We start from the raw sequence: 144,179 nt of genomic DNA, 5'->3' as shown, positions 1-144,179 counted from the left end.
AATTACAATGCTAAGTGTATTTCGAAATTATTTCTTATTCCCTTTAACAAAATCCTTGCACCTATCATGTTTTTGCAATAGCCTGTATATACAAGGTGTCTCGTCTTGATCGAGCCAGGCAAATATCTCTTAAACCGTATATTATTCGAAAGAAGTGTTTCTTCGAAAAAAACATAGCTTCGAGATCTCAAGGTGACCTTCGTTTATTCAAATGGATTTCTACATACATTTTTTTCATACGCTATTCGATGGATTTTTTAATTCCCTACAAACCAGTATTAGAGTACTTCAATGGAAAAATGATTAGTTCAAAAGGTATTCCAGCTTCAACCTTGTAAAACTTATCGCATGAAAGACAAGGAAAGATAACACAGCGCACTTACGTTTATATGTTTCTTGTCCTCCACACGCTCAATTTTAATGAAATTAACAATGAGATATCTTTTAAGCTAAGAATTTTCAGATACAACTACCTTGATACTTTTCCGTAGAGAACTAAAAAGTGCATCGGATGGTGTATGAAAGATAAAACGTATAATTCAATTGGAAGAAACAACGGTTATCTTAGAATCTCGTAAACGCTTCCACTTAGACAAATCCAATTGAACGTCGTAAGATGGGCCAATTGAAACCGTACAATTTTATTGTACGCTCTTTCTCGAATTACGTATAGTTTAGGATATATGTTTGCGTGGAACGATCAAAGTGAGACACCATGTACATTAATACATTCCACATTCATTATCGCGAAATTGCGTTTCCCTTTGACTTTTTCAAGTTGCCGGGACGCGACAGCACGTTCCATTCAACCGCAATTCGCGTACTCGCTTACAATTAGTCAGGGTCGCGATACTCGCGAGTTCCACTCGCGCGATTAGTCATAATGGCTATTATTTTATTGTGTAACAGCTTTTTCCCTCGTTGCTTGCCAATCGAATTGCCTGTTACCGAGAGGCACTACTCGACACGCCCGCGTCTTTAAACGTTAAATACCTTGAATATTAATGTCAGAGACGTCTGATATAGTGCATTTTACCGATGATGAAATCCACTCGATCACTAGGGAAAAACACGGCGTAACGAGGGCGTATGTACACGAAACGTGGATCATTTGCTCCGCACGATCGATCATGCTAATGTAACGAATATAACAAATCGTTACGATAGCTTCTACTCTTAGAAGAAAGAATAGAAATACCAGCAGACACTGGGAAAATGACAAATGTACAATCATTTCCAAGTAATCCGCATGTTTTGAAAACATTGACATTCTTTGTTTAAATAAAGCATGTAGGAGTCAATCTGACAAGCTGAACTGATCGATTTCGATGTTTGAAAAGTTTTTAATTTTACGTATCAAAATACGTAGATAGGGTTCATTTCGCAGAAACGGAACGATTAATTAACCTCGATAGAATTGGTCAGTTTTATTTCTATATCGTAGTTACTTTTTGTTTTATTACGCAAGAATAAAACAGTTATGTTAATCGTTTTGTTACGAAATACGTTAACTCTACGCTGAAATTTTAGAAGATTTTACTCGAGTATAAATAGCCTTTCTATTATGAAGACTTTTGTATGGGAATGTAGATGCCGAAAAATGTCAGCTCGAAAATACAGAGGAAAGATCTATATATAAAATTCAGCATAAATCGGAAACGCCACTTCAAGACGCGTAAATGTACCAATGTATCTTTCATCAAGATAGAAAAAGAGACGTCGAAATTATTAATAGACTAAATTAAGATAAATCTGTTGAATGGTTTAATCGAGACACAATGGAATACACAATAGAATTCTTACAGAAATACATAATAACAGAGTAGTGATACATCAACGGCTGTCATCAATCTCAGGTGTGCGTTATTACGTTGACCCTGGCCACGGATTAGCTAACACCTTGATGGTGACGTTATTAATCGATGTGGTTTTTATTTTCTGAATGATATACAGCATTATGTGACGTTTCCTATTTCAGCAGATTGACTTTAGAAAGAAAGAAACTGTAAAAAGAGAAAGGGAGAAAATGGGGAGTCATAAATTCTCGTATCATTAATAGAAGTCTAAATATCACGTGATAAGTTTTATATTAATTTCACATTTTATATCTCGGAAATATAAATGTCACAAAATCACACAAAACAAAAATGTTGTCAACGCAGACCCAAAACGTAAAATATTCGGCTTACCTTTTCAATTTAGTTTCCATCAAAGATAGATTACGGATTTTTATGCAAATTCATATCTTTACGAATATAGCTGAAAGGAATGGGACCTCGATGGATAATCGTTTTTTTCGACAGATATTATAACGAGTACTATAGTTCGAATTTATTCATATATTTTTGCTTATGTTTCGCGTTTAAGTCTCCCATAAGTGCGTAAAAAGTTGCATACTAGTCAAAAATTGAATGGTCACACATTTTGGTCAAACTTGAGTTAAAAGTAAAATATGGTTCTACAGTGTTTGTAAATTATTGCAGATATTGCGATCAAAAGGCGATTTAATGTTAAACGCAAGAAGCACATTAGGTGCTCGAAACTTGTGGCACAGCGTAGCTTAAAAACTCCTTTATCTCGACATGCGCTAAATGTGTTTAGATCTTTACTCTCGGTTTCCATTCGATTAAAAACGTAGAATGAGAAACAAAACTCCAGAGAGTACAAACGTCCCTTCCATAGGATTCCACAGGAATCACCCCCATTCAACATACATAACATCCGTACGTACATCGATAAAAGTCCAGTATTTCTTTCCGATCGGAGAAAGCAAGCCATTCTCATGAGACTTAAAATTCGACATACTAAACTGACACACTCTCATAACTTTATCCTATTTGTAGATGATAATCTTCTTAATCGTAGCAACGTTAATGCATGAAAAGTAAATTAAATTAAGAAATAAATTCGCTCTGCCAAACGAGATGCAGCATGTCTAAATCAGAAGCATTGAAGATCTTCTTTATCTTCTCAAAGATATTAATCTGTATCAGCAATTATGATATCGTAAGCTACCTGCTTAATTCTAACATACGCTGTATCGTAGTATAGATATCGTTGTTTGAGTTTCTAACTTGCCTTATTGCATTCTACGCTTTGCTCTTTGTTACGTATTTTATTAATCGCGGTAGCTACCTAATCCCGGACCATAAAAATCATGAAAACGATAAAGAAATAAATAAATAAGGAAGAACAGAGCATCAACTATTAGTAAAACCTACTCGACGATAGAAGCGCCTTTTCTTCGTTTCGCGGTGCCGCGGAAACGAAAGAAAAACCGCGGCCAACAGAGCGAAGGTAAAGAATCGGAAGCCGGCGGCAGAATTAAGAGGAACGCCGTTGGCTGTTCACAGTGAATACCGGTCGCGATAAATCCAGCCTCCGGTACACTCGAAATTGCTTTTCGAGGGTCGCCTTGTAGCGGATGCAATTAAACAGGATCACTGTACGCTCGTAATAAAATCTCCAAGTTCCAGTGCGCTTCCGGGATGAAAGAATCGGCTGCTTCCGCGGTGCGACGCTATTCCCGGCCGTGCAAAAAGTTCCCTTGAAAGTGCGCACTCCTCGTAACGAGCTTTTGCTAATTTTTTTAATTAATTCAAGATCGAATAGGTATCGATTAACACGAAAACACTTTCGTATTGGGTTTGAATAACATATAACGAGGTTTGAAACGAGCAAAATGTTTAATTGAAAAATTTAACTTACATTTTTACGAAGCGTCAAGACATTGTGAGATATATTTCGAAGGATTATATTTTGCTCAAATGTTTGCATTGATTTGCACAAATTATGCAGCTATATTGTTACAATATGGAACGTAAATTATTATAATGAAACGTATATTGTTGCAATAATGTAAGGTAAAACCAATCCATAAATTACAGTAATGAAATTTCATATTGAATATGTACGATATTGTAACTATACAAATTAATGAACAGTTTAACAGTTTAATTAATGGACATGATAAACAATTTAATAAATCACAACTGAAGACCTTAGTAAAATAGACGTGTAAGTGCAGTTATTCAAGAAGATGATAAAAACGCTCATACAATTCCAGTTTTAATAGCATGAAAGTATAACTGCACTTACACATTTCAGAAATATTAATTATCCTAGTACTATTGCTCTTTTAATATAACGTTTTTGAACACGTAACATTAAAATCACGAAATCTATCATAATGGATCTGCCACATTATGTTCAGTTATGTTTCCTGTACTTCTCACGGAAATTACTTAACGAAATAAGGCTCGACTACGTCTAAATTTAATCTTAATTCTTTTATTTTTTTAAATTTGCTAAAAATCTCGTGTTATTTTTAGCTCATTAAAAAGGTTTCGTATTATATTCATATATTTATACAACTTGGTGGGAGGATTTTAATTAACGATAGCCTGCGTCCATTGTAATGAAAGTTTGCCAGTTGCACTCTGTGTTTAAACGGTTCGAAGGTATTTAGTGTTTTTTGTAGAAAATCGAGAGCCGTAATGTTATACAGATTGTGAAGCTGTTCGCAAGAGATACGAAAAGTTATGAAGATGGCTACTCGAAAGTTCCCATTAACCTACTTAATCCAAGTGCGTCGCCCTCAACGACAACGACACTTATACTCACCAGTCTCCACCAAAATATGCAAACTACCCCTATGAGAGGTATTTTTCTTTTCTTTTGATAAAAACAAAACTGTATAATAAGCGATACAGAACTTTGCAAGTATAATCACATAAAATCAAGCGGCGTTAGGTAAAACTTTGGTAAACTTGTTATGAATATCGTAACTTTGATCTTCAAAATATAGTAAATTATACCATCAACCCTTAACGCATACCAAGATAGGACAAGCGATGTCTTCCTATCAAGAAGGCTATTAACATTCTCGAAAAACTGTACGATCTTTTTAATAGTTCCATCGATTAGCATTAATATATTTTTTTTTAGAAGAATATTATACAATATCGCGGAACATTTTACTCGAAGGATTTTATTAAAGTAAAAAGTACGTCAAAATAAAATTACGCTCTGACCAGAAATTATTAACAGTCACTGTGTACGCTATCATTTCGTAAAAGCGCGTTATAATTAAATTTTATTAAAAGGATAATACCGTTAAACAGCTTCGAGGCAAATACTAAAAGTATCGGATAAGCGTTTTTTCATCCAGCAAAAATTCAACAAGAACGTACTGTAAAATGGTAAGAAACTTCTAAAATCCTTTAATACGTCAAGAAGTTGGCGTTCGAGTCTAAAGTGGAGATAAAAAAATGCTTGTTTTCACCGAAAAGGCGAAAGCTCAAGAGATCGTTTTAAGCGTCTTAAGAAAATTATAGCCCGTAAGCATGGAACGTTGAAAAAGTAAATTCGAAGAACAGAATATTATTTGGAGATTGTTTTATTGGGCATGCGCATAAAGGAGCGCAACCACCTCTCTATGAACGCTTTCTACATACGAAACGGTTGTGTGCTGAACAAACATCGGACCAATCTCGGTTCACTTCTTCCCTCGCGGCCTGCTTTCACGAATCTCCATCCCTGAAACCATCCTTTCATCCCTCGTGGTCGTGGGTTTTTCGACGCTTCTCTCGTGCGATTGAAAGTAAAGGGAGAGAAAAGAATTAGAGCGATGTTCATCGATTAGGGACGAAGGGTGAGAAAGCATACAACAGTGAAATAGCAAACAGAGAACGTTTTAGGCCTTTAGGCTTTTAATCATTTTTGATAACGTTAGAATCCCAAGGAGAAGTGTAACTGGAAGTCCGCTTTACTGCGGAAGGCAGAATTATGAAATGTAAATAAATAAATAAAGTAACTTTAGAATCTTCAATTTTTAATGATTTAAAAATCTCTGATTTTTAATAATTTTAGGATCTTTAAGAGAAGATTAATCTTAATAATTTTGGAATCTCTGGACAATTTTCATAATTTCATTGATCGATTAAAATGATTTTTGATTCCAAAAATTAAAGTTTCGCGTGAAATTTATTTTTATTAATATCCATAGTTTTTAACAACAAAACACGAGATTCAGTATAAAATAATTTTTGTACCATCGCGCCGGTGTGAAATTTTAAGCATGGACACTGTGTACCTGGAAAATAAGTCGAATACAGAACGTAAAAACGCGTAAAATAGGTTTGAAATAGAGAAAATGAGGTTTGTAGAATTGTAAAGTGCTGTACCGAGCAGGATTTTTTATTCAAACGAAGTACTTTGTGGTCGAAAGTTTTACGGATTCTAAAGCGATGAGAGCAACAGATTCCCTACTAAATGTTTCATATTTTTAACTAATTGTTAAGAATTTCAAACGGATGAGATAACCTCGTTAAAGACCGTAGAGAATTTTAAAGTTTGTCGTTTTGTATATAAAATCTGATTATAGACGGTCTCTACTGATACCATCTTTCGGTTTAAATCTTCTTCTTTGCAAATCAATTAAAAATTCTTTCAAATAAAAACTATTTATACTTATGTAAATTATTATGAATTTATAAATATATTTAAATTTGTTGTGGTCAGACACGAAGGCCTAATGTAAAATAAACTGCCTTGCATAACTTACGTGTAATAACAGCTGGACAAATCTTTAATTCTGTGGTTGACGAGGAAAAAAACAAAAAATGTTTATCACGGAAAACGTATAAATATAAACTCGTTGATTCGATAAACGCAACAACGATGAGCCTTTGCGTCATTCTTATGCCAATACTATTGATCGAACTGAAAGAAGCTTTCAACACGTTGAATGCTAGCTTTACAGGGATTACCCGTGGCGCCATAATGAATTTTTTATTATGCGATAAATGTAACGGTGAAATATTATAGGTCCATATTTCATGTATAAATAAATTTATTTTTATATGTTTTATACTGTATTAATTTCGTCACGCCGTTGTAGTAACGATGGTGATAATGAACAATCGACATTTGTTCAAATTTTTTGATTTTATTTTTACCAATCTTGGCACTCCGGTTACCGGTGACCTCCATGGCGGCACCGACAAGTTGAGTGTCGGTGACCGATGACCCCCGTGGCATGTGACATGCTAAAATGAACGCGGTTCCGATCAGTCCTTGAAAAACTGCGTGATTCTCGTTTACAATAACATCATGACAGAAAAGTAATTTCAGATATAAAATATCTCAAGTTTTACAGTTTAGGTGTTAGATGCTGTGAAAAATTGAAATAGAATAAAATTGTCAAAATATAATAACATAAGTCCAAACGAAACGTTTATGAGTCATTCGCGATTCGATGACGTTAACTAAGCATTACATGCTATTTCCAACGAAATTAAGACAAAGTACTGTATAATTAATTTTATCGTAAATTATGTATCCCATGAAACAATGGAACGAACTGTGAAACGCGAAAACTGGAAAATTTCAATCTTCTCCTTCCATCGTTTTTGAAAGCAGGAAAATCGTAATTCAGAATGGAAACATTGTAAACACGATATTATGTTCATAGAATTATCAATTCGAGTAGGTACGTGATTTATTGTAACGTAAAACCGGACACTAACGATGATCGAGCATAATTCCCTTTCGCATAATTACTCGAGTTCTCTAATAAACGTTCACTAAATCAACCAAGGTTGCTCGTTCGATTGAAACGAAAAACCATTCGAATAAATAGTCTGAACGTTTAAAAAGCGGATCGAGAGGCAAGTTATATCAAGGTTTCCACGAAAAGAACCTACAAACGCCGCTAATAATCGCTGAGAACGAATCACCAACCAAAGCTAACGCGTTTGCCGATCGTGTTACGATTATGACGCGCTACGTCAAACCTTTTCGATCTTAGATTTAAGCGAAGTTTTTTCTTCCTCATCTTATATTCATCTATCGGTATACTGATTCTGGATAATGGAAAAAGTCACGGAACTGCGACCAATAGAAACTTGTTAACACGTTGCGAGAATTCTTTTTGTTCTTTCGTCCTATTAGAAGTGGATCAGCGAGTATTGATCGATGAAATAAAGTAATAGATGCAGATGGAGTTTCACTGAAAGATCGTATAACACTGTCGTCTAGTTGATACCTCCATGGACCCAGCTTCGATGGATATACTTTGACGTAAAACGCGACTCATTACTTCCATCGAACCACGTTTACCGTATCGTGCAACTATTTCCCTGGAACTGTTCCATTTATCGCCGGTACTCGTTAAGGAAACACTTCCTGTCCTTGGCTAACCCGGTCGTAGAATGCCTCCTGAATGCTCCGTGATATTTTCAGAAATTCTAGGGAATTTGAGGTCACTTGTAATCGTTGTGTTACGCCATGCGGCTTGCCATAGATCATATTCTTAACTGTCGGTCGCAGCACTATAATGTCGCGGACGGATCGTCGCGGCTGCCCGGCAAATAAACATTGTAGTGGCAAGCGCATGGTTCATTAAGCGGAGCGACCTCCAGAGGCGTCGATTCGTGGCCGTTATTTTATCTGGCGTAAACGAATGTGGCGTGATCCGAACGTAGTGGGGGTCGCCTTCCAGAAAAAACCAACAAATCGAAGGGCGGGCAGAACGTTTCGAGAAGCCAAACAGTCAATACATATCTAATATCGCGCATTACGTAGTTACATTTCTTTTGTTGTTCCATTTATATCTTTCTAATTAATAAGTTGTTGAAATAAACGTTAATTTATTAGTGTTAACACAGTGCTATATTCATTAAACCACCTCTGTTATCCTAAACGAAACAGGGGAACGACTATTTCGCGGCGTCGATTAACATGATCGTAGCGAGAATTTACAACTCTCGTTGACGTGCTATCTCGCGATCACGTCTCTCCGCGAACGGTCGTAACACGTTGTTCGTGACGTTACACGTCTAATACGTGATTCTTGTTTAGACACGGATTGAAATAATGCAGCGATTTTCAATTTTTGTTCAACCTACCGCGCGTCTAAACTAATTATCCAGCAAAATTCTGCTAAAATTCTATTAAAATTCTGGTACGTTAAAAAATATATTATATTTGATTTAACATATGCCATATGCTGTATAGCTATCGTTATGTTTATTTTCTTGAACGCATTCAATTTTTATATATTTTGCTTTAAAAGATAGATTGAGATGTACGAGGTAATGTTTATTCTTTGTAATGTGTTATTTTGTATTGGCACTGTTGGAGGAAAACACTCCACTCTTCCAGGAAAGTTCTACGTCTGCTCTACTGTTTAGTTTTCCTGATTTTCGAACCTATTAAGCATTATCTATTACTAAATTAATTTGAAGGGCCTTCCAGACCAATAGCCTTTTCTGGAATATGCCTTGTGTAGATGGTGCAGCGAGATGTAAACAAACTGGATTTTTGGAATTATAAATACCATAGGCCCATGGCTTCGGGGCTCTATTGTAATGTCACGCTGCCAGCGTGCAGATCTGGATTAGCATACACTGAACTTATACCGTTATACTCGAATATATTTCTGTTACACATTAACAGAATACAGATAACCCCAACAGGTACAATTTTTCTCCAACGATGTTATTTAAATGGTTCATGTTGTTGACAATTTTTTAATCCGTGAAATTCCTGTTTTAACCATTTTAAAAGATTCAATTTATTTTACCTAGTTGGTCACCGATAACTACCGTGACAACTAACGTGTTAACGGCGTGAAAAATTAAATTAAAGCAGAATCGTGAAAAAACTGTAAATTCCCACCGATAAAAATTCAAAAATAAATGTACCAAACAAATATCGGTCTTTTAAAATCAACGTCTAAAATACATGTACAAATCTCAAAAAGTAGTTTCCACGATTTTCTCCAGGAACTAATAGAAACAGCATCACTACTTCCCTTCCAAAATCCAATCGATTCGAAACTCGTCAACTTTCAAAATCCACCTTAGATTCCCTTGGAAAACAAAAGCAAAAAAAAAATCATTTGTTTGAAGCAATTCAGCAAGGTTAGCCCGCGAAGGGAAACTCAAGATAAAGTGTTTCTCCCTAGTGGGAAGGTAAATTGTGACGACGGTCCTCCGGCCGCGTTAACGATGACACGTTCACATTTCCGGCACACAACGTTTGCCTCTCACCTGATTACAACACTTCATCGTTCATCTTTGTTGATGTCTCCAGAAAAAGTTTTAATCGATTAATATTATTATTATTATTGTTGTTATTATTATTATTGTTGTCGTTGTTGTTGCCGTTGTTGCCGTTGTTGCCGTTGTTGCCGTTGTTGCCGTTGTTACTAATATTGATATAATTTTGTAACGTCTCATGGAGAATCTTTTCGAGTGCCATGAAACATTACAGACGATGCACAGGACCCGAGCCTAAGATTTGTAGCCTTGATAACCGGCCTCATGAATTATTGATGAGACATTTGAATGCATTTGAATGGCACGGCACGAAATCGCGAAGAAATCTCCGAGTATCGACGAGAGGATATCATCGCCTGACCTATCGTCATCCTCGTGCGATTCGTGAACCTGCATTTCATTTTTCTCTGCTTCTTTATGCCAGTTAATGCCACTAAAACTGCCGCGTGATCGATTCTCTGCTAATTTTGGGGAAGAGTTTGCTTTTTCTTTGACTTTGGTCTTCGCTGAACTTGTTAGCGAATCTGTTTCGCTTTTAGTGGGCGTAAGAAATAATTTAAGTATGGAATTATTTGAATAATCCTTCAGTTGGGTATTATTTTAATAATTCTTCAGATAAGATTATTTTAATGATTTTTTCAAGGGTTGGAATAATTTCAATAGTTTCGCAAAAGACATTTTTCTATTTTAAGATCGTTGAACGTTATATAGAATATTTTATACGATCGCTGGCGATTCCTGAACTTGCACGCTATTTCCTTCTTCTTCTTCTTTCTCTCGCGGGTTACATCATTGGAACTTTCGTGAGATCGATTCCTCGCTATATGTTGACTCGTGTGTAACCTTTTCTTTATTCTTTCTAAACTTCGTTATTGAATCTTTTCCTGTCTTAATGAATATAAGAAGGAAGTTAAGTAATGTCAATAGAATTCTTGTATGAGAGATACCAATACATCCTGTTATTAGACTTTCATTATTTAGAAGAATGAAAAAAGAAAAAAATAATGTTAACTCAGAAAGAAGATATATCGATGTCTCAAGTCGTGTCATGTGCGATGATTCGAGAAATGAACAAATGTTATATAAATTACTTGAGCTAAGGAGGGCTGTATAATTCCAAAGATATTAAAAATCGTAATTTTCCTCAAACCGCCCTGCAATTATTATTTCACTTAAAAGCTAATTAAATTATACACGATAGTTATTACTAATACACGCGATCGCCCATGGCAATTATATCTTTCAAGTTACGACGAGATAAAAAATTGCTTCAACCTGATAGACTCTATTTAACCAATCCGCCAGGAGATCCGCCTCTATTTAACCGCCAGGACTTGTTTACAATATCGATTGCAATAATTCCCCATGATCATGAAAAGGAAAAATCGCGTCTCTGTCTCTCCTCCTGTTCCACGTGCGCGATCGTTTTCTTCACGACGTACCTGGAAAAAATCGTCGATACTACAAATAACTGATTTTTTTCCTCCTTCGTGTAATATCAATCCATGAGCCAGCTGAGCGTGTCCAACTCGATATTTCCAAGGATACCTAGCTGAAAACGCATAGCAGTAGGGAATAAATGGAATTACAGTTATCGAAAATCGTAGAAAACAAGCCCGAAGAGCTATCTGACGTCCATCGGTGGAACCCACCGAGGAACGCTCGACAAACTTCGGAAATGTGGTCAGTCGAAGCTTGCTTGATCAACAATAAGGGACAGGGCATGTCCTCAAAATTGATCATGGACGAAGGGGAAATAATTAATGTACAATATATCCAGTCCATATACAATGTATTAAAATTACATACGTCATGATTAACGTCTAACTGTTAAAAATGTGATGGCAATATGGGAGAATATTTTTCGTAATTGACAGAAAAGCTTTAACCATTTAATCATCGTTTATATAGATTTCATAAAAAATTCAAATGTTCTATAATTAAGTATATAAATTGCGATTAATACACGTTTAACATGATATCAACGTACATTTCGATCGAATAAAAGCAAACTTAATTTTACTAGCTAAAAATGTGCTTAAGGTAAAGTTAGTCCTAGTAAAAGTTAGTCACAGATTAAGATCATCGAATTTTATTCCATTCTAAATCACCTTACTTTGACGATTCGATATGCGTACGAAGAAACATGAATATAAACATACATACAAAGAGACATATGCTTATGTGCATGCATGTATGTACGTGTAAGTACCGTACATGTATGTAATATCGTGATGTAATATGTTCACAAAGAGTGGACAATAGAGATGTTAATCAGACAGAAAAGACGATTGTGGCTTAACTTGAACTATTCATACCAAACGTACAGAAAACAGCGCAATCCACACTCTCTCGGCAACGCCACTCGCAACCTCCGTCTCCGCTCAACTCGCACTCGGCTCCTCGACTCGCACTCTCGTTCTCGACTCGCACACTGTTTCTCGACTAACTGTTGTCGCATTCTATTGCCCTTTTCCTAGGCCCACCGCACACGTGTTCTGCAGACGCTCGTGGCCAGGGTCACGTAGGTCTTTTCCACGAAACTATGCACTTGAAAAGACCGATGACACATTGATGGGCCCGACGGCGCCTCGGCTCTCGCGACACTGTTCATAGTTCGTCCGATATTTCCCAGGCCTTTCGTCCACGATACTACATTCGGCCATCCTGCAATAACATCTGCCCTCAGATGTTGCCTTCTATCTCGCTGTCATCAGATGCGTCACTTTCGGCATTTAGGACCCAAGGTTTCATAAAATCGAGGTGTGCACGGGTCCTTCCTCAGGTACTGCTTCGCACGCTTTCTTCTTTTCTTGTAATTTCGCAGGTTCCCTTCCAGCTTACCTATGTTTCGTTCGGTTAGGCTACAGTCAAGGCAGTTGGATACCATGTGTTCGACCCTTTCGCGTAACCCCTTGAACCAGAAGTCCTTCTTGACCATAGCTTCTGTTTTGGTAACCTCGAAATGCCCACGCTCGTGCGCTTGCCTGACTACCTGAGCCCGCATCGCCTTCGATACTACTATTAGCACATCGTCCTCACACTCCTTATACAAAATATTGTTTCTTACTACCTGCCCATCGGCCTGACTGCACGTTGCGGCGTCCAAAATCCTACAGACTTCAATGTCCTTGTTCTGTGCCCTTCTCAACCGTGCAATCAGCCCGTCTTCACTCTCCGTTACATACATAGTGCTCGGCAGGGGGTTCCTACTCGGAGCATCTACATGCTGCATACTTTTCCCCGGCCGATGACACGCCTGATACTTAATCTCGCCTAGTAACAAGGCCCATCTAGCCACACGCACACACAAATCTTTCTTTCTAACTACACCTATCGGACTCGCATACTCCAAGTCTGACGATTTGATGACACCCTCGTTTGTCCACGCTTCCATCAAATCATCTTCTTCCTTTCTTTCCGACGGCGCCAGTCTTCGCGGTCTTCGCGCTACCGGCTTGTCGCTTTCCAAAACTACTTTCGCGGTTATCCCGACGTCTCTCTTCTTCTCCGGCCTATACCCTTTAATAAGATCCCGAATGGCTTCACGGTAATGAGATTCTCGTACATGTGACAAGTCGATCTCGTCGGATTGTTCTATCGCGTTTACCCTCAGTACATCCGGCGCGTCCTCGTGACCGTCGGTCTGATCGTCGAGTCGTAAAAATGTCACCTCGCCCCGTTTGACTCGCAACTCTACCTGGTCTAAAAAGTCGGTACCTAAGAGTAGACTGTGTCTTGTCATTACCTTATTCGAGACAACATGCAGAGTGACAGTAAAGTCGCACCCGTCGACCGTCATTACCCTTGTGAACTCGCCCCAGGTACTATTGCCAGCGGAACCAAAACCATCAAACTTAAGTTTGCAGTTTCCCAGAGGTGGTGATCCTAACCTCACATACTCATCCGCTCGTATGAACGTAAGGTTACTACCTGTATCCACTAATGCCACAAACCTACAATCATCTATCGCCACTTCCTTCACATACTTCCCCTTTTCGGATCTTGACACTACGCAAGTCTCTTTCGGTTGTGCCGTACACCTCTCTGCAATATGTCCAAATCCGCTGCACTTGAAACACCTAACACCTTCTCCCCTCTCCGGACACTTAACACTTAGATGATCCTCACTACCGCAAATGAAGCATCTTCTTTTCTTCATTGCATCTACAGATTGACTGGGCTTCCCGTTCTTCTGGGTTTTAGCCGACTTCACAATCGACTTTGCTCTGCGACTCTTCTGCTCTTCGTACATCACTAACCTCTTCCTCAACTCTTTGATTGACGTCGCGCCGTACAATATAGCCTTATTGTTCTCGTCGTCTATTATTCCATCCACTATGTATTCCACCTTTGCTTCCTCCTCCATGTCCACATGGCTGGCTATCTCGAGCATGCGGTACATGTAAGCCAAACATGCTTCATCACTCTCCTTCTTTGTTTCTTCAAGTTTCTGATGTACTTGCCTACTGTTGACTTTCCTCGAAAATTCTTTCACTAGCCCCCTCTTCAACTCATGCCAAGTCCTGGCATGACACTCGAAGCTCGCAAATATTTTCGCTGATCCCTTCAGCAGCTTCCTGGCGTAGACTGCCTTCTGCCCATCCGACCACATGCACGTATCAGCGACTTCCTCGAACGACTCGAACCATCGTTCGACATTTTCACCTCTGTTGCCACTAAACGACTCTAATGCATCTTCGACGTCTCTAAAACTCAGCGTCGAACCAACACATGCCCTTCGACAACATTCGTCACGGTCCTGATACACCCTTCGCGTATCTCTCTTGTATTCTCTTGCGTTTTTCTTGCCATCTTCATCCTCACTTTCGTCGTCGCTTTCTTCTTCCGACGATATGTCATTACCATCCATGGCCGCTCGTAGCCGTGCGCGTAACTCTACTTTTCTTCCCGTCGTTTTTAAACCCAAACTAGCGAGGCGCTCCTTCAACTCCTTCGTATTCATTTTCTCAACATCCTCATCTTCGTTGCAATCACGCTCAGCTCTCTGTACATTTTCTAAATCTCGTTGACCGGTTAGCTCTTCACCGCCCGTCGATCCCTTACGATACGATTGTCCAGCCCTACACGCCCGATTCAGCCTTGCAATCAGCACTGACCTCGCACCCGATATAGGGAGGTTCATTCGCGCGAGCTTATTCCTCAGCTCCTCCAGCGTCGAACCCTCTTCACCCGACAACCGTTCGTCCCCGACGTTGGCCATTTTTCACACAACACAAACTTAAACAGTCAACGATATCGTCTTTTACCGCACCGCGTACCGGTAAATTCACAACTAGCTCGAATAGCTCTGTTAAACCGTTTCGTTTTCTGTCTTGTCCAATCCCGGACGAGCCCCCAAAATATGTAATATCGTGATGTAATATGTTCACAAAGAGTGGACAATAGAGATGTTAATCAGACAGAAAAGACGATTGTGGCTTAACTTGAACTATTCATACCAAACGTACAGAAAACAGCGCAATCCACACTCTCTCGGCAACGCCACTCGCAACCTCCGTCTCCGCTCAACTCGCACTCGGCTCCTCGACTCGCACTCTCGTTCTCGACTCGCACACTGTTTCTCGACTAACTGTTGTCGCATTCTATTGCCCTTTTCCTAGGCCCACCGCACACGTGTTCTGCAGACGCTCGTGGCCAGGGTCACGTAGGTCTTTTCCACGAAACTATGCACTTGAAAAGACCGATGACACATTGATGGGCCCGACGGCGCCTCGGCTCTCGCGACACTGTTCATAGTTCGTCCGATATTTCCCAGGCCTTTCGTCCACGATACTACATGTATGCACGTGTACCGTTCAACGGTACAGTCACCTGTTTTTATGCCGCAGATACAAGTAATTAACACCGTATGAGTTGTTATTCGCCTTCAAGGCAGATTAATTACAATGCAACTTGTTCAGAACAATTTGAAGCAGTTATAGAATGTTGACATTTCGACCACACATGCACGCTGCTGTACAAGGAATTGCTTCATACGCGAGGAATTGCACTGTCCTCCTCGCGCGCACGGCTTCTCCGAATCTCTTTCATCCACAATAAATTATTTCCTTTTACAAACAAACCATCCATTTTAAAATCTGTACAGCAAGACTGTAATAAGCCACAATTTTTGTTTTTTTTCTTTTTTTTTTTCATTATACACGATAGAAATTATTTGATTTTGGAATTGAATATGTGTTCTTGCCATACTTTTGGATATTTTGAAAATATTAATACGCTTATATTATATAAAATCCATAAAACTAATCTTATCTTTCTACCCGCGGTGTTCGATTTAATAACATCACACCAAAGTTGTTGTTTTATTTGATTTTAGGAATCTTTTCGTATATTATTGTAACTTCAAAAATATCAAAGTATTATTCATTTTAACAGATATGCACATTTTACTTCGACAAAATTTCCTCAGTTACACGTATCTTCGTATTTAACAGAATTCTTTCCACTTTTAACTGAAGCGTTTATTTTAAAAGTGATGTAAGTATATTTTTCGACAAAAATTGATAAAACGAGAGACTTACGTGTACTTTAACGTAAAACTTTTATTTATAAACGAATTATAATTTCACTCTTAGAATATTCGTTCGTTTGGATCAATCGAAACATCGTTAATAAATGGAATAGCATAATCGCGTAATCATAATTATTTTGGAAGCGGTATAAGTCTATTTCTTAATGATCTGTAGCTTGTCCAAATAGTCGAGGCAGCAATAATTTAAAAGAAATGATATCGAAATTAAACAGCAGTATTTTACGTGTTTCAATTCTTCAACGACAAGCTTCCGACTTAAACTTTATATTTATTCGATTTTATTCAGAGGAGCTGATAAGGAAGTTTGCGATATGTGTGAAGCACCGTTTATAGCTGCGATTACGAATGCAAATGCTGTCGTCCTATGTGTGGACGTACGACATGTAGACGAATCCCCGGGCATGTTGCGTTGTCATGTCGCAACGTTATCGGAGCTATCATGCACGCAAATTTTATAAGAACGATCAACGACGATGTATCTTTCCATGATCTTGGCGTGTGCACCTTTTGGATTTTGTTAAATAACAAAACGCACTAGAGTTGCTGAAATAATTTATTCATCGTGCAGCATCAGAACAGAATATTTTTCTTCCGAGTTGGATTAAAATATTTACAAAATAAGAAATATTTACAAAATTAAATAAAGAATGACTGTACTTCGATAAAAATTTGAAATCAATATCAAGCAATTACAGACGATAATCTGTAGATATGCATAGTAATTATAAACAAACTGTACATAACGAGGAAATAATGAAACGAAAATTGGATACAAATCATAACGAGTATAACGAGTAATTGATATCAGAAATACCTATATATTCGCAACGTAGAATTGACGACCCTGAATAACAACATGCTAATAATCACCTTGTCGATCGAGTAATTAAAGGAACGTTATTGTCTTCTGTGAGAATCACAGTGCGTACTTTCATAACGTCTTTATAAAGTCAGGCAAAAGCTATTGTATGCATAAAAATGGATTTATTAAAAGTATTAATTATGCACTATCCTGCAACAGAAAAGAGAAATCTCCTTCCTAAAAAAAAAAAGAAAAAGAAAAAAAGGCGAAAGAAAAAAGATACTATATGCCTTCTAACGTTAATTTATGATACAGACGAACAAAAATGACAAGATCAATCAGCGTGATATACCGATTGTTCCAATTTTCTATGCTCTACAAGATGACGTAATTTTGAAAAAATATCAGCAAAAATCGTTATCTGTTTATGGTAATAATAACATCTCGCGACACACGTTGAACAGACCTATCAAACGGAATGATACAGGTATGTTACTTATAAGTAATCCCGATGATTTAGCGCTTTTATCGACAAATCTTAGAAACAACATATACTGCAGCAACCGAGACAATCTTCGAATTTGCAGAAGATCGTTGTAACCAACGAAAAAGAACGTTTTATGAACGTTGTTCAAACCGCTCGCAGGAAGATACCTCTGTTTTAGATTTCCTCTTAGATCAACGCAAGACGATGACTTATAATTCTTATAAATATCGATAAAACGTCTTTCTTCACGCGTCTATTACGAAATCTATCCCCCACTGCGATAAAATATAATTAATATTTATCAACGAATTTCGAGAATTAAATCGACGAATAATTTGAATAGCTTTTCACGTTCACGAAATCTTTCGCGTTCGATTTCTATTGGCGAATTTTCAAGGAGGAACCCTTTACTGGAATACGCGCGAAATTCAAACTTCGTTTTCAAACTGTTCCGTTGCGTAAGAAAGATCGTAAGAGCGATCTTGCATCTCGCGTATATAACATGTAATTCTATTATTTTTTTTCTTTTTCAAGGGTATCGGGTTTCTGAAGCAAATATCTTTGACGGTTAAGTCCCTGCGTCTCCGTGTTTCGCGAGTAGATTTCATTACTCAGCGAATTTGCCTGAAGCTATCAATGGGGCTATTTTGTTTCGGGAATCAGAAAAACTACCGTGTTCTTTCGTGACAATTGATTTAATTAACTGCGGCTCAAGGAAGATAAAAACGGAAAATATCGCGCTCATTTACTTTCGGTGTCGAAGATCGCACGAATAGAAAATTTGTAATCCTCGATTGGCATAATCGACACTATCCGATCATAATTTTTTTATCTCTCGGGTAAACATAGAAGGTCAAAAAATTAGAACTCCGGCGATATCGAAGATTGGAAATTTGGAACTTGGACGATTTGAAGATATTTCAAAATTAGGATATTTGGAACTTCGAGCGCATCGAAACTGGAATATTTGGAAATTCGGAAATTTAGAAGTTCGACAATTTGAAAATTTGAAAGTTATTATTAGAAAGTTAAAATTGAGTGTTAAAAAATTTGAAAATGTCGATGCGATTAACCTCGATATTCTTCTATATATCTGTTGATTTTTTCGTTCACAATGTAACAAACCGAAGAACCGTAGAATTTCAATTTGAAAAAGATATCAAAAAACATTTACCATGTGAAGAAACATAGTGAAACAAAGTATGGTTCACTGAACGGTTGATTCGCTTTTACTCGAGTGCTATGCGAGAAAATAATGGATAAAAAAGAGAATTGCGTAAAACACAGAGAATTGTACAAGTCGAAGATAAGTAAGTGATGTGATGTTGGAACAATAAAATTGCCGATTGAATGATCATTGCGAGTACCGTGTGAATTACGATGAAACCAACTTTATCATGATTCACACACGGTATACGAACTTTTCAATTAATCCTATTAAATTTAATCACGCAAGACAAGCTGTTAATTAATTCACGTGTCAAGTATCATCGAGAACTAAAGTTTGTCTCTGTTTCTTTGTTTCTAAAGTCCTTTAAATTTAAATTCGTTAAGTCGTTAGTATATTTCCATATAGCTTTTACCCCATCAAATTTATTTTTTCTTAAATAGTAACATTTATTTTGTAAAATCTGTAAAACTAAAGCTACATATTACTCATTTTCCAACGTTTCTTTTCTACCATCGATTAATTAATGGTAAATCAATTTATATCAAATTTGTTAAATCAATTTCTATAACAATTAGTAATTAATATTAAAAGTCGAATAAATTAATGAGCCCCATTAGATAAATTCGTTCATTTCGTCGATAATGGAACGATTATTTCAAATTGTTTCATCGTTCGACTTTGAAAACCACTCAAGGAACTATCAGTTACACGATATCTGACTAACGCTTCGACGAATGGATAATCAACGTTTGATTCACATGATCATTGTTTTTCCAGTTCACATATCATTAGCCGAATTCAATACCACGGTAAACCTGCGATACTAAAAATTACGTAATAATTTCTATTTTATAATCATTCTTTCCTACCTGAAAGAAATCGATCTTTCGTATATCATAAATCCCAATGTACGCAGCAAGCAACTTAGAATTATACTTTTTTCTTTTCCTTGCTAAACAATTCATACTCAATTAATATTCCTGATCAATTAACCAGCCTAGTTGTCTGCTTATTATTGTATCTCTTCCAATCTATACTATACAAACAACACCATATAAATTACCATACGTAATATGGTGAAACACAGGAAATTCACAAATTCTCACTCCAAATACTCCGCAACTGCACCTCGTAATATCACTCAAATTTCCATGAGTCACCAACAGGCGAATTAAGTTAGTTAACCAAACACAGTTTGAGGAAACATATCAAACCATGCAACAACGTCGCAACGTTCTCGGCAGGTACACTCACCTGCGCGTCACCAGTTTATGTCTCTCGCTTTCCGGTCGCGTATACGTGTCGTGACAAAGCGACGAGGGAGAAGGAAGATTGCGATGGTAGTGAGAAGAGCGAGAAGGGAAAAAAGCGTGCAAACGAGTCACGAGAAAACCCAACGGTCGCGGTGAAGCAGGAGAAGCGGCTCTTTGGAATCGTAAAATCCCCGCAGTTCTCCAGTGACGTCTTCGACTTCGGCGTTGCTGTCGACGGGACGATCCACGGGAACCAAAGTCATCGTCCAATAGCCGCACACTCGACGCTGGTGGGGCTCCGCTTTCGTTTGCACACGCTATAAAGCCGCGCTAATTGTCCAGGCGGCGAACAGTCGGTGCGTGGCCCCTTTTAAACGACGATGTAGCGCGGCGTCCGAAAAATCGAGGATCCGTGCACCCAAGATCATTGTGACGATCGAGATCGAGCACGTGTCCTGGACTTGGATCACAGGATCACGAGAGTCGTTGCGATCCGCGATTTTTTTTGTTATTTTTCCAATTTCCGTTTTATCCTGTTGAAACAGTGAAAAAACATCCGGAAGAAGAAGAAGAAGAAGAAGAAAAGAGTAAAGTTTGTTCGAAATCGACTTATCGAATCGGACAAAAGTGAAGAAGCTAGATTTCATTTTATTTCTGTGACTTCTGCAGAGAGTTTCTCGTTTTAGAAACAAAACCACGACGAGATTTGTGATACGCCGAGTGAAGTTTCGCGTTGCCCTCGGACGATCGTGGAAAAGGTAAACGTTTGCTTGCACCGATCATTCGTATCGATGTGTCGCGTGAGACTTGAATTTTGGTACAGTGGTTCGTCGTGAAAGTATTTGAACGCTGGTCGTAAAAGGCTTTGGTGCATAATGTATGTTATCTGTTACACGAAACATTATGAAGCATATCGGGAGAAACTTGTTCGATATAACCGTACCTGTGTTATCTTAGCCGTGTCTCATTACGGTGATAATTAAACTTCAAAATGTTTCGCCTAACACACATATTATAATATCTACTATATCCATAAAGGACTTCTATAAGTATTTCAGCATTTAGCATAGATAACTTACGTATCTTTATTGTATGCGTTACATAAAATATTTAAAAATTTCTTTAGTATCGGAATGAGACATGACTATTGTAGGTCAGTCAAATTTTTAGTCAATCTGAAAACTCATATAGGAACTACTGTGATATTCATTGATCGCGAACATAATACACATGATATATTTACAAAATGTTTGCACAAATATTCAGATATTTTCACGTGAGCTACTGTATATTTGCTATTTCGCGAAGAAGGAAAAAGAATGAAGTTCTTTCATTGCTCCAATCGTGTTTTATCTTTCATTAACACTTGCGTCGATAACCTGCTTAGATGACCAAATTTCCCTCGTTGAAGATAACAACTAAAAGTTTGGTATTTGCTTCGATCAAGTTACATACATACCATTTCTTCGTGATTACTCGGTCTCTTTACTTCTTCTCACTTTCACGACCAATTTAATAATTCCGAGCCAATGACTGCTATAACACTGCTATAATATAATAATATATGGCTCTTAAGATTGGAAGTTTCGTTAAATATCACGATATAATGGTGGTCCGTTAATTGATCGAAATTTTGATTTGTTAAATAAACAATTTTGTCCTTATTAGTTCTTTAAAATGTCTTCGTGATGTGACAGTCAGTGTATTTGTGTTGACCCTTAATATACTGATGTGCAGTGACTTTCACGTCTACATTTATTTAGTTCAGATATTTTACTAATTATTAGAAACATACTGCAGACAATGTAGTAGAGCCTCTCTTTTCTGAAATAATAGGAAGACGAAATTTCATTTATCCAAATACAGTTTAAGAGTAATCGACAGATTCTTTAAATATTTATGAATCCATAATCAGATAATTTTTTCATCGTAAATAACTACACAGAGTTACGTTCTTTATCGTACTTCGAATCATCGGAGTTCTTCTACGAGTGCCACGAGTGCTTTGGCATGAGCAGATATCTTTTCATTAGCTTTTTCGTCTGCTGTTTTCATTTATATAAAATCGCCATTATTATCGTCTACGTGAAACATTTCATTACATCAGAATACTTACGGCTTTTCTACCGTTGCCAACATCCGAGGAATCTACGTGTTTTGAAGAATTTTCAATTATGTTTTTCTTCCTTTAATGTCTGTGATTCTGGCTTCTCCAATATCGTGTATTTTTGCTAATTTTGTTGCGCTTACATCACTTTCCAGTTTTCTCGTTTACATCGTATTTTCCTGCGATAGTTAGAACGCTTCCTAGTTTCATACCAAATTCGTATAATCACAATTCAATGAATCAAATCAAGGAAAGAGTACATTGTGTATGAACACTGACGACATACGTATGTACATATTTGAAACGGAAAAGGGCATTCGTTACGAAGAAATATTGTGTTTGAATAATAGAACGTTCGGATATTAGGCTATTTGGATAATACCGTGATTTGCTACATTTGCTACATCCATTTCGGTGTACCAATTAGGAATAAAAACATTAAAAAAACAAGTTGAAATGATTTGTACAAGAAATAGAAATATTACCACGGTATCTTAGAATGTTTTAGTATATTACGTACATCATTTTGCTTCTTTTGTTTATTTTTTCAGTAAGTGAAACACAGCGTCTGTGCCAGAATAACTAAGAGTAAGTTAGACGTTTCTGAGAAACTGTGACTAACTCCGAGTACAACATTCGTTCTTTAAGGACCCTTTGTGAAGAAACGTCGATGATGGCATAAACATTGGTATGCTGAGAGTTGAAGGATAGACGTCTATAGAATTTTGATAGTATCTGTCAGATATCTGTATCTCGTTGAAGATCAACAGCATCGGAGATTTCCTAGAACTCTGGCTCATTTAACAGCTAATTATTTTAAAGAAGGTTAGACAGAAGAAATATGATAAATCCATTTACGTTGATTTTCTAATTATAGCGTTACTTGATGATTAAGTATAAGGTTGAAGAGGAATAAACTTATTAGATCAAAGTCCTTTAAAGCTTGCTTATTCTTTCGAAGATAACTAACAAATCCGCAAAACTTTGTAGAAAGCTGTTTAATCACAAAGTTAAATAGATCTTTGAAATAGAAAATTTGCCAGCTGTGTATTCAATCTTAACGCTAGAAACTAGCAAATCAGACAAAATCACTGACATCGGATTTGTTGTTTTTGGAATTTCTAAAAATATACAAGTGTTTTCGATAGCATCAGTGTTCACTTTTATTGGAACAGAAACGCGACTATATATACTTATCCATTATCGTGATATTTATCGTGACTATGTATAACATATTTAGATGGGAATCAAAAAGTCGGACGTTTTAATGATAAAATTATGTTTTTCTAAAGAACGTAAACTTAGAAAACTGCCTTCTTCTCTGTGAACTTGGTATGTTTAAATGCCACGATCGACTAACAAAGCACTGTACTACAAAATACCAATCGATGCCGTTCAGTGAGAGGTAAACTCACTATTCTAGAACAGGTGGTCAAACACTGCAATTAAGCAACAAGAATAGGACAACCGTGACTCATATAGTCTTTCAGAAGCCAAAATGATTAACTCTTTGTACACTAGTTCTTGCACATTATCCTGGCACACGACGTTAGCGTTCAATTTTTCTAGAAGAGAAATTACTTCCATAAGCTCAATTTGTCGCAAAAAAGAACGCCGTAAACAATCATAAATTCCAAGATGAATAAGAAAAAAATAATTCCAATGTTGTCGCTGGACCATGGACTTTTATCATATAAAGCGATAATTAATCTAACTTACTCATTGTGTATTACAACAAATTTTTATTTCGCTTAAAAGCTTATTCGCGTTAAATATGGTAGAACTCGATTAATTAATCGAACTTTTACCGATTTGAAGCACTCACTTGAACGTGAGCTCGTATCACGCGAACGAAAAATGATGAGTAGCGAAGAAAATTGGTGAACTCTTGTTATATGAATTCCAATCGATCCATATAAATTGTCCGTCAGAAAAATCAGATAATTGGGATTACAATCTTAAATAAAATTTCTGTTTCTATCGACTACAATAAGTGTTTTAATGTATAATATTAAGAAACAATTAACTCGATAACGCCATTATAAATAAATAAATAGAACGATAATTCCTCGAAAACGATGGTATTCCAATATTAATAACAGATTTCTTTCCTTTCTTTTCTTCGTTTTCCCTTACGACCAAGAAGAACACCAATCAATAGGAAGACTTACGGTTGGAAGTGAAACCAAACGATCGTTCCACTTTGTATTGTTACGAGTCTGTAAGTTTTACTTTGTAGTTTGTGCGAGTTCCGCGAGATCAAAACGCCATGCTGTATCTCGTGTGCATCGAATGAATTTCAATGGCTCGATCGCGATCACAATCGCTTTCCCTGATCGATTCGAAGGCGAGAAAACTGGCCCCGCAGGGAAAAATCACGTATGCAAACTATATGTATCCATGCTAGCCATGATCGCTCTTATTAATTAGTTCTGGGATGTAATAGTTGTTCAAGGTGCGCACTTTTGTGTAACCGGTTACCGAGAACGTTTGACACACGCTTGTCCTCGTTGTTAAACGTCCAGGCCGGAACGGAAGCGATCGGTCGATAACGATCGTCCTGAGATCGTTAAGTCACTCGAGTTATGACGATCGTTACGAGCCTCCATTTTCATTGGTGCGTCGGTGGACGAGTTATTGCTACTCTGCTATGCGTTTTCAATCGGAAAAGGTCGGTTTTGAAGCTGTGTTCAATATTCACGCGTAGCTTTTGCTGGAGCATACGTTTCTCATTAATTTCACGGATCGATTACTTTGGGGAGGTTTCTTACATTTTTTAATCGTAAAATTATTGGTTGTAAGATTTTTTTGATATACCATAATCTAAGGGATCTCGCTTTTTTAATGTTGTAACAATTTTCTAGAAATTGCAATGTAATTCTTAATCGAATTTTTGAACCAGAATTATTTAAAATCATTATATCTAGCAATGTACGAGAAATATCGCAATACTTGTTTCATATAAGTTATTATATATACACACAGACAAATTATTTACATGCACAAATATCGCTTGCATTTTTTTGTCAGAATAAGGACGGTACCTGATGGGAAAATTCGTATTAATTTAGGTGGTTCTGGCTTAACGTTAGGGATAAACACGTGTTCGTTTTATTGCACACTTTACGCACAATCCGGAAATCGATGCTAACTTAGTCGATCGTTGTTCAAAGCGAACAATTTATCACAGCTGACTAGTTGCTACGTAGGAATGTGTTTATTCAGTATTTTTGTTAAGGAAAATGTATTTTTAGTGTTGTTTACTTCATGTATATACAGATGCAGCTACGACTCGGATAATTACTGATTAATGATAGCAATCTGCTATAATTGACTAATACTTACTATAATACGTTTACCTATTTTGCATACAATTTCTTTTATCCTTTTTTTTTTTTTTTTTTTTACTATGAGCAAATGGTGTTGGATCGAACGCATTATCTATCTTTTTCAAATTTTCTTATTTTACATTTTATATTTTTATTTTATAGCTTCCTTGAAAATTCTATGAAAATTAGGATTTTTAATGATTCGAAGATTAGAAAATTCGAAGATCGTGAGATTAGAAGATTCGAAAATTCAGACTGAACAATTTGGAGATTTGCAACCTTGTGAATTAAATTAAAAGATCCAGAATTTGTTAGACTTATTAAAAAATGGTATATTCAAAAATAGCATATTCTCTTTCGAAGACATTTTTCTCAATTTATCCTATTGGAAAGTACAAACTTCATATATCACTTGAATCTCGATTAGAATCTCAATTAAAGTAATCATCATTCCACACAATCATTATCGCCAAAAATGCCATTCAATTTGTGGCAGAAAAATTCTTTTCTCGTGTCCATCGACATACCGTTGTAACGTAAAGTGCGTTACAGTATACGCGAAATAATTTATGCAAATGTTACCAAGCCCCTAGAAAATAACAGTTATGTCACGGACTGGTCACTTCCGGTTCTCTCGTCATTAATACTCTTTTTTTTATCTAAGTTCGTGGTAATCGTAACGAACATTAATTACACAGAACCGTAATAAATAACCATCTACACTTATGAAACATCTATGTATGGACTGTTTTAAATGTTTTACATATGCGCTACGTCGGTGATTAATCGTACGCGATCATCTCATAGATTTCGTGAAAGATCAAATCTAACCGCAATTATCTTACAAAAAATGTCATTAAATTAATAATATTTTAAACGAACTTAATTCTACGAGAAATTTCATTGAACGCCAGTAAATTAACGATATTTAAATAATAAATAATATTTCATCAAATAAAGAAATAATTAATCACTTAAAACTTGCAGGAACGATTTTATAATTGATTTAATCAGCGATCTATTTTCGAAATGATTTGCAAGATTGAGATCTGAATCGTGTAAATTGCACGGTGTAAATATCATATCGTGTTGTACGATGGTTGAAAAAAAACGAGTTTGTGCAAAGGGGGATTTCTCTTGGGGGTATGAAAGATTTCTTAGAAGACGAAGGTGGTTGGGAAAGAGTTTAATTGGCGGCAAATTAAGGATTCAATTATCAAAGGGAGCAAAAGTTTTCGCGCGTATATTTTATATTGAAAATGATTGTTCTTGATTCAACGTTTATAACGTTGGCCTTCGTGAAGTAAACGTAAAATGGCGTTCGCTAACGGTGTCGAATTTTTTCTTAACGATTCTAGTTGAATAATATCACGAATTTGTCGGGATTATTGTAACAATAATTTTACTTACTTGTTTTAATTATCCAGTAATTAACTGTAGTAATCGTTCACTGATAGAATCAAATTTTTATCGAAAATTTTATTTAAACAAGATTCAAAGATTAATACAAATTACTATGGAGCTACAATAATTTCGTTTACTTCTTTCATAAGCACACAATCTTTACGATAAATATCTTCCTTGATAATTTTATTTATGTAATACCTACTTGGATTTTTTAATAATTAACTATAATTGCTTTTTTATTGGTGCTTGTTTCTTAACTGAATAATCTTTAAAAAAAAAAGGCAACAATCGTGTGACATTCTGCACAGTGTCAAAATAAGCAGGAACCGGAGATATGGTGCTCTATTATTTAAAATTTTCATTAATTGTCTTTGGAATTAATTATTATTTACACATTACGCACGATACATTTTGTGTATTTCATGATCATTTCTTCTAAACAAACTCTTCTATTCCAATGACAATTTACATCTGATTACATTACATTTTTATTTAACAATCCTCACGTCCCAAAAATATTATCTTCCTATTTGCAAAAAGGATCTAATAAGAAGCAAATTATTTAAAGGACACTCCAGTTAGAACGTACAAGTGACAGCAATAAGCCTTCGATAGTATCCTCCATTTTGCAATAACCTTGCAAAAATGTTCAACGCCCTTTGATATATGCGGAAATACGAAGCGATCTTATGATCAAAGCAGTAGAAGGGGAAATAAAATATCTATACAACGGATACATGATAGGGCTTGGAAACTATTCTAGCAATGTAGCAAATAATCTACAAGCATTTGCATGTTATAAATATTCCAAAATATACATTTTCTTCCTTTCAAAAAGCACAATGTTATACGAATGAAAAATATTCGTCTGATTAAGTCAAAATTATCGACTTAGGTTATTTAGAAGATTGATCAGTAATATAGAAGGGTGAATATATAAAAACGAAATGTACGAACTATTGGAAACGGCAGAAGCCCAGATGCTGAAGATACCAGAAATGACGAGGGAACCACACGCCAGCCATCTTCTGCCCCATCGATCAAGAACGAGCGTGAGGAACGTGTCAGCAGGCAGCTCGGTCGCTGCAGCAATCGTGAACGTAACAAACACGTCCAGGCCTAAATTATCGACGTTTCGTACGTGACCATCGAACACCAAAGAAATCGCCATCCTATATTTCGTAAAACAATTTCATATGATAAAGAAAAGCACGCTATCATATTTCATGTGAGAAGCAAATTCCTTGCTTCAGAAATGAAGTATTTTTAGACAAAAGATATAAAACTGTTCGTGAGATTTTTACAAGATACAATTCCGATTTTACGTCAATCTATTTGATATCTGTTTAATAGCGATACGAACCAAATAACAATAAATAGAATCGTGATATTCCGTAGTCGTGGCGTTCTAAATAGATCCAACACGGAGTACGTTTTGTCTGCTTCCTCCTCTTTGCAGATTCTGGCACAGGTTTCCTGTTATTAGCAAATTTTTAACTAGTTAATGTCGTTTGTCTGTTTTTCTTACAAATTTATGTGAACCTGTTATGTGTACAAAGATTACGATAAAATCCGGAAGAAAGTTTATGTTATATTTGTATGAGACGATCCTTTCGAAATAGTTTACTTGGACGTTCGCAAATCTTTTCATTTTACTTTATAAAACATCAAACCTCTGAAAGTCGATTATCTCCTTATATCGTTAATATTGCCATGATCTATTCATAGACTGAGCAGTTTCCAAATGTTTAATCTATTTGTATAAAAATTTTCAAAGATAAAAACAATATACAAATTCAATAAATAACATTACAGAAATAGACAATAACAGACAATAACAGAAATTGACAGCAATTTATCGCTGGCAATTTAGGTGATGAATAAGATATAAAATTACTAGGTTGTAAACAAATTTTCATTACGTAAAAGACCCAATTAGACTTCTATTCAAAGAAAATGATTATATGATATGCTTAAAGGCATATAAATTGGTATTTATAGAACGCACATAAAGCAGGAAAGATCATAAAAGTAGAAAATACGGAAAAGATTGCGGTAATCGGTTTATTTACCCGGAATCGTCTATAGGTGTCATCGGGCACCTTGGTGCCGTTGATTCGCTCGAATTTACCAAGGATTTTAATGGCCCTGTCTATCTGACCTTGGCTGACCAGCCATCGAGCGCTTTCCGGTATCAACCATGGCGTACCTACGGCTAGAACAAGAGGAACTGAGGTGACAATACAGGTCATCCTCCAGTCGGCCAAATAATAGGCGATCCAGGGTAGAATGCAAGTTGCAAATGTGAAGAATATTGCGATCGACATATTCGCCACGAATGTCCTCCACTTTGGTCCAACGTATTCTAATACTGGAATAAAAAACATAATATTTAGAAGAATCATCTGTGAAAGAAATATTCTGTGAATAAAGAATGGAACAATATATTAGGTTGTCGCAGAAATTTCTTTCGTCTCGTAAGGAGATAATAGACGCATACTATTTTTTGTTTTATATTATTTTATTGAATTATATTCATTGGGACAAAATAGATCATACGTAATTCAATAAAATAATATAAAACGAAAGAAACTTTTGGGGCAACTTAACGCAATATGAAGAAGAAAAATTTGAGTTACAAATATATAAAAAGTAGATATACAATATATAGATTAATTTAACAAACGTGTTTAGTTCTACGATTAAATCGTGTTTAGATCTAATAACAAGGACTTTAATAATTTCCCGATGATTGTTCAAGCCCATTTAAATTTCCGTAAGTGTTTCGATACTTATCGACAAGAATACGTTTCTATTTACGAATTATACAGGGTGGTTGGTAACTGGTGGTACACGCGGAAAGGGGATGATTCTACGTGAAAAAAGAAGTCGAAAATATAGAATAAAAATTTTTCGTTTGAGGCTTTGTTTTCGAGAAAATCGACTTTGAATTTTCGCTCGGTACGCGTGCACTTTATCACGTCTCGTTATAACGGATCTCACTGTAGATCGTTGTCTCAATTGACGTTATTTTTAAAATTTTTTAAATTTTTAAATTTTTAAATTTTTAAATTTTTAAATTTTTATTCTATATTTTCGACTTCTTTTTTCGCGTAGAATCACCCCCTTTCCGCTTGTACCACCAATTACCAATCACCCTGTATTTCTTAAAGATACAAAAGGTAGAATCACGCGTAACTAGCAATATCATAAATTAACTGTGAATAAACGGATCGTTAGAGTCAAAGGATCATTTACATAATTCAAACACGAGCGTGTGTTACCTTGTTAAGCTATTTATGGTAGATATTGAAAGATCGATAAGCCTGAGATACATATTTATGTCGAAACGAACATTCTCTACGGAAAGTCGAGTCTAATTCGATGAAAACAATTGACTTCCTGAACGAACATATCGATATATATCCACAGTGCAATGACAAGTAAATATTACTCTATTTTCGTACAAGAAAACAGATTAAAACGATGAGAAGTTATCTTGAACAATTGAACTGACCTTCGCGATGAATGAATCTCGCAATTTCACGAATACGTAGACGAAATTAATGTCTGGTGCGTATACGTCCAATAAATTAGAAACGCAAGGTTGTAACTCTTTAATCGCATAACAGGACAAGATGCGATAAACACGTGGAAATATATCATAGTGAACAACGTCTATTTGTAGTTGCCGTAAAATAGGGAGTAATTGCTCTTAATGAAGCAACCGTGTTAGCCACTTAATAGTGGCTTGCTTCTAATCCGGAATCACCTTCAATTGGTTGTAACTAGTGGCTTCCTGATAATTACCGCTCAGTGGTTGTTTCTTTTTTTTTTTTTTACTTTATTATAATTGCGATGCTCGAACCATGTTTACCATGGAACTCGCTTCCTTATTTAAAATCACTTTGTACCATTGATTTTTACTTTTCATGCTTCATAATGAACCAATTTATAATTCATAATAAACCAAAATGACGAACGTTCGTTTAAATCACGAGTTTCAGATATTTCTATTCTCTAAAATTACCTGAATTAATTTTTATTAAATAAAATAGCTATAGGATAATTCCACAAATCAGATATTTTGAGCAAATATCTCGGAATTTTCTGTTTAATTCGCCGTAAATTTTCCCAATACGCTCTAGACCTCCTACATATATATAACGTGTCTATACATAACTGTTAATTCATCATTTTCTCGTAATCCTAACAAACAATGCTTAAAAACTTTAACTACATTTTGGATTATTATCTCGCACGAATAAATTTTAAGCTATTAATCGCTTTCCTGAAAATCTGGGTTGGTTATCAGCTTCGGTACGAGACCATCGAGTAACTCCGGTACGCATGAACGGAAATAATCTCCCAGTGTTACGCCGGGCCTCTCTGCCTGGCCCAGGTCACACACCGCGGGCCAGACGGACACCAGATGTTCGCTTTTCCGTACGGCGTACCCTCAATATCCTTAAGCACCCGTCATAAACCCGAGTCACTTGCCTGCTAAGGTCCTTCAAAACAAACAAACATCTGTGTCCGAAGCATTTCTAAAGACTATTGTCTACCACGGCGGGACAAGGGAAAGTTAGTTTTCTCACGTGCGCTGCAACTTTCCTCCCACTAACCACTTTCTGTCGAGGGCAGTTAAGACCCTTCGTTTAACCAATTAAAAACGAAGCCTATTCCCTCACTCTCCTAAATAACATCGGCACCAACAAATCCGATGGTCCCGTGCGCTAGACACACCCATCCTTAGCTTTCCTCGGACACAGCATCATCACTCAACTTCACTTCTTCTACATCGTTGGAAAAGTCAACTACTAAGTATACGCTAATGCCCAACGGGGCAGTCTAAGCATAACGCGAGAGTCGGTCTCGGTATTGTCGAGCATACATTTCCTCTCCTAAATCTCATAGTGCTACGTCCACTAATATACTAAATCTAATTATAAGAGCCCTGCTCTAACGCACATATCTATCTTAGCTTCGTGCGACAAGTTGTTAATTACTTATTTCTCTACGTCAGTGTAATCTAAGTGCTGGAAACATATAATTTATAATTCTGTGAATCACAGGGTTATACAACCTCAATCACCCCTATTATCTCAACGGAAATCAGGGGATCGATCAATTCGTGGTGTCGATTGTTATAATCGTAACGGGGATTTACGACCCCCGTTGACGTCTCTCCTTGCGATTACGTCTCCCCGCGATTGGTCGAAGAAACACCCAGTTATATCCAAATGTTTAATAATTTTCTACATAGAAATTTAATGAAAAATAAGAATAGAAGAACCTCGAATTACAAAAATCAACTTCCATGAAATCTAAATATTATTTATGCTGTCTGTAATTTTCAACATCTTCTTTCGCAAATCATCATCACCATCATCATCATCACCATTGCGACAGCCATTCTAAAATATATGTATCATTAATTTAATAGAAAATAAGAGTAGAAGAACCTCACGTTATAAAAATCAATATTCATAAAACCAACAAAATATCGTTTTTTAAATATATGTATCATTCAGTTTGTATTGCCTTTACAACGCGTAGATAGGGCGAGGAGATCTCTTCTGAAGACGAGATATTATTCTCATAGAAAGGATACAGAAAGGAGAAGAAGACGTAAAGAAGCTTCTCTGAGACCACTCGTTTCATCACTTCGCCTCTCAAGGTTTACTGCCTTTAACATTACATTATTCGCGCAGAAAAAGTATTCGCTTTTCTTCCAGCTGTTTCCGTCACCCTGTAATTTCATATCGTGTTACCGTTCGATCAAAAGCGACAACTCATTTATTGTAAACGAAGATTCCGTGCGGCACAGTTAGCAAAGATAAATTACAGACGATCGTATTAATAATAATAATCTGACCGATATCTCGCAATGCGACCAATCGATAAACGCGAGCACCGTCCAACGCAAGGACGTTGTTAACGTTTCGAAACTGATTAACGTTCGTTCTCTTCTTTCTTTTCTTTCGTTTCTTCCTTCTCGCCTGTTGGCTCGTAAAAGTATCTTAGCATTTATAGACATTTTTTATTTATTTATATTTATTATATATGATGGTATCATAATTAGTACAACAAAGTATTATTACGTTTCTGTTATATATTCATGAATATATTGGAATTTCATTAGGATCGTAATAAAGTCATATAATAATTATATCGAATATGACGTCAGAATTATAAATACGGTTATTATAATGCAGAGTTTCAATTAAGTAAATTTAAAAATCTATATACAAGATACAAAATTATTTAGCGTAATTATATATTTCACAGTAATTACAAAAATATTTAATTATAAAAATAGTCAAACATTTATTATATTAATAAATCCCGATATTTGATAACCATTTATTACATGTTTAAGATAACTATTTATGCTGTATATTTGTACTAAATAAATGTTTGCATTAAATATCTCGTAACTTCTATGTGCACCTTCAGAAATGCTTCAAACTTTACCAATATAATCATTACAATGCTAATGAAATTTCAGAATGTTTTATATAACACATATTCTACATACATATAATTTTTCTGTGGTAAATATGTAAATGCTTTTATAAACTACAAGGTTTATACGCTTTGCAGTCTCATATTTTCCTCCCACTGTTAGCATTATCTGCAGTTTGTATGTGAGTTGTATGAAGTTGATCGAATTCTACGCTTTCAACGAGCTGGTCGAGTGAGGTTCTGCTTGAATAAGTTATAAATCCTGGCAGGAAGAAAGGCACATGTTATTGATATCGACTGGTTAGCTGGAATGTTGAATAGGAATTTAAAGAACCAACTCAAACTTTATCGATAATAAAATATGGAAAATATGACTGCAAATAATACGTGAAAAATAATGGAAATATTCTATAGGATATTTGAATGTTTATTAGAGAATTTTAATAATAATATGGAACATAAAGAAGAAAGAAATTCGATGATACTAAATAATGATGATACTGAAAATTTCAGTGATTTTTATTAATATAAAATTAACATTAATATAAATAAAAACAAAATCTATTATAAATGATATAGACGAACTTTTTAACTAAATATCGTTAGAAAGAAAAGTGACACAAGTATACATACGAAACAATACAAAAAATCCGCATCTATCTAGAGAAATTTGTTATGAATTTCAAAGTCTGTATAAATACGTATACTAATACATAAAGCTTCTAAAGCTCTAAAGTTTTAATGTTTAAAAAAAAGTACAAAAATATTTCTATTAAAATATATATGATATTTTCCACGGTATTTTCTACGCAGTTTCTACAATTAAGGATTTCCTCGTTCCCATCGATTTTCCTCTAGTTGTGAGACCCTCGGATAATCACGTCCCTTTCATTTTATCTTCGCTACGCTCGATTATAAATACGGAACTGAATATAGAATTATTTGCAAATCAATGAATCCGATGATGTAATTTGTTACGCGCTCGAAACGAATTAGTATCACTTATCTTAGTTTCAATCAATACCTCACTTTCTCAAGTCATTGATTAAAATACGATTTACACTCGTACAGATCGAGCCTTCTTTCTCAATATTTCCGTCGAATATTCGTGATCAATCGTTTAATCGACCTTGATAATTAGAATAGAAATAAGAAAATTCGAACGCCAAATCATTAACGAACCAGCCACTTGCTCACGAATCTCGTCAACTTGGCCTTGTTTTGTCGAACAAATTGTAAATTTTTCCAACCTCGGCTTGAGTCATCGATTCAGGGTTAATGCACGTTACCTGAGTTTCTTTGGTCTCGATTTTCACAATTGGAATGCTGTCTGCAGGACAAACTTGCTATTCGATCAAGAAAACTCGTTTCAATGACTCGTCTGATGAACTTTCAATCAGCGTTCTTACGTTTCAACAGAGTCTCTTCAAAAGTTTCAATCAGGGTCTTAACGCTGTACTTTCAGGGTATAAAATATCTTTCAAGACAGAGACTAGTCTAGATTTTCTCTTCAGTATATTGATATTAGAACAATAACTGGAAAATATATTTCTACAGTATTATAATTGAAATTTTTTCATGTAGAGTTATAATAAAATTTTGTATTATAAATTGCCTGTATTATGGATATCAGACAATGAATTCAGCATGAATTATATCGATCTTATATTAAACAATTTATTAGAATTTTCAATGGAATATTTAAAATGTTACTTGATTGTTTTATATTATTATGTGATATTTTTACGAATTTTAAATAAGTTTGCTAGAAGAAGATGTTCATTTTAATTAAAACCATATACATGTATGTATGTATATATATACATAGATTTATAGTTGTGGAAGCGTTCGTTGTAGAACCATTCATTCGTTACCTTCGCTTTCCGTTGGGAAGTGAAAATTTATGAAAACCCTGGTATGCTATAGTTGTCCAGAAATGAAAAGCAATTTTGAACAACTAATCCTTTGTAATCAGAATATTGTCTCGTTAAAAGAGAAAACAAAATTATAATTGATCGCGAGTATAGAGGGAAAATATTAGTGTTCTTTCACTCGCGGGGAGACACGATCGTGTAGAAGCGCATCAACAGGAGTTGTAAATTCCTGTTACGATTGTTCAATCGACGCCGCGAGATGATCGATCCCCTATTGCGTTTAGGCTAATAGAGGTGGTTAATTGAAGTGCACACTGCTGTAACGGGTTTTCAGTTGTGTTTTATTAAGACACTGTGGATACACTGAGTGGTGAATTAACAGCAACCGGGATACGGTTGGACTCGGTTAGAACGTAAGATCAGGGGATGAGAGGGCGAGAGCGTAAGCGCGAATCGTTGCTGCGAACTGAGACTTCCCGAGGTTGCTGACTGACTGACTGGCTGCCTGACTGACTCACTGACTGACTGCTGACTGACTCCCTCTTAGTTTTCCCCGAAGGAAAGCTTGATGCCGATTGGTCGTGACCCCGCTAAAGAAGCAGGACATGAGGAATTTCTCACCAGTGTCCGGGGTGATTTTATTGCTGGGGAAAACCAGTCGTTTCTATCCTATGTTTATGTGTTGGGTTTTCTCGTTCGGTGACTACCTGCCTTTTCCGAGCCTTTTTTAACAGCATAACAAACTCAAGGATTTTGCTAATCCGGACATAAACCGAAATGCTTCTAGACAACTAGATTGCTCGACACACATCTGGAAACAATTTAGCTAGAAGGTGACGTTTTATGGCCGGTCATTGAGTTTATTGGGGGTCTGGAAGCAGGTAGGTGGGCCGCTGACCGCCAGGTAGCGTTGGCTGGGGTTCCGCTGCTCCATGCGACGCAACATCCTCCCCCCGTTGAGAGGGCACCGATCAAATTCTGCCTGTGGGTTCGATGGGGGTGTGCTCTGCCTCCTTCGAGGTCAGCGATTGTCCGGGCGCTTCTGGATCTGATTGGAATGGCAGGGGGACCAGCCGCTTGACGCCGCGGTCCAGGAGGTTCGATGAAGTCTGCACAGTCGCTGTTCGGATTACGCCATCGGCTCCGGGATGGACCTTGACTACCCGTCCCAAGGGCCAGCACATCGAGGGAACGTTGTCTTCTCTGAGCAGGACGATTGCGCCTTCGTGTATGTTATGTCCACCCTTGGTCCATTTGCTGCGGTTGTTTAATTGGTTGAGGTACTCCTTGTGCCAGCGTTTCCAAAAATGCTGTTTCATCTTTTGGATATGCTGCCATCTGGAGAGTCGGTTGGCAGCAGCGGACGCAGTTCTTGATCGTGCGCCAGACTTGACTTCGGCCGTCGACGGACCAATATCGTTGTCTGACAGCGTACAACGTAGCCTGTGTCCCGGAGTGCAGGTGAATCTGGTGTGTATGCTCGATAATCCGAGCTGTGACGGATGCTTTGGGTAGCAGTATTGGGTGTTTTTGACCGAAAGTCATCGCCGAATGCCTGAGTCGACCCCCGACTCGCAGGATTCCTTTCTGGTCAATGAAAGGATTGAGTCGCGTGAGTTTCCTTGTTAACGCTGCGTTCCGATTCATTCGGAGCGTACGGATTTCCTCGGGGAAATGGATGCCTTGTAATAGTATGATTAATTTGTCGTGAGCAATGTGTAATTCCGTTGCGGTCAAGGGTGTCATTCGGTTCTGTTTCTGCCTCCAACGGAGGCAACGAGCGACGATCCGAATTAGCTTAGGCCAGGAGGAGTACCGTTCCAACAGGCTGCAATCGGCGGGAGCCGCGGATAGACAAGTTGCCGTTTTTTGTTCTAACAACTCCGTTTGTGGTATTGGGGTCCAGGTCGGCCAGGAATCTTCCGATTGTTGGAGCCATTCTGGACCGTGCTGCCAAATGGTCGGGCGGAGAAATTCTTCGGGTGTTTGGCCTCGCGATATTAGATCCGCGGGATTGTCGTGGGTGGGGACATGACGCCAACTGCCGATGCTGGTTTTTCTTTGGATCTCGGAGACCCTGTTGGCGACAAACGTCTTGAGTGTGTGGGGTGACGTGGTTAGCCAGTGGAGAACGATGGCGGAGTCGGTCCAATAGACCATACGAGTGGTGCTGTGTGATAAGGCTTGATGTATGGTAGCCATCAGGGACGTAAGAAGGAAGGCTCCGCTCAGCTCGAGCCGCGGAATGGTTTGGGATTTTAGCGGGGCTACTTTTGACTTCGCGGTTAGCAGCTGGGTCTGTACGCGGCCGTCCGGATTAACGGTTCGGAGATAGACGCATGCGCCGTAGGCCTTCTCGCTGGCGTCGCAAAAGCCGTGCATTTCGATCTCAGTTGCGGAGTCAATGATCGCCTTGCGTGGGAATGTAATATTGTTCAAGAGTGGCAATTGAGAATAATACCTGTCCCACTCTGAATGGAGATCTGATGGGAGAGATTCGTCCCACTCGACTTTCACTGCCCAGACTCGCTGAAGCAGGATTTTCGCGCGGACGATCACTGGCGCGAGCAGCCCCAGAGGATCGTAGATTCGAGCGATTACGGAGCTGATCGATCGCTTCGTAACGCGGGGAATGTCTGCCTTGGCGTCAACCGAATAAATGAGTGAATCATCGGAGGACTTCCAGAAGACCCCAAGTGTTTTTAAGGGTTGAGACTCGCCCAGCTGTAGCTTCTGATTTATGTCCGGGTCAGATAGTCCGTTGAGTAGTGTCCGGTTGTTGGACGACCATTTTCTGATTTTTAAACCGGCTAGTTGGAGGAGTTCGGTGAGTTCTGTGCGGATTGACAGCGCTTCGCCTATCGTATCCGCTCCGGTGAGAGCGTCGTCGACGTAAAAGTCCCGTAACAATACCGATGAAGCTCGCGGGAATCGGTGCCCTTCATCGCTTGCCAATTGTCTGAGACACCGGATGGCTAGATGGGTGCTGCAGACAGTCCGAACGTGACGGTGTTGATCTGATATGTTTCCAACTCGCCGTCGGAATTGCGCCATAAAATTTGCTGAAATCTTCGATCGGCCCGACGCACGAGGAATTGTCGGTACATTTTCTCGACATCGCCGGTGAGGACGTACTGGTGAGATCGGAATCTCAAGAGGATATCGAACAAATCCTCTTGCAGCTTCGGACCTGTATAAAGGGTGTCGTTCAACGAGACGCCGGTGGTACTGGGTGCGGATCCGTCAAACACAACGCGAAGTTTTGTGGATGTGCTCGAGTCCTTAACGACGCCGTGGTGTGGCAAGTAATAGTCGTTCTTCGGTTCGTGGCGTGATGCAACCTTGGTCATGTGGCCCAAGTCCAGATACTCCTGAATGACCGCCCGATACGCTGTTTCGAACTGTTGATTTCGTCTGAATTGCTGCTGGAGAGAGGCGAGTCGTTTCATCGCCATTGCCTTGGATGATCCGAGTGACGAGATTTTGTCGTTAAAGGGGAGTGCGACGATGTATCGCCCATCGCTGGTGCGTTGGACGTGATTTTGAAAATGCTCCTCACATCGTCGATCCGCCTCCGATAAGTGTTTTATCTGAGGTCCCTCGTCGAGTTCCCAAAAGCGGGTGAGGTCCGTCTCTAGTTCCGTTGTGGAGGCATGGAAGACCCTGGCAGGTCCTGGGGAAGGTGGGCTCCCCCCGATGACCCACCCGAATCGCGTTTTTTGCAGGCGCAGATCGGGGCCGGTTGATGGGTTAAGATTTATCTGTCCGACACACAATGAGGCAACGGTGGGCCCTGAGCCCAACAAAATATCAATCGGGGATGGGACATGGAATGCTGGATCGGCTAGCGGGACATTCTTAGGTATCGTGATTGCGGAACGATCTATGAATTGGTCTGGGATCAGTGTCGAGATTGTTGGGAGGATTAGGAACGTCAATGTGCGTCGGTAGGCTTGGTCAGAGGATGTGATCGTGGCTGTAATGTAACGCCTTGAAGTGACTGATAGGGTGTCAAGGGCTCCGATTGGCACCGAACATTGATATTGGGGAAGTTTTAATGAGTTTGCAAGCCGCTCAGTTATGAAATTCATAGTGGAACCGGTATCTAACAGGGCTCGACAGCGCACTGGTTGGATTTTGTGGTTTAGGATATTGACGCGTGCAGTGGTTAACAGGTCGTTGGATGGGGTTATGGTCCGTGAGTTGGTCTCCCTTGTTGCGCCTGCCCGTCTTAGTCATTGTCTGTTTTGTCGTTGCGAGTTGGATGATGGATTATTTGGATGGTATGACGGAGCTTTCCTTGTGCTTGGGGGCGTGGTGGGAGGCGTCTGATTGCTCATTGGCGCGTCTGATCGATGTAGGAGCGTGTGATGGCGTTGATCACATATGCGGCAAGAGCCAGAGGTGCAGTGTTGCAATTTGTGTCCTGGTAGCAGGCAATTCGTACACGCTGAGATTTCCTCGGCGGCTAGAATCCGTTCGTCGATCGTCTTCGTCCTAAAGGTGTTGCAGCGCCAAATTTTGTGTGGTCCATGGCAGATTGGACAGAGTGGCGGTGATCGTGACGTGACAAATGCCTGCCCTCGTGGTGGGCGTGTCATTCTTGCAGGTTCTATGACCTGACAGCGGTCGTTCAAGAATTGCAAGAAGTCCGGGAACGTGGGGAATGGTGTGGACCTTATCTTTTCCTTCCATATTGAATCGGTTTCCCGATCAAGGTTGGCGGTACATAGGTGCAAAATCAGGGCATCTGCGGTTGGTTGTCCGATGGCGGCCAAGGCTTTGTAATGAGCTTCCAACTTGGTCGTGTAGGACTGCAAATCGCGATGTGCTATCCGTGATGAGGAGGCTGCGTCAAATATCTCCTGCAAGTGTCTCTCGACAATTTTGGCTGGTCTGTTATATCGTCGTTCTAATATTTCCCAGGCGACTGCGTAGTTAGCTGCCGCATTGCTTAATGACGCGATCGCTAGAGCTGCCCCATGCTTTAGGCAAGAACGGAGATACATCAGTCGCTTGCAGTCGTCTCTGCCGGGGTTATCGTGGACCGTGGAGCGAGATTGATCCGCGAACCCCGGCCAATCTTCGTAGGCTCCAGAAAAGGTGGGTAGCTGAATTCTAGGCAAATCGACGGGTTCCGGCAATGACATGTCCGATGGCTTTGTTGCAAGATTTGTGGTGGTTGGTTCTGCTTGCTTGTTTGCCTCCTCAAGGATGGCGGACGCCTGTCCGGCGATGGTGTAGAACTTCTGTTGTAGGTCAACCCGGTCCTTCAGTGTTTGACCCTCGTCTCTGTCGTCTAATTCGCATTGGCCCTTTTTGAACGATGCAAACTCTCCCTCTAAGTCTTGCAAATTACGCTGAATAGCATGCACGGGTGTCCCTTCCTCGTGATTGTTGAGCAATGTGCGAAACGCTTCTAATTCTTGTCTGAATCCTTCGCGTTTCCGCAGCAATTGCCGGACGCGCTCTTCCTGAGGGGGAGCCATGAGGGATTTCGACAATTTGAGCGAGCTCACCTTGATGTTGCGTGGTAACTGGGGGTGCACTCTTTCACTGACACGTATCCGGCTCGAAGGACCAAAATGTTCTTTCACTCGCGGGGAGACACGATCGTGTAGAAGCGCATCAACAGGAGTCGTAAATTCCTGTTACGATTGTTCAATCGACGCCGCGAGATGATCGATCCCCTATTGCGTTTAGGCTAATAGAGGTGGTTAATTGAAGTGCACACTGCTGTAACGGGTTTTCAGTTGTGTTTTATTAAGACACTGTGGATACACTGAGTGGTGAATTAACAGCAACCGGGATACGGTTGGACTCGGTTAGAACGTAAGATCAGGGGATGAGAGGGCGAGAGCGTAAGCGCGAATCGTTGCTGCGAACTGAGACTTCCCGAGGTTGCTGACTGACTGACTGGCTGCCTGACTGACTCACTGACTGACTGCTGACTGACTCCCTCTTAGTTTTCCCCGAAGGAAAGCTTGATGCCGATTGGTCGTGACCCCGCTAAAGAAGCAGGACATGAGGAATTTCTCACCAGTGTCCGGGGTGATTTTATTGCTGGGGAAAACCAGTCGTTTCTATCCTATGTTTATGTGTTGGGTTTTCTCGTTCGGTGACTACCTGCCTTTTCCGAGCCTTTTTTAATAGCATAACAAACTCAAGGATTTTGCTAATCCGGACATAAACCGAAATGCTTCTAGACAACTAGATTGCTCGACACACATCTGGAAACAATTTAGCTAGAAGGTGACGTTTTATGGCCGGTCATTGAGTTTATTGGGGGTCTGGAAGCAGGTAGGTGGGCCGCTGACCGCCAGGTAGCGTTGGCTGGGGTTCCGCTGCTCCATGCGACGCAACAATTAGTATAGAAAATGATTGCGAACTAACTACCTTTAAATATCATAAATATTCAATGGTATATATAAATCCAAATATCTTAAAGTTTCATATTTTTATCTTGCATGAAATTCTTATAAAACAGGAAAATTAATTTTTCTCTGTCTCTCTCCCTCTCTTTGATATAAACGCCGCAGTTAAAAAATAAATATGTATGACCTCATGTATATTCATATGTATTTAAGCATCTTTCTTCGTAACTTTGAATGGTTTTCAATTTCATTTAAATTATTGCATGGCAACGTGAGTTCTGTTGCAAAATTCATATACTTGTAGAAACGTCAGTCGTAAATCAAGCATAACAACAGTTTTACAGTATGTTGTAGAGATTACTTTGTTATTTAAACTTAGAGATCTTCCTGCTTACAGTAATTACAAAAAGTAACTGTACACTATCGTATTTAGAACAGCATTTATATATATACCAATTAATTAAGACTAAGTCTTAAGATAAGACTGATTAAAATATTAGCTTTCGTATCATTTGTAATACTTTCATACATGCTTATAAATAATTAATGCTATCAAAATGAAACGTAAAAACTGATTTAAAAAAAAGGAAGAGAGACGCTTCATTGGGAAATAAGGATACATACGTACAAGTACTTTTTGTAGCCACTGTGTGGCTTTCAAACTCAATTCCAGGGCAAAAAAGAAATTATTGAAAAACGGTTACCTAATATGTACATCATAGTGAAGCAATTATCAAAGGCGAATTCAACGAAAAAACGACACAAAGTGAACTGCCAGAAGCTACCCGTGAACGCAGTAGCCACCCCAGCGAGAAATCCCATTAAATTAGCTCCGAGCAAAGCTGGTATTCTTCCATATTAATCAGCAACCCATCCAAAAATTAATCCTCCGAAGATAGCGCCGATGAAGAAGATACTTTGAGCTATGGTTGGCAGTGCATCATACTGACAAACCCATCCCAGCTGCAACAGAAAACTACAGTCGAATGATTTACTTCTGATCACGATCAGCATCACGGGAATCTTATAGCAATTTCAACGCCTCGATTAAACGAATTTTCAATCAAAGTTTCGAAATTCCTAATGAAGCGCGCCTCTGTCCTTTTTCCTTTCCCTTTGAGGAAAAAAGAAGGAGAAGCTTAAGACCCTGCGCGTTCTCGCGTCCTTCTTCTGGATGCTTCCTACCCCTCGATGAATAATTCTCCTCCTGACGAGCGACGCAAAGTTCATGGAAATCCACTGGAGCAAAAAGTCTTGCAATTTATGTCGAACAAATCTGTGTGTTCGCGCTGTTGCTCGTTATAACGTTTTATTAAAGTTTCTTTTCAATCCGGTATTTTCATTTTCAGTTTCATTTTCAGATTGTATTTTATTTGGCAATGTAACGCTTGAATTTAGAATGTACTCTGTAATTTCACTACATGCACTAATTATTACTGCAATATGTACTAGTAATTCTGTTACGTACTATAATTTTCCTCTGTGGAAATCGACATTGTTAATTTTCCCACTTCTGAACTATCAATCTTTCCACAAACGTTTATTCGACCCTTTCCATCGTTCTTCTTTCTTTCCAAAAATTGTACACTACGCTTATTTTTTATCGAAATAGATCATGCAAATAATCGAATACGACATACACAGTATAAAGGGATTGATTGATAGGAACAGATAAAATATTCAAAAAGCAGGAAATTACAAGTCGAACATTTTCTGTCACCTCGGATGCCACAGACGCATAAGGGACGGTGGTATAATTAAATTCCCATCCTTGTTGGCAATCTTTCGTTGGCCACGATGGGTCCGGTACGTGGCTTCCATTTAGCAAAATTTCCGTGTAATTTACATCGTACATGCTGCATCTCGAGTAACCTTCGCGGTTGACTGGTATCGCCAGCGACAGCCTGAAACGAAGGAGAAGATAACGTAGATTGGTTCACGGTCTTCGATGCCGATGGACGTTCCGACAAGCGAGTAATTAACTTTCTATTTGAAACTCGACAAAAAACATTGGGAATCTCGAGTATTTATTGAGCTAATAATATTGATTGTTAGTCGAGTCTGATAAAACGTATTTGACTGGAATTTCATTTAAAGCGAAGAAAGTTATTTTCAATTGTAGCTGGATGTACGTTAATTGCTGTTTTCCTGTCTTTACAAATTACTCATTCCTTTGTTTCATCAGCCTTTTCGATTATTATTGTCTCGTATTATTATTGTCTCGTATTATTATTGTCGAGTATTGTCTCGTGGTTATTATCTCAACGCTTTTATCGTGTCAATTTATTGCGTTGTGTTCATACGGGTTTGTAGAATATATAATAAACAATGCAATGAGAAATGAAAATGAGAAAATTTTGAAGAATTATTAAATTAGGTAAATTGAAGGGAAAGAAGTTCTGTGAAGGAACTGGATTGGATCTAAACAGATAATAAAGAAAGATGATCCAAGATTTGCGACCTCCGACGTATGTCGAAAACACTTACTCATTAATAACGAATGTCATTAAGATAATTCAGTGACGGTAATTGCGTCTGTTATTCTGATGAATGTTACATAACGAGATAGGAAGTCGATGTCATGATGACTGACGCTGTCTGAATCAAATCAACCCTATTCACAACCAGATAATACCGTCAAACGATGTTTACATTATTATAATATGAAATCCAATTTGAAGGCTTCGTGAATTTCTATTATCCTTCAATGAAATTATGAAATAATGGCGCAATTTAATGATAAAGATTATTATTATTTCATTAGGCTTGCTGTATAATTTGCTAGATTGTCTTCAACCAGATAAATATATCAATAATTTTGGCAATGGCTATCATCACATACTTTATCGAAAGAGAGAACATTGGTTCTCTTTGATTTTCGATCGTTGAATCGTCGAAAGAAAACTTCGCGGCTCAGAGAAAGTTCTCCTACAAACACGTACATAGCATAAAAATCGGTAACACGCGGAAGTTCTACAGGAAAAAAATCAAAAAGACTTGCTGAGCAAGGCAAGAACTTTCCAATAGAAGGTGAGCATAATAATAAATAACACTTGCACGGATGCTTGCGGAGGAGTCGTTGACTATATTAAACTAATACTAATTATGAAACAATGTAACAGTAACGGTACTAGTCGTAATTAACATACTATCGTTAACATTATCGTGATATCGAAATTTCTTCCCACAAGATCACCGATTAATTGCATCGATTTGCGAAATTCTTAGTGTTCGATGATTATCATAGTCGAGGAAAGGTATTTACAAGATATTAACATCCGCATCTAATCACATCTCGTAGCATCGCGACTTATCACGCATATCGCCTAACCTTTACATGAATATTGAACGAACGAACACTTCGAACGCATTATGCAAGTGTACGTTACGTTTTTCATTCGCCGGTAAAAGCTTTCAAAAACGAGTTAATGAGCGAATGATACGTGGCATGCGCGAAAGAAACGAATGCTTGCCCATAGAATAGCTGAAAATGATTCGAAAAGTATACTAGCAAAATAACAATAGATTCAGATGATAACTGACCAGTCGACCAGGATTAGTCACAGCCTTTTAACAATTCTATCGATTTTTTGCTACTATTATACTTATTTACTCCAAAGCTAAGATCCTACCTAGGCTAAACTAAACGTTAACTATGACTCACAGTTGGAAAATGCACTTATCTTATACGTAATCATTTATCAATTACTGAGTTCGTTAAGTTCTATTTTTGTTTGCTGAAAGGAAAAAATCTTCCATTAATTAATCATCGCTATATCGTTGTTTGCTATTGTCTTTCGTCTGATCGACAATCATTTACCCATTCCATCGTTGTAGAACTCTTCATTTCTGGTTCCTATAATCTGGTATTTAATATCATCGAATTTATTTTGAAGCACGTGCACGTGCCAAAAAATTAGGTCACGGAAGTTTTATGCATTTCTGTGAAATCTGAAAGGGCAAAATTACAAAGTACACGTGTGACACGTGGAAATATATAAAACATCGGAAAGTAGCACGCTTTGTAACGTTTAATCGAGGTAAAACAATTTTTTATCCAGCTTCTAGTTTTTTCTTTCGCTTCCTTTATATTCTGAAAAATATGCGTAAAAATCCGCAGGCTACGTATTATGACGTAAACGGAATGGAACGAATCAATAATAGAATAAATTAAATAATATTAATATTAAAATATTAAATAATATTAATATTAAAATATTAAATAATATTAATATTAATATAAAAATTATAATAATAATAATCGATAATAAAAGAAATTAAGGACAATGGAACACATATTCGATTTATACTAAATATCCGCGGCTGTCCTGATATTTATTGCCAGTCGCGTACATACGTTCAAGTTATAATTTCTAATACCATTAGAAAGTTAGGAGAATTTTAACCGAGAACGAGCTCTATACCCTTTGAACGTAATTTGTTCGTCACTTAATCGCTGCACGCGGTAAACACTAACGAGCAGCTCTTAAACAAAAGTATTTGTACGTTATGGTCAACAACGGGGTGACTAGTTATTAGCGCGTTCTCCTGTTTCATTGAAATTTTAATTGCATCAACGTAGTACGTTCTATGGTCGACGTCTTAACATAATTGTACGGATCGAATGTCTTTACGTAAAACTGTCCCGTGCACATTGACGATTCGCGGCCAATCAACGATATCAGGCCGAATGTTACGTGCTCAACGCTATTTTTTCGCGTTCACGCTCTCATTGTTTGCGCGAAGGTTCAACGCATTCGCGCGGCGTACGCGATAATACGCGCTCCGGGAATTTTATCCAAGGAGCATTGTGCGAGCGCAACACGTTGCGACACCACATCCTTTGCCTCTCTCGAAATGTCTTAATAACGAATTATGGTGCAATCGAACCATGCGCGTATAGCAAAAAGCAATCGTTTCTAGCCGTTCACTTTGAACACCGCGAAGGTTAATTTGGCAACTACATATATATCCATGTATTGTGTTTCTAACGATTGCCAAATGCTATTTTCATGCATATAGTGATGCCATCCTTTTGTTACGAAGGATTAGCATCAGAGAAATTTTCGGCTTATTACGCATATTGAAAATGTAACGTAAGATTCATCTTTTTTTTCAGCAAATATGCAGAGATACGCACAGGTGCGTTTGAGTATTAGAGCACCTACTGGTTACATTTATTGGAACGCTCTAGCGGATTTTACGCTGTAAAACATACGACGTGAATGAAAGTTCGGATTTATAATAAAATAAGCAGAAGATGCAATCGGAAAAAGGATCTCAGCAAGACGATAGTATTAGGACAGCGTTAGGAAACGGTAGGCCAAGAAAAGCCGGTCGAAAGATGATTCGTAGAACTAAAGGAAAGTGTTGAGATATTGATCCGTTTCATAGCGCCGATGCGAGCGAAAAGCGAACTAAAAATTGCGCGTTTAAGCACTAAAATGTCTATATACTATCACGAAACTACGAAATATTACTAATCTTCTATTTACAACGAAGCTCGTAAGTCTCGTGACCAATTTACACGAAAAAAGATCGAGTTAGGGACACGATAACGCGTTAATGAAACTTCTAATCTCTAAATCTCTAGAGAGAAATCCTTAAAAGCTGTAGATCCTTAATAAACAATTTACCGATTACGACGATAAGTCCCCTGATGCTCGTAACCAATTTTACACAGAAAACGGATCACCAAAGTTGCAAGACTTTCGAGTTGGAGGGAATGACGCGTTAACGAGAGCGTCGCGACGTATAATGTTTACAAAGTTTGCGTGGAAATTAACACGATCAGGAATAAGCTGGATCGTTGTCACCGTTTACGATCGTGTTTCCGAGATGAAAGAAACAGCTACTATTATGCAATCGATCGTTTCGAACTAGTAAACGGCGTAGCGAAATAAAACTCGGTGTAAGTCTTAACATACGTTCACTAGCAGGAACGTGTTTTATTGAAACTTTTACGACTCGCTACCGGCTGCTCCAGCCGTTGCATTATTTGAATAACATCGAAGGTTGTTGACCTAGCAACCGAACGAAGGTGCGATCCAATTGGATGTGGATGTAATTACACCTTGAAATACCTTTCGTCATCGAGCATTTCCAATTCCCCGCCGAGTGTCCTCCATTTTTACGCTTAGTCTTTACGCTCGATATCGTCGCGATTTGCAAGCACTCGCTAGCAACAGAATGTGCGATCGTCGTCGCGCGTCGCCGTTTCGACAGAATTAACGTCGTTGGAATCTCACAACGATTGAGAAACCGCATATTTACTTCGCGCGAAAACCACGATGAACGAGTTATGTCTCGTTCGGGCTAATTTCTTTGAAGTAGTCAATGTGTCGATTTTTAATTTATGCTTCAAATATGTAATATCGGAAAATAAGGATAGAAATTTTTTTCCGATTACTTACAATTTATTAATATTAAATTGAATATACAAACATAAATTGGACAGAGAACGATATTTATTTAACGGAAACTAAATGCAATACTCGTATCTATATCAAATAACTTTACAGTTATTTGATCACTCTCGTCACAACGAATCTAACACACACACACACTCTCTCTCTAACAACTCTATCAATTCTCACGACTCTACTCTTCGACGACTCAATTAGCTCTGATCTTCGCCAATACACTCCTGCTCGGTCGTGCTCGCTCTTGCTCTCGTCCTCTCTCTCACACACACACGCACACTTTTCGGCTCACATACTCTGGCCTCTCGATTGCCACTCCTTGAAATGTGGAACCGTACTTCTGTTTTGACGCTGCTTATCTTTTCTCGCGTCACTGTTACTAGGCGCTCTTGGATGAAAACAAACCACGAAAGACGACGTACACGGTGTTTTCTAATTTCAGCCGATCTCCAATCAAAGCTATTCTACGATATTACAAATATTAAGAATCGAAGATCCATTGTGGAGAATTTGAAGGGTTGACTCTGAGATTTGAGAGTAATTTCAGAGAATAGAAGCTTAATTCCTGCGATTACTTCCTTCACATACTTCCCCTTTTCGGACCTTGACACTACGCAAGTCTCTTTCGGTCGTGCCGTGCACCTCGCTGCAATATGTCCAAATCCGCTGCACTCGGAACACCTAACACCTTCTTCCCTCTCCGGACACTTAACACTTAGATGATCCTCACTACCGCAAATGAAGCATCTTCTTTTCTTCATTGCATCTACAGATTGACTGGGCTTCCCGTTCTTCTGGGTTTTAGCCGGCTTCACAATCGACTTTGCTCTGCGACTCTTCTGCTCTTCGTACATCACTAACCTCTTCCTCAACTCTTTGACGTAGCACCGTACAATATAGCCTTATTGTTCTCGTCGTCTATTATTCCATCCACTATGTATTCCACCTTTGCTTCCTCCTCTATGTCCACATGGCTGGCTATTTCGAGCATGCGGTACATGTAAGCCAAACATGCTTCATCACTCTCCTTTTTTGTTTCTTCAAGTTTCTGATGTACTTGCCTACTGTTGACTTTCCTCGAAAATTCTTTCACTAGCCCCCTCTTCAACTCATGCCAAGTCCTGGCATGACACTCGAAGCTCGCAAATATTTTCGCTGATCCCTTCAGCAGCTTCCTGGCGTAGACTGCCTTCTGCCCATCCGACCACATGCACGTATCAGCGACTTCCTCGAACGACTCGAACCATCGTTCGACATTTTCACCTTTGTCGCCACTAAACGACTCTAATGCATCTTCGACGTCTCTAAAACTCAGTGTCGAACCAACGCATGCCCTTCGACAATATTCATCACGGTCCTGATACACCATTCGCGTATCTCTCTTGTATCCTCTTGCGTTTTTCTTGTCATCTTCATCCTCACTTTCGTCGTCGCTTTCTTCTTCCGACGATATGTCGTTACCATCCATGGCCGCTTGTAGCCGTGCGCGTAATTCTACTTTTCTTCCCGCCGTTTTTAAACCCAAACTAGCGAGGCGCTCCTTCAACTCCTTCGTATTCATTTTCTCAACATCTTCATCTTCGTTACAATCACGCTCAGCTCTCTGTACGTTTCCTAAATCTCGTTGACCGGTTAGCGCTTCACCGCCCGTCGATCCCTTAGGATACGATTGTCCAGCCCTACACGCCCGATTCAGCCTTGCAATCAGCACTGACCTCGCACCCGATATAGGGAGGTTCATTCGCGCGAGCTTACTCCTCAGCTCCTCCAGCGTCGAACCCTCTTCACCCGACAATAGTTCGTCCCCAACGTTTGCCATTTTTCACACTACACAAACTTAAACAGTCAACGATATCGTCATTTACCGCACCGCGTACCGGTAAATTCACAACTAGCTCGAATAGCTCTGTTAAACCGTTCCGTTTTCTGTCTTGTCCAATCCCGGATGAGCCCCCAAAAATATGTAATATCGTGATATAATGTATTTACAAGGAGTGGACAATAGAGATGTTAATCAGACAGAAAAAGACGATTGTTGTTCAACCTGAACTATTCACGCCAAACGTACAGAAAACAGCGCAACTAAATAACTAGATAGCGACTCGACTTTTACCAAAACGCAATCAACACTCTCTCGGCAACGCCACTCGCAAACTCTGTCTCCGCTCAACTCGCACTCGGCTCCACGACTCACACTCTGTTTCTCGACTCACACTCTGGCCGTTGTCGCATTCTATTGCCTTTTTCCTAGGCCCACCGCACACGTGTTCTGCAGACGCTCGTAGCCAGGGTCACGTAGGTCTTTTCCACGAAACTATGCACTTGAAAAGACCGATGACACATCGTTGGGCCTGTCGGTGCTTCGACTTTCTCGCGACATTATTCATAGTTCGCCCGATATCTCTTAGGCCTTTGTTCCACGATGCTACATATATATATACTGGTGTACTGGTCATCTTTTTTCCACACGTTTTTAGCTTTTTAGCTGTTTGTGTATGGGCGCCTAATCAGCCAATCAGAAATAGCCGGTATTCTATGAATTCTTTTCTTCAATGCTCGAAGAGCTGGATATTTATCCAAAGCTGATGCCCCAAACATATACTCGAAATTTTCAAGGGCCGCTGCAAACACGAAGTCCGCCCATGTCGTCTGAAAAAAGGTTTGTATACATTTATTTTGTACCTCCTCTATTAAACAATTTTTTTAATTTACCTTGAAAAATGTGAAAAATCGAACTCTTAACTAAAGATCACTAGCTTTTTAGGAAGAATTTGGATTTTTATTTTATTGTCAGAATTTAATGGATAATTTTAGAAACTTCAACCTTTGGAGGTATTTGTTAATTAAAAATGACAAAACTGGTATTATGTAAAAAAGAGTAATGTGTATCCTGAATCAATGTCGAATGGAAATTAGACAGTTCTATAAAAATAATCCTTCTCACGATTCCACAACTTCATAGCTTAATTAAATACAATTCTTCGGCGATATAATTACAAATACATTTACAGGAATTGTGTAATATGATAAATATCTCGTTAAAGAAATTGAAATCGTAAATTCCGCGGATAACCAGCGTTTATCATATAGAGACAGGGATTTGCAAAGAATAAAAGTTGTAGAACGTTGAAAGGCGTTGAGAGAAACGTGATGTTATCCCGTTATTCGTTAACGCAACGCAGTTAAAAAAAATCCCGTAGGAAGATTACGATAATAGATAACCTGAGTCGAGTGTTTGTCGGGGGATCTAAAAGATTCTTTCGAGTTGAGCGTCTGAGATTGCAGAGAAGAAAATTTGGAAGCCATCGAATTCGTGATGTCGATAGAAATCTTCAGTTGGAATCGTTGTATCATAACGTAGTCTGCTTATTGTCGATAAGACTTTACTAAACTAAAAGTGACTACTAAAAGTTTCTATCCTCTAAATTCTATCTACGATTCTATAATCTAAAAACTGACTTTTGCAAACAAACTGTAACATTCGCTTAACGGAAAGACATACGTATCTTGTTTGTACTCGTCTTTTCACAATGAATTCTTGAACGTCTGTCTCTGTGGTGAGACAAATGCAAAGTCATCTCATCAGTTACTCACCTTGCTTCAAATCTCCAAGAGTATCGACGAGCACGTCGCATATCATCGCATCCCATTCGTTCCTTCCCATTAGATCGTACTTCTTCGCCAAGTATCGCGCCACAGCGTTACTCTGCGCTACCGGTTTCCCGTCTATCTCCAGCACAGGCAGCATTTTATAAGGCATTGCTAAGAACAAACATGGCTCATATGAACACTGTGTAGAGGGAAACGATCGATAGGAAATCACAACACAGCTTCCGAGGCCGTTGCGTTCTTGTGAATAGATGAATCGAAATCATTTCGGTTTTAATCAACATGGCCTAGTAAAGAAATACAGAAATGTCTTCTTTCTCCTTTTTTTTCTTTTCTTACGATTACGATGGACAGGGTATCGCGTGTTTTTGACTGTTGAGAAGAACCTAAAGTTTTTAAAATCAAGGATAAAAGATCGAGTATAAAATTTGTAATTCTCACGGAAAGGAACGAATCTGTCTGATGCGGTGTACTGAATGTACGAGGAACGATCAGTATCGTTTTGCGGGAAGACCTTATGCAATGATAGTGGACTTACAACTGCGAATAAAAAATTCACGTCGCATAATACCAGACACGGAAAAAATATTAGAAAATGTACACGGTTCTTGTAATGAAAATTGAAATGCAAGGAATATAAATCGAATGTCTCTTGCGAACGTAATTTTGTGTTTTACACCGACAGGATTGATTTACAGACTTACGTTGATTTTTGGTTTCTCTATCTGCAAGCGACATATAAGATTATATCGAAGACTATGCTGCGTAAAACTTTTATTATACTATTTACGATAGAAATGTCGCAACGGAAGATCGAATTTTATGTCTGCTTTGTTCTTTCGACTTTTTAGCTATGTTCTTGTTCATTTCCGAACTGATTTCAATTTTTTATCCTTTTTTTCCGACAAGCCCTAAAAATTTTTTAAATTAACGAGAAACGTAGAAGTATTTTTGTATTCCTATTTTAAGTCACCTATTTACGGTTTTCTCAAAATATTCGAAGTGCTTCGATTCATTGAAAACAATAAAGATTGCAACACAAAAATTCGAGAATCGTAAGTGAATTAAGTTGGTATTCGATAAACACGATATTACGGAAGCAAAACTTAATGAAAAGTTCGACTTTATTCCGTATGAAATTTTACTTTAAGTAAGTTTAGCCTGCACGTGAAACGAAAGTTTTATATACAGAAAAGTTTGAGTAAATGGTAGATACCTGAGAGTTGAACGATGAAAGTAAAAATCGATTCTTCACGCTTACAATCCTTGTATTCAGGCCAGAGTTCTTTGGGGATCCTCTCGTCGGTATACTCGATGCCAGTATATGCAAATATGTACCGTATATGTTCGGCACGACCACGGGCATTGAAGTAGATTAGTTTGTAGGTAGGTTCGTCGCTCATTTTCCTTGCTCTGTCAACTTATCGAGAAAAATGATACAATTAACTCGTGTAATTAACAGACTGTGTGCGTGTTTGTGTGTATAGAGAACAATTTATTTATAGATGGAATAATTCGTATAATACGCAAAATAAATCATTTAGAAGGCTGGAATATGTGTTTTTGAAACAATTAATTATGTCGAAAAATATTTCAAACGAGATATAATTATGAAAAAAATAATAATTAAATGTATGTAAATGTATGTAATAATAGTTAAATGTATGTAAATGTAATAATTAAATGTAATTAGTTGTGAAAAAAATAATAATAAAAAATAAATAAATGTAAAAAAAGAATTAAATGTAATTAGTTTCTTTTTACGCACGCGATATTATTGGCGATATATGAAGGTCAACTTTATTTTTTTAAATAGATATATTTATACATATATTTATAGATATAAATACATATATTATATAGATATAATAGTATATATAATATATATAATAATATATATGTCGAGTCTGAATATCCGAGTCCGAGCTCGAGGCGCCCTCCCGGGGAGAGCTTGCGGGAGGTAGCGGTTCTGCGTTGAAGTTCTCCATCGTCCGGTAGCGCGTGGGGTACCTTTATTGTCGATAGTTACACTAGCGACGAGGGCCTCAGGCTTGATAACGAATCCGTGACCAACGGGAGGACAGGCTCCCTTGCTCTAACTCACACGTGCACCACTCCCTGCTCGTAAGGCACTCGACTTCCTTCACCGATCAGCTCTCTAGCAAGACTGCTCGTCATCCCAACGACGCCACCGAAACAAGACTCCGGTCGAGTGTCTCAGTACACACGATCCTCCGATCGACGTACGATTGCTATCGGTTTGGATACTTGCGATTGTTTCGTTATGGCTATATTAGGCTCTAGGTTGCAAGGTTAGGGTGTTGTCCTGAAGTTCCAGAGGGGCCCCGGCGTCCTTTCGTCTCCGACTCGGCCATCCTGACACTTACACGTTCTCGTGTGTGGCCTGCTGGCTTAGTCTACCCGTCGGGGCTTCCACCACGCAGGCATCGACCCGGCGCTCGTCCTCGGGGCAATGTTTTTCTTCTCGCCGCGATGGACAGCGAGACGCGATGTGTCCCGGCATGTGGCAGTGAAAGCACAACGCTTTCGGTGGTGCAGCCGGTCGGCTTTCCTCCGGGCGTCGGGGGTCCTCCTTCGGTTACCACTTCGCCCTCTTGCGGCATTCGAATGTCGGATGTCCGTAAATACCGCAGTGGCCACACCTGGTCCAGGGGGCGGGTGACCTGCCTCGTTTGTTTCCGGAGCTCGCTAATGATCTCCACGGCGGGGGCGTTGGCCACTCCGTGTATAGGAAGGGCTTCATTTCTCTTTGGAATTGTTTCACCGACGTGATGTCACTCGTGAGCGCTAGTCGTTTAAAACGTTCATCGCGCGAGCCCAGCAGATGGAGGGCGGTGGCGGCGAGTACCTCTTCCCTGGTTGAATTTCGCCACTTCGACCCCAGGAGGGTGATGATACGATTTCCGTACGCTCCTGGTGTTTCGCCGTCCCGCGGTAGTTCCTCGGCTACCTTGATTAGCGACGCGGCTGCTACTTCTTGGCCACCGAAGTGCGCGGCGAATTGTTCCTTAAAATCTGGCCAGGTGAGCTCGTCGCCGTTCATTATCTGCGTAAGCCAATACGCTGCCGGACCCTCTAGGGCACGGTTTAGGGCAGAATACAGTGCGCTGTTTTTCAGGCGGTGGTCCCTCATGAGCAGGCCGACGGCTGTGCACAGGCGGCTGGATCTGCGTCCGCGGCTTCGGGGTTGAAGCACGGTAGCGATACCCAGGTTGCCCGGTGTCCTTTCTTCTTCTTCTTCTTCTTCTTCTTCTTCTTCCTCTTCTTCTTCCCTAGCGACCGCTTTAGTGCGCGCACGATACTCTTACGATCCCGTGCCGACAACGTGTGTTCGGATGCCACTTCTGATGTCGAGTCTGAATCCGAATCCGAGCTCGAGTCACATTCCGAGTCCGAGCTCGAGGCGCCCTCCCGGGCAGGGCTCGCGGGAGATTGCGATTCCGTGTTGGAGTTCTCCATCATCCGGTCGCGGGTGGGGTACCTTTATTGTCGATAGTGACACTAGTGACGAGGGCCTCAGGCTTGATAACGAATCCGCGGCCAACGGGAGGACTATCATATAAAAAGCAACAGGATACACGAAATAATATAATTCTGACTAGGACAACATAAACGCAAGAAGTGTTGATATTGAAAAAAATATTTAATTTTGTATATAAATATTTTCATATTTAAAAAAGTTTCCGGAAGCAGGAAGATTTACAAACAAATAATATCATAAACCGAATGTTTCATGATCCTTTTCTAATTAGAGTGTGTGACAGCATGTGAGAACGTTTCTTAAAAATATGACTTATTGCAATTACTTAATCGCAATTATAAACGATTAAGACCTTCTCACAACGAGGCAATCTATCCAAAGTATAAAACTCGTTATACTTGATGAGAAAACAAATCTCTACTTAGGTTTCATTTCGTTTCATCGCGTTCATAAAAAGTGAATTTGTATGAACACATCGTGCAATTTAGTAATTAGGACCGTTGATCTCGCTGCAACATAGATGGATAGAAAAATGCCATTTAAAATGATACAACGTCGGGAAGACAATTATGAAAATTATAAATGGAACACAAGATAAAATTGTTTAAGATTAATTCTTCTTTTTTTTTTTTTTTAATCGCGAGTGTTTGCAAACGAAGTTTCAATCTGTTTACAATGATAGCAATGAGAGGAGGATGTCTATGAAAGTTATAAATGCGATATTGAATAACATTTCTGCGAGTGGGTTTGTTTTTCGTTACAAATGTTTTTTAAACGAATCTGCAATCTGTTGGAAACAACGGAACAGTAACGGGACGACTGATAGGGAAATAAGAAAGATCGCGTTTTATTTGAACAGACAAATCTTTGAAATCTATTCGAAAGTCTATTTGAAATGGTACGAGCTCGAAAAGAACGGTGAATACTATAGAAGAAGGATTAATTAAAATTCTTATTAATCTGTACGCTTTGTATATTAAATACCTTGATCGATGCCAAGATAACAAATTATTATACAAAACAGTGAAGTATCCACGTCTGACATTAATATTGAGTATTACCATTACTGTAATTTAATTTTTAACCGATCCTGAAAATTCCTTAGAACGTAAAAAGTATAAAATGTTACTGTGCATTTCAAGATTAAATGCACTGTAATTTAGAAACAGTTATGAAGCGGAAACAAATAATTTATTCAGAATAAGAATTCTACGTAATCATGTTAAAAAAAAAAACGTACTTATAACGCGTTTAAACTCCAAATATGTAAAGACAATAAGGGAAAAAAATTAAACGAAGAATCGTATTTTTTGTAAATTCACACAAGATTTTATCCAAAAAAAAATTAAGATTTTTTGAAGAACGTACAAGACGGAACACGAACAATAAAAAAGGGATGTTAAATACAAAAAATAGATTGAAATTTGGATTATGAAATATAAAAAAAATGATATTGCATAATTTACAATTATTTTCGATAGCTTACGTCAGTATGTTGGAGTGTAAACTATAAAATATTGAAAAACTGATACCATTTAGACATAATTTAGAAAAACAATAAATTGCGGAAACCGATAGTTAAAACTCGATACGATCGATACTCCAAAACTCTAATCCTAATAATTACTCAGCAATAATAACCGATAATTCATGTTGATTAATGTTTGAACTCCGTTTTTTTTCTGTATGTGTATACAAATTTTGTACAGTTTGATAAAGCGAAATTAAATTATCATCTTTTTGTACTACTTCAAACATTGAGATTTGTCATCTTCAAGGTCGATCACACATAGTTTTAGATTGCGGAGTTGCAAGGGTAATTAATTTTGCAATCGGTTTTCCTTTGATATAGATGTGAATACAAATAGCCATTGATTGACAATATACCGAAGCAATTCTAGTTTAATTTGAAGTCATCGATCCTTTGATATTTTTGGAAGAATAGTAAAAGTACAGAGAAAACAAGAAAAAATGGCGTTAACTAAAAGATAGCTCCAATGTATCTCATAAATATTATCTATATATCATTTGTAAGATGTAAGTGACCAAGATATCGAATTATACAAAAATTGTATGTAATGATTAATACTTGAACGTTACTTACATTTATGTACATGAAAATTTGATCTTTTATTAACTAAGTTATTGATCGACAAAATGACTTCCTACATAATTCTCCGCCTGAACTGAAATGCATATTTTTTTACGCAAGCCTTATGTGTAGCTAGCAACGAGCAAACAGATTAATTACTTTACACACGGTCGTATCTTGTTTGCTGTAGGCGAGTTCTCTCGTGTAATCAACGAAGTACTCAACTTTAAAGCGATAACAGAAGAACATTATTGTATCGATAAAAATCATGCTTTTTTCAAAGAAATATGTAACTCGTATTTTTTTTAAAGCAACCCTCATAACGTATTGAATAAAATAATCATACATTTTTTTTGTTCAACATTTGTAAAATACGATATTATCAAGATCACCAAGGAGGTAATCTTCAATTCTTAATTAATATAATAAAAAACATAATTAATGATTGTTTGATGGTTTTATTATTATCTCTATAATACAAAAGCACAACATCGTGTCAACAGTTTATATAGTTCGTATGTTTCTGTAGGAATACACAAATAATAGTTCTCTATCACAACGTAATCTAAAGGGAAAACCCTAACTAAATGACAAAAATATTGGTAATAACTGGAACTAATGAATGTTAAAAGCAATCAGTATATTCCATACAAACTTCCATCAACACGATTCGTTCTTCATTCTCTCAACACACTAAGACCGCAATCTTTAAACGCTTATAAAACCATAAGCAATCGTGAAGTTTAGAATTCGCTAACTGGGCGTCTCTCAATCCAGTTTTTGATCTTGGGCAGAAGGAGGACCTTTTTCTCCAGCAGCTTCAGATTCTCGTAATTCTCGATCAGATCAGACTTGTACATAAAGTTCAAATAATCGAGCAGAGCAACGAATGTTAAATCAGCCCAAGAAAGAGTACCATCGTAGAAGTAGCCGTCATTTTCCTTCACTTGCTGGTCCAAACGTTCTAAAATGAACGGCAGCGTCTCTTCAGCAGCCTTGCGTTTTGCAGCTTTGACCTTCTCGTCCTCCTCATAGTGGAAGGCGGCAATTTCTGAAAATTTGTTTTCAGTTAAATACTATTCGCTAATGTTATACTAATTTGAATACAGTGTTGTGCGAAATTTAAATGATACTGAAGATAGAATTACAATCCTTTTTAATCCTTTGTCTTGTATTGTTGACATACGTGTATCGTTCGATTAAATCAAATATTAAATCGGATTTCAACTAATAAATACCTGAACAGATATGTACTATCTGTTATCAAGATTCTCATAAAATTTATGCAAAACAGCACTGGATACTCACTATGACGAATATCATGAATAGTATCAACAGTGGCATCAATATGAAGATTTGCCCAGTCAGTCTTTCCAGCTAAGTCATATTGTTTGGCTAAGTAACAGCAAATAGCTGTAGACTGAGCAACCTTCCTTCTATCAGCTACGAGCATAGGAAGCAGGCCATAAGGAGTCACTAAAAACATACAACTAATAGAATCAAAGATTCTATCGAACAAACAGATTATGATGCTTCTTAAATATCTAGCTTCCTGTTATCTGTTTTGGAAAGATATAATTTAATTTATTGATAATTTATCAGCAAACAAAGGGCATTGTCTCCTTAACAATACCTATTGTTCTCCCACATATCTTATAGAGCAATGGAGAGTAAACAATAATCTCTGTTATACTCTGCATAATTGTGTTCTACTTTATTTAGCTACTTTAGTTAAATTAGGAAAGATGAGATTTAAGAAACAGAACTTCTTTAAATTTTAAGCTTACAGGGCTTTATTTCTGGCCAGACGTCCTTTTTGATACGTTCATCTTCAAATGGAATACTAGCATAGCTGAAGAAGAACGGATTGGTTCTGCCAATGCCGTAACTGGGAAGTAAGTCAATTTATAGAGCGGCATCTTCCTGGAAGTATAATATATACAAAGTAAAAACAAAGAATCATTGATGACAAGAATTATATTATTACAAATTATGAAGTATAAGACAATTTAAGTAAAAAGCATCAACTACTAACTACTCGCATAGCTATTTGTATCTTTATATTTTAATATAGCTTAGATATAAAAAGAATATTATTTTTGGATGTAATAATGTATAAACTTGCGCCAAATATTATAACAAAATATTGCACTTTCTATTTAAGTAGGATAGACATATTACCGGCATTTATCTTTTTTCTATAGCAATGAAATTGTTTATAAAAAAGTTTATAAGAAAACTATCAATTAATGCAAACAACGCATTTCAAAATATTAATTACATTCGCGCGATTCGTTATCTCTAGTATTAATTTAACCATATGGTTCTATACACCCAAGACCCTCTAACAGTAATTTAGTACCATTACTAGTCGTATGTACAATGTATGTTTGTATACAACTTTCGTAACTACAAAACATTCAGCAGTGATTATATATTCTTCCAAATATAAGAAACATTTTCTAATTGCATACTTAAATTTATCGATCAATTATGAGCATATAACATTTATTTCTTTCAACTACTAATTTTCAAATCCTCTGCTGTTCCGTTAATTGAACGACGCGCCGACTTTTCGTACAAGTATCTTGTATCTTATCTGTATTATTTAGTTATCAATAAAGAAGAAACATTTTCTAATTGTATATTTAAATTTATCGATCAATTATGAACATGTAATAACATTTATTTCTTTCAATTACTAATTTTTAAATCATCTGCTGTTCGGTTAATTGAAGGATGTCGGCTTTCTGTAGAAGTATTTCATATTTATTATTTAATTATGAATAAGGAAAAAACATACAAAATATAGTTTTTAAACGGTTTATTATTTATAAAGAGAAACTTTGACTCAGGATATATATACTATATATATACTATTTACTTACAATTTTTTTTTTAAGACTTCGAAGTCGAAACAAGCACAGGAAATTTCCAAGCCGGTTAACAGAAACTTGAATGAGACAAAAATAACCTTTAGATCTCTATATGTTCTTCTTCCCCTCTGTTGCTTCCATGTAACTCTTATCCTATTGGTGGAGCTGTGCTGATATGTGAAATTATGACTACATAAAAACATCCGGAAAGACTCATTGAATGATTTTATAGTTTAAGGTTAATAAATTTCCATAAATTAAAGTTGAAAACTTATGAGAACATGTTTTCTGTAACAAAACTTAGTAAAAACAAACTAGTAAGGTTTATAGATTCTTTAATGATTATGTATGTATTCATAAACTAGTTCGATAAACATCGTTCGATAAAACGTCGAACAACACACAACATTGAAGCGCGAAATTTCAAATTCAAGGAAAGATAAATAACAAATATTGCGAACAAATGATATTAAATTTACAATAATCTCATGTAAGAAAAAATAAAAGGGATAAAAGTAGTACAGAAGATAGAAAAATCTATAAAACTGGTGGCTGGGAAATAGAAAATATATAAATTTATGTTATTAGAGTTTAGTACTTCTGTCGATCAATGTGTTACGACCGTTCGCGGAGAGACGCAGTCGCAGTAGCGAGAGGCGTAAATTCTCGCTACGATTCGGCGAATCGACGCTGCGAAGTAGTCGTTCCCCTGTTTCGGTTAAGATAAGAGGTGGTTAAATGAATAGGACACAGTATAGTAAGTTATATTTCACCGTTTATTCCAACAACTTATAACGAAGGCAGTTACGCTGGTGCGTATGTACGAGATGAATAAGTGACTGATCTGTGGGTGTGTCCTACCCGGTGGAAGGATATTGACCGTTCGAAGGATGTAAAATCAGAACTGTCTTGGGAGACGATGCTGTCTCGGAGGAAAGCTAAGGATGGGTATGTCTAGCGCACGGGACCATCGGATTTGTTGGTGACGATTTTAGTTAGGAGAGTGAAGGAAGTGGCTTCGTTGTTAATTGGTTAACGAAGGGTCTTAACCGCCCTCGAGAGAAAGTGGTTAGTGGGAGGAAAGTTGCAGCATACGTGAGAAAAACTAACTTTCCCTTGTCCAGTCGGGGTAGACAATAGTCTTTAGAAATTCTTCGGAAACAGACGTTTGTTTGGTTTGAAGGACCTTTTCTAGGAAATCTATGAGATTTATGGAAGGTACTTGAAACTATGGAGGATACGCTGCGAGTATCCGGTGACATCTGGTTGCCATATTGCTCGCGGTGCGACGTAACTTAATGGAATAGAAAGATTATACCACAGACGAAATTATACTTTATGCTTTATTATACTTTATACTTTATTATACTTTATACTTTATTATTACATTACATCAATTGACATCTTTGGAATTACAACGATTCGATACACATTTTAACGTTTTAAACGTTTTAACGTTTAACATTCTAACATTCAGTTAGAACTTTGTATTGATTAGAGATATTGTAACGACCAGAAATATCGATACATATATCAATACTTTTACCTCGAAATTCGTAGATTCGTACTCTTCATTGTCCATACAAATTGTGTCATATATGTACAAACCAAATTTAATTTCCAATTTAAAACCAAAATTCTTTTTCGAAAATGGCACTTCCAATTCTTCTTATTCTCACTATTTAATTGCTAGCCGTATCAAGTAACAACGAAAAGAATAATAATATCTAAACGTTAAGCAGGTCCATATTTTTGGGGATACAATTAAAAAAGTAAATCGTCGGTGGAATATTGTTTCACCTATCAAGAATTTTGGAAGATATAATTAGAAAGGTACAACCTGGGTAGAAAATTGTACTCCTTATCGAGCATTTTTGAAAATATAATTGAGAAAGTGGAATCTGGATAGAAAATTGTTTTACCTACGAAGCATTATAAAAAGTAAGTTTAATAAAACTATACCTTGGATATTTCATATATTTTTTCATATTATACGCATTCGTTAAAATTTTACACTCCCAAACATCCTGCTATACTTGCACAAAAAAGCGCAGTCTAGTAATATCCCCCTCACTGCTCCTCGCATTTTCTTTCTAATCATCTCTCGTTCGCTTTTCCTGATATTATTCTCAGCGTAAGTTCAGAGTGGCGGTTTTTAAACTCAGGAACGCGCGGCTGTTCGTTAAATGAAATATCAAACGTAAGAATTGCCGCAGTCTTAACGCGAGATAATTCATTTCGTGGCACAGAGCGCACGTCGTTGAATATTAATTCATATCTCATATAAGTTGCGAATAAAAAAAGCAGATAAAAGAGGACAAAAATCCGATAATTACCGCGAATCTTTCCGCAATTTCAAGAAATACAAAAGAAATTTGTTTGTAAGCATGCTACTAAGTATTATTAGAAGTACTGTACTTTTGATATTTTACATATTCTTGCATATTTTCTACATTTTTCTGTATTTTTGTATCCTTAAACTTTCCGTAAACGCGTAAACGTCTGCGCTCTGACAATGACAAGGAAGATTCTACTGATAAAAATAAAGCATCGAATTTCACCGAACTCTCAGAAATGTAATTCTCAGATCACATAAATTAAAAAGAAAGAACAAAAGAAAATACAAATATATATGTCGGAGAAGCAGTGGGGATAGGGTTGTCGGTGTTTGAGGAGTCTTCATTGAAGGTAGCCATCGTTGCGGTGTGGCGAAGATACGATTTATTGACACAGGTATGAATAACACAGGTTTGACAATCTATCACGGCGGTGAGACGTCCGCGACACTAGTGACAGTGATCTCAGGTTCAATAACGAATCCGCGGTCAACGGGATGACAGATAGGCGTTCTCGCTGAATCTAAGTCTGACTCGTAAAAATAATTGCTGAGCGTAAAGACGTTACTCTTTAGTCGACGGGAGCGCGTCAAAGAATGCGCGTTCCGTCCCGATGATTCCACAGAGGAAAACTATACTGGGGTGTGTCTAAGGACACGAGATCATCGGATTCGTCGAGGAAAGCCTTCGTTTAGGAAGTAAGGGAAATTGACGTTGCTGCTAATTGGTCAATCTCCATATCGGTGGTTAGAAAAAGATGCTAGCCGCCCTCGAGGGAAAGTTGCTAGTGGGAGACGCCGCTCGTTGAAAAATATGTCTGCCCTATCTTCCCGTAGTTGGGACAAAGACTGTTCGTCTGTTTGAAGGACTTTAGTTAACTAAACCTTAAGATTTATAACGGGCCCTCGGGCTAGCCGAACATGTACTGCGGAGACGCATCGACATCTGGCAATCATCTTAGTCGAAGAATAGGGTCTGCGCGTGGCGAGCCACGGGACAGAAACCGTTGGAATGTTTGCTGCCACGTGCCGCTACAAATCTTTCTTTTAAGGAGAGCTATAGGATTACTCAATGCCTTTGTTAGATGGAGAGTTCGTCCCTTTGACCGCGGCCACGTTCGGCGACTAATTGTCGCCTTGAGCCCAAGCTCATTGTCACAAGTCTCAAACAAATACAATTGGTTAGAATGACGGCAAATCGTTTAGTTACAACTGTAGATTTTAATTACAATGTTTTTATGGATTTTCCCGAGGTTTCAGAGGGAAGGCACCGGTGTCCTCTTATCTCCGACATATATATATATATATACATACGTAGCCACAAATCAATTTGGATCACGACAGATAAAATAGGTAGCAATAATGTTTCCACGAACATTATCATAATTTATTGGAATTTACATAAAAGCCAAAGAATGCTATTGTTTCAATGACACGGCGTTTTGTCGAGTTAGATAAATATGAATTGTGTGTTTGAACAAGTGTTCGGTCGTGTTTCACGCGACGAAAAAGGAAATCACAAGACAAGGTGTCGCCTCGTTGGAAGCAACAAATCGCAATACGAGGGTGGACATTGGGTGACACCGGGAGGATTACGAGGGATGAGAAATCTGTCGAGAGCGTGAAAGGCTCGCGGTCACCGGGTTTCTCCAGTTCTGTCGCTTTTAACGCCGAGTTCTTCCGCTTCGAGGATAGAAGCTGCGAATTATCGAGGCCATTGTCCAAAGATTTTCAAGAATATCCGATGCAACGTCTTGAAATTTACGAGAGCAAGTCTGATAAATTTTTATCTCTGGTCCATTCGTGGCCAATTTTTTAATACCCTCGTAACTTGTAACGACAAATAAAAATATTGGTACAGGCCCATTTTTTTTGGATAAAATCTTGTGTGAATTTACAAAAAATACGATTCTTCGTTTAATTTTTTTCCCTTATTGTCTTTACATATTTGGAGTTTAAACGCGTTATAAGTACGTTTTTTTTTTTAACATGATTACGTAGAATTCTTATTCTGAATAAATTATTTGTTTCCGCTTCATAACTGTTTCTAAATTACAGTGCATTTAATCTTGAAATGCACAGTAACATTTTATACTTTTTACGTTCTAAGGAATTTTCAGGATCGGTTAAAAATTAAATTACAGTAATGGTAATACTCAATATTAATGTCAGACGTGGATACTTCACTGTTTTGTATAATAATTTGTTATCTTGGCATCGATCAAGGTATTTAATATACAAAGCGTACAGATTAATAAGAATTTTAATTAATCCTTCTTCTATAGTATTCACCGTTCTTTTCGAGCTCGTACCATTTCAAATAGACTTTCGAATAGATTTCAAAGATTTGTCTGTTCAAATAAAACGCGATCTTTCTTATTTCCCTATCAGTCGTCCCGTTACTGTTCCGTTGTTTCCAACAGATTGCAGATTCGTTTAAAAAACATTTGTAACGAAAAACAAACCCACTCGCAGAAATGTTATTCAATATCGCATTTATAACTTTCATAGACATCCTCCTCTCATTGCTATCATTGTAAACAGATTGAAACTTCGTTTGCAAACACTCGCGATTAAAAAAAAAAAAAAAGAAGAATTAATCTTAAACAATTTTATCTTGTGTTCCATTTATAATTTTCATAATTGTCTTCCCGACGTTGTATCATTTTAAATGGCATTTTTCTATCCATCTATGTTGCAGCGAGATCAACGGTCCTAATTACTAAATTGCACGATGTGTTCATACAAATTCACTTTTTATGAACGCGATGAAACGAAATGAAACCTAAGTAGAGATTTGTTTTCTCATCAAGTATAACGAGTTTTATACTTTGGATAGATTGCCTCGTTGTGAGAAGGTCTTAATCGTTTATAATTGCGATTAAGTAATTGCAATAAGTCATATTTTTAAGAAACGTTCTCACATGCTGTCACACACTCTAATTAGAAAAGGATCATGAAACATTCGGTTTATGATATTATTTGTTTGTAAATCTTCCTGCTTCCGGAAACTTTTTTAAATATGAAAATATTTATATACAAAATTAAATATTTTTTTCAATATCAACACTTCTTGCGTTTATGTTGTCCTAGTCAGAATTATATTATTTCGTGTATCCTGTTGCTTTTTATATGATAGTCCTCCCGTTGGCCGCGGATTCGTTATCAAGCCTGAGGCCCTCGTCACTAGTGTCACTATCGACAATAAAGGTACCCCACCCGCGACCGGATGATGGAGAACTCCAACACGGAATCGCAATCTCCCGCGAGCCCTGCCCGGGAGGGCGCCTCGAGCTCGGACTCGGAATGTGACTCGAGCTCGGATTCGGATTCAGACTCGACATCAGAAGTGGCATCCGAACACACGTTGTCGGCACGGGATCGTAAGAGTATCGTGCGCGCACTAAAGCGGTCGCTAGGGAAGAAGAAGAGGAAGAAGAAGAAGAAGAAGAAGAAGAAGAAGAAAGGACACCGGGCAACCTGGGTATCGCTACCGTGCTTCAACCCCGAAGCCGCGGACGCAGATCCAGCCGCCTGTGCACAGCCGTCGGCCTGCTCATGAGGGACCACCGCCTGAAAAACAGCGCACTGTATTCTGCCCTAAACCGTGCCCTAGAGGGTCCGGCAGCGTATTGGCTTACGCAGATAATGAACGGCGACGAGCTCACCTGGCCAGATTTTAAGGAACAATTCGCCGCGCACTTCGGTGGCCAAGAAGTAGCAGCCGCGTCGCTAATCAAGGTAGCCGAGGAACTACCGCGGGACGGCGAAACACCAGGAGCGTACGGAAATCGTATCATCACCCTCCTGGGGTCGAAGTGGCGAAATTCAACCAGGGAAGAGGTACTCGCCGCCACCGCCCTCCATCTGCTGGGCTCGCGCGATGAACGTTTTAAACGACTAGCGCTCACGAGTGACATCACGTCGGTGAAACAATTCCAAAGAGAAATGAAGCCCTTCCTATACACGGAGTGGCCAACGCCCCCGCCGTGGAGATCATTAGCGAGCTCCGGAAACAAACGAGGCAGGTCACCCGCCCCCTGGACCAGGTGTGGCCACTGCGGTATTTACGGACATCCGACATTCGAATGCCGCAAGAGGGCGAAGTGGTAACCGAAGGAGGACCCCCGACGCCCGGAGGAAAGCCGACCGGCTGCACCACCGAAAGCGTTGTGCTTTCACTGCCACATGCCGGGACACATCGCGTCTCGCTGTCCATCGCGGCGAGAAGAAAAACATTGCCCCGAGGACGAGCGCCGGGTCGATGCCTGCGTGGTGGAAGCCCCGACGGGTAGACTAAGCCAGCAGGCCACACACGAGAACGTGTAAGTGTCAGGATGGCCGAGTCGGAGACGAAAGGACGCCGGGGCCCCTCTGGAACTTCAGGACAACACCCTAACCTTGCAACCTAGAGCCTAATATAGCCATAACGAAACAATCGCAAGTATCCAAACCGATAGCAATCGTACGTCGATCGGAGGATCGTGTGTACTGAGACACTCGACCGGAGTCTTGTTTCGGTGGCGTCGTTGGGATGACGAGCAGTCTTGCTAGAGAGCTGATCGGTGAAGGAAGTCGAGTGCCTTACGAGCAGGGAGTGGTGCACGTGTGAGTTAGAGCAAGGGAGCCTGTCCTCCCGTTGGTCACGGATTCGTTATCAAGCCTGAGGCCCTCGTCGCTAGTGTAACTATCGACAATAAAGGTACCCCACGCGCTACCGGACGATGGAGAACTTCAACGCAGAACCGCTACCTCCCGCAAGCTCTCCCCGGGAGGGCGCCTCGAGCTCGGACTCGGATATTCAGACTCGACATATATATTATTATATATATTATATATACTATTATATCTATATAATATATGTATTTATATCTATAAATATATGTATAAATATATCTATTTAAAAAAATAAAGTTGACCTTCATATATCGCCAATAATATCGCGTGCGTAAAAAGAAACTAATTACATTTAATTCTTTTTTTACATTTATTTATTTTTTATTATTATTTTTTTCACAACTAATTACATTTAATTATTACATTTACATACATTTAACTATTATTACATACATTTACATACATTTAATTATTATTTTTTTCATAATTATATCTCGTTTGAAATATTTTTCGACATAATTAATTGTTTCAAAAACACATATTCCAGCCTTCTAAATGATTTATTTTGCGTATTATACGAATTATTCCATCTATAAATAAATTGTTCTCTATACACACAAACACGCACACAGTCTGTTAATTACACGAGTTAATTGTATCATTTTTCTCGATAAGTTGACAGAGCAAGGAAAATGAGCGACGAACCTACCTACAAACTAATCTACTTCAATGCCCGTGGTCGTGCCGAACATATACGGTACATATTTGCATATACTGGCATCGAGTATACCGACGAGAGGATCCCCAAAGAACTCTGGCCTGAATACAAGGATTGTAAGCGTGAAGAATCGATTTTTACTTTCATCGTTCAACTCTCAGGTATCTACCATTTACTCAAACTTTTCTGTATATAAAACTTTCGTTTCACGTGCAGGCTAAACTTACTTAAAGTAAAATTTCATACGGAATAAAGTCGAACTTTTCATTAAGTTTTGCTTCCGTAATATCGTGTTTATCGAATACCAACTTAATTCACTTACGATTCTCGAATTTTTGTGTTGCAATCTTTATTGTTTTCAATGAATCGAAGCATTTCGAATATTTTGAGAAAACCATAAATAGGTGACTTAAAATAGGAATACAAAAATACTTCTACGTTTCTCGTTAATTTAAAAACTTTTTAGGACTTGTCGGAAAAAAAGGATAAAAAATTGAAATCAGTTCGGAAATGAACAAGAACATAGCTAAAAAGTCGAAAGAACAAAGCAGATATAAAATTCGATCTTCCGTTGCGACATTTCTATCGTAAATAGTATAATAAAAGTTTTACGCAGCATAGTCTTCGATATAATCTTATATGTCGCTTGCAGATAGAGAAACCAAAAATCAACGTAAGTCTGTAAATCAATCCTGTCGGTGTAAAACACAAAATTACGTTCGCAAGAGACATTCGATTTATATTCCTTGCATTTCAATTTTCATTACAAGAACCGTGTACATTTTCTAATATTTTTTCCGTGTCTGGTATTATGCGACGTGAATTTTTTATTCGCAGTTGTAAGTCCACTATCATTGCATAAGGTCTTCCCGCAAAACGATACTGATCGTTCCTCGTACATTCAGTACACCGCATCAGACAGATTCGTTCCTTTCCGTGAGAATTACAAATTTTATACTCGATCTTTTATCCTTGATTTTAAAAACTTTAGGTTCTTCCCAACAGTCAAAAACACGCGATACCCTGTCCATCGTAATCGTAAGAAAAGAAAAAAAGGAGAAAGAAGACATTTCTGTATTTCTTTACTAGGCCATGTTGATTAAAACCGAAATGATTTCGATTCATCTATTCACAAGAACGCAACGGCCTCGGAAGCTGTGTTGTGATTTCCTATCGATCGTTTCCCTCTACACAGTGTTCATATGAGCCATGTTTGTTCTTAGCAATGCCTTATAAAATGCTGCCTGTGCTGGAGATAGACGGGAAACCGGTAGCGCAGAGTAACGCTGTGGCGCGATACTTGGCGAAGAAGTACGATTTAATGGGAAGGAACGAATGGGATGCGATGATATGCGACGTGCTCGTCGATACTCTTGGAGATTTGAAGCAAGGTGAGTAACTGATGAGATGACTTTGCATTTGTCTCACCACAGAGACAGACGTTCAAGAATTCATTGTGAAAAGACGAGTACAAACAATATACGTATGTCTTTCCGTTAAGCGAATGTTACAGTTTGTTTGCAAAAGTCAGTTTTTAGATTATAGAATCGTAGATAGAATTTAGAGGATAGAAACTTTTAGTAGTCACTTTTAGTTTAGTAAAGTCTTATCGACAATAAGCAGACTACGTTATGATACAACGATTCCAACTGAAGATTTCTATCGACATCACGAATTCGATGGCTTCCAAATTTTCTTCTCTGCAATCTCAGACGCTCAACTCGAAAGAATCTTTTAGATCCCCCGACAAACACTCGACTCAGGTTATCTATTATCGTAATCTTCCTACGGGATTTTTTTTAACTGCGTTGCGTTAACGAATAACGGGATAACATCACGTTTCTCTCAACGCCTTTCAACGTTCTACAACTTTTATTCTTTGCAAATCCCTGTCTCTATATGATAAACGCTGGTTATCCGCGGAATTTACGATTTCAATTTCTTTAACGAGATATTTATCATATTACACAATTCCTGTAAATGTATTTGTAATTATATCGCCGAAGAATTGTATTTAATTAAGCTATGAAGTTGTGGAATCGTGAGAAGGATTATTTTTATAGAACTGTCTAATTTCCATTCGACATTGATTCAGGATACACATTACTCTTTTTTACATAATACCAGTTTTGTCATTTTTAATTAACAAATACCTCCAAAGGTTGAAGTTTCTAAAATTATCCATTAAATTCTGACAATAAAATAAAAATCCAAATTCTTCCTAAAAAGCTAGTGATCTTTAGTTAAGAGTTCGATTTTTCACATTTTTCAAGGTAAATTAAAAAAATTGTTTAATAGAGGAGGTACAAAATAAATGTATACAAACCTTTTTTCAGACGACATGGGCGGACTTCGTGTTTGCAGCGGCCCTTGAAAATTTCGAGTATATGTTTGGGGCATCAGCTTTGGATAAATATCCAGCTCTTCGAGCATTGAAGAAAAGAATTCATAGAATACCGGCTATTTCTGATTGGCTGATTAGGCGCCCATACACAAACAGCTAAAAAGCTAAAAACGTGTGGAAAAAAGATGACCAGTACACCAGTATATATATATGTAGCATCGTGGAACAAAGGCCTAAGAGATATCGGGCGAACTATGAATAATGTCGCGAGAAAGTCGAAGCACCGACAGGCCCAACGATGTGTCATCGGTCTTTTCAAGTGCATAGTTTCGTGGAAAAGACCTACGTGACCCTGGCTACGAGCGTCTGCAGAACACGTGTGCGGTGGGCCTAGGAAAAAGGCAATAGAATGCGACAACGGCCAGAGTGTGAGTCGAGAAACAGAGTGTGAGTCGTGGAGCCGAGTGCGAGTTGAGCGGAGACAGAGTTTGCGAGTGGCGTTGCCGAGAGAGTGTTGATTGCGTTTTGGTAAAAGTCGAGTCGCTATCTAGTTATTTAGTTGCGCTGTTTTCTGTACGTTTGGCGTGAATAGTTCAGGTTGAACAACAATCGTCTTTTTCTGTCCGATTAACATCTCTATTGTCCATTCTTTGTAAATATACTATATCACGATATTACATATATGTACGCTGGCATCGCTATGTTGGTAAATGTTCGATGTTATACGTGTCGTAAAATGTAACAGTTCTATTTAAAAAAAAAATTTCGTGTCTATGAGTACGTTAAATGTTTAACTATAAAAAGTCACATCTGAGCTGTGCTCCTTTATGGAAGGTATTATTGTGTTTGAAAGAATACAATATATAATAAATGTATGTATGTTGTATAATAAATGTATGTTCTTTCGAAAAAAGTTCGAAAATTATCTTTCTTTTATCCGTACTTAACTTTTTAATAAAATGCACGATTAATTCTTGTGTCTCGTTTAAACAGGTTTTGGTCTATCGTTATTTCGAATTATTTAAACATCGTGTGAATTTACTATTTAATTCTACAATATCATTTACTATATAATTTTACAATATCATTTACTATATAATTTTACAATTATAATTTTACAATATCAATAATTTACAATAAGTGAGGGAAAAATCATTGAATGTTATATCTAGATGTCTATATACTATTTTAAACAATACTTAACTCGAGATACTCGTTTCGTCTCTTCATGATACTTACTGGCAATACCGAGTACAAATATGATGTTCTTTGAAAATAAAAAATGGATTTGAAAACGTTAATGCACGTTTTTTTTTATTTATTTGTTGAAATTACAATCAATTCTCGCGTTGAGAATTTTCAGTAATTTTTCTGGCGTGGCGCAGTGACATGGCTGTTTATTTACAATAAGTTAATACCTATTATAGATAGGTATAATTTATAAGTATTATAAGTAAGTGCATATGCTTAATTTGGATAATTAAATGAATCTAACGTTTAGGTCTAGCGGGTAGTGCCTCTTCAGCCTGCGAATCTGGTCCGTCGTATCGAGTAATCCAGTGATTAGGGGGTTTCGGTGTTTGTTGACTCTTTTGCTATATCTGTCGCTATATTTTGCTATTTCCTCTTTGACTGTAGGTATCTTGAGGTCGCGATGGATGGTTTCGTTGGTTACATACCAAGGTGCGTCAATTAGGGATCTTAGCGTTTTCGATTGAAAGCGTTGGAGTATTTCAATGTTGGAGTTACTTGCTGTTCCCCATAGTTGGATTCCGTAGGTCCAGATAGGTTTTATTACGGTCTTGTAGAGGGTAATTTTATTCTGTATGTTTAGTTTGGAGCGTCGGCCCGTGAGCCAATAGAGTTTTTTTAGTTTGTCCTTTAGTTGCTTCGTTTTATCTGAGATGTGTGTCTTCCACGTTAGTCTCCTGTCCAGGGTCATGCCCAGGTATCGGACTGTGTCCCTGCTAGGAACTGTTGCATTGTTGATGGTGACCTGGGGGCAGGTTTGTTTTCGGAGCGTGAAGGTTACATGTGAGGATTTCTTTTCGTTGACTTTGAAGCCCCATTTGTGAAACCACTTTTCCATGCAGTCGAGACTTCGCCGGAGAGTGGATGAGGCTATTACCGGGTCTGCGTGGGTAGCTAATAGTGCTGTGTCGTCTGCAAATGTCGCTACTGTTATATCGTTTGATATAGGTAGGTCAGCAGTATAGATGGAGTACAGTAGGGGTCCGAGGACACTACCTTGGGGTATGCCGGCTTCTATTGGGAATGTTGCGGAAGTGGCGTCTAGGCATTTAACCATGAATTGTCTATTGGTTAGGTAAGATTTTAGGATGGAGTAGTAGGGGTGAGGTAGGATCTTTTTAAGCTTGTATAGTAGCCCTTCATGCCATACTTTGTCGAATGCCTGTTGGATGTCTAGGAAAACCGCTGAGCAATATTTTTTCTTTTCGAGTGTTTGGCTGATCGTATGAGTTAAGCGGTGGATTTGCTCTACTGTAGAATGATGTTTTCGGAAGCCGAATTGGTGATCTGGGAGTGTTTTCAAGTTCTCTAGGATTGGAAGGAGTCGGTTCGTGAGCATCTTCTCGAATAGTTTGGACAGGGTAGGTAAAAGACTGATTGGGCGATAGGAGCTGGTTTCGTATATCGGTTTACCGGGTTTAGGGATGAGGGTAATCAATGAGATTTTCCAGGCCTTAGGATAGTGTTCCAGGCGAAGGATAGCATTAAAAATCGATGTGATGAGTGCTATCCCTTTTGTGGGAAGTTCCTTGATTGCTTTATTGCCTATTAGGTCGTGTCCTGCTGCTTTCTTGGGGTTTAGGCGACTGATTGTTTCTATAGTCTCTGCAGAGGAGAAGGGTTCGATAGGAGGGGACATTTGGAAGGGGGTGTGCAGGTATTCAGTAACGTCCGCGGCGGTTTTGGGGGAATGGGGTTTGAATACTTTTGACAAGTGTTTAGCAAACAGGTCGGCTTTTTCTATAGGGCTTCGTGCCCATCCACCTTGCGGACGGCGGATAGGTGGGATTATTTGTGGGGGGCGTGTGAGTTTCCTGGAGGCCTTCCATAGTGAGTAGTTGGAGTCGGCTGTGGGGGATAAGCTGGCAAGGTATTTATGGAAACAGTCGTTTTTATAGTTTTTTAAGGTTCTAGATAGCTTTCTAGTTGCGTTGTTTAGTTTGCGTTTGTCATCCGGTGTTCTATGGGTCTGCCATACTCTTCTTAGTCTACGTTTTTCTGCTATTTTTTTTAGTATGTATTGGGGATATTCTTGTTTGTTGTTAGATGGCTTTGTCGGTGTGGAGAGGCGGATTGCGTTTATTATGCTCGTGTTTAAGTATTCCGTGGCTGCTTCGATTTCTTCCTTTGTTTTTAGTGGGGTGAAGGCTGAGGTTGAGTGTGTAAAGACTTCTCTGAAGAACTGCCAGTTGGTGTGTTGGTTGTGAATGGAGCCATTAGGTGTATTTTCGGTGATTGTTCAACTGACTGTTGCTATCACGGGAGAATGATCAGAGGAGAGATCAGCCGAGGAGTTGATCTGGACGTGTCTTGATGGGATATTTTTAGTTATGAAGAAGTCGAGAAGGTCGGGTATTTTGTTGGTGTCAGTGGGCCAGTATGTGGGTTCGTATGTGGTGAGGTAGTTGAGGTTGTTGTTTATTATGCTGTTTAAGAGGTTTTTGCCTCTTGCTGTAACCAGTCTGCTGCCCCATTGGATGTGCTTGGCGTTATAGTCTCCTCCAACTATGAATCTATTGCCCAGGGTGTCCAGGAAGTTATCAAAGTCTTCTTTGGCGATGGAGTGTCTGGGAGGGCAGTATATTGCTGAAGTGGTGATTGAGCCATGACAGTCTTCTATTGCTACGTTTGTTGCTTGGAGGTAGTCTTTCTGGAATGATGGAAGTTCGTAATGCTTAATACTTGCTTTGATTATTAGTCCGGTGCCACCGTGGGCCTTTCCGCTGGGATCTTGGGTATGGTAGAATTTGTAACCATTTATTTTCAGGTAGCTCTTGTCGGTGAAGTGGGTTTCCGATACGAGCATTACGTCGATTTGCTGGTGTTTTAAGAAGAGTTCTAGTTCAAGTTTGTGTTGCGCTAGACCGTTGGCGTTCCACAGTGCTATGCGCCTTGGTTTTATTTTGAGTCGGGGCGTGCTAATTTTTCCACGATGAGTGTTAGTAGCGATAGCAAGTGATTTATTTGCTCTGATTGTTTCTCTATTAGCTTTTCAAGCCTTGAGGAGTTGTCTGTGTTAGGTGGGTTGGGGACACTGTTTTGGGGAAGATTCCTTTGGCTGTTCGGGTTATTTTGGATGCCTTGTACTGCTTGGGCATAAGAAGTTGAGGTGGAGATGAATTTGGTAGGACTGGGTGTTTGGTTGGTTGAGGGGGTTGGGGTAGTCGTGAATTTCGGCGGGCTGGGTGTTTGGTTGGATACCTCTTTTGCTCTGAGCTTAGGGTACCTGTTCGTGTATAGTGTTTTATATGCTGGGCAGCCTTTGTAGTTGGCAGGGTGGTCCCCTTGGCAGTGGATGCATTTCGCTGGGGTTTCCGGTGATTTGGCGCACTGGTCAGTGGAGTGAGTGCCTGCGCATTTAACGCAGCGGAAAGTATGGTTGCAGTATTTCTGCGTATGACCGTACCTTTGGCATATTTTGCATTGCACTATTTCTTTTTTCACAAGCGGTGGTTCGATCTTTACTATCGCGTTCATTAGGCGACTGATGTTGTAGATTTCTTTATTGTTCGGCTTTTGTTTAATGTCTAGGAAGAATAAGGATAACGGGTCTTTCGAGACTCTAATCCTTATATTACTTACGTTGATGACTTCGTGGCCGAGTTTTGAAAGTTCGTATTTGAGTTCGTCTATGTCTGCTGAGTGGTGTATGTTTCGTAGAACCACCCGGAAAGGCCTTTCCATTTTGAGTTGGTAGGTGTGGAAGTTGGCGTTCAGGGTCCTGAGTGTCTTGGTGAGTTTTCTGTAAGCTTCTGGGTTCGTCGGCAGTATTTTTACTTTATTGTTACTTATCTTAAGGTTATATTCCTCCTTGCAGATATCTCTCTCTAGGGACTTGATCATTGTCTGTATGTCGATGACATCGTCCACAAATATTGGTGGGGGAGGGGGGATTCTCTGTGAGTGTTGGTTTGGTGGCGGTTCTACGATTTCCGTGGCGTCGTTTGAGGATTCCAATACGGCGAACCTGTTGTGAGTGTTTATTTGTGTTGTTGTTTCTATTTTCCTTTTCTTTGTAGTATAGCGTCGTTGGTGCGGAGAGTTCTGCTACACTTCTGCCACGGGGGAGGTAGCGCGTGGTAGCTGCGAGTCTGCTCCGGAGAGCCTGGTCGCGATTGCTGGGCCATCATCGAGCTAGTTAATTCGGAATGAATAACTAGTCGTGAGGCTATGAAGCTAGTATTCGGGTTGGGGTTAGGTGCGTGGGATTTTCTTCTCCCTAAAGGGTAAGGGACACTTGGCTGTGTTCTCTTTCGACGGTTGGGCGACACGTGTTGTTTTCGGACTACGCTGGGCACTAGAGACACGTCTGCACGCTTCGGCACTCCACAGCGAACTGAGTTTGGAGGTGACTGGAAGAGTGTTTTGGGCAAGGTAGATTGCAGAATGGTTGCGGTAGCATTGTGTTAATTATGGGTTTGTACATGTAATCTTTGTATGTATCACTACATACAACCAAACGTATATTTTTAATAATACATCAGAGTTTTAGTTATTTCATAGCTATGAATTTTATACTCTATAATCTTGACGTTTTATTTCACAGAAGCGTTTGAATATCCATAAAAATTAAATGAACCAATGTATTCATTATCTTATAGAGAAGATATATTATTTTTAATTATGTTCCAATTATTTATCATGATCCTGATTTCCTTATTCTGAAAATTTGAAAGGAAGTTTTGTAGTTTGATACTTTCAGCGACAAAGGGTCAATATTGCTTTAGTATATTTCGTCACATATACATGTATATCTATATGTCGAAGATGAAAGGACACCGGAACCTTTGGATAGCCCCGCAACATTGCAATCTAAAGTCTACTATAACTGTAACTAAACTATTGTAGTTATTCAATCCGATTGTAATTGTTCGAGATTAGTGACGGTGAGCTTTGGCTCGAGGTGACAGTCTGTCGCCCAACGTAGCCGCGGTCAAGGGATGAACGCTTTGTCTAACAAAGGTATGGAGTAATTCTATAGCTCTCCTTAAAAGAAATATTCGTGGCGACACGCGACAGTAAACATTCCAACGGTTTCTGTCCCGTGGCTCGCCACACGCAGACCCTATTCTTCGAGTAAGATAATTGCCAGATGTCGATGCGTCTCCGCAGTACATGTTCGGCTAGCCCGAGGGCCCGTTATAAATCTTAAGGTTTAGTTAACTAAAGTCCTTCAAACAGACAAACAGTCTTTGTCCCAACTACGGGAAGATAGGGGAGACATATTTTTCAACGAGCGGCGTCTCCCACTAGCAACTTTCCCTCGAGGGCGGCTAGCATCTTTTTCTAACCACCGATATGGAGATTGACCAATTAGCAGCAACGCCAATTTCCCTTACTTTCTGAACGAAGGCTTTTCTCGACGAATCCGATGATCTCGTGTCCTTAGACACACCCCATTATAGTTTTCCTCTGTAGCATCATCGGGACGGGAAAGGCATTCTCGCTCGCGATCTCATTGATGAAAGGAATAACTCTTTACGATCAGTGAATATTACGCGTCCGACTTAGATTTTGTGAGTACGTTCATCTATCATCCCGTCGACCGCGGATTCGTTATTGAACCTAGGATCATTGTCATTAGTTTCTCGAGTACCTAACTACTACGGTTACTTGTCCGGTTCTATAATAATCGTATTTGCACTAGTCAATGTCTTCTCTATTGCATAACGACAACGTGTCACCCAAACGCAGATTCGTTTCACGCCCCTAACCCTAATTCTAATGTAAACCCTACATATATGATATGTAATTTATAAACAGAATTCATTGTAATGATATAGATAGATTTCTTAGATAGTTAAAGAAGGTAGTTGTTCGCAATCATGCACTTGACAACATATTCAAAAGTCATTGAAATCGGAAAAGACGTTACGGTTCTATAGTTTCACCCAATCAATATTTATTAATCATAAACGAAGTAGCTATAAATCTTGACAATTCCCAGTTAAACTTAAAATAATTATTGCATTTTTAAAAATAATGAAAATTTATTATTTGCATAAGCGATCTAATGATCATTCTTGCGTTCTTCATTGTAAATTGAAATAAATAAATTATACACTTTACTTTGTACCGCTTAGGACTGAATTATAACTTTACCGAAACAGTGCAAAGCATTCTTTAAAATTCTCTAAAATTCATTTGCATTCATTTCATTTATATACATATATTTATACATATGTTGAGTTGATAGTAAAAAGTACTTCAATGGAAATTATTTAATAATAATAATTATCTACTGTGCCCTGTTCTTTAAGGATTAAGTATGTAGTAGTTCCTGTGCTCACAGTTAGAAAATAAACTATCTATCTTGTCTTGTGCGTTCGGTTCCTCATTGTGTCTTTTGATGCCGTTGATGACACATATCACTTCATAGTGAAAAAAGCAACATTCAATCACGGACCAGCAACATACTCGAAATCTTATAAGGAAATTCAAGAAATTCAAAATAAAATAGAGTCGAACTCAATCCTAAAATCAAATGGAGTTATTATTACTCGACTGAACTATTTTCAATCAACTCTCATTGAGAATTATAGGTAAATTCTTTTGGCGTGGTACTGTAACAAGCAAAATTTAACATAATTTTGAGACGAAACGCGAAAGTAAATCGATAAAAAGGAGGGAGGGTTATATTTCCCCTTTCCTTCTTGAAAATAGGCCGAAATCACATTGAAGCGGATCAAATAGTACATATATACAATTACATAGTCAAATAAATACTAACAAAAGGGAAGCCAGCACCAATACCTTGGGCCTTGATATATGTTGACAAGGACACACTTCTGATTAACTTCCAGAAGATTTTAGCCATCACTCGTTAGTCCTTAAAAATTTATTAACAGAAGCATATTGCTACTACTATGTACAGCGTGTTAAAAAATTTATTTGTCAAAAAAGTGGAACGCTAAATTTCCTGAATGTTGAAATGGTTACCACTTCTAAGAAAATTCTACATCTGGTCTTTTTAGTTTTCTCAAGCACTGAAGCCATTGACAGCGTGTAGACAAAAGACTGCGACGAAGTCAGGCCATAAACAGTAGACAGGCGACGTTGGCTTCGGGGTTTTCAGTTATTGGGTAACACAGCTAGCGTGCGGATCTGGACCAGCTCAAATTGTATTCTTACTTATAATTACACTTCTATTTAAATATATTTTCTGTCTTACAATTTATCCACGTGTTCTCTCTGTTTACACATCGAATAACCTCAACACTGAACATGATTAACAAGGCCAAATTTTTTGCTGTTGCAAAAATCTGTTCTCTTAGGAACAGGTATTTAAAGTGTCCTGAATTTTTTAACTGATTTTGTTCATATTTTAAAGTCAGATATGTAGTATCGTGGACAGATTGCCTAAGAAATATCGATTTTTTCTCTATTTACCGTACCGTATAATCTACCGTACAAAGTTCTTGCATTATATGAACCATATAAAAACATAGACCTTCTTTACGTATTATTCTTCTTACTGTTTCTTGTGAAATTCCTACTCGATAAGCTATTGTTCGCAAATACATCAATAGATTTATACGTACACTGCACAAACGACACTTGCTCTTTCTTACGTCAATGTACACAACGAGCGTCGAGTGGAAATCAACCTAACCCCAATCGACGATCTGAAACTTCTACTTCACGCTGTGATCTTCCATCAGGTCTTGAACAAAGAACAATTCCCAGCACGCTTTCTAAACTTTATTACTTATTATTATGTTCATAATATTATTAATTTTGTATTAATACAATAATAATATCGTATCATTATTATATTATTTCTTTATTTTTCTGCTTGTATTGTCTTTTATTCGTAATATATTATCGCAATATAATAACAAAATTAGTTTAAGGGATAATGGAACCTTAAAGATTTTTTTCAAATGAACGGGTCATTTGCAAACCATGATGAACAAATGTTCTTCGTGATAAGTACTATATGACGCGGTAAAAAAATTTGATTTTGAATATCATGTTCAAAATCAGTTTTGCGAATCATTTTTTCAACAGATCTCCGCAGATTTAAAGATGTAGCATCACCCCCCCCCCCCAAAGCAATTACAAATAATTTTTTTAATACCTTGTACATTATATTCTGCCTATATGTAAATATATGTGACTGTGAATTGCAAATACGGACGTACGTGTTTATTTCCTAGTTTTTATTTGAAAGGAACATCACATATGTTGGTCGTTCCACTCGGTCCGCGAACTCTGCGAGTTCATAAAAATCTATTCCAACCCAATGTTCCATATGCGAGCGAAGCGGCTTCTCTAACTTTCGGCCAAAGAAACATTTCTAAAAATTTCTTGTTCGCTCGCATATGAAACTGGTATTAGGTTGGACTACCCTTTTTACGAGCGAGTAGAGCGAGCAACGAGAACAGTGTTTCTCTACTATATGTAAATGAATACTATACATTGTTTTTTATAAATATTTTTTATTGATAATTTCTTAGGGAATAACAGGCGATCGCTAAAATCTTCTAGAAATTGCTCAGGAAAATGTCCTTGACAACATATATCGAAGCGAACATCATTAGCAAAAACTCTGACGGATCATATATTTTTTAACAAGAACTTTAAGATAAAATATGCAAGAGAGCATTATTTAAAGAATTGAAAGAAGGATAAGTATGAGAGAGAAAGCAGGTTGTGACTTTTATTGATATAACTGTTTTACTATACTAGCAATAAGAGGAAAATTGAACAAAACAAAAGCTAATTAATTACATATATATGTCGGGTTCACATTATGATTAGGGTTAGGGGCGTGAAACAAATCTTTATTTGGATTAGACATTATTGTTATGCAATAGAGGAGATATGTACTAGTGTAAATATGATTATTACAGAATATGGCAAGTAACTGTGGTAATCAGATACTCGAGAAGCTAATAACAATGATCCTAGGTTCAATAATTCCGCGATTAACGGGATAACAGAATGCGCCTTCTTCCAAGGTCCACGTTGTACCCAACTTCCTTGTTTACGGTTCAAGTATTACTGAACTAACTCTTTGTTATAACATAGAATATCCACCGAGCGTAAGGACGCTATGTGACTAGCTAATGTGACCTCACGAGGGAATAAGTCTCCGTCGCGTTGGGGTGTGTCTAAGGACACGAGATCATCGGATTCGTGGAGAGATGCCTTCGTTCGGAAAGTGAGGGAAACTGACGTTGCTGTTAATTGGTCAATTTCCATGTTGGTGGTTAGAGGAGGATCCTTGAGGGAAAATTGCTAGCGGGAAGCGTCGTTCGTGAGAAAAATAGATTTCCCCTATCTTCTTGTAGTTGGTACAATGACTGTTTGTCGGTTTGAAGGACTTTAGTTAATTAAATCTTAAGATTTATAACGGGTCCTCAGGCTAGCTGAACATGTACTGTGGAGATGCGTCGACGTCTGTTAATCATCTTACCCGAAGAATAGGACTTGTGTGTGGCGAGCCACGGCACAGAAATCGTTGGAATGTTTACTGTCGCGTGCCGCTACAACTATTTCTTTTAAGGAGAGCTATAGAATCACTCCATACCTCTGTTAGGTAAAAACGTTCATCCCTTGACCGCGGCTACGTTCGGCGACTGGTTGTCGCCTCGAGCCCAAGCTCACTATCATAAATCTGGAACAAATACAATCGGATTGAATGGCGGCAATCGCTTAATTACGGCTATGGTAGAATCTAGATTAAAGTGTTAAGGGACTTTCCCAAAATTCCAAAGGAGAGGTTCCGGTGTCCTTTCATCTCTGATATATATATATATATATGTCGGATCATCACTGGGAATGGGGTTGTGGGCGTCAAATGAATCTTCTCGAGGATTAGCCATTGATACAGTACACACAGGCGTAGTTTATTGCAATGATAGAATTATTACAGTCTTAACAGTTGATCACAGCGGTTCGGCACTCGCGACGCTAGTGACGATGTTCTCGGGCTCAATAACGAATCCGCGGCCAACGGGATGACGACAGAACGTTCACACAAAGTCTAAGTCTGAAAATAATCACTGATCGCGAAGGCGTTACTCCTTGATCGATGAGATCGCGAGCGAGAAATGCCTTTCCTGTCTCGATGATGCCACAGAGGAAAACTATAATGGGGTGTGTCTAAGGACACGAGATCATCGGATTCGTCGAGAAAAGCCTTCGTTCAGAAAGTAAGGGAAATTGGCGTTGCTGCTAATTGGTCAATCTCTATATCGGTGGTTAGAAAAGGATGTTAGCCGCCCTCGAGGGAAAGTTGCTAGTGGGAGACGCCGTTCGTTAAAAAATATGTCTCCCCTATCTTCCCGTAGCTGGGACAAAGACTGTTTGTCTGTTTGAAGGACTTTAGTTAACTAAACCTTAAGATTTATTACGGGCCCTCGGGCTAGCCGAACATGTACTGCGGAGACGCATCGACATCTGGCAATCATCTTACTCGAAGAATAGGGTCTGCGTGTGGCGAGCCACGGGACAGAAACCGTTGGAATGTTTACTGTCGCGTGTCGCCACGAATATTTCTTTTAAGGAGAGCTATAGAATTACTCCATACCTTGTTAGGCAAAACGTTCATCCCGTGACCGCGGCTACGTTCGGCGACTGACTGTCGCCTCGAGCCCAAGCTCATTATCACAATTCTCGAATAATTACAATCGGGTTGAATAACTACAATTGTTTGATTACAGCTATAGTAGACTCTAGGTTACAATGTTGCGGGGTTATCCAAAATTCCAAAGGCTCCGGTGTTCTTTTCATCTCCGACACGGCCATCCTGACTATCACACGTCCTCGTGTGTAACTAAAATATCGTATTTCTTACATTAGATTCGCTACAACCGACATTGTTTACGATTTAACTAAATGTCTAAGTAAGTCAAGGGTCCAGTGCAATAACAAAGTTTCGTTCGGAGGTTTGACAACAGAAAAATAAAAGAGAATAGGAATTTGTAATGTTATAATTTGTACTCAAAGTGTCAGGTGCGTTCTGTGAGTCGCCAGTCAGACCGTAATGACACAACAGATCATTTTCGATTTCGTACACTGGTGAACCTCAGTTTGTTGGATCATATTGCCACGTTGGGTGCATTACACCCAGAAAGTACGTAAGCCCACTCAACGGGTTACAACAAAAGCACGTAACCCCACTCAACGGGTTACAACAAAAGCACGTAACCCCACTCAACGGGTTACAACAAAAAGCATATCAACCCACTCAACGGGTTACAACAAAAGCACATCAACCCACTCAACGGGCTACAACAGAAACACATCAACCCACTCAACGGGTTACAACAAAAGCACATCAACCCACTCAACGGGTTACAACAAAAGCACATCAACCCACTCACCGGGTTACAACAAAAGCACATCAACCCACTCACCGGGTTACAACAAAAGCACATAAAACCACTCGGTGTATTACTATGACCACAACGCAGTGTTAATGATCCTCTGAGGTCAGTGTACTTGCATCGTTATTATCACCGCCGTCGTCATCACCGCAGACGTCTAACTCAGCAGGGACGCAACCTTCTGGCATCTTTCTCAGTCTGTCGTGTCTGTCCTTATATGATCGTTTGCCGTCTAAGGTTTTTAGGGTATATCTATCTCCTTCCAAAATCTCTGCTATTACGAACGGACCCCTGAATTTCGGATCTAACTTCGTCTGGTTCCGTTCCTCGTTCTTGCGTAATACGAAATCGCCAAGGTTGAACCTAACTATTTTAGCTTTGTTTTCGTCGAACCTATCCTTATCGTATTTGGCGCTTGCTTCTATATTCTTTATCGCCTGCTGTCTTACATGGGAGATATTTACCTCTCTTTCTTCGATACTGTCGGGTAGGGATAAGCCGTAGGGTCTCGCTGTTTTACCGATTAGTAGTTCCAACGGGCTTGACTTAGTCACGCGGTTGGTGGTACAATTCAAGGCTAGTTGTATTTCCCCGATCGCGTCTTGCCAGGACCGCCCGGTGGTTTCTATTGTTGTGAACATGTTTTTTAGCGTACTCATAATACGCTCTACCTGCCCGTTGGCCCTACTAGCTCCGGTCGCAATTAAATGGAGTTTTATGTGTTTACTTTGACAAAAGTCGCGAAATTCTTTGCCCGTAAAACATCTTCCCTGATCCGCTATTATCCGGCAGGGACTGCCGAACAAAAATATAGCGGACTTAAGCGCTTTAATGGTGTTAACGGAGTCTAACTTACGGGTATGGTGCAAATATACGAACTTGGTGAAGGCGTCGACCAACACAACGACGTATTCCTTCGAATCGTTTTTACCGCTTAGTTTGCCCGTTATGTCCATATGAACCGTATGCCAAGGTATACTGGTCTTAGGTATGGGGTGTAGTTCGGCTTGTACTCTACCCGAACTCGCCTTTGAAACTCGACAAGCATGACAGTTCTCTACGAATTTGCGAACATACTTCGCCATTCCTTCGAACCAGTAATACTCGTACAGTTTCTCAAGCGTTTTATCCCAACCTAAGTGCATAATGGACTGGTGCACATGGTTAATAACAGACCACCTAAACCCTCTCGGAACGATGGGCAGGCAGAGAGTTCTACCTTTTCTCTGTATTTTACGGTGAAGGGTGCCGGACCGTAACTCATACGTATTCGCGACATCTTCCGCGAGCTCTTCGTTCTGTAATTTATCGACGATCTCGGCAATTTGTGGGTCGCGACGTTGTTCCGCTAGTAGCCAATCGTCGGAGATTTCGGTTAGGTTAATTTCTTTCTCTACGATTTTGCTAAACGTACTGCGATCCAAGTCTACGGGATTTCGCGAAAAGAAATCTACGTGGGCCATTCGTTTACCTTCCCGGTACATAATGTCGAAGGTAAAAGTTTGCAGGTAAGCCCACCATCTGTAAACCCTGTCGTTCAAGTGTACCTTACTACTGGATGCTTTCAGGGAGTTGCAATCGGTGACGACGAGAAATTCTCGTCCGTGTAAGTAATGACGGAAGTGTTTGACGGCGTTTACAACCGCTAACGTTTCCAATTCGTAGGAATGATACCTAGATTCCGCAGGGCTAGTCCTTTTGCTATAATACTCCACTACTCGATTTTTGCCTTCGACCCTGTGCATTAGAATGGCTCCATATCCTTCCGAGCTAGCGTCCGTATGTAGTTCTATGGGGTAATTGGGGTCAAATATCATCAGAACCGGCGCGTCAGTCAGGACGGAAATTACCTTTTGTCTTATCTGTTGGTGCCTATCCGTCCAAGGTATATTCTTGTTACTCGAGGTAAGTGCGTACAGGGGTTTCATTACTTGTGAAAATTTGGGAATGAAGCTTCGGAAATAAGAGGCCAAACCTATGAATTGTCTAAGTTGTGTGACGGTCGACGGTGCAGGTAAAGAACTCAAGGCTTGTATTTTACCCGGGTTTGGACGGACTTCTCCGTTACGGATTACGTATCCCAAGTAGAGTACCGATGTCTTTAAAAAGGAGCACTTCGAAAAGTTAAAGGAGAATCCGGCTTTCACGAGGGTATCTAATACGGTGCTCAACCTTTCTAGAGCTTGATCTATTGAGTCGGCGATAATTAGGACGTCGTCCAAGTAAACAACAACGAACGAATACGCGAGGTCGCCTAAGGCGTTGAGAATGGCCCTTTGGAAAACGGACGGTGCGTTTTTCAAACCGAACGGCATAGTCACGTATTCGTATTGCCCGTCGGGTGTAACGAACGCCGTATATTCCGTCGAATTAGGATGAATGGGAATTTGATGGAATCCGCTGGCCATGTCCAGGCTAATGAAGTATCTCGCCTTCTGCAATCTCGCGATTTGATCCGCGATGAGGGGTAGGGGATACCGGTCCGCGACCGTATTTTTATTTAGTGCCCGAAAATCTACGCACAGTCTATCTGAGCCGTCCTTCTTCTTTACAAGTAAGACAGGGCTCGCGAACGGCGAGCTGCTCGGCCTCACGATTTTTGCTCTAATTAACTCGTCTATTCTCTCACGCACTATCCTACGCTCTTCTTCGCTAAGTCGGTAGGGGCTTCCTTGCACGGTAACATTAGGATCGATTAACCGTATTTCTAACTGGCCCGTGCTTACGCGAGTACGTGGGAAGCCCGTAATGAATGAATCTTTGAATTTCTCGAGGACAGAAATTAACCGACTTTTATCGTTGCCAACTACGTCAGTGTCAACCGCATTGATATTGATCTCGTCCTCGGAGGTTTTACTACAGGCATCAATAGTCTTCGTTTTACAAATATCGACGCTATTCCGTGTAATAGTTACATCAAAACCCTGGCTTAAGATCTCGCGGCCAATCATGATATCATAATGTAAGTGACTATCGGCCAGAACGTGGAAGGTTATCTCCAATGTAAAACAGTTAATGCGCACCGTAGATAAGATCTGGGAGGTACTCTTAACGCAGGTGTTTCCTATTCCTCGCATAACTACTATATCTGTCGTTCTCCTTCCGGAGAATTTCGGAGCGACAGATTCTCTAATTAATGAGCACTCGGCTCCGGAATCGAAGTAAAATGGGAACGACTCACCCAGATGACTTAGACTACCGGCTGGGGACTCCACCACGCAGGAGTTGACTTTACGCTCATCCTTGAGTCCTGGTCCACCGTCCCGTCGTGCCGGGCAGTTAGGTGCGATATGGCCTTCCGCATGACACCTGTAGCAGACCACCTTAGACGGTGCGGCCGGTCGGTTTCCTTCCTGGCGTCGTGCATCCCTCTGTTGTCCGCCCTGCATCCTCTTGCGGCAGTCCTTGATTCTGTGTCCGAGAGTACCACAGTAATGACACCTCGTCTGGTGGCCCGATAACTTGCGTCGCTTAGCTTCGGGTTCCGCCGGTGCATATCTCGGCGAAGATGTCGACTCTTCTTCGTAACAAAAGGGTCGCATTTCGCTCAGGAATTGGTCCTCCGTTCTGATATCGCTCGTGAGGGCCAGTCGTTTAAGACGTTGGTCGTGTGGAATTAATATGTAGAGAGTGACAGCGTTAAGTATTTCGTCTAGCGTAGAATGTTGCCACCGCATCTGCAGGAGGGAGCGGACACGGCCGGCAAACGCCCCCGTGGATTCGCCCGCTCCCCGCGGTTCCCTGGATACCTTGATTAACGATGAGGACGTCGTCTCTCGGCCACCGAACTGTGTAAGGAATCGTTCCTTAACTTTAGGCCAAGTAATTTCTCCGTTTCCCGTTGTTCGCGCCAGCCAATGTGCTGCAGAACCCTGTAGAGAGTCACTTAAGGCAGAGTATAGCGCGCCGCCTCGCAGGGGGTTGTCCTCCATGGCCATACTAACAGCCGCGCACCACGCGGCTGGGTCGGCGCCTGCGACTTCTGGGTTAAAATGTGGGAATTTGGTGATTCCCGTATTTGGTCGTTGCATCAGCGTATGCATCAGGTTGCTCATGGTAGCGACCTGCCCTTCCAGCGTTCGCAACCGTTCGAATCCCACTTCTGATGTCGGATCATCACTGGGAATGGGGTTGTGGGCGTCAAATGAATCTTCTCGAGGATTAGCCATTGATACAGTACACACAGGCGTAGTTCATTGCAATGATAGAATTATTACAGTCTTAACAGTTGATCACAGCGGTTCGGCACTCGCGACGCTAGTGACGATGTTCTCGGGCTCAATAACGAATCCGCGGCCAACGGGATGACGACAGAACGTTCACACAAAGTCTAAGTCTGAAAATAATCACTGATCGCGAAGGCGTTACTCCTTGATCGATGAGATCGCGAGCGAGAAATGCCTTTCCTGTCTCGATGATGCCACAGAGGAAAACTATAATGGGGTGTGTCTAAGGACACGAGATCATCGGATTCGTCGAGAAAAGCCTTCGTTCAGAAAGTAAGGGAAATTGGCGTTGCTGCTAATTGGTCAATCTCTATATCGGTGGTTAGAAAAGGATGTTAGCCGCCCTCGAGGGAAAGTTGCTAGTGGGAGACTTAAGATTTATTACGGGCCCTCGGGCTAGCCGAACATGTACTGCGGAGACGCATCGACATCTGGCAATCATCTTACTCGAAGAATAGGGTCTGCGTGTGGCGAGCCACGGGACAGAAACCGTTGGAATGTTTACTGTCGCGTGTCGCCACGAATATTTCTTTTAAGGAGAGCTATAGAATTACTCCATACCTTGTTAGGCAAAACGTTCATCCCGTGACCGCGGCTACGTTCGGCGACTGACTGTCGCCTCGAGCCCAAGCTCATTATCACAATTCTCGAATAATTACAATCGGGTTGAATAACTACAATTGTTTGATTACAGCTATAGTAGACTCTAGGTTACAATGTTGCGGGGTTATCCAAAATTCCAAAGGCTCCGGTGTTCTTTTCATCTCCGACATATATATATATATATATATATATATATATATATATATATATGCTCAGATTTCAGAGCTTAGTTTTAGGAGTAATGTAATATCGTAAGGTAGTTCGAATTAGAAATCAGTTGAAAATAAATAAAACCGAGTACGTCGTCTTTCTGTGGTTCGTTTACATTTAAGAGTGCCTGCGTGACTAAAGGCACGTAGTTGGTAGTTCTTACATAGGTATGAGGGAAACAATAGACAACGTTAGAAGAAGGACGGTTTCGCTATCCAAGGCGGGACGACCGAAAGATCAGAGTGTGCGAGTCGAAAAGTGTGCGTGTTGCGAGAACCAGAGCTAATTGAGTCGTCGAAGAGTAGAGTCGTGAGAATTGATAGAGTTGTTAGAGAGAGAGAGAGTGTGTGTGTGTTAGATTCGTTGTGACGACGGTGGTCAAATAACTGTAAAGTTATTTGATATAGATACGAGTATTGCATTTAGTTTCCGTTAAATACACATCGTTTTCTGTCCAATTTATATTTGTATATTCAATTTAATATTAATAAATTGTAAGTAATCGGAAAAAAATTCTATCCTTATTTCCACGCTATTACAGTAATATATTGTATTTCCCAGATTACTTTCATTAATATTCGTCTTAAGACATTAATAACACTCAATTTTAATTTTATCAAAGCAAAATAAATATTTTTGTTTAATTAAAACTCTACTCCTAAAAAATAAAACTTTTCTATTTATGCAAAATTGCATGCAATGAAAGTTTCAATGAATACACTTCGTTTTGTAACTGTTTTCTTCAATCAGAAAAGATAACGGCCAAAAAATTATTGTTATTCCACAACTAATTGGAAATTTTGACAGTTTAATTCGATCATTGGATCAATTACACGTACGGTGATTTTTCAAATTCGGAATCAGTTACAGACCTGACTGAAGAGTTAAGCCCTGCGATGTGTAGTTGGTCCAGGGACAGTGTGGCAAATCTATTCGTTCAACGCTGATTGGTTCCGCCATTTATAAAAGCGCTTCCTGCAGCAGTTATGTATAGATTGGTATAAATATAAATGTATAAAGTATACGTTTACAAAGTTGTCTGTAAATAAAGTGTAATAATATTTACCGTGTATTGGAGTGTATATAACGACGAAAATAAAGAATAATAAGAAAAAGTAAGATATTATTAAAAGTCGCTCTTATTAATAGATATAAATAATAGTTGAATAACCTTTTCATAAGATTGCTAAAGATAACCTCAAAAGAAAATACAACTTTTTAGCAAAGTTTAACAATAAATTATATTACAATTTTAAATTAACATCAAATTTTGAGCTACACACATCTTAGTAATTAAATCTGTATGGTGTTATCCGTTTTTACTTTAAGGTGATTTATACTTCGTGTTTATTACAAATTTTTGCAGTCATCATAGAGAACATACAGAATTAACATTTAAGTTTGGAACGTTAGTTCAAATGCCTGATTACTCAGCCAAGGGATGCAGAAACAAGTCAAAGAGTGGTAAGAAAATGTATTATCTTCCAAACGATCCCAAACGAAGAGAGTAATTGCGAATTAATTGCGTAACTCTTGGTGGAAAATAGAATGTAATTGAATATAAATCCAATTTTTAATATATTATGTTTAACAAAGTATTTGCATTACATTATTCCAGTCATACAGTATTTAAAAAAAATATATAATAAGCATAAAAAATGTATTTAAGTTTTCATTAATAAAATTAGACACTAATGACTTTACGCTGTTAATTTCCCTAGGCCATAGTTGTACACACAGGTCTGTTAACTGCTGTAAAGGAGATAAGGTTCTTAATGTCGCAAGATGTACTTTACCAATCGGTCACCATTGAACACTGCGATCGAGTAGCTAGGATTTTGTGTTTGGCGCCATTCTTCGGTGAAAGCACTAAAAGTAAAGAATATAAACTAAAGCAGTAAACTTATTCAATAACTAATACTATATTATGTATTTATTATAATTTCTCACCATTTATTTCAAGCAGATACAGATGTACAGATACAGATAAATGGAGTATTGTAGATACAATACTCCATTTATTACAGAAAGCATTGTTTAAATGAATATTAATTATGAACCATTATTAAACATGCATTATTATTACTAACAAACAAGTTTAACAAGACCACAATTTTCAAATTAAATATGTACACATATCTTTAATGCTTTTATATTTGACGCATATATTGGAAAGTAAGTTTGTTTTTAGTTTTTTCTTAATTTATTAAAAAATTGTGTAACTATTAACATTACCTATAACATACGTAAATAGTGTCATATTTAAAATATTACCCATGATTAAAAATTTTCAATGTTATTAAATTCTTTATTGAGGAAGCTAAATTATAATATAATTATAGAGTTTACAAAGGATTTTAATAATGAAAAAATATTTATTTTATATAACATTTATTAGACATTAGTTAGATATAAAATAAGAATAATATAATCATAATAATCATATATCTAAGATAAAAGTTGATCTCTATGATCATTAACATGGTGTTGCTTTTTCCTCACACCCTCCTGCTACATGCTTCGAAGCAGAACATACAGCGAGTAGATATTACGGAATCAGATCCAACAGCAAACAATACAATATGTATAGAACTCTAATCATGGAAACACCAACACCTTTGGTAGCCGAAGTTATGCACAAGTAACTAACCAATCACCACCCTTAACACCAACATAGCCAAATCCATCAGTAATACGCTCAAGCAACCACCGTTACAATACTAACTAACGGCAATTACTTCCAGATGTAGCAGTATATGCACCACTGCGAACAGGCAGTACATTGACAGAGATTATAGAAGTAGCATTGGCAACTACTACTTATCAACCAAATAACAGGCAAACAAAAATAATTCCGCAAGACTTTCTTGACAAAATCAGAGGGAAAAAGGTAAGCGAAAGCAAAATGACAAAAACATAGAGCACGTGAAAGCAAAAAAACATCTAAACAAACTTGCAAAGGAAATAGAAAGTAAAATAAAAGATCATAATAATAACGAATTCTCAAAATTCATAGATTCACTTTCTGCGTACGAGAATTCCAACTATTTCCTATGGAAAGCCACGAACAAAATAAAGGAGCCAATTAAACTAATCCCAGCAATCAGATTAACGGACAACACATGAGCCAGAAGCAACGAAGAGCAAGCTGAAGAATTTTCCAACCACCTTTGTTAAAGTTATCTCTTCGAGCAACGCGTGATGAATGTGTAACAGAAATATATTTAAGTATAAGTGTAACTGTAAGTATAAGTATAAATATAAGCATAAGTATAAGTACAGTGTATACTAATCCAGAACCACACTGTGGCAGCGAAGCCATGAATCTATGGATATTTATATAATTACGAAAACTGGCCCGTCTATATATACCCTGCTGCACCATCTGTGCATGGCATATTCCTAAAAAAGGCTATGAGACTGAGAGGCCCTTCAAATTGATTTAGAGCTAAACAATACTCAATAACATCAGGGACTAAGAGAACTAAATGCTAGAGAAGATGTAGTTTTCCTAGAAGTGAGTATTACTTCAACACCCTCCCTAACACTCGAAATCTTTACAAACGATTACTTTTTAACATCATTGTTATTTTTCAGACCTAATTTTTGTCGTAAATATTGAAATCTTGGTTTCGGTAACGCCTTCGTAAATATATCTACTTGTTACGTCCGGCGACTCTCTACACAAAGCAGACTCCACGCCACGTGAGTTCTATTAGAAACAGTGACAATGACTGTTTTGTATCGTATCTGGTTATATTATTTATTGTTCTTACTTGGTGCCCGATTTTTGTTAGTTCCTTGCATATATTTTTGGTGTTTGTTCTTGGGTATAGGTCTCTAATTACTACTTTGTGGTTCTTTTCTGTTTTGAGCTGGTATGTATGATGTATAGTATGTTTAATACTTGCGCCACTTTTCGAAAGATTTTTGGAATATTTGTTTGCACTTTGACTTGTTCCAGTTTTAATTCCTTTATACTGTAGTTTTCTCTTCCGACAGTGTTGTTTAATAGTTCAATAAGGGTATCTGTTATTTGAGCATGAATGTAGATCGGTGGTGGTTTAACGATATGTGTTGTCATTTCTTCCTCTGAACTCGTATCTCCGTCTTTTATCAGTGAGCTGAAAGAATTTCGGAGTGGGATGTCCTGTAGCCACTGGTGCATTTCTGTATCGGGAATTTTTATAGCGCTTGTATTTAGGATTATTTTACGCCTTTTGTGAGCTGTTGCTACCTTCCAGTTTTCATCTTGATAGGATAGTTCGTTATTGTAGCTGTTTTCTTCCTGCTTTTGCAACGTTTCCATTTCTTTTATAGGCTTTCCTGTTCTTTGTTAATTGGTTGTTTTCTGCTTAACGTATTTGTAGCTTCATTTATGAAACATGTCACCCTTTTTTGTTTGGCGGCGGTATTAGTTGTTGCATTTTGAAACTTTTACCATGTGACAGTGTTCGTTAACGTTTTAACCTCCTAAATTCACTATTTATCGCACTAACACTGGAGCACATTTACTCGCACCTGTTTACCTCGACTGCTCGGGCAGAATTGTCATTACAATGCAATTATCTATATTGTTACATCGAGGCCTTTCTTCTATTTTGTCCGGCAATTTTCATTTTTAACGTGATGAACATTTTCTTCTACATCATATTTTAAAATTTGTTAACAATCACTGTTTACAAATTGACGGCAAGTACCTGATTTGGGGTTATACGTTCTATATACATCGAACGTAACAATAAGGAACACAGAAAGCAACTGAGATATAACACGATATTGAAATTAGAAATTAATTACACCCTCGTAGCGGTGCCTGCATCAACTTGGACTAATTCGCAAACGATGGAAGTTGTATATGTTAGAGCGAAAAGAAGCCTCGCGTATTCAATCTCAGAATGTCATGTCCGAAGGAAGTCCATCTCCAACGTAGCTAATCGAACTATGCGTCTAATCGAACTTTTCGGGGTTACTTTCATGTTCGGTATCATTTTGATCAAAAGAACCTCAACAATTCAATTAAAACAACGTTTTGTCGATGAAATAAAAGATGTAGAAGCTTCATTTTTTCTATCGAAGAGATCTTAACAAAAGAACGATAACAGGTTGTACCTTAATGCCTCGATGAAAGAAATTTTATATTTTAACGTTTCAACATTTTAATGATACAATAGTATAATATTTTAATAAGAAGGGAGAAATGGTACGTTCGTGTACGATTTTATACTTTCAATCGGCAAAAATGATGTTGGAGGGGTAGAAAAGCTATTGAAAAACATTTGGATAATTTCTCATCGAAGCATCTGCAAATAGATCTTAATTCGATCTGAGGCGTCTATGTTGTCTGTAATAATTGTAGCTGCTGGCTGTAGATGTCGCTGCTGGGGTACTGCTATATTTTTCTAATTTAGATGCGTGGAAGAAAAATCGGACTACGGGCGCCGGGATCCGAATCCGAGTCCCGAACGTTCGTAACCTAAGGCGCTAACCACTGCGCTACCGTTATCCGGTATTAGTTAGTGGCGGTATTTGTAGTCGAGTGCCGCGACAGATCTATCGAACGATGGCCCGCGGCCGGTTCGATCGTAACGTCGATTAACATGTATCAACGGCTGGACCCGCTAGTAACATCAAAATACAATTTCTTTTGTCAAGGGGAAACATTGAATTATAGGCTCGCCCTATCAACTCAAAATTAACTTCAAATGACGACTAATTAGACACTTTGGAAAGTTTCACATACATCACGATCACGATAGACATTACGCAGGACGATTAATTCGTTTCTAAGTTTCTCTTTGTACAGAACCATACCGTCGACCGATGGGTCCGCGGTAGAAAACGGTAACAAGGAAGGATGGCCGCAGGAAATCTCTGACTCCTAAAGCCGCGAGCAAGGAGGTTGGAGCGGAGGAAGCGGCGATTGAAGCCATGAACTTAGGTGATTAAGATTAAGGGTGCGCACCCTCCAGAACAATCTGGGACAGTCAAGACCTGCTTTTCCAAACCATTCTGGAGAGCACGCTTGCCCTAGCGGTGGTGGCCGAGCCATACAGAGTCCTGGACGCTCCGGACTGCGCCGGAGATACAGACGGCTGTCACCTGGACATCAGCGCCGGCATCGTCCGCCCACAGGGATCCGCTGGAGCGCGGCAACGGATACGCAGCGGTCGAATGGTCAGGAATGGTGGTAGTGGCCGTATATGTGTCGCCCATCAGCGAATGGACAGCGTTCGAGGAGTTCTTGGACGGGGTAGGCGACTGCCATTACGATTACGAGATATAGTATTACGTTATAATACATTACATTATAACGTATTCCGTTAAATTGAATTACGTTATATCATATTACGTTTTGCCGTTCCTTCACATGCTGAGCAGAAGGCGAACGTTACCATGATCGCGGACGGATATTAAGACAGGTAGAGTGGGGATATGGTAAGAATAGAAAGGGAGGCAAGTGGGTCAACACAGCAGTTGCCCGTAACCAGTCGTCAGTAGGAATCGCAACCAGAGAGTTCTGAAGAAGTCGCTGGTCAAGAAAGTAAACGAACTGCGGAACGAAGCGCCGCGTATTAAGTTGGCAGCCTTCACGTAATAGAGTACATTCAGTAATATAGTATTACGTTATATAGTATAACGCTATAACGCATTACGTTATATAGTATAAGTAAAATCCAATGCAACCACAGCTATCAATATTGAAGATTAAATATGTAATTGAACGAATCTCCGCTTCTATTGAGGATATGTAGACAATTCGATGCGCGTTATACTCCACGTTTGATGCCAAATACAACGCACATCATCTGGTTTGCGCTATGTTCACTCTTTTCCTGTCAAATCCGATGCAATTATAATTTTTAATGCTCAAGGCTAAATATTCAATTCTACGAATCTCCGCTGCTATTGGACAAATTTCGACAATTCGATACGCGTTGTACTCCACATTTGCTGCTTTACACAGCGCACATCAGTCGGTTTGCACTATGTCATCTCTTTTGCCTGTCAAATCCGATGCAGTTAGAATTTTTAATGCTCAAGGCTAAATATTGAATTCTACGAATCTCCGCTGCTACTCAGGATACATAGGCAGCTCGATGCGCGTTGTACTCCACATTGGCTGCTTTATACAGCGCACTTCAGTCGGTTTGCACTATGTCATCTCTTTTCCCTGTCTAATCCAATGCAATTAGAATTTGTAATGCTCCAGGCTAAATATTCAATTCAACGAATCTCCGCTGCTATTCGGGATACAGAGGCAGTTCGATGCGCATTGTACTCCATATTGGCTGCTTTATACAGCACACATCAGCTGATTTGCATTGTGTTAATCCTGGACCCTATCAAATCCAATGGAGTTAGAACTTTTAATGCTCTAGGTTAAATATTGAATTCCACGAATCTCCGCTGTTATTAGGGATACCTAGGCATGTTGGGTCCCAAAGGTGCTAGTGGTATCATTGCACTGTTCACGCCCAGTAGTGCCAAGTGCCAACTCCTCCTCCAAGTTGGTGGGGCTGGTAAATTCTAACTTGTCAGTGGCTACGTAGATGGCGACGTGGCTTAAGAACTCATCCTGCCCGAGGAAGAGAACATGCATCATGGCGTAAACAATCACACGTCGCAGACCCGATCGGGTGTCGTGGCGGGTTAAGCCTTTCGTTACTGGCGGCTTCTCCTGTGTGACAAGCGCTCTGCGCCAAAAAGAAAAAACTTTCCTCGAAACAGGGTATTTATAACTTCTTAACACACTCACTTTTAATTGAAATTTGGGTAGGCCTACTTTGGGGGGGGGGGACAATCGTCTCCCCTAACGCCACATTTAGTTAGTTAGTTCATAGGATAGGCCTAACGAGAAGACGCGGGGAGTGTACCGGCAGTAATTTCCAAGAGGTCTCGGGCACTGCTGCCAAACGTGTAGGTTGGCCACCGTGGAATTTTTGTCAGTAGGAGTCTGGAACTACTCCACTAATTCTCCAGAATGCAGCGGAGTGTCCATGAGGATTTCTCCACGTAGAAGAAAAAAAGAAAGAAGGTGTTGAAGCATATAAATAGGTGATATATCGTATTTCAATTCTTTGAATTTTGTTTGAATTATTGTTAATTACAATCACAATTTCTGATAATATCATGCACACGATTAAGTGTAACCACGCTCTTAATCGTCATCGTTGTCAATTACAATTATAAATCCAAGTTTACTTACATTCATTTTAACGAAACCAATGTTTACTGCTAGAACACGCACATATTCGTACAACGATGTTAAAAATCTGAGCATAATGGAAATGTACGTACAGCAGATACTCACAGGAAAAACCAACGAGACTAATAATAAAATCAATGAATTAGAAAAAAGGAGCTATAGACAAATATCTTATAATATACCGTGGCATAATCTGCAATTTATTATAAAATAATTGATCCGAGCAGTATCAATTATAAAAGAAGATGGCTGAATATGATAGACACTGTCGAATACTAATCAAATATAATCATTTAGTTAATCTTTAAGATTTAAGTTAAGATACATCTTTGAGGAATCAATAAGTCTTTCGCTAATAGCCTAATAGATCTCTTGATAGATCAAACGAAGAAATACCTAACCGCGATTACAGCCAATTGGTACATATTATTCGATACATAATTAATATTTGTATCACGTACAGCGATGCAAGTGGTATTGAAGAAAATAGCCATTTTATGTTACAACTATAACGAGTAAATTTACTCGTTTAACTTGAGAGGAATTGAAAAGGTACCTGACTTTTAAATAAGCATTAAATAAGAAATTTAAATATCGCAGACGGTGATGTAGGTGTTATTCAAGAAAAGAGAACATTTTATTTTGTAATTAGCACGAGTAAATGAACGAATATCGATAATATAATATAATGATTAATATGAATTTTATCTGGCTGATTATTTAAATACCATAACATATTTAACAGTAACGTCATCGACTGCCGTTAGGCTCTTTTCCCTTTTTGTTCAAACTAATTCATAGTCGAAAACTAGTATCAAGGAGGTGTGAATTTAGTCTTAGTTTGTAGAAACTATTAAAATGATAAAAATGGATACCGTATTAAATCGTCGAAGGCGCCAATTTACGATAAAAATTAAAAATTACGATTAAAATTGTTCAATTTGATTTTGTTATAATGGGAAACCCGTTCTTTGCTATGTCAAGAGATCGTTAACGTTTGATTGACATCTCGACACCTTGTCAAGATATATAAGGAACGCGGAAGTCGCGCGCGAGCTCTTTCGTGCCTGAAATTCCGAACAGTGAACATCCAAGAAGAATTTAAATATAAGGTAAATAAAAAAAAATATCAAATAACAACATTGTAACTAGTAATTTATAACGTCTAAGCCATTAATTTACAATACTTGAGAAATTAATTTACAATATTTAAGCTATTAATTTATAACATTTAAGCCATTAATATAAAACATATAAGCAATTAATTTATAACGTCTAAACTATTAATTTATAACATTTGTTGAGATATGTATAATTTTCTGTGTTGGACTGGGTTAAATGTGTAGTAGAGATACTTGTATGTGAATATCAGCGTGTGGATGTATGTGTGTGCGCGGCGTCTCGAAAACAGATGAATGTAAACTGTTCAGTCGGTTAACAGAAATATAATACGTTATATGGTATGCCGTTATAACGTATTACGTTATATGGTATGACGTTAGAACGTATTACGTTATATGGGATGACGGTATAACGTATTACGTTATATGGGATGACGTTATAACGTATTACGTTATATGGTATGACGTTAGAACGTATTACGTTATATGGAATGACGTTATAACGTATTACGTTATATGGGATGACGTTATAACGTATTACGTTATATGGGATGACGTTATAACGTATTACGTTATATGGGATGACGTTATAACGTAATACGTTATATGGTATGACGTTATAACGTATTACGTTATATGGTATGACGTTATAACGTATTACGTTATATGGGATGACGTTATAACGTATTACGTTATATTTTATAACGTTATAACGTAATACGTTGTATGCTATGACGTTATAACGTATAACGTTATATGCTATAACTTTATAACGTAATACGTTATATGGTATGACGTTATTACGTATTACGTTATATGGGATGTCGTTATAACGTATTACGTTATATGGGATGACGTTATAACGTATTACGTTATATTGTATGACGTTATAACGTATTACGTTATATGGGATGACGTTATAACGTATTACGTTATATGGGATGACGTTATAACGTATTACGTTATATGGTATGCCTTTATAACGTAATACGAAATCGCCAAGGTTGAACCTAACTATTTTAGCTTTGTTTTCGTCGAACCTATCCTTATCGTATTTGGCGCTTGCTTCTATATCCTTTATCGCCTGCTGTCTTACATTTTTTCTTTTTTTTTTTTTTATTTATTTGTTGAAATTACAATCAATTCTCGCGTTGAGAATTTTCAGTAATTTTTCTGGCGTGGCGCAGTGACATGGCTGTTTATTTACAATAAGTTAATACTTATTATAGATAGGTATAATTTATAAGTATTATAAGTAAGTGCATATGCTTAATTTGGATAATTAAATGAATCTAACGTTTAGGTCTAGCGGGTAGTGCCTCTTCAGCCTGCGAATCTGGTCCGTCGTATCGAGTAGTCCAGTGATTAGGGGGTTTCGGTGTTTGTTGATTCTTTTGCTATATCTGTCGCTATATTTTGCTATTTCCTCTTTGACTGTAGGTATCTTGAGGTCGCGATGGATGGTTTCGTTGGTTACATACCAAGGTGCGTCAATTAGGGATCTTAGCGTTTTCGATTGAAAGCGTTGGAGTATTTCAATGTTGGAGTTACTTGCTGTTCCCCATAGTTGGATTCCGTAGGTCCAGACAGGTTTTATTACGGTCTTGTAGAGGGTAATTTTATTCTGTATGTTTAGTTTGGAGCGTCGGCCCGTGAGCCAATAGAGTTTTTTTAGTTTGTCCTTTAGTTGCTTCGTTTTATCTGAGATGTGTGTCTTCCACGTTAGTCTCCTGTCCAGGGTCATGCCCAGGTATCGGACTGTGTCCCTGCTAGGAACTGTTGCATTGTTGATGGTGACCTGGGGGCAGGTTTGTTTTCGGAGCGTGAAGGTTACATGTGAGGATTTCTTTTCGTTGACTTTGAAGCCCCATTTGTGAAACCACTTTTCCATGCAGTCGAGACTTCGCCGGAGAGTGGATGAGGCTATTACCGGGTCTGCGTGGGTAGCTAATAGCGCTGTGTCGTCTGCAAATGTCGCTATTGTTATATCGTTTGATATAGGTAGGTCAGCAGTATAGATGGAGTACAGTAGGGGTCCGAGGACACTACCTTGGGGTATGCCAGCTTCTATTGGGAATGTTGCGGAAGTGGCGTCTAGGCATTTAACCATGAATTGTCTATTGGTTAGGTAAGATTTTAGGATGGAGTAGTAGGGGTGAGGTAGGATCTTTTTAAGCTTGTATAGTAGCCCTTCATGCCATACTTTGTCGAATGCCTGTTGGATGTCTAGGAAAACCGCTGAGCAATATTTTTTCTTTTCGAGTGTTTGGCTGATCGTATGAGTTAAGCGGTGGATTTGCTCTACTGTAGAATGATGTTTTCGGAAGCCGAATTGGTGATCTGGGAGTGTTTTCAAGTTCTCTAGGATTGGAAGGAGTCGGTTCGTGAGCATCTTCTCGAATAGTTTGGACAGGGTAGGTAAAAGACTGATTGGGCGATAGGAGCTGGTTTCGTATATCGGTTTACCGGGTTTAGGGATGAGGGTAATCAATGAGATTTTCCAGGCCTTAGGATAGTGTTCCAGGCGAAGGATAGCATTAAAAATCGATGTGATGAGTGCTATCCCTTTTGTGGGAAGTTCCTTGATTGCTTTATTGCCTATTAGGTCGTGTCCTGCTGCTTTCTTGGGGTTTAGGCGACTGATTGTTTCTATAGTCTCTGCAGAGGAGAAGGGTTCGATAGGAGGGGACATTTGGAAGGGGGTGTGCAGGTATTCAGTAACGTCCGCGGCGGTTTTGGGGGAATGGGGTTTGAATACTTTTGACAAGTGTTTAGCAAACAGGTCGGCTTTTTCTATAGGGCTTCGTGCCCATCCACCTTGCGGACGGCGGATAGGTGGGATTATTTGTGGGGGGCGTGTGAGTTTCCTGGAGGCCTTCCATAGTGAGTAGTTGGAGTCGGCTGTGGGGGATAAACTGGAGAGGTATTTTTGGATACAATCGTTTTTGTTATTTTTTATGGTTTTGGATAGCTTTCTAGTTGCGTTGTTTACTTTGCGTTTGTCATCCGGTGCTTTATGGGTCTGCCATACTCATCTTAGTCTACGTTTTTCTGCTATTTTTTTTAGTATGTATTGGGGATATTCTTGTTTGCTGTTAGATGGCTTTGTCGGTGTGGAGAGGCGGATTGCATTTATTATGCTCGTGTTTAAGTATTCCGTGGCTGCTTCGATATCTTTCTTTGTTTTTAGTGGGGTGAATACTGAGGTTGAATGTGTAAAGACTTCTCTGAAGAGCTGCCAGTTGATGTGTTGGTTGTGAATGTATTCTCGATGATTGCTGTCTTACATGGGAGATATTTACTTCTCTTTCTTCGATACTGTCGGGTAGGGATAAGCCGTAGGGTCTCGCTGTTGTACCGATTAGTAGTTCCAACGGGCTTGACTTAGTCACGCGGTTGGTGGTACAATTCAAGGCCAGTTGTATTTCCCCGATCGCGTCTTGCCAGGACCGCCCGGTGGTTTCTATTGTTGTGAACATGTTTTTTAGCGTACTCATAATACGCTCTACGTGTCCGTTGGCCCTACTAGCTCCGGTCGCAATTAAATGGAGTTTTATGTATTTATCTTGACAAAAGTCTCGAAATTCTTTGCCCGTAAAACATCTTCCCTGATCCGCTATTATCCGGCAGGGACTGCCGAACAATAATATAGCGGACTTAAGCGCTTTAATGGTGTTGATGGAGTCTATCTTACGGGTATGGTGCAAGTATACGAACTTAGTAAAGGCGTCGACCAACACAATGACGTATTCCTTCGAATCGTTTTTATCGCTTAGTTTGCCCGTTATGTCCATATGAACCATATGCCAAGGTATACTGGTCTTAGGTATGGGGTGTAATTCGGCTTGTACTCTACCCGAACTTGCCTTTGAAACTCGACAAGCATGACAGTTCTCTACGAATTTGCGAACATACTTCGCCATTCCTTCGAACCAGTAATACTCATACAGTTTCTCAAGCGTTTTATCCCAACCTAAGTGCATAATGGACTGGTGCACATGGTTAATAACAGACCACCTAAACCCTCTCGGAACGACGGGCAGGCAGAGAGTTCTATCTTTTCTCTGTATTTTACGATGAAGGGTGCCGGACCGTAACTCATACGTATTCGCGACGTCTTCCGCGAGCTCTTCGTTCTGTAATTTATCGACGATCTCGGAAACTTGTGGGTCGCGACGTTGTTCCGCTAGTAGCCAATCGTCGGAGATTTCGGTTAGGTTAATTTCTTTCTCTACAATTTTGCTGAACGTACTGCGATCCAAGTCTACGGGATTTCGCGAAAAGAAATCTACGTGGGCCATTCGTTTACCTTCCCGGTACATAATGTCAAAGGTAAAAGTTTGCAGGTAAGCCCACCATCTGTAAACCCTGTCGTTCAAGTGTACCTTATTACTGGATGCTTTCAGGGAGTTGCAATCGGTGACAACGAGAAATTCTCGTCCGTGTAAGTAATGACGGAAGTGCTTGACGGCGTTTACAACTGCTAACGTTTCCAATTCGTAGGAATGATACCTAAATTCCGCAGGGCTAGTTCTTTTGCTGTAATACTCCACTATTCGATTTTTACCTTCGACCCTGTGCATTAAAATGGCTCCATATCCTTCCGAGCTAGCGTCCGTATGTAGTTCTATGGGGTAATTGGGGTCAAATATCATTAGCACCGGCGCGTCAGTCAGGACGGAAATTACCTTTTATCTTATCTGTTCGTGCCTATCCGTCCAAGGTATATTCTTGTTACTCGAGGTGAGTGCGTACAGGGGTTTCATTACTTGTGAAAATTTGGGAATGAAGTTTCGGAAATAAGAGGCCAAACCTATGAATTGCCTAAGTTGTGTGACGGTCGACGGTGCAGGTAAAGAACTCAAGGCTTGTATTTTACCCGGGTTTGGACGGACTTCTCCGTTACGAATTACATATCCCAAGTAGAGTACCGATGTCTTTAAAAAGGAGCATTTTGAAAAGTTAAAGGAGAATCCGGCTTTCACGAGGGTATCTAATACGGTGCTCAACCTTTCTAGGGCTTGATCTACTGAGTCGGCAATAATTAGGACGTCGTCCAAGTAAACAACAACGAACGAATACGCGAGGTCGCCTAAGGCGTTGAGAATGGCCCTCTGGAAAACGGATGGTGCATTCTTCAATCCGAACGGCATAGTCACGTACTCGTATTGCCCGTCGGGTGTAACGAACGCCGTATATTCCGTCGAATTGGGATGAATGGGGATTTGGTGGAATCCGCTGGCCATGTCCAGGCTAATGAAGTATCTCGCCTTCTGCAATCTCGCGATTTGATCCGCGATGAGGGGTAGGGGATACCGGTCCGCGACCGTATTTTTATTTAATGCCCGCAAATCTACGCACAGTCTATCTGAGCCGTCTTTCTTCTTTACAAGTAAGATAGGGCTCGCGAACGGTGAGTTGCTCGGCCTCACGATTTTTGCTCTAATTAACTCGTCTATTCTCTCACGCATTATCCTACGCTCTTCTTCGCTAAGTCGGTAGGGACTTCTTTGCACGGTAACATTAGGATCGATTAACCGTATTTCTAACTGGCCCGTGCTTACGCGAGTACGTGGGAAGCCCGTAATGAATGAATCTTTGAATTTCTCGAGGACAGAAATTAACCGACTTTTATCATTACCAACCACGTCAGTGTCAACCGCATTGATATTGATCTCGTCCTCGGAGGTTTTACTACAGGCATTAATAGTCTTCGTTTTACAAATATCGACGCTATTCCGTGTAATAGTTACATCAAAACCCTGGCTTAAGATCTCGCGGCCAATCATGATATCATAATGCAAGTGACTATCGGCCAGAACGTGGAAGGTTATCTCCAATGTAAAACAGTTAATGCGTACCGTAGATAAGATCTGGGATGTACTCTTAACGCAGGTGTTTCCTATTCCTCGCATAACTACTATATCTGTCGTTCTCCTACCGGAGAATTTCGGAGCGACAGATTCTCTAATTAATGAGCACTCGGCTCCGGAATCGAAGTAAAATGGGAACGATTCACCCAGATGACTTAAACTACCGGCTGGGGACTCCACCACGCAGGTGTAACGTCAATTCATATCAGAGACCAGGCCATACACCACGGACAGGATGGCACCCAGATACCTGCATATCCCTGGCGCGCACCCTCAATAGTCTTAAGTGCCTACCAGGGGCACTTGGCATTTTTATAGTTAAGGTCGTTCGGACCAAGCGAGTATTTCCTGTCGTAAATTCCGTCCCTTGTCCTTAGATACCCCCACCCCTAGCTTTCCTCAGACACAGTATCGTCAGTAAGACTTCACTTATTCTGTATCCTTAGAATAGTCAATATATCTATGTCGGTCTCTACTCTTATAAGTCGCGTACTTAATGTATCGTTGTAACTAAGTCTGACATAACGTGGTTGGAGTGAATTGTGATTTATGTTAATTCAGTGCGTGTTACATTGTGATTGCTGAATTCATAATAAAGGTTGATTAAAACCAAGTTGATAGTTGTGTTACGACTCAACTATATTTTATTTTCACCAACCAACCCAAAAATTACGTGACACAGGAGTTGACTTTACGCTCATCCTTGGGGCCTGGTCTACCGTCCCGTCGTGCCGGGCAGTTAGATGTGATATGACCTTCCGCATGACACCTGTAGCAAACCGCCTTGGACGGTGCGGCCGGTCGGCTTCCTTCCTGGCGTCGTGCATCCCTCTGCTGTTCGTTCTGCATCCTCTTGCGGCAGTCCTTTATTCTGTGTCCGAGAGTACCAGTAATAACACCTCGTCTGGTGGCACGATAACTTGCGTCGCTTAGCTTCGGGTTCCGCCGGTGCATCTCTCGGCGAAAATGTCGACTCTTCTTCGTAACAAAAGGGTCGCATTTCGCTCAGAAATTGGTCTTCCGTTCTGATATCACTCGTGAGGGACAATCGTTTAAGACGTTGGTCGTGTGGAATTAATATGTAGAGAGTGACAGCGTTAAGTATTTCGTCTAGCGTAGAATGTTGCCACCGCATCTGCAGGAGGGAGCGGACACGGCCGGCAAACGCCCCCGTGGATTCGCCCGCTCCCCGCGGTTCCCTGGATACCTTGATTAACGATGAGGACGTCGTCTCTCGGCCACCGAACTGTGTAAGGAATCGTTCCTTAACTTTAGGCCAAGTAATTTCTCCGTTTCCCGTTGTTCGCGCCAGCCAATGTGCTGCAGAACCCTGTAGAGAGTCACTTAAGGCAGAGTATAGCGCGCCGCCTCGCAGGGGGTTGTCCTCCATGGCCATACTAACAGCCGCGCACCACGCGGCTGGGTCGGCGCCTGCGACTTCTGGGTTAAAATGTGGGAATTTGGTGATTCCCGTATTTGGTCGTTGCATCAGCGTATGCATCAGGTTGCTCATGGTAGCGACCTGCCCTTCCAGCGTTCGCAACCGTTCGAATCCCACTTCTGATGTCGGATCGTCACTGGGAATGGGGTTGTGGGCGTCAAATGAATCTTCTCGAGGATTAGCCATTCATACGGTACACACAGGCGTAGTTTATTGCAATGATAGAATTATTACAGTCTTGACAATTGATCACGGCAGTTCGGCACTCGCGACACTAGTGACGATGCTCTCGGGCTCAATAACGAATCCGCGGCCAACGGGATGACAACAGAACGTACTCACAAAGTCTAAGTCTGAAAATAATCACTGATCGCGAAGGCGTTACTCTTTAATCGATGAGATCGCGAGCGAGAATGCCTTTCCCGTCCCGATGATGCCACAGAGGAAAACTATAACGGGGTGTATCTAAGGATACAAGATCATCGGATTCGTCGAGAAAAGCCTTCGTGCAGAAAGTAAGGGAAATTGACGTTGCTGCTAATTGGTCAATCTCCATATCGGTGGTTAGAAAAAGATGCTAGCCGCCCTCGAGGGAAAGTTGCTAGTGGGAGACGCCGCTCGTTGAAAAATATGTCTCCCCTATCTTCCCGTAGTTGGGACAGAGACTGTTTGTCTGTTTGAAGGACTTTAGTTAACTAAACCTTAAGATTTATAACGGGCCCTCGGGCTAGCCGAACATGTACTGCGGAGACGCATCGACATCTGGCAATCATCTTAGTCGAAGAATAGGGTCTGCGCGTGGCGAGCCACGGGACAGAAACCGTTGGAATGTTTACTGTCGCGTGTCGCCACGAATATTTCTTTTAAGGAGAGCTATAAAATTACTCCATACCTTTGTTAGACAAAGCGTTCATCCTGTGACCGCGGCTACGTTCGGTAACTGACTGTCGCCTCGAGCCCAAGCTCATTATCACGACTCTCGAACAATTACAATCGGGTTGAATAACTACAATTGTTCAATTACAGCTATAGTAGATTCTAGGTTACAATGTTGCGGAATTATCCAAAATTCCAAAGGCTCCGGTGTTCTTTCATCTCCGAAATATATATATAAATTATATTTAAGAAGTTTGGGATAGTTTAAAGATGAAATAAATTGCTTTTTAAGTTTAATCTCTTACTTTCGACGAAATCAAGTTTCTCTGGAATTTGGTAGAGTTTAAGATTTGATATCGGTGTCGTAGGAGTTATGTGACACTTTAAGGTGGAATAAATCTAGCGAGGAGTTTAAGGTGCGGCAAAGGAGCGTGGAATGTTGCAATAGAAATTTATTGCAGTGTTAGTGCATTGGTAGATTGATCAAATTTACGTGTAGCGTGGGTAACCAATGGTAAATATTTTGCAATGTGTATAATTTCTCAGTAATCTGAGGTTTATAAAATCTATTGACAACTAATGGAAATTGTTGATTTAACAGATCAATTTTAAATTCCTCGTTAATCTAAATTTTTTTAATCCTATTTACAGCTAAACCTTACGACGAAAAATTAACGAAGTGGAATAAAAATGGCATTGTGATTCTTCTCGTCGTGTATTGGTGTCACATCAAATTTAAGAGACAGTTTTACTTGCGGATGCTGTGTGTTACGTTGGTGAAGTCGACGAAAGTGTAAAATAGGAGCTCGTCCGAAATACACTAACGCGGAAGGTTAAATTTAACGCAAAAGGCTGAGAAATTAATCTAGAACTCGAAGTTTCATTGGTACGACGCACTTGAAACGCATTCAAAGAGGTCGGCGACCTCGAAAGGGGATGAACGCAACTGTTTCGTGGGAATTTCTTATTGTGGCTTATTTGGACGAAGTTGCTTTAAAATCAGCGCTGAATTCGTCTGTTTTTTGCCCGGAAATCATAAAATGTTTAGGCCAGGCGACTCCATGTACAGAAAATGTTATGTCCACTTTTTACGTCCGTAGAATTCAACTCTTTACTACTATGCACTTCCAAAAAAATATCGCGTTTCAATATTAAAAAAAGTTTCAATAATATACTATCCATTAGAAGAATGATAACATGATAACCTTACAAATTATTAGTATTAACAAATTCTTATTGTCGTATAGAAATGCCAACTATTGCTTCGGTAAAACAAACAAAGGAATTTTACAGGTAAATTTTACAAATTACAAGTCATCTTATAACGCAAAATACGACGTGTAAAATTGTCTCAATTTATTAATAGTATTAATAAATTATTATGATAAAAGATGCAGGAATCTTAGCCTCATGAGAAATTAGAGATGAAAATGAGTGGGAAAAGATTAATCACTGGTCCTCCTAAAAAGATGCAGTCCCATGGATAGATGGTTGTGCGAGTATTAAAGCAGCGCAAAACCGTTCCCCGAATTCTCATCCCGGACGTCGTACGACCAAAGACAAAAACAACTCACTCGAGGGCATTGCGGAGAGACATTCATCGAGGACACAATAGTATTATTCCAGGAAGTGCTAGTTCTTCCTAGATTCCGGTTACAATGTTCTTAACGCGTGGAAATTAGTCTTGACCAGGAAACATCTATAACGGCATGTATTTTCTGCCGTGATTGTAAATCTGTTTGGAACATGCGGTTTGTCCGTTAATCTAGGCGCTGTTGTTCAATTGAGTCAATATTATTTGTTGGTAGATTAGTGTGTGCAAGAGCGCTCTATTCATTATTGACTAATTCGAGCACGTATTGGTAAATTTCACACCGGCAATTACGGTGAAATCGTTCGTGGTCGCTGGAAATTAGCAGTATCGTTTGCGGTCGTGAGCTGATTGACACTGCGTGAGCGGGGAATTATGTGAAGCAGCTTTGCTTTGTCGTTTCATGCATTTAATAGGTTTACGGCGGTGGACAGAGTTTGTAAAAAATGAAGACAAGGTAGAAAAAGATTATTTTTCATTTTTTACTATTAGATTATTTTCAAAGTGATCTTTTCAGTGAAATATGATTGACAAAAAATAAGATCTATAATTGAATCATTATAGAAAATAGAATAATATTGATAATAAAGAAATAAAAATCAATTATAGAATAACATATAATAATAATAATAATAATAATAATAACAATAATGTGGATAGACTTTATGTTTACTTTTATATGTATAATGATACTGTTTGATCCTTGAATTAAAGTTAAGATTAACGTTGCGATTATGATTATCCTTTGTCTGACTAAATATATTTGAAGTGTCAATTACAGTAGAATTTTTGAAAGATTCTTGGCTGTTAAACAAAAAACTGGTTCCTTTATATTTCGCTCAATTATCATAGAATCGTGAAACTGACTTTCACTTCAAATTTTGTCTGTTTCAGGAGTAACAAGTACCTGCAAAAATCATCCATCAGCCGGATATGTGCTGTCGGAGGGTTTTTCATTAGCATTCCCGTCTTTCTAACTGGTAAGAACCAATTCCTTCAATTCTGTCAACTTTAACCTTTTGAAAGATACTAGTACATAAGTTATACGTTTAATTTTTCTTGAATTCAGGCATGAATCTAAAAGATACTGTGAACTATCTCTGAGTGTATGAAATCAGTTTAGAAATCCAATGGAAATAAAGTTAATTTTAACGCCGAATAGTCATTATTTTTCTTAGAAAAATAAAAAATGATCGTCTTTTAGGGAAGTTTTAACAGATTAATTTATAAAGAGCTGAAACAGAATATTCATGTCATGCATGAATACGGCTGGTGGATGGATCGAGATCTAATCTAAAGTTTACGTTGTGTCATGCTAGTTTACACAGCTATCATTCGCTCGATCGATCGTTAAGCTGTTGAACTCGATTCAAGACGGACATTTTGACTCTGTTCAGAAGAAAACTGCGTTTTAATAAATTTGACGGAATAGAAATTATGATAGACTACAATGTTTTTTTAATTATATCATAAAATTTATTTATTTTTTTCTAATGTCATGTTAGAAACTTCAAATACTGTCCAAAACTTCGAACGTAATCGTTTTAGAAATTTGTAAATTACTTAACGACCAAAAATATTGAATTCTCTATTGTCTGAAGATAGATTCTCTATAATTTAAGTAATTTATTCGTCGAGAATTGATATATAAAGATTTAAATAATAAATTAATTGAAAAATAATTTGCGACTAGTATTGAAAATTTCAATGAAAAGCATATGTATATAGTTTACGCTTCGAGAATTATATGTATTGAGAATATGTATTTGCGCTGATTCTTTGTCCCGCTTGTTATGGCATACGTGTTATAATGATCCTCTAACAATGCTTTCAGGTATGATATTGTATACATTCATCCAGTTTCATTCGACGCCGGCAATCGTTACGTCGGTTTTCATAGGCCTTGGCATCGTGTTTTGTGGATGCGCAATGGTCCATAACGTCTTCGTGTGGCAGAGGGTAAGAACATATCGCTATTAAAAAAGAAAACGAACACGTTCAAACACGTCTAAATCATCTTTTATGTGTATTTTACCCGGAAATCATTTTATCGTGAAATTTTGTTTTTCAGAGTTACCATAATTTATCTGGTAGAGTTCATAAAAATTTTTCTGAAATCAATTGCAAGCTTTTAGGAAACCAGGATTTTTCACATTTTTAAGAAGCGTTATAATTATATTGCTGATCTTTATACGTTCGTGCGAAATTGAAAAGTACGCAAATGGCGCAAAATGCATAAAATGCGCTAAAATATACGTATATAAGAAAACAAATCTCTATTAAAATTTTATTTCTTTGATTGTGTTCGTAAAACTACAAACTTGTATAAAAATACGCATTCTAGTTATAAGTGTTAAAACATTCGATCTAGTCCTTATCACATTCATGAAAACCTCTATTTAACCATTCGTTGTATCAACAAACATTCATATGCAAAACTTACCACCTACCACATCCTCCGCGTATTAATATAATCCCCTCTTATAAATTATACACTTTAGAATGGACTGGTTGGGTCAGAGTGATATAAGCTTACAAGTTCTCGAGGAGTTCTACCGAAGTTACATTTACGTTTGCATAATTTCACCGAAAAAGATACTCTGTAGAATGACAGGTTCGTTTGTTTATGTGATCCGCGATCGCAACTATTTCAAGGGGATTTTATAAATAACCATACACACGATATTCAGTGTATTTTCGTATTCTCGTTTATTTTTGGGAGATTTGTAAAACTGTTGAACAAAATAATTGAGTAACGATTATATTTGCTGAGAAAAAGTCTTTTTCTCTGTACCCCTCCTTCTACTTCAAGCATGTAGTATTGACAATAAGATTGACAATGGCTGAAAGTAATCCAAAAGAGTTTTCACCATGGTTATCGGTAACGAAAAAGATTTGAATCATCTTTAATACTTATTCGTAACTAGAATCATTTCAACTAAAATGTAAATTCTTATATTATAACTTTTTTAATTTGTTATGGCCCCTGACTACAACCTAACCTATCATTCTTATTTCGTAGGAGAAGACGAATGCCGTGAAGGCGTTAGCGCGCGAACAGTGCGAAGCGGCGGTACAGCTGCAGCGTCAGCAGCAGCTGCAACAGCACCAGAACCAGCCCCAGCTACAACAGCAACAACAACTACGTGGCCCGTTAACCATCCACCATGCTGGCTGCCCAACGAAAATGGGCCCGTGACGAACCAACTAAATACCAGCCACGCAACGCACGGCCGAGCTGCACAGTACCAACACTATCATCAGCATCATCATCATCGACACGTGTCAATGTCTCCACCGCCCTTGTTGCTCTCATCGCCAGCTCCGATCGCGGCGACGCACAATCATCTGAACGTGAGCGGACACAGAAACGTGGTTACGCCACCGGATACACCAGCAGATAGATCGCCACCGAGTCCTGGAAATAAGCTAAATAGATCGCAGCATTTGCCACGGGAAGCAACCGGCAGCGTCAGTCCTGGTCTTCCGGCTGCCACATTGGATCTAAGTAGCGCAGCAACCACCAATAGTCCGCATGAATTGTCCACGTTAGTTTAGAAATTTGGTCCGAACATTATATCTTCACATAGGATTGGAGATTAATAGTTGATAGTTAATTTACACATCGATCTTTTTATTTGTAAATTGGGTCGTGGTTTAGAGTTGGTTTGTAAAAATTCGGTCCTAATTGTTAAATGATGAATATTGATTAAGAATAATAGGCATTGATGTACCAATCTTTTTTTAACTTATATACTTGAGCACACTCATTGGAGATTTCACTTTTATTCAGTGAAACAGCAACTTCATTACTCACTTATTCAATACGGCAATTGCATATATTTCATGGACATTTTAACAATGTTTTGAATAATTTCTAACGGTACAATTGTGATGAAGTGAAAAAAATCGTGATAAGAAACAGAGAGAAAAGTTGCTCGTTAATGAATATTCACCAGAAATAAAGTAATTTCTAAAGAATATCCCGAAGACGTCGTAGATATTACGAAAGGAATGATTAATTTATACCCGCGTGTATCTTGCCATTACCATACTATTATTATTATTATTAATATTGTTAGTAGTACTCGGTTACATTATTATTAATATTAATATTATTGCCTTATTATTATTAATGTTATGGAACCTCTAGTCCTAGGTTACTTTCGCTGCCACGAAAGGATAAGATTTTCGAATTTTTGACTATTACGTGTAATTCAAGTTTTCCTGTTGCGCATGCGCAGTAGAAAGAAAGTTAGCGGAACTCAAATCTCGAACTATAGAGAGTTGAAAAGTAGTAAAAGTAAAAAAGCACGAATAACATTTGTATTTGTGCTGGATTAAGTTTGATAATTGAAAATTGAGTTTGATGATAACATTTTTTTCGTATTCGCTTTGGTAAATATTAGTTTTATTTAAAATTGAACAAAGCATTTTATGTTTTTCAAATACGGTACATAATCGTAATATCGAATTTTGTAAACTGATAGTAAGAAACTCTATAATTCGAGACTGGAACTTTGATCAAGTTCACATTGAACGTAAACTGACTTAATTTTGTTATTTAAGCGTGTATACTATACGTGTTTGTTCCTTCTTCTCTTGTGCGCAGGCTATAGCTTAATTACTTCCAATAAACGCAGTTATATCGAATCAATGACCGATACAAATTTAGATATTAGGATTATTTAAACAAGAGATTAAAAACTAAAAAGTATTGTTTTTATACTGCATATGTACATATGCAATATGAACGACAGTTTGTGTAATAATATGTACCCCTCTTCTTAGTTTACTTTTGTATATTTTGCGACATTTGATATTAATTTTATGAGGAACGTACTTACACTTTATCTTTGTAATTAAATGTGAAATGAAAGAAAAGAAATGACATGAGAAAAGGAAATTCGATGTATGAGTATATACGAATTGACGGAATTAAAATTTAACGCTATATTTAAATAGAAAACGTGAAATATCTTGTCATCTTAAAATAGCTTGATCATTCCTATTCTTTTACATAAAAACACTTTTCGACTGTAACTTAAGAAAAATGTCTGCTAACGTGAAACGTGCCAGAAAAAATTAACAACTTCCATTAAATTGGCAAATTTCTCATTAATATCGTAAAACTCGCGTTTACAAAGATCAGATCAGTGTACATAATATACAAAACAAATGCAGAATATATAAATATAGCACATACGTTCTGAATTATATTCGAATTGGGCAGGGTAACCAAGTGAAAATATGTAAATTTCACGATGTGTAATGTACACTTTATCGAACTTGTAAGTAGTGTAGAAATAGAATATTTTACACGTAACAAAATATACAAACGACAATACACAAGTTAAATTATTTGTTAGATCCGTGTATAACAAGCATAGTACAAAAGTGTTTTAGCTTTATGTACTGGTAATTATGAGAAATACCAACTTAATAGATGTATTTGCTATGTACCTAGTTAAGAAAACAATAAATTATTCTGAACAGATAAAGCGTTTAGTAGCTTGTGAAGTATGAATTTTCGAAAACGTAAGTATTTTATATCTAAGTAGTTAAGAAACGCGAGCAAGGGAAATCAAACAAAGGAACAAAGTTTTTTTGTTTAAAAATATTTAATTTGTTGTTCTATTATCCGAGGTTAGAAGCGATAATGTACAAAATCTGAATAAATAAGATTCCTCAATATTATTGAATTTTAATTCTAGGGTAAAGTAATATATCCGCATATTTTATTTATATACAATATGTATAAATAATGATGTGATTTGACTAATTTTGTTGAAAGAATATTTGTACTTTTTACGTAAAACTTCAGTCTTTTACAAACTTTCTTGTAATTAATAAACCAGTAAACACAATATTAATAAAATCTATTAAAATTATAAACAAACTCATAAGTTTTAATTTTAGTCCTTAAAGGTTGAAATATTTTGCCCCAATGTCGAGACATTTGTTTTAATCCAAAACATTACTATACTGAATCGATAATGTTGCATGTGCCACGAAAATGATGATAGTGTCAGATAACTTGTTGTGAAACGAAAAAGCATTACATGTACATTTCTGTTGTTTTGTTGACCATGAGTTTGATGATCTTTTAAACTTGCCCACAGCTAAGAAATCAAACAGTATATCTAAACGAAATTAATTTCAAATTATTTTTTAGGTTCTAAGCTTTTATCTAATCTTTCAGAAGTTGCAAAATTTATTCCACAAGAGTCTTTTTTATCATAACCAAGTACACATTTCTTCTTATCTTTAATAGTAACGAAAATAATTTAGATGAACGTTTTAAAATTGACACCCTGTATATTAAAAATAAAAGATATATTTTCTTCATAATTGGATAGGCTTTTTACAATGGCAATGTACAAATATCAAAATTGCAATTATACTGTAACATATGTATATATATAAGCTTCACATTTAAACACAAGATTCTTTATTATATTTTTTTAATACCAATATTTTAATAATTATAACAAGGGTTTTTTAACAAGAGATGTATAACATTGTATACAAATTTTCAAAAACCTATAGATAATTTCAGTTATGCTCTTGCATCATTAATTGTTGATGTAACTCTTACCTCAATTCCATCTAGTTCCTTAGACATTACTATTTGACAGCCTAGCCGTGACCTGAAATTAAATATTATATAACTGAATATGTCAATAAATATATTTATTGCTATACAAATTAATATTAATACACAATAAGATTTCTATTTATCCATTTGAAAATCAACATTGTAAATATGCTAATTCCAACATAGATTTGTAATGATTATAGGGTCATAAATAAAAAACTATGAAAATTTATTATAATTTCAGTTTCGTAGTATTCAGAGATAGCGATTTGAAATTCTACATTGAGATGCAGATTTCGAAATACCCAATACTAACCTGTTTTTACATAAATTTAAATAGAAAAATTCACTTTATAAAATATTAAAAGGTAATAGAATTAATAATGTGAATGATTTGATACTGATTATTATGAACTAACGTATCTGTTAATTCATATGCTCAATACAACATGTCTAATTCTTCATCTGTTGGTTTGTCAGGAAGTGCATCATAAACTTCTTTCGAAAATATTAAATGGCACGTACTACAAGTTAATGTTCCTTCACAAGCACCTATATCAATTATATTTTAATATTACAACATACTTATATAATAAAGTATCAAAAGTTAAAAATAATAAGAATATTAAACTTGATAAAAATGAAAATTTTCAAATATTTTCTACCTCAAAATTATTTATTTTAAATTAAGTAAATTATGCTTCTTTAAAACATACCATATCCATCTAAATCAATTTCATTATTTACTACTATGCCTAATATAGTATCTCCAACTTTCCCTTTGCTTTGATTCTCTCTCCACTTGCTTTAACAAACGTTATATTTACTCTGAAAATAATATTTATGAAAGATAAAAATTATCTCAATATAATTATTTTCTTTATTTTTTGTGTTTCTTCAATTAATCTTCTCTTAATTATACCTTAATTATATGTCTCACTTATGATAATAGAAATAATTTAAAAATAAGATATACTTGTCTTAATAATACATAAATAAAATTCGTATATCATATATTTATAACAGTGTTATATTTTTAGTTGTTCACTGTCAATGTTGTTCTTATTAATACTATTCTATTAATACTATGTTATTTTTCTAGATGTTGTACTCCTACAAAGAGAAAAATTTCTTAGACATTATTATTAGCATTATTATTTTGACACCAATTTTATATTGGAAGGTAAGTACTGAAATTCTATTAAAAAAAGAAGGAAAGCACAAGAAAATTTGTATCACTTACTCTTGTTTTTCTGAAAGTGGTTGCGTGGTCGATATTCCTCTTGTTGCCTGCAAAAAGGGCAACGTTGTGTTGCTTGTATATTTTGAATAATTTGATGCAATACCGAGAATTGATCTCGAAAATTTTTGTAATTGATTTACTAACGCCATTCCACTGTCATGAGTATGGGACACCCTGACCGAACACCAGATATTGCGGAAAATATCAATTGTAGATCAATTGTACTTTGTACAGAAACTTTCACGGCATTCTTCGGCTGCTATACTGGGACGTTCCTTTACTGTGATAGGTTATAAAACGATTCCTAACACAAGTGACGTATCTCTACCGGACACGTGCTCTTCGGGCCACACGTTTTATGATACAAGACCAGCAAAATGATCAATGTGTAATTTTACATATCTTACATTTTTTCCAAATGAAATATTGTTTTTATTAAACGTTTAAAACCTCAGACAACATTTATTTCATCTGATTTCAGTTTTACAAATATATATCTATAATACATATCTGTATAAATTACGGTCTGGTTATATCAAACAGGGACCGACACTCGCTAGGGAAAACTGCCCAAAAATTGAATCGTAAAAACCAATATGAAAGACAACAAATTTCTCGTTCTGCGGAACAAATAGAAATGAGCAGAGTATCTTTATCTTTATCTGAGACATTCAAAGCGTATCACGCATACGCTAAACCTGAAGAAAACTTTCTTGTCTTCCATGTTCATTTTTCCCTTTCCATTTCCGAACGGTTTCTTCTATATTTATTTATATGTTCGTGATTGATGCTATTGACAACATACAACTAAGGGGAAATACGAATAGTAATAGATAGATGTATAATTCATTATGCAATTTTATAGAATTAAATCTTATTTATCTTCAGATATAAAAACTATATTTACCAGCTGAAACACTAACGCATATGCAGTATAATATAATTTACTTAACAATCCCGTTTTAGTTATAATATGTGATTAATTCTTTTGCTATTTCGCTATAAACAGTTTTTTGTGCATACAATATTTTTTTATAGTATTCTAATATATTGTTAGATATTGTAAAGAAAGTAAAATACAGTTATTGAAGTCTGGGAACATTCAATGTTAATCTTGCTTCAAAAAATAATCTTTCGAATGAATGGGGAATAGATTTTTAGTATTATAGTTGGTATAATGTCATCATTGTTTAGAATGTGTTAGAGTTAAAGAAATGAGACAAATTAATATTTCAGAAGCAAATTCAATATTTAAATGATGTTATTTTAAAATGGCAGATGATATGAATGTTCTTTTTATACGAGGAAATGGAAACGTATGTATGGTAATGGAAACGTAATGGTTTTAACATTATTTTAGTACAAGATCTTAGCATAATAGTAATTAACAGTATCCATTACCTTTTAGTCAATTTTTGAAAAATGACATATATGATAATTTGCAATAGTTTGATAATAAAATACTTGTATCAATATTAATAACGTATAATTTGCTATCTCAAAAGGATACAGACACAGCCAATGATAATGTTTGGGATGATAGTGCATTAATAGAAGCATATGATAAAGCAATAAATTTAGCAAAAGAAGAAGTTATCAAGCGAATGGGAATGGATGTTGGAAATTCTCAACCGAAAGAAAACCTACAAAATCTTAAGCAGCCTAAACACGCAAGTAAATTACACAAGGTTGTGATTTTGATAGAATATTACAAATTTGATACAGAATATTATTAAATATATTGATTAAGAAGCAAATCATTTTATTTTGCTATTTACTTATATTTATTTGTATACACATCTTTTCTCTATAGAAATGGATCATAGGAGCACCTTGTCGTGCAATATACTCAGAGGATGGAGAAATTTATGAAGCTATAATATAAAAAATTTACGAAAACAATGGCACGTGTGTTGTAAAATTTGTAGGTAATACCTTTAGCATGATGGTTATGTCAATTAAGAAATGTACTAAAAATACATATATATATGAAGTAAAGGCTTTCGCATAGTCTATCACAGTGTCATTCAGCAGGTCCTTAACTGGGCAGGAGTACCTGTCAATGTCTATGGGGAGACCCATAGATGATATAGTGGGATATAGGGTCATGAACCATAAACATGCATGTTACTTATTGTTCATTATTAGCTGCTTGGAATATAATTCTCCTCATTAGACGAGTGATTATTACTACATATATCAAGGCAAACATTTATACATATACATTTATGCACGGGAAATTCTAATACATTGCCTGTAAGGACAGTAACTGAATGGCACTCAGTCATTCTATTAAATGACAAAAATTTCTTTTACTCTGTGTTTAGGCTATGGTAATACAGAGAAAGTCGAGTTGAGTTCTCTTTTAGAATCAGAAGGTTTGCAAAGTCAAATAGCACAACAAAAGAAAGCTTTGGAAGAGAAATTCAATGAAGAGAACGACGAGACTTGTGAGACTAATTTTTCTACAAATGTAAATTCGAAAAAATATAATGTAGAAAAAATGGATTGTGACTCTGAAGAAGCAAATGCGTATAAACATCGCTTCATACCGGGACCATCTTTCAATTCGATGACTGATATAATGCCACCTGCACCTCCTTTACCACCACAATTAATGGCCAAGTAAGTACAATTTAAAAATTCTAATGGAATGCTGAATACTTCTAATATTAATAAGTAATTTGGAATAAGTTTAACATTTTATTTGGAAAAAAAAATACGAAATTTTAATAAAATGTACTAGATTACCAGATAATGATACAGACGCACTTTCAAGTATGTTGATGTCATGGTATATTAGTGGTTTTCACACAGGTAATTATTTCACATAAGTATTTTATTGTATATTAAATTTTCAATGGACTATGTTATTTCTTTTGTAGGTTATTATCATGGTTTGAAACAAGCAAGAAACAATCAAGAGAACAGGAAGAACTGTTGATTATATCAATTTTTTCAATAACAATATAACGATAATATAAGATATTAAAATAAGATATTATAATAAGATATAAGATAAATATAAGATATTAATATAAGATAATATAAAATATAAAACTCATTGTATTTATTTACTTCAATTATTTGAAATAAAGAACAGCTTTATTTTCATATAAGACTTTATTTTTTTAAAAATAATTACTAAGATAAGAAAAACTAAAAAACATATTTTTGATAAAATACACTCACATATATATGTCGGGTTATAATTAGGATTTAAGGCGCGTAATGATCCTTTCTTTGAATTAGCCATTGTTTTTCGAAACAGAGAATATATAACGCGAATAAAGAAGATTTTACAAAATATTATAAATAATGAGTTTAATAAATAATAAGATTAACAAACGATAAGTTTAACTAATAATTAGATTAAAGATTAATAAGTTTAACGAACAATAAGAGGAACGAATAATATGTCTTACGAATAATGAATTTAACGTATAATGAGATTAACGATTGATAGGTTTCACGAATAATGAATTTAATTAACGCTATTAACAATGTTCCGGGGTTCAAACGAATCCACGGTCAACGGGATAACTCTTTACTATGTGTAGAATAATTTTAAACACAAAATACAATTGCTGAGACACTCGGTAAATTGCTCGATGTATCACTTTCCAAGGCGATCACACGAATGAATATCTGATGAAAATCTTTTTCGCTATACGACTGCATTTGTTTGTTATATGCTCGCTGGAAACATCGAGAAGGTTCCAATCGTTGTTGCTAGGCAATTTCTGTCAAAAGTTTGTTGTATACTCTTTGGAAACATCGAGAAAGATTCAAACGCCGTTACTAGGCAGTTTCTGTCTGGAGATTGATTCCTAATACAACGTGTGTCCCATTATATCGACATCTCTAAAGTACAATTCTATGTGATTTCTAGGGAGAACAATACAACCGATCCACACCTTCGTCAGGCAAAACGTTTATCCCGTGACCGTGGCTACGTTCGGCGACCAGTTGTCACCTCGAACCCACTTTCGCTTTCACAAATATCAAACAATTACAAATGACAATTGCTTAATTACAGTTATGATAAAATCTAGGCTAAAGCATTAGAAGGCTTCCTCAAAATTGCAAAGGGAAGGCTCCGGTTTTCCTTTCATCTCCGACATATATAATACAAGGATATAATACAACCGAACATTTTAAACTATAGCGCGTGCGCGCACACACACGCACACACATGACACACATGACACACATGCGCGGACACACATGCGCGCACACACATGCGCGCATACACACATGCACACACATGCGAATGATTTCTCGAACGATAATCCATTTATTTATATTTTTCAATATCTGTCCTTACGATTGCGTATTTATTTGTTCCATGTATCATATTTATCTATTTGCATAACTGTAGGTGACATCTTTTTTAACAATTTTGCTAATATTTCATAACTTTTTAATTCATATTTCAAAGTGGTAACAGGTGTTTCTTTCTTTTCAAGTCTCCTCCATATCGGGCTTATTTCTAGTAGCCACGCTTGCTTACAAAGCAATTTTATATCTGCACAAGAATATCTTTCAGTACATTTTACTATGTGGTTTACAATATCTGTATTTTCTAATAAGTGGTTGCTAAGGTATAATTTGAATATATCAAGTCGAGCAACTTCATTGGGTAATGATACGTATATTTGCTTTTCGAGACGCCTGAGTAAAGCTGCATCAATGCCCCTAATAACATATTTACAATAAATATTATCGTTCTATTATACTAATAATAATGAAGGAATACTTCAAACAACACAATAACATATTTGGAATTTGGAGAAATATTACGATATTTTCAACTTAGAAAACATTGAAATAACGTGATATACGTACCAAGGGGAATTAGTTGTAGCCAGAAGAACTACATTAGAATTCTCATTAGACACTAATCCATCCAATCTAGAAAGAAGTTCTGATCTGAATCTCTTTGCAGGTTCAGACAATATACAGTCTCCTTTATTTGTGGCGATCCAGTCAATCTCGTCGATAAAAATAATTGTAGGCGAATGACTATAGGCAAGTTCAAATAAAACCTGTTCAGTTTAACAAATATATTATTCATTAAATATTATATTCGAAATTCCTTAAATTCATTGCCTCATCACGAATATGATATCATTTCGTTTTCCAAACAACTATTCTATTTATATATAAATGACGAAAAATAAAATCAAATCTTTTTATACCTAGAATCTCTCCTTCATAGACAAAGGAACAAAGAAACTTACATAGACAAAGCAACTTACACGTATATACTTCTCGGAATCGCCTCTCCATTTGCTGACCAATGAGCTGGCAGTTATGTTAAAAAAGGTGCAATGGCATTCTGTCGCGACTGCCTTCGCTAACATCGTTTTCCCTGTTTTGTATATTTCTTGTAAACACGTACAGAAATGAAAAGAATGCGAGTATCTTACCTGTACCAGGTGGGCCGTACAGCAAAATACCTTTCCAGGGGGAAAACGGGCCATCAAAAAAGATAGGATACTCAAGGGGATACACAATGGCCTCCTTAACAGCGGTTTTACATTCTTCTAGGCCTATAACGTCATCCCAATGTACATTTAATTTGTTTACTATGATCTCCTGTGACGATACAAAGATAAAATGGCGTCTTCTCTATATTAAGTAAACGTTACGTAATTTGATATTTGAAGCGTTACTGAAATCACGTCATCGTCGATATACGTTGGACGGTTTATCGACGGGAATTTTATCGTTTAAAAGCTTTACGATACGTATATTAATCGAAAATAACTTACGCATGAGATGTCCTCAGCAATCTTTCGTAATTCCGGATTATCTGAATAAAGCTTTTCAATGCATTTCAATATCTTCGATTGCATGGATTGTTCCATTGGGACGTTAAATAGCTCTTCTGATGAACGTCCATCACTCTCATTGGGGAATAGTGACGTCACTGTCATTGCGAGATTAATATGATTCGTATTGTCATCAGTTATCTTCTGCTGTAGATTCGTCTCTTTCACAGGCTCACTTCTCGCTTCTTTACTAACAGATTTGGCTTTTGTCTCAATACTTCTACAAACACTGGATCATATTGTAATACGATACGTTGAATACGATATGTTGAATACGATACGTTGAATACCGTTTAATATCGTTAAATAATTTAAATTCTTACGTTTTGCTTGCATTTGTCACTTCCCTCGTCATTTCCCTTCCAGTTATTTTCTTACACAATATGGGATATTTTTGAAATTTCATCTTGTAATAATTTTCATACTCTGCAACGATAATTTCCAAATCGATGTTGTCGCAGACCCGATGTTCGGGAGATAGACGAGCTTCCCGGAATAATACATCGCTAATGTCTATATACCTAAAGAAATGTAGTTTTTAATTAATTATAGTTTTTAACTGATTAAAAATATTTTTCGCAATGACTGAACACTATAAGATAACCATCAAACAACTGTTTTATCTCTAGGTAAGACAGGCAAAAGAATGTATTTACTATATAAATCCTCGAAGATAATTTCTTGTCTTCTGCTCTTTAATTTCCAATTTTTAGATGGATAAGAATAATTTGAATTTATATTTCATATATTTGTTTATAACTAGTTAATCTACATTATCGATTGAGTTATTCTTAACTACTGAATTACCGATGTCGAATTTTCAAATTTGGTTTCGCCTTCTCTTTCCACGATGTCCACTGATTTCTATTTCGATTGGTCACTGACACTATTCAAGAGAATTGGAACTAGGAATATATTTTAATTATAATATACTCACCCATTGTGTTCCAAATAATCACATACAAGGTATAATATGTTCCGATGACGTTCCGAAATACGACTCTCCTCCTAATATAATTATTTTTTCATTACAATAATATAAGTTTTTTCATGTAATTTTTTGTTACATTTGCGAATTCAACGAGTTACACATGATTTTTCATGAAACACGAACGTTAAAAATATTTGATACAGCCTAATTATAAAAATTGTTAGAAGCAAAAGTCATAGATACTATGTGCGAGTATCGCATGAAACGAACAGCTATTAAGAGAACTGCAGCAATATTACAAATCAAATAACAAAACACACTCGTCTGTGACGTGGAAATTCTAAAATCTAAAATCTAAAATCTAGAATATTCCTTACCTTTTTTCGCAGATTATAAAATATCTTATTCATACTACCTTGCATCGATAAATCACCGTTCATAGTGACACTTTCAAATCGCCTATCGTTTCTCAATGGATACGAGAATTTCCGTTTATTACTTTAAAAACAACCCGTCCATTACGTTTCTCTTAAAAAATTCTTTCAACTCCGTTGAAAACCGAGCATCAAACAAGAGACAAACGATTTGTTGCCATGGAAATGTTTGGTTCACACATAAGCAACGCACAAATATAATGATAGAATAGCTGAGTGTGTGTACTGTATAGTAAGATGGATGCAACATGGAAATAGAAAGAGAACACCATGTATAGATACTTCCTGTCCTTGTTTAATCAGGCATGCACACTAGTGGACACTGACGCTGCTCGTATACCCCTGTTACATATTTCCTGTACAAGTGCGCGTCATTAGACAAGGACGGAACATCCTCTCTCTACTTCTCTATCGCGTTTTTAGTTCGCTCACGCGCTCTGTACTTATATCTATTACATTTCCACCATAAGCAGCGGCCGTGCAGTGACTTACAAAAGTTCCGAACGGTTCCATCCTGGGCGGACGGTTAATTGCGTTCGGTACTTCGAGGCAGGAAGGTGAGTACAGAATCGCTCCTCTTAGTACTCTTATTAGAAGTGTTATCATCGAATATAAGTTTTTTCAATAAATTCTTATCGTTTTACAATCTTTCTAGAATACAATGACGTCAGCAATCGATCATTTTCGCGAATTTATTGTAAATTAATTGGGGGAATATCTGGAGTTCTTTATCGGTTTCGACTGTAAAATCAGCAACTATTCGAATTTTTCATTCATAATTGTGACGTTTTCGACTCTTCCGTTGCCAAGACCCTCTTGAGAGATTTTTGGCACGTTCCATCACCCTTGTTAAACGAGTGCACATTGGTGGATATATTGATTTCAAAAACCAATACGTGAACGAGGTTTATTATCTCACTGGGACAAAGAAATCCGTTTTATTCGCGAATTTTCCGTGTTTCTTCTTAATTTTCGTGAGTGTCTGGCGCGAAGCATTATTTGAATGAACTTTTCATCGTTCAGATTATATTTCGTTTAAAAAGATTGAAATTGATGTCGAGAGGAAATGAAACAAGGTGCTCGGGCATTCCATCGTTTCCCGGGGAAAGAGAAATATGAAAAAAACGGTCGTTCTTCCTTCTGCCATTTTCGTCCATTACCAAAATGGTATGACCCAAATGTCCCGGGCCGTGAATCAATCAAGCGAATTTTGAATAATTTTTGAATAATATCCAGTTAATAATTTGTGAAACAAATTAATTTCATTTTATCGTTGGAAACAAATTAGTTGGATTTTTCTTTCTTTAGCAGTTTTCGCCGGAGTTGACCTGACGTGCTACTTCAGTTTCCATCATCGCTTCTCGAAACTTCCAACGTCCTTGGTGTTGGAGTCTCCTTGCCCAGGTGAGTACATAGCTTCTAGATACTCGTCGCTGTTCATCCTTACGAGCCTCTCGAGCTTTAGTTGTCAATTGTTATCGTTAAAGGAAGAGAAGCTCGCGACAGATGTTATCGAACAAATCGTTTGTTCTCGAAAAGTTCGAACTTGTTCGTTGCGTTTGAATATATATGGACGGATGCCATTTTTCATGACATCTTCATGATTTGTCATGTCGTGAGTATAGCTTCTGACTACCATATGTTTGTGGTTTATGTGAAATTTGACCACTATACCGTGATAGAAAAATATTTCCAATGAATTATAAATATTTTACATTGTGAATTATAAACATTTGTTAGAAATTATATCGTACTTGAGGTGAAAATGAACCATATATCTGCTTATGGAATACGAGGTAGTAAATCATTCGAAACATAATAACGATTAATTAAGTACATATACAATAACGTTTACGAATGAATATTGCGAATTATTGTATGGCTTTAATGCGGTATTTAATGTTTTGATTGCGGTCTTTGAAATGGTATCATAGGTGCTGATATAATATCGCGCGAAAAAGGAAAGACCAGTGGTTAATATTGCATGTGCACCAGTGCGTTGCGCTCGTCGGGGGTGGTTTTGACGCCGGTGCCGAGGAGAGGCGCAGAACGTGTTCGATCGACCCGCGAACGTAGCCCGTGCTCATACTGCGACAGAGTTCGTTTCAGTTAGGCTCAGTCGCTGTTTGTCCGTCGACAGCGTATAATCGCGTCGGCCTACGATTCCTTTTTTCTTCTTGTTTCTTGCGAACTCTCTCGCAACAGCCGTTCTATACGTACGCCGCCAGTATATCGCGTGATCATCGTTCCCGTTGCTTCCCTTACCCTCTCACGTCCTTCGAAGAAGACCTCCCTTTGGTTTTTCCTTATTTGGAGGGAATTCATCGCTCGGACACATGGACTGCGAAGCACGAGGGTTGATCGAGGCATCAGCGTGATGTACTTTTCAGGTTTCATATTTTCTCTATGATACTTTCTAAGGAGAATTTGGAAGATATACATTTTTAGGAAATAAAGGTTTTTATGGAGTCATCGATAGGTTAGAATTTAATTAACTCTCTTATAACAGGTATTCCAATTTTTTAATATATAAATTTAGCTTCCTCTATGGTGTTAGAGAACATAATGCGGGCATTTTATGATATAACGTATATATTCGTATATATTTTAGTTTATTCATTCGTCAAATTTCCCTAGTAGGCCGGCCTGCAGCTCACATGCAGCACTTAGTAAAAATTTGTTTTGTTAGAGGTTGGCCATTCTTCTTGCTATAAAAATATCGCGAAGTCATATCATATGATAAAGCACCTTCTGAAAGCTAGATGCTCGATAACGAGCCTAATGATTCTCGGTAGTTTGTAATGTCAAGCTTTGAATTGGCGAGATCGCTCTGCTGTCAAACCGCCGTCCAGCGGCGACCACATTCTTTAACCACGTTCAAGGGGTATATCACGCTACAGAAACCATCAAAGGGTTTGCAAGTTAGTTGCCTTTTAGAAGTGGGGCAGTTGGTTGTTACATGTAATCCGTAGTTGCTGGCTGTTCTCCTTAGTCGCCATACATCATAGAGACGACAGTTATAGTCGCCAGTTGTCCTTGCTAATGGTTGCTTGTTGTCGCTAGTTAGTTCTCGTTATCGTTATGTATTCCATCAATCACGCGAAATTTAACGTATGGGAATTTATTCTTCTTTATTCTTTCTGTAGGGAGATTTTTTAAGACGAGGAAAATATAGAATATTTTAAGACGACTGTTTTATGATACAACAAAGTGGAAAGACGATTTAATTTTATAAAGTTTAAGGTAATTTTTTAAAAAACTTCGAATTTAAAAGATTCAAATAGATATCTTAAACGTAATTAAACCCTCCATATCGTAAGAAATTAAATGAAACTGCGCAACAAAGTTAATACATTTAATGTATTATTTTAAACATTTATTTAAAAACATTTATTTAAAATTTAGCATTTGTCAGTTCGTTACATCTGCGGTAAAAGTTGTAACTACGAAGAAGCTTAACATATGGTGCGTCTCAAGACGACAGTAAAAAGTATTAAGAGATTTTTCGAGATTTTTTCTTTTAAGTTTCCAAGTACTTTTTCTATTTAACTTCTTTTTTTTTTGCATTTTCTAACAATATTCGATAAATAGAAACGAAATATGACAGTTCTTAGTTCGGGGATTTATTGGTTCGAAAGTTACTTCAAAAGTGTTTCTGGAGTTCGTGCGGTTAATACTTTTAAACTACTGAGTACGACTTATTCCGTATGGCTGGACAAATCTTTGTTGATACTGTAAGCGTAACTGGTCCGGATATTGTCTTGTGGAGATAGAAAAATACACGAAGTATTGATTGAACTACATATTTTTTAAATTCTTTTTTAATTCTTTTAGTTCTTCATATATTGATAATAAAACGATATTCCGCTACTTTGAGCATAATATAGTAATGTTTAAATAAATAATAAAATTTACGCATTTCGTCTTCATGCGTCGATAAGAAAATGCAAAAAAAGTTAAAGAAAGATGATGCGCAGACGCGAAGTTTAGTCAGCAGTAATATTTAAAACCTCTAAAATATATTGTACACATTTATTTGCGAATAAGCTCAATGAAATTGAACTGTAACTGTGTTTCCAATAATGTCTTCGATGTATTGCTCGCCATTATGTCGGATTAACAGCTCTAAGTGATCGACCTTAATCACTAAATGGCGGCCGTGATTCAGTGGTATAGCTTTACATATGACGGACATCGCAGGCGCTTGTAAGACGTCCATTGTGAAACGTTTCCAATAGCACCGTTCATGTGATGGTGAAATCTGAATATATATATCGCTGAAATATATATCGCTTATCACTTGAGTCTGACACGATCGTTTTTAAATAGAATCACAATTTTTTATTCTTTACAAAATCAGTCTTTAAAGATTATGTGCAAATAAAATAGATAAATAGATAAATGGTTGTACAAACTTATAAAACAGATATTACAAGTATATCTAAATAAATGATATATTTATAAATTGTAATATTTGATCTAAAGTTTAAATAAATAAAAGAGATACTCGTGACTTACAATAAACGTATTTTTTTTTCAATTTTTAAACAAAGCAAAAGTGGATAACAATTTTTCAAAGTGTAAAAATCAACACAATGGTTGGTTTCTTTAATTAATCAATAACGTTTAAAGTTAATTAATGTCCAGAGTGGTTTGTACATTTTGTATTTCGCCGTATTTCAACGTTCGATGTGTAAATAGAACTTGATGCCTGAAATATCGAAAAAATAATTAAATCCGATCGTTCCGTCGAATTTGCAAATTGTATACTCGTGTAAAATCGAGTGCGCTTGTGTATGCTGATACGAAAAGTGGTAGTATATTTTTCCTTTTTCGATTATCGTTATCACTTTTTGTGTGGAAAAATTAATTCCGTGAAATGGAAGTGCAATCAATACGGCTTATCACGAAATAATAGCACAACGACGGTACATATTGGTATTGACGTCAGCTTCGCAAAATTTCTCGAGTATCGCGGTCGACTATTTGGGTTAAGAATTCATTTTCAAGGTTCTACAAGCACGAGTATCTTATGGATATGAAATTTTCAGTGTACATTTTAATAACCATATTCCATATTGCATGCTGCGGTCCAAGAAAAATCCGCAGTTAATATTCTGCTAATCCCTGCTGCTTTTAAAGACCATAAGTAGTCGTCCGTAAGGTTTAAAAGATTTCGAGTAGATTTGTATTACGTATTTTATCTTCTAATTTTTAAAGAGAGGGTCGTGTTTAATTAATTGAAAATGACGAAACTGTAATGGGACATTATTATCAAATATTAAACGTGGTTCCATTGGGTACTTTTATGGTCTTTGCGAGATATATATGCATTATACGTTGCTATTAGCAACGCGTAGCGATGAACGATGGAGAGCAGTACCTTCGTTATCTCGTCTCGGTTGTGTACATATCAGTAATGCACAGTACTCGTACTAAATATCTTACAAATTCCATACAGATTTTCAGATTAGTTTCGAATAATACCAACACGACCATGATAGTCACAGTACAGTATTAAATGGTGCCACTATGCATAATACACTCCTAAAATGTTTCTACAAATATATTTGTCCGAATATTTTTGTCAGCTACTATATCCTAACCACGATTTATTAAACAATATATAGATTTAAAAAAGAATATATAACGACATTACTTGTTTAGGCTAGATTGGTTTAACTTGTATAGTTTTAGTAACTGTGTAAGATCAAACAAGAACTTATCGTTAGTTTGGCGAGATTTGATTACACGAAGCAACATAATTGCTTTGAAGCTCAGGACAGAAAACAATGTCAACCGGTAGACGCGTTTGTCTGGTGAACGTGTAACGCGTGAATAATAGATAGCGACAATCACACGAACGCTAGTTACAGTTGACTTGGCTTACATTGTAGCATTCAAACTAGAGTATACGAGCCGTAAGCACTATTGAAAGTTCAAAGGCCGACTAGTGAGCTTCATCCTATTTCATTTTTTAATCAGGCGATGGATCGATTTGAAATTGTATTGATTTCGAGGATTATTATAGTTCTGTGGAAATTTTAAAGCGTGGTTTGTCTAATCTTGTCTCGTTAGCTACAGACTCTTTGGCGAGCAGCCTGAAACTTGATCCAGTTTCGAGAAAATGAAAAATTCGTTTCTTCTCTTTGCTTCCCTGTTCCTTCTTTCCTCCTTTTTCCCTTTTTACATCGCGTTAAGACCCGTTAAATAATATTGACTGCCGTGGACGCTGGCTGAGAAGTGCACTTTATAACTAGCTTTAAAATCACTGACGTCGATGAGGACAAAGGTAAGTTAGAGGGTCATTTATCTGAGCTGGTGTTATTCGACCTGAACTCTGCAGCTTTTCAGAGTTTCTTTCGTTTTTCTTTTAAGAGCAGAGATGTTAACTGGTCTCTTGTTACGTGTAAGAAGTATGTACTAAAGCTTATTTATCACCAATTGGTTGCTCAAAGTCGAGATATACATACCTATATTATATTAATACGTTACAGAAGATTACGCGTTAGTTAGCTTATGAGAATTTATAGTGTGTCACAGATCACAAAAGCAGAATGACTACTTTTTCATAAACGATATATGTATATGAATTGAAAGTTTAACTATTACGTCACATAATAGTATCACTTCTCTCGATAAACGTCGTCGAGTGCATATTGTTAAAGAATATTAGCCATTTGAATTCAATAGTTTCGAAGATACTAATGCTTCTGTGAAGTTTTTGCAGGCTGTTAATTTTTTATTGAGATACTACAAATTTTAAATAACTTCGATTAGAAATAAAAATCACATTACATTAACGCGTAGAATGTAACGTAACGTAGATAATGTAAATATAAATTATATTACAAGGAAACAATACGGGTAGGTAATGTGAAACATTCTGGTTAAAATTGCATCCTTTGAAGGCTAGGACACACAGTACTTACGAAGTAGATTAAGTACCAAATGGGGTACTTAAGAAAATTCATGTTGTCATTGTTTAATAAACATCTTCAGCTAATAGCTTTCTGCAAAAGCTGGTTTAAGTTATGCTAGCTTATTCCTTATTAATTGCAATTATATTGTTCGTATCTCCTAGAGGATTAACAATCCATTTTTATAATGGATAATAAAAGTAAATTCCTATTAGGTTGTGCCAAGTTTCTTTCGTTTTATAAAGAAATGACAGTTATGTTATTCTATATTATTTTATATTAAATTGGAAAAAGGTGGATCACACGTAATTCAATAAAATAATATAAAACGAAAAATGTTGTACATCTATTACTTTCTTATAAAACGAAAGAAACTTTTGGAACAACCTAATATTTCTCTACTACGACGCTTCTACAGTGCTAAAATATTTGATAAAAATGTTAAGAAATTCTAATATTGATTTAAGCGTATCGATTTATCTGCTCTTCATATTTGATCAAACAGAAATTGTTAATTATGATTTCCACTTAAAAGCGGATTGCATATTATGAGGATAAATTATCAAATTCATCTCTAATATACACATTAGAGAATCATTCATAGCCGCAATCCTGTTTACCGCTAACATTCCTGGTACTCAATAATTCATTAGGTGACTGCTTTAGCCGCACAGAATACACCTGTAAATAATTAATCGCCATTAATATTCCATCGACTTTTGAAAATCCCTCATGTGATCTATTTCATGCGATGAGAATATGTATAAATTGAGATTGCGATCGACCATCCTCAGTCGGATAAATCGAGTGATTCAAATTATAACACAAAAAAAAGTTAAAACTAGTTACATTATCTTTTTCAATTTTTATGTATTATTTGGCGGAAGAAACTTTGGTAATTGGTAAGTAAAGTTCACCTCCTTAATGTTAATGATTTTAATATGTTATTAAGCTCAAAGTTCTAAGGAATTTTCTATATATATATACATATACATAACTGTGTGCGTATATATATAATATACGTATAACAGCCAAAGTTCAGCTCTCAAGTGTACGCAAAACTTTTATGTTCATTTTACGCTATACCAGTATGTTTCATGAATTTGTTTGCTAACAGTATCGAAACAAATAACAAGCAGAGGACGAGCTATTCATGAATTGTTTTGCCAGCGTGTACGCTGCCAATATTTTCTATTTGAGAAAACATACTTGTTGCTATTGCAACTACAAATATTTTTACAGTCGACGCTTTTGCCGTGAATCATTGGCTAACATGTAAAATCGAGAAAAAACATGGTTTATTGTGATGGAAATGTGGAAAACCGCAAAACCGATATAGAAGGGAAAATAAAGGAAAGGAAGGTAGGGATAAGTAGAAGCTTGGGGCCAAGTTTAATTCACTGAAACCGAGCTGCTTGTATTATCGCAAAACAAAATTGCCAGTACGTCATTTCCGTACTCTCGTCCTCGCGAAAATGGTTTTGCTCGTTAAGCAAAAACGAAGAGACAGGGAAGAGAGGAAAAAGCAAACGGAGAGCGCTTTTAAAAAGCTGGCGAACCGTGTGTTACCACAACGAGACACGCGGTGCTATTTGTCGCTTTAAATTGTGTCGCAACTCGTTTTTGAGATCTTTGCCAGGGACGCGTTAAAACACGCTGCAAATATATTTCTGGCTTTTTTGGGGTTTAACTGAAATATGACAAATAACATTGTAAAACATATGTACTTATGACTTACAGAGTAATTGAGTGTACAAAATATAATAGCCAGCGATTTAGGGCTTTAAAAGATCAAAAGAAAAGAAAAGAAAAGAAAAGAAAAGAAAAGAAAAGAAAAGAAAAGAAAAGAAAAGAAAAGAAAAGAAAAGAAAAGAAAAGAAAAGAAGAAAGATAATACGTTGCGGCAGTTTAAGTCGATCTAAGAAAATAGATAACGGGAGGGGGGGAGGGCAAAGCTAGTTAATCTGGAAAGAATCCAAGCGTCAATTTCAAGCATTTACAGAGAATCAAGCGGGCTGGTTAAGGTCGTGAGTTGAGCAATTATCCCGCGTTAGGTTCAATCAGGTTAGTCCCACGCGAAATTGATCCAACCATGCGAAAACGAGTGTATTCTGATTTCTGTCGCAGATACTTCTGGCTAGTGCGGTACCTACATTACTGCTAAACTTCTTTTACGCATCTGATCGCATCTGATCTGATTACGACTAAGAAGATGTACTGTTGGAGATTCTGTCTGCAAGTGATCATAATTGCGGTCTCTGTACCGCCTGTCCCTCTTTACGCTTTTCCGTTAAAGAATGGTAAGTTGATACTGATTAATTATGCGATCGAAATCCTATATAATGGCTACAAAAAATATTTGCATCATTATTCTCGTTTCCTAATGAATCGCTGTTTTAATCAAGTTTTATATTGCATCAAATTTCTGTAGTTACACGAAAGTACTAAATTATAGAAAACTTGATATGCACGGATTTAATTAATTGATAAAGTAGTCAATATATAGGCATTATTATTTATTATATTATATATTATAGGCATTATATATTAGTAATGTATATATACACTTTTGAATTTTAGCCTTCTATTATTCTTATATCCTTTAAACGTCATTTCAAGCTACAAGCGACTTTAACTCAAATAGCTCGATTTCAAGTTCTAACGTATACTGTAAAGCACACTTGCGAAGTGAAACAGTAAACACGATATGAAAACTCTCTCCCCAGTAAGAAATCGAATATCCAATTTCAATCGTGCTTCATCGATGAAGCATCAATGCTACGTAGAAGCATCGTGGCAGCCGCAATGCGGATCCGTTGAACAAAAATTTCCTGGCACGATCGTTTTCGTAACGCTATTAGCCGTTTCAGTATCAGGGATGTTTTAAAAATCCGTATCGGATTGTACCATGAAGCGCAATAGCGCTTCGTTTATTTATTTACGAGAAGTGCCGATCAACTCGATTGCACTGCTCCTTTTTTTTGTCGAATCATACCGTTCAACGCGTTCACGCTTCACTTCATCAGCTATATCAGAAACGTTACACTAAAGAGTCAAAAGGTTGCCAAATATTCGTGCTTTACCTTTTGTTTGTGTGACGTTCTGTAATTGGTTTTCCAATTCAAGAGGTAATTTATACATTAGTTTTTTCTTTATTTGGTTTACGATTATTTGAAAGAAAAGTAATTACGAGAGGAAACTCTGATAGACTAGCGACAAGCTACGTTCGGAACCGAGCGCGTTGTGAATTGACAATCGTAACCAAACATCGCGACACAGTTCACCACACTACGCGTACAGCATGATCACGCTGAGTGGCGTTGAAACGGTTAACGTAACTGCGCGTACGACCGTCGAATGGCAAAGATATTCAAGCTGAGAATCGTTTTCAGATGCTACAAACAGCAGCTGTGCTGACTTTCAAGGAGAAACCATTCGACATGCTCTTACGCTTGAGGACGGACTTTCGGTTTGCAGTTACTGCATCTGCTATAATTCGAGGCCGGACTGGTGCGTGTCGATCGTATGCCACCCGCCCGAAGTGAGTATATGCTCATTACTTAAACACTTGACACAACCAGAGAGAAACTAAAGCACACCGTTAACGCTTGCACGCTGGTCGTTAAAGCACATGCTACGCGAATAGGGTACACAGCGATTCATCTAACTTGCCTTGAATTACTTTTACAAAGAGAAACATGGACAGGAATAATTTTTTGTTACAAGTCGTTTAATTTATTCGTTCGTTAGGACGATTGGTCTGACAAATTCAAAGTCTTGTTCCGTATAAATATTTTTAAACAAGCACGTCATAAGCTTTGTATATTTTTTTATCGCAACGAAGAAAGTTCAGAGAAATGTTGAAATTATTAATTACAAAAGAAGACATTTACGTTGTAAAAATGTTAGCGAAAACATTTGTGAAAAAGTTACTTTGTTATAAATTCTACAAAAAGAAATATTGAAAATCACGCCCCATTTATTCAGTTGCACGTATGAAAAGTATTTTGCATTCGCGCAAAAAAATCCCTTAAGGATACATATTTTATAATAATTGGAGTGTCAAAGTTATTACGCGGATTGGCGTACCTTAACCACGTGCCTTTTAATGAAACTAGGTTATTCATTTGTTATTCGTTCCTAACTTTCAACTTTATGATTTTTGCGGAATAAAATTTTATATTCCGGTTCAGTTTATAAATGATTCATTTAGAATTTAATAAAATTAGAGTTACAGCAGTGCAATTTAATAAAGAACAAATAATCATTTGTACTTTATTAAAATGTTCTTTTAGCGTCTCGTTTTAATATTTCTCTAATAATATTTTGTTAACCGTTATATTTAAATGAAGGTTTTCAAAGCAGAGACGTACTTTAACGTAGGAAATGGACGTACATTTATAATGAGAATTCAGAAGCAAAAATATTTCATACAAAAATAAATATTCCCCATGTGTAAATAGCTACGTTATGACTTTTATATGTATCTAACGTTTTTCCATGCAAGGTAACGTATATTTGCTTCTTCGCTTCTTCGCTTCTGAGTAGTAAAACCTGGCATTCATAAAAAAAACATAAAATGAATAAAAAGCATGAGCCATCCTATAAAAAAAATAAAGCTGCTTTTATCTTTCATTACATATTCGTCAGAATATTGTTAATAAATATTTAAGTTCAGATTTCATAAATTATGAATTTAAATAATGATTTAAATAAATGCATAGGATTGGACATTTATTTATATATGTATCTGTGAACGCTTTTTGACATAAAATTTTTATAACGACTAAAATGACATATTCCGATATTAAATTAATTTGATGAGAATAAAAACTGAATTTTTTAAACGAGATTTTGTATGAAGTTACATTTATTGGGAGAAATTCATTCTTTTATAATATGATAAAACGAGACTCATAGTCTGTATAAATCATTTCATGGAATATTATGTGTATGTACATGTGTTCTACGCTTTTATTATAAAAATGCTAAATGAACATAACGATCAAATGCATCGACAAATGCATTGAACATATCGATTGTTATTTTGAAAAATTGATTATCTTTTATTTGTTTCGAACTACAAATTGATTGAGACATTCGTGTTTGCTAAATTGCGAATTTAACGCAATGAAGTCGTCTGAATCCCTTGCTAGCATGTAAATATAGCGTCGAATTAACAGGTCAATTACTTGAGGTTGGAACTGAAAGAAAGAGAAAGATGGAGGAGGTCTTGCCTTTGAATGCTGGACACTTCTAAAGCCCACAGTTCGCTGAAATTGCCAGAGAATTCAATTAAATGGCAAATTAAACCATTGAACTGAATCTGTTTCCAATCGTGAGCTTGGAGGTTCTACCCTTTGAATTTTTAAACCAGTCACCCTTCTTTTGTACGTATGGTAACGAATATAATTCATAAACTAATGAAGTGTGTAATTCATTTGAAAGCTCTTTTCACTGAATTCAGTTTAGACTAAGAAAAATGATATAATAACGAAATTATCAATTTACAATTTATAGAGCGTATACTTTATTCGAAAGTGAAGTTTATTACTGCAAATATTAGTTGGCTATTTATAGCCTTCGTTAAACTATGATTACAGAGGATGGGTTTTTTGATAAAATGACATTCTGACAAATATATATAGATCGATATATATAGATATAGATAGACAAATATATAGATTCTTACAACAGTAGTTATGAATGAACAGTAGTTATTGTATCAATTCCGTTCTTCAGAAGCTTCATTTGTGAAAAGACAATTCGCCAGAATATGGATTCACTGTAGTTATAGCTATAGGATTTCAATCTAGTTGACAGACTTGCTTTACGTAGAGAATATCTGTCTCTTGTTCTACCTTATCGCGATTCTCTCCTCATCTTATACGCTTTGTCGAGCAAAGTAATATTGGCATATATCTCGGCTCTGGTTACAATCATTAGTTTCCGCCTAAACGGTTAGAATCACATAGATCGCGCTCTAGTCTCGTTTATTCAACATTCAGGCCATATGGTCGCATGCGACGAGTTTTATGTTAATTCCGACCGATTACAATACCTTTCTTTCGTTTACAAGGAACGACGAGACTGGCAGTTGCGTGATTTCCAATGCAAAAGCCGCGATATCTGCACGATAACCTAACCTCAACCGATTTTGTTGTACTATTCTTATGTGGACTTCGTTTGTACCACTTTCGTAACAAAAATAGAATACGTAGAACACAGCATTCCGTTATGCGATATTGTCGATTCCTAACATCCGAAAAATCAGAGATAATTATTTCCCTACAGTTGTACATTTGTGTGAAAAATTACGAACGTAAAGTTGTTTGGTGCATGCACAGTCCTCCCCTCCCCTGCATTTGCGTGGACATGCTAGAAAGATTCACTTTTCCACGGTGAAACTGTATGTATTATAATTTCATTTTTACAAAGGTCGAACATCCTACTATGCATAAATTTAATATTAATATAAGCAGGTTTCGTGTTAAGTATTACATCTGACGTATAAGCACACGTGTGTACGAGCCTTGGTTTTAAATGTCTTATAGTAGACACCGAAAAGATTATTCAGTTGGATATCTGACTCAACATCAATATTTTACTAGGAGATAACATGTTAAGAACACGTTGGTGGATGGCATGAGAGATGATGAATGAAGACATACTTCTGTGAGATACATAAAATAGTAGTCAGAACGTATTTTGGCGCTTGGGGACAGTGATACTGTCGCTGGTGATACTGTCATACACCTCCATTTATAAACTTTCGAAAATCGATGTGACCTTCAAACTTTAGTGTATTCTGTTTCACAGCACAAAATGTTTCCGAAACGTACGTTTATTGTTACAATGAACTTGACTAATGGCTCTGAAATACTATCCTTGAAAAAACAATGGGCGAATTGGAGCAAAGAAAAGAAGGAAATAAACAAAGACCTTGTTGGTTCGTAAAAATAAAATATGCTACAAGAAAAACTTTTTCCAACGGATTGAGATGCGACAAGCTTTAAAAGCTATGACGCGAATCGAGCGTTTGTCTACAAAAGCGCATTTTCGGTGGATATATAGATATACATGTATATGTGACGAAATATACTAAAGCAATATTGACCCTTTGTCGCTGAAAGTATCAAACTACAAAACTTCCTTTCAAATTTTCAGAATAAGGAAATCAGGATCATGATAAATAATTGGAACATAATTAAAAATAATATATCTTCTCTATAAGATAATGAATACATTGGTTCATTTAATTTTTATGGATATTCAAACGCTTCTGTGAAATAAAACGTCAAGATTATAGAGTATAAAATTCATAGCTATGAAATAACTAAAACTCTGATGTATTATTAAAGATATACGTTAGGTTGTATGTAGTGATACATACAAAGATTACATGTACAAACCCATAATTAACACAATGCTACCGCAACTATTCTGCAATCTACCTTGCCCAAAACACTCTTCCAGTCACCTCCAAACTCTTCAATTCTCTCCACCTAACCACCCACAAACCATTCACAAACATGCAATTCTCGACAAAAGAAGAACTTATCGTCAGTTGTCCTTAACATCTCGTTCATTCATTTGGTCCCTATCCCCCTATTTCCTCCCACTGCGATGATCGCACTACATTTTTCCACGTCTCTATTCTATTCTCTGGATGACCTGAATTCTCGAGCAGTCGAGTGACGATTGATCTGTACAATTGATCGATTTCTGTTTACTACAGCCATGCAGGAAATTTCGCCTTGGAAAACGATGTTGTGAGTTTGAATGCTTGGACCACGTAGAAAACATTACCGGAACCGGTGAAATTTATGTCCTTGAGGATAAGATATCCTCCAGCTCCTCGACTCACCAACAAACGCTACTCTGGGCGATGAGCTCAATGGTGCTGTTGCGGCTATTCTAATTTTTCAACAAGGATCCAGATGGCGCCGTTGACGAAATTCAATCATTATAAACGTCAACGATCAACATCAGCCATCAGGCAATTTCATATTTGTGACTTATTTCTTCTGTGTTATTTCTTCTAATTTTATTGTTAGTTCTTCAATTTGTATTCCAAAAGATTGAACTCTTTTTACGTGCGTGTGTGTTTTTCTTTTTTTTGTAACTCGTCGAGTTGCAATTCTAATTTTCGCACTTCCTCCTTCATGTCCTCTATGTGCTTCTCGAACTCTTGTGTCGTCCTGTCTTTGTCGGAACATTCTACTTGAAGATCAGCGAGTTGATGCTCGGGATCGTAATTCAATTTTTGGTCGTTAGCAGTAATAAGCTCACGTAACTTCACTTTTGAACTTGATCTTGTTTGGTCTTGATTGTGTTTTCGTGGTGCTTGTGGTGTTCTAAAAGTAATCGTCACGTTGCTTGCATTTTTAGTGCACATTGATACACTGCACTCTGCAGTTCTGTCTGTACATTTTCTTCTTTTCCCTTACTCCTCTTTCTCTTTCTAATGAATTCTTTTTATTCCGTAAAATAGTTTTTGTATATTCAATTTTGTTAAGTGCAATCCTTATTTCTGATAACTTACTTTTATTAGATAATTCTTGTGAAACTTCTACTACATCTTCCATATCATTTTGAGTGCGGCTTCTACCTTCAGTAAATTTAATATCTTGAACCGTATCATTAATTTCAATAGCTCTTTCGGTATCAAGTAAATCGCACTTATTATTTAATATACCTTTTGAATTGACTTCTGTCTCTGTATCTTCTTCGAGTTTTCTTCGTTCTTCTAATCCACCCTTCTCATTTTCTAGGATCTTCCTTGTTGTTACGCCGCCTAAAACATCTGCACGCCAGCCCGCGCCAGCTCGCGCCACCGGACAACAACCGGCCTGCGTAACGTCACTTCGACCCTCAATAAACCTAAGGACCCACCATAACTTTCACTTCCCTGTATTGTTTCGCCATGTGTCTTCAATCCGTTTGTCTTGAAGAATTTCTAAAGCTTAAAAATATTCTCGAAACACAGTCGGTTTTTAGAGAGGTCCTTGGGTTTATTAGGCGTACGTAAAACACGGAGAAAGCGGGTATGCACCCATTAGGAAAATCCGAATAGCCCTCTAATAAAACAAGCTATGTTTTCCTCACGCACACAGTCATCTATCCACCACGATGGTAAGAGACTTCCTACTCATCCCTTCGAGCAGTAGTGCAGGTCATGACCAATCGACACCGCGGTTCGTTACCCTCACTTTTCCTAACGAAAGTGGGAACAACGAATCCGCGTTCTTTAAGCACAGTGGCACACCCACACCGAACTTTTCTTCTGTATTAGAAAAAGAGCGACAGTCAGTCTAAAAACTAACGCCTAACGCGGCAGTCTACACATAGCGCGAGAGTCGCATACTTCACGAAAATCTTTTGTCGGTTCTCGGTGTTGTCGAACATACATCTTCTCTCCTAAATATATTATAGTGCTAAGTCCATTAATACATTAATTTCCATTATAAGAGCCCTGCTCTAGCGTACATATCTATCACATCTTCGTGCGACAAGTTGTTAACTATTTATTTCTCTACGTCAGTGTAATCTAAGTGTTGGAAATATATAATTTATAATTCAGTGAATCACAGTGTTATACAAACTCAATCACCCCTATTATCTCAACGGAAATCAGGGGATCGATCAATTCGTGGTGTCGATTGTTATAATCGTAACGGGTATTTACGACCCCCGTTGACGTCTCCTCCCCGCAATTGGTCGGAATTTACACTTGTATCTTCATCTTTTTTAACTTCGACTTTATCCGATCTCCTAGGTCTGCCTCTATGTTTCGCTTCATCAGTTGCTATTACACCCGTTACTGCATTATCATTTTCTACAGATTTATACCTATCGCTATCACTAGCTGCGTTCGTTAAAAGAACTTCCCTTCGTTGACGAGTATCAGTTGTTTCGTTTTCACTATCTGAAATTGATTTTTGTTTAACACCTCTTTTTTCTTCTTTGGCAAATTTATTTTCTACATTTTCCGATGCCTTTTGTTTATTAATTATTTCAGACTTGTCTTCGATTAATTTCGTTTTTAAAGCGCTTCGCAAAATTTTATTTGTGTTTGATTGTCTGGTTTGATTATAAACAATTTCTTCAAATTTTGGCGAAGTAGCAGGCTTTGCAGCAACATTATAACGACTGCTCCGTTTACTACTATCTAACATAGATGGAGATGGATTCTTGTCATCTTTATTCTCTAAGGACTTCTCTTGTGTATTAGCATCTAAATTTCTCGACATAAATTTCTCGACGAAAATCGTGTCAAGATCAATTTCGAAGCTATAAAATCGTCTTAAAAAAACGCTGTGATAAAAAATTTTTTGACACCTTGTACAAAGGTGTATATCAACGTAAGTGTACCTGTATGTCTATATTCGAGATTATTTATCTATTCAAGATAGCAAAGTAAAAATACTATATAGAGGATTTAATTAATGTGTGGATCAACGTATGTATCACTATATGTAACAATAATATTGACTGTATATGTACGTGTGTAATAAAAGATTTCCGGTTTACAATGTTTACGATACTGATATAAAAATACCATATAGAGGATTTAATTAACGTGTATATCTACGTATATATCATTATATGTAACAGTAACATTATGTGCATATGCGTATAATATTGGTTAAATGTTAAATGTTAATATTGGTTAAATGCGTTAAAGTGAAATGTTATTTACCTATTCAAGATAGCAAAGTAAACATACCATATAGAGGATTTACTACTGTTAACACTCGGTATTCTCGTATTAAAAGTATTTAACCAAATAATTTGGGAATCCAGCGGACGAGCTTGTATTTAATATGATTATATTTAATATAACAACTTTACTCAATATACGCGTAGGATTTTAAATGTCATGAGGGTTGCAGCGGACTCAATTTTAATGTACCTCGATATCTTAGCTTCTTATAATATCCTAATAAAATGTTATTTATCGATTACAATTGTCCTGTCGTATTTTATAGTGTTTGCTTTATAAATGTGAACTTTATTCAAAAAGAGTTCATCGATGATTATCCATTACAGGTTGTTAATAAACCTGAATTATGCACAAAGGAATTGCCGTTAATAACTTAAGATTCTCTGCCCGTCGTACAGGGTACATATAGTAATTATTCTCGACGATCGTAACGTTTAAGTCCAATTCGAGCTTATAGTCCCATGCGAGTTAAACAACGACAATAGTTTGAATTTCTATTTGTTCGTTTGTCGTCTGTTTATACCCGGAGCACCTGCTGTAAACCAATACAAAATTTATTAGATCTATAAATAACACATATAAAACTTATTAATTTATAATTAATATAAAATAGGAGAGCACGAAACTTCCTATTTTATGGATATGTTAAATCTTTGTAAAAAATACCATATCATTAGTATCATTTTAATCGTTCTAAAGGATTTAGCCGCATAAAGCTGTGACCCCTGGAAGAATCGATGTTCACGCGTGACAAATTGAAATTGTGCGAAGGTTCCGGTACGAACATCACAAGCGTCGATACCAGGGGCACAGGCACATGTTCTGGGTTCATTATATATTTATAAAGGGCTGACGATTCAGTGGATGGTCCGGGTAAATTTAAATTGTAAATGAACGCATTGCTGGTTTCAAGTAAAAGCCTGGATAAGAGCGGATATGGTATGAGAGTCTGTCGTGGAAAGGGGAACAGGCCGTTTTTATTTGTAAAGTTTGAATCTCCTCGATATTGAAGATGTTGAAGCTGCAATGATGTATTTCATTTTAATCCATTCGAGACCGAGATTTAATTGTAAAACGATACCTAGGTGTCGGTACGATCTGAATGTTTAGTTGGAATGATTCTGTGTTTTACTCTCTCCAGGGTATCCTTTTCATACTTTGATTTTAAATCGATGACAATCTTAAATAGTATGCCTCATATTTTTAAAATATAAAATTATATACTATGTTATTCTATAATGTATTATGTACAGTTATATATATATATATTATATTATTTATTATATATATATATATTATATTATTTATTATATATATATATATTATATTATTATATATATGTATAATAATTTTATATTGAAAAAAATATGAAATTAACATGATATATACATTACTACATAAGTTATATATAAAATATGTATATTATACCCTTGCCTACTGACTGATATGAATTTCTTTCGGTCTCGAATGCGTTGAAAGAGAGCGCAAAGAAGTCGAAATTACTTATTGTAATTAGTAAAACGACCTCTTTAAGTCTTTCATCGAGACAGACAATCTACAGGTATTAATCGACCAATTTCTCCAAGCTGATAACTTCGAATTGATGTTTATATATAAGAAGTGTTATGTGTTAATCTGTCTAAATGTTTAAAAGGTGTTATAAATTAAATGTTGTTAAACGATACGTAATTGCCTTTTGATCGTAAATTTTACTATCAAGGGGTCTTTTATGTATGCGTAATCATTGTGAATTATAACAATTTATGTGATCGATATTAAAGGTGTTTAAAAGCATATTATTATTATATATTATTATTCTATATTATTATTCTCCTATATTATTATCCTATATTATTATAGCATTCCTATATTATTATAATATCCATATAATTACATGTTGATACACAAGATATACAGATTATTATTTATAACGTTTTGGTCTTCTTAATTGAGTCATTCATTTAGTACAAATGATAAGAAATTAGTAATAATTCACAAAAAAAGGATATTGTAGTAGAAATATTATAAAAAAACATTTTCTGTTTTAGTGTAGAGTTACTCCTTCTTACAGACAGTGTCGTACAAATCTGTACGTCTCTGAGAAAATGTAGGAATCTGAGCCCTTACTTCCTCAACAACTTTTAGATCTGTTAGAAAAAAGAAACATACGAAGTAATAAGTAATGCTTACTAATAAATTCAACAAATACAGAGGAAGATGGCTAAATCGATAAATTAACGAGACTAAAAATTAATTACATCATGGGTCTCTCGCTTTTAATTTTAAGCTGTAAATTACCGATATCGGTGACTGCCATATTCTCTTGAGTTTCCAAATCGTAAAGAATCTTTCCCCAGGGATTGGTCAACTGTGTATGCCCCCATGCGACGTAACTTGCTGAAGGAACACGAGCCGGTGATATGCAGGCAACTTATAATTGATTATCATTCGCTCTGAAACGCTGAAGTAATGACCAGTGCAGTGGTCCAGTGGTCATATTGAATGCCGCTGGATATATCAGCATTTGGCAACCTAACCCAGAGAAGCAGGAAATATGAAGCCACCGAATACCAATTAACTTCGTAGTTGCACGGTTCACATTCCATCATTTCTGAATATGCGAGGACAGTCCTCTTATTGTGCTTTTAATTCTTTTATTTGTTTCATTTTCAGCAAATATACTGGTTTTTTAAATTAAGCTTCTTTTTATACAGAGTTACAGATTATATTAATTTTATATAGAATATAGTTAAGAAAGATATTTAATTTTTTGCTAGTTAAGTATTGATCGATTAAGTTACTGTACCTTTGTTCCGAGAAATGCGTGCCATTTCCTCGAATCTAATATCATAGCAAATGCCAATACCTATTTTGCAGCCCTTCACATCGAACGTCGTTAGGGAGTTACCAGGACTGAGTGAATCACTCTCTCGAAAAGTAATCTTATTAGGAATGTCGATGTCGAATAGATGTACCTAATAACATAAAAATGTGGTCGCTAATTCTATTGCTGCAACTTTTGTAATTTAATATCAAAGTTACCAACTCCTAAACTTTAATTATTTTTTATTTAATAACTGACAGCGTTTTTATCACTTTCTTTTATTAAAGAATCTTATCATTTAATAATGTTTAAAAAGGAGAAAAAATAAGTATAATAATATTTTAAGTATGTGAAAAATTTATACAACAACAAACACATTACAACAAAAATGGGCGTTTCCCGTATCATAACGTATTTTATAAACCGTAAATTATAGAATTGGTTATAGTATACGTATGTACATATGTATATTCCTAAATTATTCCTAGATAGAGTCACTTTCTTCACCCCAATATTTTCAAATTCAAAGCCATAAAGGAATATATTACTTACCTTTCGGTAACGGTGCGTTGCTATCAAAGTTCCATCGGGACCCCAAATAGTACAGGTATTGTACAATTTATCGCCCTCTATTTCAGGCATCGTACCACCAACTACATAGATGTTTTCTTTAGCTGCGTTCGATGAAGCAACGCTCGTTTCATCATCAGGAATACTCTCGGCGTATTTTGGAAAGTACTCTGCATTGCAATATTTCAATTAATGAAAAATAACTGTCTTTTGTTCCAACCATAAATTAAATTGAAATGTTTGTCAGTTTTTTATTTTTTAAATTATTAAAATAACTAAGTTTTATATTTCGACTTAATTAAATATGCAATTACTTAGCTAATAGTATATATAATAAATTGTTTCTACAGGTTCAAAATGAAAAATGAATATTTAGAAATATTTAATTACGACAATGCTATTTGTGTTAGCATCAGTGGCTTGTTACTCAACGACTTTGCTAGTACTTTTTGAAACATAAAGTTAGTTTTCAATTAACACTTATACTAGAGGCGGAATTATAAATGCAAAATAATTGATAATACTAATTTATAAGTACCTAATTATTAGTATCTTAAAAAATATATTTATACAAAAATCACGATAATCATGAAAATGGGGAAATCCTATATTCTCGAATCAATTCACAATTTATTTTGTATATTAATTAGATTCCGCGCTCATCAGTACGTACTCACTGGCGACATCGAGAAAATGTATCGGCAATTCCTCGTACGACCAGAGGATCGGAAATATCAAAGGATATTATGGCGCAGCGCGAGTGGAGAAACAGAAACATATGAACTTAACACCGTAATACTCTTATCATAGAAATAGAAGCAGTCCTCAATTCCCGCCCGCTAACTCCTATCTCCACCGATCCAAATGATCTCCTAGCCCTCACTCCCGGACATTTCCTCATTGGCGATTCATTAATGTGCTTACGTGATCGAGATTTCAGAGACATTCCATC

The 144,179-nt window shown here is 37.5% G+C and overlaps 7 protein-coding genes, 2 long non-coding RNA genes and 1 pseudogene across 15 annotated transcripts; 5 read left to right on the top strand and 5 right to left on the bottom strand.

Annotated features, from left to right (window-relative positions):
• Positions 1–20,412: 20,412 nt before the first annotated feature.
• On the top strand, positions 20,413–24,516 carry LOC143304882 (uncharacterized). Its single transcript, XR_013061522.1, has 2 exons — positions 20,413–21,091; positions 22,992–24,516. It is a non-coding gene; the product is annotated as an uncharacterized LOC143304882 (long non-coding RNA).
• Positions 24,517–36,751: 12,235 nt separating this feature from the next.
• Positions 36,752–38,973, bottom strand: LOC143304879 (uncharacterized). The gene is made up of 2 exons (XM_076627357.1): positions 38,654–38,973; positions 36,752–38,504 (listed from the first exon to the last, which is right to left on the bottom strand). Exons 1-2 carry the CDS (start codon positions 38,971–38,973, stop codon positions 36,752–36,754), a joined length of 2,073 nt encoding a protein of 690 aa, XP_076483472.1.
• An 18,982-nt stretch (positions 38,974–57,955) lies between these two features.
• LOC143304880 (glutathione S-transferase-like) lies at positions 57,956–60,563 on the bottom strand. Its single transcript, XM_076627360.1, has 4 exons — positions 60,406–60,563; positions 59,305–59,440; positions 58,826–58,993; positions 57,956–58,568 (listed from the first exon to the last, which is right to left on the bottom strand). Exons 3-4 carry the CDS (start codon positions 58,968–58,970, stop codon positions 58,261–58,263), a joined length of 453 nt encoding a protein of 150 aa, XP_076483475.1. The 5' UTR covers positions 58,971–58,993; positions 59,305–59,440; positions 60,406–60,563; the 3' UTR covers positions 57,956–58,260.
• A 530-nt stretch (positions 60,564–61,093) lies between these two features.
• On the top strand, positions 61,094–110,477 carry LOC117162852 (uncharacterized). Of its 3 annotated transcripts, XM_076627361.1 has the most exons (4): positions 61,094–61,375; positions 108,039–108,124; positions 108,979–109,103; positions 110,167–110,477. In XM_076627361.1, exons 1-4 carry the CDS (start codon positions 61,338–61,340, stop codon positions 110,341–110,343), a joined length of 426 nt encoding a protein of 141 aa, XP_076483476.1. In that variant the 5' UTR covers positions 61,094–61,337; the 3' UTR covers positions 110,344–110,477. The 3 variants fall into 3 exon arrangements, 1 of the variants encoding a protein (XP_076483476.1); XR_013061520.1 differs by lacking the exons at positions 61,094–61,375; positions 108,979–109,103; positions 110,167–110,477 and adding exons at positions 105,879–106,067; positions 106,205–107,260 and having other exon boundaries at positions 108,039–108,627; XR_013061519.1 differs by lacking the exons at positions 61,094–61,375; positions 108,979–109,103; positions 110,167–110,477 and adding exons at positions 105,879–106,067; positions 106,205–107,601 and having other exon boundaries at positions 108,039–108,627.
• LOC117162408 (glutathione S-transferase-like) lies at positions 61,726–71,249 on the top strand. 2 transcript variants are annotated; one of them, XR_013061521.1, is made up of 3 exons: positions 61,726–62,334; positions 68,021–69,454; positions 70,400–71,249. XR_013061521.1 is itself a non-coding variant. In XM_076627366.1 (2 exons), exons 1-2 carry the CDS (start codon positions 69,289–69,291, stop codon positions 70,435–70,437), a joined length of 204 nt encoding a protein of 67 aa, XP_076483481.1. In that variant the 5' UTR covers positions 69,159–69,288; the 3' UTR covers positions 70,438–70,551. The 2 variants fall into 2 exon arrangements, 1 of the variants encoding a protein (XP_076483481.1); XM_076627366.1 differs by lacking the exon at positions 61,726–62,334 and having other exon boundaries at positions 69,159–69,454; positions 70,400–70,551.
• On the bottom strand, positions 81,481–86,372 carry LOC143304883 (uncharacterized). The gene is made up of 2 exons (XR_013061523.1): positions 86,176–86,372; positions 81,481–82,441 (listed from the first exon to the last, which is right to left on the bottom strand). It is a non-coding gene; the product is annotated as an uncharacterized LOC143304883 (long non-coding RNA).
• On the top strand, positions 88,994–96,944 carry LOC117162861 (uncharacterized). Of its 2 annotated transcripts, XM_076627365.1 has the most exons (9): positions 88,994–89,148; positions 89,400–89,497; positions 89,755–89,908; positions 90,778–90,923; positions 91,050–91,275; positions 91,352–91,550; positions 91,631–94,286; positions 95,454–96,091; positions 96,276–96,944. In XM_076627365.1, the coding sequence occupies exons 7-8, from the start codon at positions 94,218–94,220 to the stop codon at positions 95,565–95,567; spliced, it is 183 nt and encodes a 60-aa protein (XP_076483480.1). In that variant the 5' UTR covers positions 88,994–89,148; positions 89,400–89,497; positions 89,755–89,908; positions 90,778–90,923; positions 91,050–91,275; positions 91,352–91,550; positions 91,631–94,217; the 3' UTR covers positions 95,568–96,091; positions 96,276–96,944. The 2 variants fall into 2 exon arrangements, with proteins under 2 accessions (XP_076483480.1, XP_033200742.1); XM_033344851.2 differs by lacking the exons at positions 95,454–96,091; positions 96,276–96,944 and having other exon boundaries at positions 88,996–89,148; positions 91,631–94,848.
• Positions 110,478–112,608: 2,131 nt separating the features above from the next.
• Positions 112,609–118,045, top strand: LOC117165369 (survival motor neuron protein-like; annotated as a pseudogene). Its single transcript, XR_013061518.1, has 7 exons — positions 112,609–112,682; positions 114,845–114,925; positions 116,491–116,673; positions 116,799–116,913; positions 117,313–117,610; positions 117,732–117,802; positions 117,871–118,045. The product of XR_013061518.1 is annotated as a survival motor neuron protein-like (transcript).
• LOC117162857 (katanin p60 ATPase-containing subunit A-like 2) lies at positions 113,464–122,178 on the bottom strand. Its single transcript, XM_076627359.1, has 11 exons — positions 122,169–122,178; positions 121,760–121,830; positions 121,146–121,343; positions 120,763–121,051; positions 120,418–120,586; positions 120,247–120,359; positions 119,834–120,033; positions 114,986–119,683; positions 114,459–114,570; positions 114,059–114,294; positions 113,464–113,794 (listed from the first exon to the last, which is right to left on the bottom strand). Exons 3-8 carry the CDS (start codon positions 121,226–121,228, stop codon positions 119,323–119,325), a joined length of 1,215 nt encoding a protein of 404 aa, XP_076483474.1. The 5' UTR covers positions 121,229–121,343; positions 121,760–121,830; positions 122,169–122,178; the 3' UTR covers positions 113,464–113,794; positions 114,059–114,294; positions 114,459–114,570; positions 114,986–119,322.
• Positions 122,179–140,100: 17,922 nt separating this feature from the next.
• Positions 140,101–143,673, bottom strand: LOC143304881 (omega-amidase NIT2-like). Of its 2 annotated transcripts, none has more exons than XM_076627362.1 (4): positions 143,210–143,673; positions 142,640–142,808; positions 142,132–142,365; positions 140,101–140,368 (listed from the first exon to the last, which is right to left on the bottom strand). In XM_076627362.1, the coding sequence occupies exons 1-3, from the start codon at positions 143,297–143,299 to the stop codon at positions 142,265–142,267; spliced, it is 360 nt and encodes a 119-aa protein (XP_076483477.1). In that variant the 5' UTR covers positions 143,300–143,673; the 3' UTR covers positions 140,101–140,368; positions 142,132–142,264. The 2 variants fall into 2 exon arrangements, with proteins under 2 accessions (XP_076483477.1, XP_076483478.1); XM_076627363.1 differs by lacking the exon at positions 140,101–140,368 and adding an exon at positions 141,785–141,980 and having other exon boundaries at positions 143,210–143,672.
• Between the last annotated feature and the right edge of the window lie 506 nt (positions 143,674–144,179).

The sequence above is a fragment of the Bombus vancouverensis genome, unplaced genomic scaffold (genome assembly GCF_051014615.1).
Source record: "Bombus vancouverensis nearcticus unplaced genomic scaffold, iyBomVanc1_principal scaffold0061, whole genome shotgun sequence".
Lineage (NCBI taxonomy): Eukaryota > Metazoa > Arthropoda > Insecta > Hymenoptera > Apidae > Bombus > Bombus vancouverensis.
This window is presented reverse-complemented; position numbering and strand designations above follow the sequence as displayed.

Excerpts from the sequence above, each read along its gene's own strand:
- LOC143304879 (XM_076627357.1), bottom strand. The coding sequence starts at position 38,973 with ATGGCGATGAAACGACTCGCCTCTCTCCAGCAGCAATTCAGACGAAAT. Across the intron at positions 38,505-38,653 it reads TTGAGATTCCGATCTCACCA|CACCCATCTAGCCATCCGGT; the intron begins GTACGTCCTCAC and ends GACTGTCTGCAG.
- LOC143304880 (XM_076627360.1), bottom strand. The coding sequence starts at position 58,970 with ATGCTCGTAGCTGATAGAAGGAAGGTTGCTCAGTCTACAGCTATTTGC. Across the intron at positions 58,569-58,825 it reads TATTCATGATATTCGTCATA|AAATTGCCGCCTTCCACTAT; the intron begins GTGAGTATCCAG and ends ACAAATTTTCAG.
- LOC117162852 (XM_076627361.1), top strand. The coding sequence starts at position 61,338 with ATGGGTATGTCTAGCGCACGGGACCATCGGATTTGTTG. Across the intron at positions 108,125-108,978 it reads CATTCCCGTCTTTCTAACTG|GTATGATATTGTATACATTC; the intron begins GTAAGAACCAAT and ends CAATGCTTTCAG. Across the intron at positions 109,104-110,166 it reads ACGTCTTCGTGTGGCAGAGG|GAGAAGACGAATGCCGTGAA; the intron begins GTAAGAACATAT and ends CTTATTTCGTAG.
- LOC117162408 (XM_076627366.1), top strand. The coding sequence starts at position 69,289 with ATGCCTTATAAAATGCTGCCTGTGCTGGAGATAGACGGGAAACCGGTA. Across the intron at positions 69,455-70,399 it reads TCTTGGAGATTTGAAGCAAG|ACGACATGGGCGGACTTCGT; the intron begins GTGAGTAACTGA and ends ACCTTTTTTCAG.
- LOC117162861 (XM_033344851.2), top strand. The coding sequence starts at position 89,809 with ATGTCGCAAGATGTACTTTACCAATCGGTCACCATTGAACACTGCGAT. Across the intron at positions 89,909-90,777 it reads CTTCGGTGAAAGCACTAAAA|ATGTAGCAGTATATGCACCA; the intron begins GTAAAGAATATA and ends AATTACTTCCAG. Across the intron at positions 90,924-91,049 it reads ACAAAATCAGAGGGAAAAAG|ATTCACTTTCTGCGTACGAG; the intron begins GTAAGCGAAAGC and ends CAAAATTCATAG.
- LOC117162857 (XM_076627359.1), bottom strand. The coding sequence starts at position 121,228 with ATGAAATTTCAAAAATATCCCATATTGTGTAAGAAAATAACTGGAAGG. Across the intron at positions 120,587-120,762 it reads TTGCTGAGGACATCTCATGC|GAGATCATAGTAAACAAATT; the intron begins GTAAGTTATTTT and ends GTATCGTCACAG. Across the intron at positions 120,360-120,417 it reads GTACGGCCCACCTGGTACAG|GGAAAACGATGTTAGCGAAG; the intron begins GTAAGATACTCG and ends TATACAAAACAG.
- LOC143304881 (XM_076627362.1), bottom strand. The coding sequence starts at position 143,299 with ATGCCTGAAATAGAGGGCGATAAATTGTACAATACCTGTACTATTTGG. Across the intron at positions 142,809-143,209 it reads CAACGCACCGTTACCGAAAG|GTACATCTATTCGACATCGA; the intron begins GTAAGTAATATA and ends TTATGTTATTAG. Across the intron at positions 142,366-142,639 it reads ACGCATTTCTCGGAACAAAG|GTTGCCAAATGCTGATATAT; the intron begins GTACAGTAACTT and ends TCTCTGGGTTAG.